This window comes from Calliphora vicina, chromosome 5 (genome assembly GCF_958450345.1).
Source record: "Calliphora vicina chromosome 5, idCalVici1.1, whole genome shotgun sequence".
NCBI classification, from domain to species: Eukaryota; Metazoa; Arthropoda; class Insecta; order Diptera; family Calliphoridae; genus Calliphora; species Calliphora vicina.
This window is the reverse complement of record NC_088784.1, coordinates 59,017,945-59,162,123: the sequence shown is the minus strand read 5'-3', so window position 1 is coordinate 59,162,123 and position 144,179 is coordinate 59,017,945. Positions and strand designations below refer to the sequence as shown.

The window sequence follows — 144,179 nt, the reverse complement described above, 5'->3', positions numbered from 1 at the left end:
TTCCTTTAAGAGCTTTTTGGTCGCCTAGTGGGATGCGAGTGCATTTCATCTCGATTAAAAGACATAGATTTCAAAAGTTGGTTTACTTGACATAAATCCCCATATATAAAAAAAATATTATTAAGTTATTTTTTATTTATGTTGAATTCATCCACAATATATTTCAGAATTTAACTGCTCCTAAGTCAGTGCTAATCACTGTACATGAAGCACTTGTGGTATGCAGTGTTAGAAATATTAAATATTATGTAAATATATTTAAGCCACTTAATATACCACATGAATTTAATTTTTATAATTTAAGAAAAAACATATACTACAACAGAATAGCTAAATAAATTAGACAAGTTAAAAGAAACACCAGCAGACGACAGACAGCAACAGTTAAAACACGACAAATAAAAATTATTAAACACCCAAAGGTGTCCGACCTGGCCCTCCAATGTTGCATGTAAAATTGCAGCAGACATACACATACTCGTCAATGTTGGATAGAAAGAAAGAACTTATCATATATAAACGTCCCAGCAGTTCTACAAGTATTCAACATACCCCTTATAGAAAGAATGTCTGATAACATGGCTGATTCCAATTTATATATTTTAGGTTATTTGCTACGTATGTGCTCTTGAAAATCACTACTTCGGGACAGTCATTCAGAACTGCTGGGATATTTAAATAGAAGAGTCAAGTTTATGTGGCTAAAGGAAACAACAATGAATTTCAATGGTGGCAACATAAAAGTTACCAATGAAAGAAAGACTTTCTTGGTTACGGCATAAAAAGAACTACTGTTAGTTATTAACATGTAGTATGTAGTTAGTTGTTGTGTTTATTATTTTTTTTTTGTAGCTAAATAAAAAATATATAATTTTGTGTTTAAATGATTAAACAACCCATCAAAATAAACTACAAATAATCTACCTGCTGCCAACAACATGATTCCCAACAATAATTTCAACGAATTAAACAAACCATTTGAATCAGTTAGTACGGGATATGATAGTTAAGGCCAATTGTTAGTCAGTTAGTTAGTTCTAGAGACACAGACACCAGTAAGTGCTTAAGTTGTTAGTAGTCATGTTTTCTAAGTTTAGATACTCAAAACTTTATTACTTAAAAACTATAATTAAATGATGATTCTTAGGGTATTTTAGTATACAATCATAAATCATGCGGTTTTTATGTTCAATAAAATAAAAATAAAAAAATTTAAGAAAACTGTTTTGTATTTAAATGACAGATGTCAAGAAATAAAAAAAAAACGCTTAGGGTGTATATATTGAGTTAAATTCTTCTATATTTTTGTGGTGACACAGAGCTTGTTTTTAAAAATATATTTTTTTTTAATTTGTAAAGTCAGATAATCTAATAAACTAGCATCTATGAAAATAAAAAAAAAATATAGTTCGGAAAAAATGTGGATTAAATTGTTCCTAATATTTGCATTCATATTAGAATTTTGATACACATTTTAGTTCTAGAATCTCAATAAATATGTAATATATAATAAAATGTTTATTTATTAACAAAACTCAATGAAATTTTCAACGTTCTGTTTTTTAAATTTATGATTCTAAATAAACAAAGTGTAAAAAAATTTGTCAAAAGGTGAAAGGGAATCCCGCAGTTACTACAAATTGGAGCGAAGTTTCCAAAAATGGTATTTTTTACAATTTTGCCCATAGGGTCCACATTTCCCTCGGGGCTGTGAAAATACATTGTAGATAAATAGGAAACACATCAAGATTTCCAATGCTGCTTCATTTTCTTATCCCAGCTTTGGGATTTTAGAATATGTGGCCCAAATTTGAAATTTTGATAAAATATTGGTAATTTTCCGAAGGTCGTTTTTTATACCAAATGTTCTCTGTAAAGATAACTTACAGAAAAACATAAAACACAGCAAAAATCTAATATTTTTTTAATTGAAAATCGTTTATTTTTGGATCCATTATTAACCCTCCGTTAGTCGCAATCATTTTCAATCGACACTAGTCGCAATGTATCAAATTGATTTCAATTAAAAATGCGCGTTTGAAAATAATCTCTTCACTTTTTATTTCGAAAACATAAAAACTATATTAAATGCAATGTATTTAAAAGATCTAGCCGATCACTTTCCAAAAACATAAAAATCTTTGAATTCGGATTTAAAGCTTAAAAATGGCATGTCTTTAAAAATGTACATGTCGATGGTACTTGTAGGGCCCATTTTAATAACTTAAACTCGAATACTCCTTGGCTACGCTGACGTCATTTTGATTCTGCCCCACTGTGTAATGGTATGTTGAAATGAGTCTTTCCAGATTCAAAAAATTAAATAGGCGTATTTATTTTTGGTGTTTCTTCGTATGTTTTTGAAATTGGAGTTCTAAAAATGCTATTATAGTCTTGCATTATAAAATTTTCCAAACCGAGTAGCATTTTTTCTTGCATTTCCTTCAGTCTAACACTAATACGGTCCATAGTCTTCGAAATTCCAAAGACATAGAAAAGCCCTAGTATATTCAATTATGTTAAATATTTAAAGTTAAAATTTAAACCCCAATATTTTTGCACACTATGTACATATGTATATTTTGAATTATTTTATAAATACGAACATTTTCGTAATTAAAATGCCAAGAGGCGCCACAAGTTGTGATGGATTACAATTTTATGTTTATGTAGAATAAATTATGTGCCAAACAAATTGCAATAATTCATTTAACTCAAAAATGAAGAAGACAAATTGCTTCAAATGCTTATCAAACAAATCATATTCAATAAATATTTTTCGCTAAAATATTTTTCAGTAGATACTTTTTTTTTGTTTTTTTGTTAACAAAATTAATAATAGACAGTTTCTACTGGTTTTTGCTATGATACAAATATAAATTATGGGTGTTACCTTGAATTGTATGCAATTTTACAAAAAAATAAAGAAAAATATGAAACGAAATAGTGCAAAAAATAATTTAATTTCATGGGTGTAGTTCAAAATCTATATGAATACAAAAATAGTAAGAGCTTATACAATTTAGATCAAAAAACAATAATTATATTTTACAAAAAAACCAAAAAAAAATTATTTCAATCAAATAATCTACTGTGAAAACTACAAAAACAAAATCACAATTGGTGGTAGCATTAAATTTGAATGCAGACAAAAAATACATTTAAATATTACATACATATTAGAGTGTCCAAAACCAAAACCCGTCAACCAGTTTTTTCATATTTGTAAACATGAGCAGATTCGGTTTTTTAACACGGTAACCGGAGATACTTTGTAAAGGAGATTTGAACATATTTTTGAAAAATGTTGATAGCATTTTTAAAAACAATAAATTATTTGTAAGTATGGCAACATTAAATGTTAAAGCGACTAACATTAACATTGAAACTGCGAAAACCTGTAGAAATGGCACATTCTAGTTTTGTCCGTTAGTTAATTTATGAAACTTCTAGAAGATGGCACTGTTTTTAAATGTTTTTAATATTTTGGAAAAAAAATTTTGGAATTGTTTTTATAATTTTTTTTTGTTTTTTCAATTTAATTTTTAATATTTAGCGAAAAAAACTTTTGTTGAAAAAAATATTCGGGTTAAAAAATAATTTTTCCGATTTTGACCCATTGTAGGTCTAACTTATTATGGTCTTATATAAGTCGTTGCAAAGGTCTTTGAAATATCTATGTTTACTATATTAATGACTTAGTAATCCAGATATAGGTCAAAAATCGAGGTTGTCCTGGTTTTTTCCTTATGTCTCTGCCATTTGTGCAACCGAGCCGGAAGAATTCCGGAGATATTGGCGTATGAATCGTGTATGTAAGTTATTTGGGGGCTTCGGAAATTTCAACAGACAGACGGACATGGCTTAATCGACTCCGCTATCCAGAATATATATTTTATAGGGTCGGAATTATATAGTGAAAATTACAAACGGAATGACACACTTCTATATATCCTTCTAACGAAGGTTAAGGGTATAAAAAGTAAGAGTATATATTTGGTCAAGCCAGACCAATCACTAGTTAAGATTATCCTGCATGAAACAGAATTTCATTTCGCATTTTGCTTCTTTAGAAAAATTTAGAATTATAAAGTAATTTGGAAATTGACAAAATCAAACGGAATCTGAAGAAGCTAAAACAAAATCGATAGGAATAATAAATACGAAATTGAAACCATTCCGAACGAAATGTGTGACAGGCCCTTATATATTGGAGTACAATATAAAACCGGTTAACCGTTTTTTTACGAATGACAAAATTCAAGACTTTTTTGATTAAACTGGAAACCGATTTTCTGAATTTGCCGGTTTTTTTTGGACACTCTAATTCATATGTATATATAGGTAATAACTGATATAACATTTTTCAAATATGTAGATACATTGAGAAAATATCAAATTTGAAGTTAGTTGATAGTAAGTTGTCGTTAGTTATTGCCTTCGCCATTGTAGTAGTTGTTGCAGTTGTTGTTGGTTTATAAAGTACAAAGTATCATGCAAATATTGCCACTGTCAATGCTGCCAAATTGCAACTGCATGACAAATTTGTTGTTGGCTCGTATAAACAAAGAAATCACGAATTTAACTAAAAGAAAAACTAAAAACAAAATTCATGTACTTCTTACAACTTTTTACTACCACTTTGTAGTTGTAAGCAAGCTGACTTGTGTTCGTACTTGTACTTGGTAATAGATTTTAATTTGTTGGCTTTACAAAACTAAATATTATTACTTGCAACTACTGGAGTAGTTTTTTTGTTTTTTTTTTTATCGCGTTTTGTTTTTCTTTTGGCCAAGTTTATTTTTGCATGCATACCGTTATAATTTTTGCATTAAGAGAAATTATATTTAACAACTTTGAACGGAAAAAACAAATATAGGAAAAGAATTACTTATAAAACGATTTTTTCAAATTATTGTAAACAATTACTTGGATTTTATGTTGTTTCATTTTTGCTAAATGTATAAAGGGTTTTCTAAAAGTTTATATTTTTTGAGAAGTTTTTACTTTGGAATCATCTTGTCTTGTCTGCAAGTTGTTTTTTAACAACTTTTCAGGAAAGCCAAAATTATTTTTATTTTTTATGAAAGCTATATTTTCAGCTCCATCTGCTTTTTAATAACAAAGTGTAGCTTACCAGTCTTTTATATTGAAATTGGTAATGTAAGGACTCTATGTAAAACCTGAACAGCATCCAAAAAAAAAAATTGTGGGTTACACCACTTTTGCGCTGCTGCCCTCAATTATTGTACATTTATAAGCCTAGTTAAATACTTTTCTAATGATTCAATAAAAAGCCACCAATAAATTCGAAACATTCCAATATTCTAAAAAAATGCTCTTGATCGAGCGCTAACAACGAAAATATCTTAAGTGCAAAACAAAAAACTTTACAAGAGAAGCAGTGTTGTGATACTTTCCACAGCTATTTTCAATGTAAACAAACAAGCAATTTGCACTTAAACTTTAAAAAGCTAAAAAAAAGTTATCGAATATTTTTTTAGGGTAATTATGACCCAATAAACTCAGAACAGCCATCAGAAACTAATTTGCAAATTATGTTTAGGAATCAGGTGCAAAAAGATGAATTTACTTAGCACTGTTATTTACATTCATAAAATTTTTTTTATTAAAAATGTTATGTTAGGTAGGAAAACATACTTTTGTACAAATTTCTATATTAGGTAAATTCTCTGCGGGTTGTTAAGTTTTCCCTAATTTATTTGCCACGTAAAAAACATAAGGTAATATATATAACTTTTTATAGTTAAAAAATTGGTGGAATTCTGTTTTGAAAAATATAACAAAAATTGCTTTTTATTGAGTTTTTGTAAAGATAAAAATTTTTCAGTTGAAATTAAATTTTTATTTATGAATATTTTATTTATGAATTTTACAGTTATATAGATTTTGCCATTGAAAGTAGAAAACTAAAAACAAATTTCGAAATTTGTAATCAGGAATCCCGCGATTCCCAAAAAAGTGCTGAAAAATCCCAAAAATGGATGGACCTGGTCCCTTCAGTATAAACAATTTTCAAATTTGTATTCATTTGAAATATTTAATGTAAAGTTAGCTTTTCAAAAATTATATAGTTCTAATACACCTTTTCAGAAATTTTTAGATAACTTAAAAAGAAAAAAGTACTTTTTTCCCAAAAAATAGCGAAAAATAGCATTTTTTAAATTCAAATGCATATTACTTTAGATTCAGTTACGATTTTTAAACAGTTCTTTTTATACCCTACACCACCATAGTGGGGAGGGTATTAGGCGTTTGTGCAGATGTGTGTAACGCCCAAAAATATTGGTCTAACTACCACCTTAAAGTATACCTATCGACTTAGAATCACTTTCTGAGTCGATTAAACGATGTCCGTCCGTTCGTCTGGCTGGCTGTCCATGTAAACCTTGTGCGCAGAGTACAGGTCGCAATTTTGAAGATATTTCGATCACATTTGGTACATATAATTTTTTCGACCCAAGGACAAAGCCTATTGAAACTCGATGAAATCGGTCCATTATTTCACCTAGCCCCCATACAAATTTCCTCTCGAAATTGGACTTTATCAGTCATAAATGTTTAATTTATATATGTATCTACACAAATTTCGCTCCAAATAAGTCTTATATATACAAAATTCATGTCACCAAAGTTTGTTACGATCGGTCCATAATTAGTCATAGCTCCCATATAGACCCGCTTCCGAAAATCACTTTAACGTGCTTAAATCACTTAAAAATGTTGGTATAAACATAAAATTCAACATAAATAACTTTCATATAGACATAAATCACACGACCTAATTTTATGGTGATCGGTCCATAATTGGTCATAGCTCCCATATAAGGCCCACTTCCGAAAATCACTCACGAATATAAATTATTGATATTTTAAAAGAAACATATTTTTACTCATTTACTTGGTGTAGGGTATTATATGGTCGGGCTTGACCGACCATACTTTCTTACTTGTTTTATACATACATTTGTTGTTAGTCAATCAGAGGAAAAATGGAGAAAATCGGGAAATATTTGGATCCGCTGTTATCAAAAACCTGGAGTAGGGTGGGTAAAAATGTTGATAATTTAATTTTCAATTCAAATATATCCTAAGTTGTAAGAGATAATTGATAGCTCGATGAGGAGATTCTATTTATGTAATTTTTTTTTGAAATCGGAACACAAACGAATAAATTGGATCGTTTTAAAAATGTAACATACCCGAGGAGTTCTACTTTGGGGAGCCTTAGTCGCGTCTTAGTCGCGGATAATTTTATCCTATAATTTTTTTATCTAACAAAAAATATAACAAAAAAGTAAAAATCTATGAAATATAACATGCCGATAAATTTACCCGCAACCCACAACAGTGCCCTGAGGCACCCCATAGTTTTTGCGTTTTCAACGAACTTTTTTGTTAATTGTTTAGCATTTTAAAAAAAAATATTTTGAATAGATCGGCCTACTAAAAGTAAGTAAACTTTGATTTTAAAAAAAAATCACACACCAAATTTCATGTGCTAAAATTATAACATCACTCACAAAACAGCTGACAGAACAAAAACTAAAAGTCGGAATGCATTTGATGTGCTTACTTTGAAATAAAACATTTGTTTTTTAGAACCCCTGTTCATGTTAAATCTAATAATAGCTTAACATATTTTTGGTGATTGCCTCAAACAAATAAAAGTTTTATCACGATTTATTTATGATTTGGATAAACATGTGTATATAATATTGCACTTAAATGTATTAAGTTAATGCAAAACTTTGTTAGTTGTTAAATAAAAATTTACTGCTTTCAAATCATTATTTTAAAATTTAACAATTTAATTTGAATTTAAATTCAAAATTTAAAACTCAGTCTTAATTCTTTTTATAAAATATTCAATAATATGTTAAAAAATTGGATTTGAGTGTAATCTAAAGTTAAGTGATTTAAATAGCTGTAATATTAACGGAATTCTTAAACACTAAATTAACTTTAATCATTTATTTACTAAATCTGATTGTTCATCCTAAAACTGTTCATTTTACGCTCCCTTTCCTTACATTTCCTTGAGCGCCAATATTGATTTGGATAAATTCGTTTTATTCGTATTTAATTTTTCGTTTCTTGGAATTTGTTTGACTGAAAAGTAGATAATCGAAATGTTCCAATATTAAAATTCTTGTTTACGGAAGTGATTTAAATGAAGCAAAATAAATTTAATGATTTTCTTTAGTTCTTTTTGGTATTTTTCTTGTTTTTTTTTGTTTTCTTGTATTTTGTTAATGCTTCGCATCACAAGATAATGGTCGTTTCACAGAGCTCAACATTTTCTTTAGCTGAAAATCAACAAAGTACAAAATAAACCCTAAAGAATTTTTTTTGTACTACACGTACAAAAAAAAGATTCTTTGGCATATATAAAAAAAAGAAAAAAAAAACTGAAGAGTGCAATAAGTGATCAAAAATGTAGTCGTATGCAAAACTAAACTAAACTGAACGAACAATCGAAAATTTCCAAAAGAACAAAAACCGTGAAGATTTAGATGATGACGAAGACGATGATGGGCAGAGTACCTAGCAGAGGAAGAGGTTGATGGCAATGTTTTTGAAAACGGCTAAGAACTATTGCCACTTATATAACTTTATCGTTTTTTTAGTTAAAGTATGTGCACTATGGGTCATATATGTTAAAATGTTAAAGAATTTAAAATTTTGAAAATGAAGTTCAAGGTTGCAAAATGACTCGCAATTTTATTAAACTGATCTTTATCTACCGTGAATGGTTATAAAGTTTGAATGAATGAAGAATTAGAGATAAATTGAAAAAAATATTTTTCAAAATTATGTAATTCAGTTTTTAATGAAATAATTTTCTTTTTATACTCTTGGAAATTTACTGAACAAAATGTAGCGTATATATAAACTGTCAGCTCTCTCTTGGGGAACTGAAAATCAAACAATACCAGGATGAGAACTCCATATTTCCGAAAAGTACCAAATCTCTACAATACAAAGATTGTATAGCACCACAACATCAATATACTATTTATCATTTCACAAGGTCTCTTATCACTCATATTGTCATAATGTCCTAATATATCACGACTCGACGGCTCGGCTTAACCGACTCTTAAGCATTCGGCGCAGGTCTCTGCTGGTTGGTTACGATAACACAATAAACATAGCATACAGAGTAGTATTAATTTAGGACATTTTTTGCTTGAAAAGCAATAAAAACCATTGCGAAATTACATTAGGACATTATGACAATATGACATGATAAGAGACCTTGTGAACCATATATTTTTAGAATTCAAATATTAAATCCTATTTTAGTATATGTATTTGATAAGAACTTGACCCATAGTTCAATGATATTTTAACCAAAAATCCCATCCAGACAGCGAAGACATTTCAAGATGGATTGTACAGAATCAAAATAAGTAAAAGAAAGAAAAAGAGATTTTTCTAAAGTTGAAATAGTGTAACTGGCATGTTCGTTTTATGGTGTATCTTTTTATTCATTCGTGTCTTTTACGTTGGCAATGTCGATGAAAAGTTGAAGGAGTTTTTCAAATATTAAAATTTAAGAACAAAAAAAAAACTAAAGTTGTACGTGGATGGTAAAAGAAGTGTTCTGTTCTTTTCTTTTCTGCTGATGTTGTATTCTTTTATTGTTGCAGCGTGGAAAATTAAACAGCAATAGCAGAAGATGAAAAGAATTGAAACTTTATTTTCCGTTTCCAGTTTTGAAGAAACTTTTCTCCATGATTGAGTATGCTGACACTCATCTTGGCGGTGAGGTTCGTAGTCTAGAATATACTATGCCAGGACTTGCTTGCTTTTAAACATCTCACTGAAATCGAATTATGGATATTTTCATCAGCACAGAGATTAAGAGTGTATACTGATAGACCGAAATTGAATGGCTGCGGTGGTTTGTTTATAGAGCTATGTAAATGTTATGTATTTGCAGGCAGTAAGTCTGTCTTAGATCTATAACAGGTGTCTGTTTGACATCTTTTATGATCATTAAGTTGTCATTTAACTGATGTAGCAGTCGTACAATGTAAGCTGATGATTTTTAAGGATTTTTAAATAGGGGTAATTTGACTTACCTGCTTTATCGAATGCACTATGCACCCCAAATTTCGAGGGGTAGTTATTCCCCTTGATCTCCCACAGTATGTCTCTGGGAGCAAGTAGCTTTTGATTCCCAAATCGGTTCTAAAAATATAATGATAAGCCATTACCCCATAGTCAATTGGTGTAATTAATGAATGAGGACCGAAATTATGCGGACCCCAAAAAGAAAGCTAACTCAATTACTATATCCCAATGAGCTCAAGAGAAGCAACAGGTCAACCAGATAAATCGACACCAAAGCCAAATATCCATGATGTCTTACGCTTCGGGTTATCGTAATGGATCCATGATATGGTACAGAATTTCTTTCTTTTATATCGTTGAAGCAGCATTTCAGACATACCAAATCGTCTTTCAAGGTCTCTCAGCTTCAATTCGCATGGAATTGCTGATTGAGTCGCTCCCAATGCATTTGCAAGCTCCTGTTGAGTTTGAATACAATCTTCATGGAGTAATGCTTCTAATTCTTGGTCTTCAAATTTTTTTGGCATTTGAACCGCACAAACCATCTCTCGTACGTTTAAACCGATGAAGCACACTCACTATAAGCTTCTGAGAGCAATCGGGGTGCTAAAGTAATGCGAAACTTCCCGTATTTGACGCTTTGTTGGCATAAAATTCGACATTTTCGAAGCAAAAAAACTTTCTATACACTATAATGTTCAGTATTTTGTGAGCAGGATTATGGGATAAAGACTTTTGTGATTTTTTTCATTAAGTCGATTCCTGTCATTCTGGGCTGACAGGCAACAGATGAATATTTCTCACAGGGATCGCATTCCATAAGTTGAACTACATTCGAACATTTAGTGAGAAAAGTTTTTCTCACAGAAGTCTGATTTTCGTAATGCAACTGAATAATTGGGAGACATTGTTCCGGTGTTAGTCTCTCATTTGACAAAATTTGGCTGAGTGAGTTTTGAGCCAATTGCTGTGGAAAGAATACATTCTAAAAATGCTATTGTATTTTTAAGAATGTATTCTTTAAATTCTCTCTTACTGGCAGATGAATGTTTAGATCGCTTTTATTTTTTCCTCTTTTGTATGTGTGGTTGTTGTTGATGTTTTGTTGTTCACTTTGTGTTTGTTTGTGTGATTTGTTTGCAAACAAAAGTTGAAGGTGTAGATGCCAATGAACTCTTTTAGTTCAACTTCAGTTAAGAAGGTAAATATACTACGTACCTCTCTTCTACTCATGGTACGTGTGTATCTCTAATGCGATTCTACTAGCGCACTAATACAACAATGCGAATAAATATATGTACATTAGGATGGCCCAAACAAAGTTGCCAACTAAAATTAAAGTTTATTTCATTTTAAGATACCGTTTCTCAAAACTTTTGTCCTGGATCAAGGGATATTAATTTAAGGTTTTTATGATTTTTTTATAATATTATAAGGGTAAAAATAATAGTTTAAACTGACTATATTTCATTTAATTGGAATGTTTTAGGTTAAGATTGCGGTGAAACTAAGCTCCCAATTAGAATGTAGTATGAAATAAATTTGACTCTGATTGTTTTTTTGCTATTATCAAATTGTTTATTGAAACCCAATATATATTTTCTATTTATTTTTTTAGTTTTTGTATACATATATTAACGGAATATATATTAAGAGAAAACTCTGTCACGTACGATATTAAATTTTATTTATTATAAAATCATCCAAAGATTGTTTTTATTTAAATATGACGGATTGTAAAGGAAAAATATTTGGTTTAGTGTAAGAAATTAAAAGAAAACATAACGCCTCACACAATTCGAAAATTTTCGCATATTTCTACATGTTTGAGGTAGAATTACTTCCGTTTTATGTCACGTACGATATATCCTTATTTCGCTCGAAATTTTTGACAACAATGTTTCTAATAAACTTATTTTTTTAAATATAGTACCCTCTGAATGGAACATAAATACCAAATTATTTTTCAGATACTCTTATTTTTGAAAAATCTATTCCATTCTATAGGCGTACAAATGTCACGTACGATTACATGGAATTGCCCATATGACAATACAAAGCTTATGAAATTATGCTTACATTTTGATATTCATATTGTGATTGTCTTGAAGATGTATCTAACATCAGATCGAAGATAAAATAGGCTTCGAAAATTTTTAATACAATTGAATTTGAAATAGACCGAATTTCGAAAAACTAAAGAAATGGTTTTGGCGAATTTATATGAGGTTTATAAAGTATTAATTTAAACTAAAAACATTACATAATACTGTTTAAAATTTAAAAAAAAAATATTTTGAAATTTTTTTACAAAAATTACAAAACTTTGAATATTTTAAGACTTGCACGAAAATTCAGATACGGCATTGAAAGAGCCTACTAAGGACCTTTCGATAAATTACCATTTTATTCTTTGATCCAGCAAATACTGATAAATATTTACTTATAAGCTAACTAAACTTTAATTTTAGTTGGGAACATCGACATCTTATTTTTTCTCCATACAAACGGGGTCATCCTAATGTACATGCTTAAACGTTTAACTATATGATGTGTATTTGTAAGAATAAGAAGTATCTTTGCGAAATAATAATAAAAAAAATGTTTGTGCTTTTGCAAAATCCCAGTGTGTTGATGATGTTTTTAACGTAACGTAAAATAGTATTGTTCGCTGTTGGTTGGTGTTGCTCTTGCTTTTGCTGCTGCTAATGTTGCTGTTGTCGTTCTTTAAGCTGTAGTTGTTATTTTGGTTGTTGCTGTCTTTTCGAAAAGAAGGAATAAAGAATCATTTTCAGAAACAAGTTAAAGACAAACTACATCAAATTGTGCTGGTTTATGTTGATGTATATGTTTGAGGTATTGTGTGCTTGATATGTTCCCAGTTTTTATTTTCTTCTTTTTGTTCAGTTCCAATTTAATTGATTGATTTTTTTACGTAGCTTTATTGTCGTTCTACTGCGGATATTCTGCATTGCAGAGTTTTGTTTTAGAGTAGAGTTTTAATATTATTCTTTCTTTGTGTGAGTTTTTTTTTTGTTCATTTTGGTTTTGCTCCATTTTGCTTTTAAGCGAAATTACATTGAGTTTTTGTTTTTGGTTTTCTTTGATACCCAGCCCTCTTCTTTTTTCTCAAGAAATTCATTAGCAATTTTAATTAAACGTACGAATGAGTATGTCGTACTTGGTGTTTGGATTGCGAGTTTAAAAAAAAACACATAAGCAGCACAGTGGTTAGATTTGCTGATGGTTCTGAGAAAATTTTTTGTCATCAAAAGGTAAAAATACAAAAATAAATTGTATTAATATATTGAATTCTGTATTTCAAAAGCGCTTGAAAGTAAATTTTACCCAAATGTTGTTCCTGCTAAACCACTGTGCCATATTAGCAATATGTAGACATGCATGTCTGTTTGTGCATAACTATCTGTATCTATCTATACCTGGCACAAATTATTCACAGTCTTGGATAAATTTCATTTCACTTCCATTATATCTTATCAAGTATTTTACATAATTATTTACACAAAGCGGAAGTTAAAGCTTGTTTTCTTCTGACGTTTACAAATAATTCTTATGTTTTTTTTTATATTTCGTTGTTTTCTCTATAAAAAATCGTCAAAGTTTTTTAATTAATTTTCAGTTTACTGCATATGAAATTAATAAAACAAACTCCTTTTTAAACACGATTGTAACCAGGGTAATTTATAGTTATAAGTAATTATTTTCTTTATAAATTGATTAAAACTGTTTAACTAAAAAGTCACAAAATACAATAGTATTTACTTCCGGTTTTAAACCAAATGACTCAAAAACTGATATTAGTTTTTAACATTGGTATAGGAAAATTAATTAATTTCTTGCATTTTATAAAAAGGAACACAAATATTAGTTTTAATTTAATGGATTTTCAATGGCATATGATAGACGAAACAGATTTGCGTGTTAAAAAATAATCAAAAATATATATTTGTTTTATATTTTGTTGCTTTAATAATGTATTTTATTAAAAGAGATAAATTATATAAATTAATTAATTAACCAGACATGATACTTATAAAATGTAAGATACCTTAATCAAAATATTGGTAAAATGAATTAAGACAACACACTATAGTCCATAGAATAAATACATAGAATGGAAGAAGAAGGAACTGCAGTGAAAAAAAATTAATCAAAATTACTCTCTTTTCAAGTAAAATTATAAAATACCTGGCAATACTTTTACATGAATTAGGTTTTATGACAACTAGAATCAAGAAAATTAAATTTTCAACATTTTTACCCACCCTACTCTAGTTTTTTGATAACAGCTGGTCCAAATATCTCCCGATTTTCGTTCAGTAGACTAAATTCGTATTTTATTTATCATAGAAAAATTCTAAGAAGATGTATAAGGAATTTATTCTTTTTGGAAAGTTAACTTGACATCAAATATTTTAAAATTTTTGATACCGAGGGGACCAAGTCCATCCAAAAAACCCCTCTTTTTTATGTAAAATTAAATTTTTGGGCAAAAATTCTTAAATCGCGTAGTGGATATAAAAATATAGTAACCCATTTTAGATGGCGCAGCATGTTCTTAATTTTTTTGTAAAGGTTTCCGATAACTTCGAGATGGTATGGATAATCGCATTTTTGGGATTTTTCGAAACTTGTTTGGGAATTGCGGGATTCCTAATAACAAATTTCCAAATTTGTTTTTATTTTCCATTTTCAATAGAAAAATCTAAATAACTGTAAAATTTCATTAAAAAAATATTCATAAATTAAAATTAAATTTAAATTTGAAAAAGCATTGTTTGTCATATTTTGCAAAAAAGTATTCCATGAATTTTTAAATTGTCAAAAGTTATAAATATTTTTGAAGAGCAGATAAAATTTGCTATCCATTAATATACAACATGTCTACCTTATGATTAAACGTGGCAAATTATTTTTTTTATTTTTTTCTTAATTAGTGAAAACTGATCATCTCGCAGAGATGTTTAAATCTGTACTTTAAATCCTCAATTAAGATTATTAGAAACAATTTTTTTTTTCGGAATTTTAAAAAAAATATTGAAAATGTAAAACTTGGGATTAAAGAAATTTTAAGATTTTTTTGGTATCATGTCAGAAAATTTTTATATTTCAACATTTATGATTAAGTGAAATGCAAAAACTTAATATGAAAATTTTTGTCAAACTTTAATTTTTAAAATTTTCTTGAAAATATTGATACCTTAATCCAAAACTACAAACTCCAAATTTAGCCTATTTTGCTCAAATTGTAGCGTTTAGTTTTTAGATGACGGAATATAATTTTAGACCCTGGGGTATCGAAAATCCAAAAAGTGCAAAATAAGTGCCACCCTTTTGGTGAAGTTATTGTAGTTATGAAAAAAAAAATTATACAAAATAAGGATCATTCGTTTAAACTCCTCTGTGGATTTTCTTATACCTTCCATTAAATCCGCTTTCAGCTGAACTGCATTTGCATTTATTTAGTTTCAAAAATAATGTAGGGTGTAAAGAGTATTAGTATGACAAGTAATTATATTTTTAATAGTCTTTTAAAATATTGTAAAGTGTTTACCTTGACCAAAATTCTTCGCAGGTTAATTTGCGTGCAAATTAAGAAGTAAAAACGAAATGAACATAAAACATCAACCAACATCTACAGCAATATTTTAAGTATAAATTTAATTTAGTTAAAAACACAAAATGAATAAATCAAAACAACTACACACTTTAATCGATACTTTAATTGTAGCAATTTTGTATTTGGTCTCTTTCTTTAAACACATGTTTTTTTTCAATCGTCAGTAGGGGCTACATATGTTTAATATTTTGATGTATTTATGACCTACGCAGAATTGAACATTTTTAAAATATTTTTGCATTAATAAATCATTAAAATTTCATTGTTAATAAGTCTTAATTTTATTGATACATATGTATTAGAGTTATTAAATAGATACACATGTGGCTGTTGCAAATTAGTCTAGTTACCACTTGGCTTTTTGTTTTTGGTAGAATTTGTTTTGATCTTAACACGATCGTTTATATGAATTAATTGCTCTATGTCTTAATATTACCTTACGAATTTGCAATATACTCGTACAGTTTTATTTCACAATCTATTTAATCTAGTTTAAAATCCAATTTCGATTTCAATATTGACAACTTGATTGGCTATGAATTAATCTGAATTCGTTTTTTGATAAGTACAGTTTGTTTTAAAACTAGTTATACAAATTTAGTTTAAAATGTAATGAAAGACGAATTATATTTTCAGCATAAAATTAAGCAAGGACAAACCTACTAAACTCTAGCCCTAATATTTGATAAATTATCCCAAAACCGGAAAAAATCTAAACCGAGCGGTAGTAAATTTTTTAAAAACGAAACCTCTTGTTTTATTTATTCTTAAAAAATTTGTAAAACCGAAATCGAGTTTTTTAGAATCTCAAATTTCAGTACATTTGCAAATAAAACATGTAAGAAAGTATGCAGAAACATTTTTCTTTTAAAATTTCAATAATATATTTTCGTGAATGTTTTCACAGGTCAACAGCAAAAAAGGCTTCACTAACCACTACATAGATTTGATGCATCATGGTTACCTGTGTACAAAAATTTTAAAATTTTTTAATTCTATTGATAGATTTTTTTTTAATTTTCTAATATTGTGAATTATTTTTGATGTTTCTCCTCATAATTTATGATAACTTAAAAAGGGTTACTCCGATATTATTGAAGTAAAGTCATATGGGCAACTCCATATCATCGTACGTGACATTTGTACGCCTATAGAGTGGAATAGATTTTGCAAAAATAAGAGTATCTGAAAAATAATTTGGTCTTTATGTTCCATTCAGAGGGGTATTTAAAATAATAAAAAGTTCTTTCAAAATATTGTTGTCCAAAATATAGAGCGAAATAAGGATATATCGTACGTGACATAAAACGGAAGTAATTTTGAGGTACATGTAGAAATATGCGAAAATATTCGAATCGTGAGAGGTGTTATGTTTTCTTTTAATTTCTTACAATAAACGAAATATTTTTCTTTTACAATCCGTCATATTTAAATAAAAACAATCTTTGGATGATTTTATAATAAATAAAATTTAATATCGTACGTGACATACCGTACGTGACTGTTTTTTCTCTTATAATAAAACAATCTATATTCTGTAAATATATATATACAAAAACTAAGAAAGTGATTAGAAAATATATATTCGTTTTCAATGAACAATTTGGGAGACTAGTTTTCGCCGTAATTTTGGCCTAAAACATACCTAAAACATTAAAAAATTAAATATAATCAGTTTAAACTATTATTTTTATCTTTAAAGTGTTGTAATATGATCTAAATACTTTCACATAGTAACATTTCTATATTTTCTTCTATTCAAATCATCTTGAAAAAAGTTTTAAGGGTTTTTGTGTTTTCAGTCGTGTTAGCGATTCTCGTGGAATTGCCATTATGTAATAGGAACAAAATGAGATATCGACCATAAAAATCGATGGATTATTTTCGAATTCACTTAATTGTGAATAAATTCGAAAATAATATATCTATTTTTATGATCGATATCTCATTTTATTGCTATTATATGTGCGTTTGCGATAAAGCAATAAACCTGAATAATTTCTGCCAGTATCAATTTTTCATGAGTTTTTTAAAACACAAAAATTTGCTATTTTCACGTAAAAAAAATATTAATACCCTACACCACCATAGTGGGATCTATCTATCGGTATACCTTAAAGTATACCGATAGACTTAGAATCACTTTCTGAGTCGATTAAACGATGTCCGTAAGTCTGGTTGACTGGCTGGTCGCAATTTTGAAGATATTTCGATCAAATTAGGTATATATTATTTTTCGGCCCAAGGACCAAGCCTATTGAAACTGCCTGAAATCGGTACATTATTTCACCTAGCCCCCATACAAATGTCCTTCCGAAATTGTACTTTATCGGTCATAAATGTTTAATTTATAAATGTATCTCCACAAATTGCGCTCCAAATAAGTTTTACATATACCAAATTCATGTCACCAAGTTTTGTTACGATCGGTCCATAATTAGTCATAGCTACCATATAGACCCGCTTCCGAAAATCACTTTAACGTGCATAAATCGCTTAAAAATGTTGGTATACTCACAAAATTCAACATAGTAAACTTTCATAATTCACACTACCTAATTTCATGGTGATCGGTCCATAATTGGTCATAGCCCCTAATTTAAAATTTGGACCATGTTTGTACTACTGGAACCAGAATACATCAAAATTGTGTAGTTGTTTAAAAAGACTCTAAAATTTTTTCGATTTTGTTGCCCTGTGTTTTCGAAGAGGGCCATGAAATTAGGTCGGTGTCATGAATTTCGTATATATATATATATATGGGAGCTATGACTAATTATGGTGGCATGTCTTCTGTATATACGAAACTTATTTCTGTTGAATTTTATATGGATAAAAAATTTTGAAACATCAATACTCGTTAAAATGATTTTTGAAAGTCATAAAATTGTATAGTACGAGTTCTTCTTATATAAAACTTATTTGAGCTGAATTTGGTTTAGATATCTATATAAGTGAGATATTTATGAGAGCCTAACTAAACGAAGTGATCGAGAAAAAATATAAGTGGATTAGAAACTATATTATAACCCCTTTATATTTATGTTGTTGCATATTATAATTATGGTGAATTTCATTGAAATCGCAACTGACACTTTCAAATGCTATGTTTATTCTAATACTTGATGAAATTCGGTATATTTTCTAGGAAATGGAAAACTCTAAAATTTAAGGTCATCCAAAAATATTTGTTTTATCAATACAAAATTATTGAATAGTTAAAGTTTATATCATAACATGTAATTATTTTAAACAAAAATCAAATTAATTACACCTTTTAACAAAAAAAAAAAAAAAAACTGTATATTTATAGAAAATTTAACAAAATGTGATTATGTTAATTTAACAAATTTTTTTATTATTTTTTTCATAAAAAAAACTTAAACTCTAATAGTGTAAGAATGCATGTTTAATTATTATTAGTAACATTATGTCATTTATCGAATATCTATTGTTATCGCTTTTATAGTATATTTACAACGGGCCAGCAAATCAACTAATAAAAAGTTAATGATGTTTAACTAATTGTCTTCTGAAATACAATAAATTTCTACAAGTAAATAAACATTCATTTACACAAACATACAACTGTGCAAGAAGATTTATGATGAAAATGCTAAAAATACATTAAAATCATTGACTGAGTTGTCTATATGTTCGACAAGGGTCTTCAGATAGATATGAACATGTAGAAAGAAACTACAAAAAAAATGAAAAAAAAAAAATATTAATACATAAAAAACATGGTCCAAGTGTTACAACCTTGTAACTTGACATTGTATGACAGCAATTAAAATTTGTAATTTGTTTGTAGAAACACAAAAGAAAACCTAAAGATTTGTTTTATTTTCAATAACATTTTTTAAATCACTAATAATTACATGACTCTTGCGAAATTAAGCACATGTTAAATTAATAATATTTTTTGTAACTTTTTTTTATTGTCACTGGTACGATTATTATTTAATTTTAGAGGTTTCTAAAATTGTTTAATAAGGAGTGAGATCGAAAAATTCTTAACATACATATATGTTTATAAAAAAGAAACCACTAAACTTACAGCTTTAATTTTTTTTTTATTTGATTGAAATTATTATTACAATTTACAAAAAAAATTATTTTTATAGTTTTAATCACTAGTGATGAAATTTTGAACCTTTTTCGGAAACCCTTCCATTAACGTTTTTATAGTGCTTTCTGTCACTTTGCTCGAACATGTAGTCCATCTCCGTTTAAAATCTACCACACTTTTGGACACCTTTTTTGTACTCTTCAATTCTCTTTTAACAAGAGCCCAATATCTCTCCACTGGCCTTAGCTCCGGGCAGTTTGGAGGATTTGCCTCTCTTGGTACAAATACCACATTATTGTTCTTGTACCACTCAAGGGCTTGTTTGCCATAGTGACAGGATGCCAAGTCAGGCCAAAAATAAGTGGACACATTATGAAGTCTTATGAATGGAAGCAGCCTTTTTTGTAAACATTCCTTGATGTAAATTTCGGTATTTATAGAGCCCGTTGTAACAAATGAGTGGCTTCTTTTGCCGCAAATGCATATTGCTTGCCATACCAAGAACTTTCTGGGAAATTTTGTCTGCTTTTGGGTCCTAAACTTTTCTTCAACATTACCTCGAGCATCAGCAACATAAAATTTTTGACCTGGAAGTTGCGAAAAATCTGCCAGAACATACGTTTCGTCATCCATTATGCAGCAAGAATATTTTTTTATAAAACTTGACTTCAATTTCCGTGCTCTGTTTTTGGCCTCTAAATTTTTAGTAGCGTTCCTGTCAGGAACTTTTTGAGCCTTGTATGTTTTTAAACCTGCATTAGCTTTAACTTTTCGTACCAAATAGTCCGAGCACTGAGCTAACCGGGCTGCTTTCCTACCGGATGTGTTGGGAGCTCTTTTGAAAATGCGTTCTATTTTTTTGGCTTTAGAAACATCATGTGGACCATTCCTTCTACCTGAACCAGGTTTTCTATCAACTGACAAGTTCTCCCGGTACTGTTTAATAACATTGGAAACAGTTTGACGGCAGACCTTTGTATGCTTGGCCAACTTTTTGTAAGACCAAGTTGGGTTTTGTTGAAAATATTTAATAATTTCAGTACGCACTTTTTTCTGGTCACTCATTTTAATCAGATTAACAAAAAAATTAATATAATTGACATTACACATAATAACTGACATGTTTTTCAAAGGTAACTTGATCAAAAAAAAATTCAAATAATACTTGGGTTAAAAAATGTAATGAAAAACGTGTGTTAAGAATTTTTCGATCTCACTCCTTAAATGTATACTTATGTATGTTTTTTTTTGTACACTCACATTAAACATCAATTTATTTAATTAATTAAATATTAAAGTTTCTTTGTTTTTCTAAATTATGTGCGCTTTCTTGTTGTGTTTGTTTCTAAAAATGTTTATATGAATTAGACACAAAAATGCTGTATTTGTTGAATAAATATTTAAAGAATATTATTAAAAAAGAAGATGAACAAACAAGCAAATATTTATTTATTAATATTTAATAATTTAATATTTTATTTAAACAACAAGTCATCGTCATTTAACACTACTAATATATAATGCAAAATTTCTTATTTAAATGCAAAATAACAAATAATTATACAGCGAGGTCTCGTTTAACAATTTGCTGAAAGTTTTATTTAATATTATACATAATTACTGGGGTATCTAAGTTATTCGAATAATTTGATTATATGTTTAACATTAATTAAATAATTGGGGGATTCAAACGGGCTGCTATTAAGTCATATTGGCATAATGTCCTAATATGTTATGATAGTTTAAACAAATTGTTGTTGTACTTCAAACAAATCATGCTGTAACGTAAATATATTTAATTCTTTTATTCGATTAATCTTCATTTTAAATTCTTTAAATAATTATTTGAAGGAAAATTTTCGATCATTCTAGTGGATATCCTTATAATTACTTAAGCACTTTTATATTGAGTGCAATCTTACGAGGTTTCTATAAGTCGATTGATCGAACAATAAAGCTTTTTCTACACAAAATTCTTCCAACATTTTTCTATAAAAACTAAAAGTTTTAAGACATACTCGTATTGCAGAAACTTTTAGGAAGGTGTTTGATAATAAATATGTCAAATTGGTAATGTAAATTTGTTTAATATTTTATAAATTTAAATCTAACTAGTTTTTTAAAAAAATTTTAATATTTAAGTCTAAATTGTTTTAGAAGGGAGTATTTTTTGAAATATAGTTAAATAATTGGATTTTTTTTTATAAATTTTCAAATACAAACATATTTGTGTCCAAAATCAAAAGTGGGTCGAAGCCCCCCCGAATTAAACAAATATGAGATTGAGTACGTTTTAAGGGTGTTTTGCAAATTTTAAAATCTTTTTCAGGCTTTTTCAAATATTTTAACCTAAATTGTTTTACAAAATTAGTCTAATAATTGGAAAAAGTTTTGGGTTGAAAACTAACTAGTGGCTTGAAATCCCCCTGAATAATTTTCAATTTTACAGTTGATTTTTGAACATAAATTAAACAAATGTGAGATTGACTGAATTTAAAGGAAGATTTGAATTTTTGGTATTTTTTAAATATTTTGGTTGAAATCTTCTAGAAAAAATCAATTTCCCAAAATTTTTAAATTTTCAAAAAAGTACCTTTTGTTCTTCGGCTCCTCAGATTTATATAGTCATTGGAAATTGGAAACATTTCTTAATTTTAGGTTCAAATTCAAAAGTCGCTCGAAGTCCCCCCAAATAATTTATAACTATACTGTTGATTTTTGAACATAAATTAAACAAATATGAGATTGACTGAGTTTTAAGGAAGATTTGATCTAATAATTTGATAAAAATTACTGAAAAATTTTAAAATTTTGTTCAGGCTTTTAAACTTTAATGCCCGTAATTTCAACAAATATATATCTATCAGTTCTTAGTTACTTATGGAGTAATAATATTTGGTAATTTTTACCCGTAGATATTGATTTGAAATTAATTTCAATTTATCTGTTAGGTAACTTTATCTGCTTGGTATTTTACACCGTAGATATCTACTTGTTGAAATTACGGGCATAAGGGCAAAATTGATGTAGGTAAGAGTATTTCTTTTCAATATAGTTAAATAAATGGGAACTATATTCTTGTGCTATTTATTTTAATGAAATCAGATTGAAATTTTTTTCTAATTGTTAAATAATTAATATCTTTTATCTTGGCTTTAAAACCGCTATTAATCTTCGCTTCCTGGGATGAAATTTTCTTAAGGATTTTCTAATATTTTAATAATTTTTTGAAAGCATTTAAACAGGGATAGCTTTAAAATAAAACGCCTTAAATATTTCTGCAGAAATCAAATAATTATTTTAGCAGTGTACAAACAATCCCTTTCTAACTAAATATTTGTGTTTGTATAAAAATAGTTTTAATTGTATGATTGTACAAATAAATATTTAGTATGATGACTTTATGATTAACTGATGTTGGTACATCATCATTAACAACATCTTCATCTATAATTTTATATATATTTTTTTTTGCACAAACTTTTGCTTTTTTAGTTTAATTAACCATAGAAGTTGGCGATGCTGATGAACATCATAATGCTGATGCTGATGCTGACTATGACCAAATGCTTAATAATCTTTTAAAATTAATGTTTATTTAGCCAAGATGAGATTCTTTAACTTTAACTTTAACTTTTTCTTTATCTTGTTCTTTAATAATTGTTTGCGTTTTACCTTTTGTACTTAGATAGATAGACATATGTACATCTGTTCAGATCTGTCTGTCTAAATATTAGTCTGTTGTTATAAAATACATAAAATCGTATGTTGTAGTTGCTGAAGTTGAATGTTAATGATGATTTTTGTTTGCACTTTCTAGTGTTTCTTATTTCTAAACTGTTGTTGTCTGCTGTCAAAGTCAAGGTCAAGACTATAGTAAACTTTTTTTGTACCAATTTATCTTGTCTTAGTTTTTGTGCTTCTCCTAATGCTTTGTTTTTTCTTATTTTTTTTGGTGGGTCTTTAATTAATATGTTTAATTTTACTTAGTTTTGCAAATAACATAACATACTTTGGAAATTCTTAAGCATGCTGAATGATTAGGAAGGAGAATATATATGTTCATGTTTCCAATTGTTTTTATTTATTAATTTAACAATGTTGGTATGTTATTTTTTCATTTTTGAAAACTCAACCCGTTTTAGTATTCTTAACTTTAACGTTTTTATAAGACGGTTAACAATTTTTTTAACGACGAAAGCCGAGACCGCTTTTATTTAAAAAACACATTTTTCGGATTTTCGATACTCTAGATTAAATAAAGAACCTACAAAATTATAATAAATTTCTTAAGATTTTCAGGTTTTATAGGAGAGGATTTCCGTACCATAAAAAACCATATAAATTACACAGGGCAACAAAATCGAAAAAATTTTGGAGGCTTTTTAAACCGCTACACAATTTTGATGTATTGTGGTTCCAGTAGTACAAACATTTTTTTTTCTAAAATTGTGAATTTTTTCAAATGTTTCTCCATATAATTTATGATAACTCAAAAACGGTTAATCCGATATTATTGAAGTAAACTTAAAAAAGTTCAAATGTATATATCCTTTAATTCGGTTATAAATTGTGTTTTAATCGGCGGAGTAGTTTCGGAATTATAATAACAAATTGAAGCAAAAAATATATTTTTTATGTAAAAATATCAAATTTTATTGTTTTAAAAAAATCATGAAAAATCGAAAACGGCAGAAATAGTTCAGGTTTATTACTTTTTCACAAACCCACATATAATAGCAACAAAATTATCATAAAAATCGATTGATCATTTTCGAATTTATTCACAATTAAGTGAATTCAATCATTTTCAGAAAAAATCACAATAGAACAAAAATCATGACCATTTATGCAATTTTCTTTTATATAGCTTCTAAATATTATAAAACTATACTTTTTGCTTACATAAAAAGTGGTGCATTTCTAACCCTTTAATAAAATTGAGGGTGAAACATGTTGCATATATTCAGAGTTTTAGGGTAACATTATTAGAAAAGAACACGACCAAAATACATTTTTTTCAGAAAAAAAAAAACACAAAGAAGGGTAAAGGGCAGAATAAATGCATCATTTACGCCAGAAAAGAAAACACCATTAATTGTGACAAAGTAATTAACCTGAACATGTTCTGCCGTTTTCGATTTTTCATGAGTTTTTTTTTAAACTCGGAAACTACTGAGCCGATTAAAATGCAATATATAAACAGATTAAAGGTTATGTAAATATGAACTTTTCTAAGTTTACTTCAATAATATCGGACTAACCCTTTTTGAGTTATAAATTATGTGGAGCAACATCTAAAAAAAATTCACAATTTTAGAAAAAAAAAATTTAAAAAAATCTATCCATAGAATTGAAAAATTTTACCATTCTTGTAGGTAACCATGATGCATCAAATCTTTATAGTGGTTAATTTCGATTTCGTTTTCGATTTTTCATGAGTTTTTTTTTAAACTCGGAAACTACTGAGCCGATTAAAATGCAATATATAAACAGATTAAAGGTTATGTAAATATGAACTTTTCTAAGTTTACTTCAATAATATCGGACTAACCCTTTTTGAGTTATAAATTATGTGGAGCAACATCTAAAAAAAATTCACAATTTTAGAAAAAAAAAATTTAAAAAAATCTATCCATAGAATTGAAAAATTTTACCATTCTTGTAGGTAACCATGATGCATCAAATCTTTATAGTGGTTAATGAATCCTTTTTTTTCTGTTGACCTGTGTTATCTGACTAAATCTTATAAAAAACAACTTGTATTGGAACATATAATAGCATTGATATTTAAACCTGTGAAACTTTGACTTCATTTTTAATATGTTATGATTTCAGCTATTTTCGCCATATGTAAGGTAGATACTTTAAAATAAATTAACCCAGTTTTTTTGACAGTGACTCGTGTAAAATAAAATGTAGTGCAAAAACACTTACTAATTAGTAGTTTTGACATTCAAGTCTGATGTTAACAACTGTTGTGTGTGGTTGGAAAATATTACTAAATTTACACGCACTTAAACACAAAATGGCCTAAAACCATTGACAGACATACCTGCAAAGAAAGAAAAAAAAAACAAAAAATTAATTTTAGGAAATATTGTAAAGTTAAAAAGTTAAATAGCGTTTCCTTAATAGGCTTAGTTAATTAAATATTATGAGAATGTTAGAAATGCAGAGGTTCCCAATACAATTTGTTATTCATCGGATAGAGTTTATAGTGACCACTTGATTTCAACAAGACGCCTATATATTTGTCACACAGCCCATAAAATAGTGGACCTTTGAAAACATAAATCGTGAGAATAAAAGTCAGTCATAGTTAACAGCAGCCTTAGCAAAACTATTTTACATATGTTATTTGGGAGGTATCAAATGGGACAAGTAATTTATACAACATTTCATCACCATGGTGAAGGGTATAATAAGTCATTATCAAACATTTGAAATTTGTATTCGTTTCTGAAACTGCAATAAAAAAACATTGAAGAACAAACTGTTTTGCTTCCATATTTGTGGGAAAAACTGTGTGACATAATAAACACCTCAAACCCCCCAAAAAAAACTAACAGAAAAACTCTTAAAACCAAAAAAAAAATAAATACAAAAATGGCATGACTGCATTAGTATGAATAAAATCACACAAAATTACGCCTACAAATTACCAACTAACACGTAAAGAAGGTAAATAATGTTTCTTCCAAAAAAAAAAAATTAAAGGTAGCTTCACTTAAATTTATTAAAATAAAAATAATATTTGAAATGAAACAATAGTAAATGATGTATAAGCATCATTACTATTTTAGACACAAAAAAAAGCAACATGTAATAAATTGAATATGAACACATTAAATAAATGTCGGTGTTGTGACCATCAAAGTGAAAATTGTTGTTATGTGTAAGTATGTTTAGTAAGTTACAGTGAGGAGTAAAAGTTTAAGTTTTTAATAGTTATAAAAAAACAATTTATTTTTTTAACAGGGACCGTAATGGTTATAAGTGTAAGAGCCGCCATAAAAAAAATCTCATTTGAGGAGTTTTATTTTTCTCGTCAGAAAAAAAACTCATTTGAGGAGTTTTAATTGTCCCGTCAGAAAATAAAACTCATTTTATGTAAACTGACACTTAAAGCTTGCCGCTGGTCAGATCATTACAATTTGTAAAGCCCCTTGCATTGAAATTGATTAAATTGTCATTAAAACAAGTAAGAGAGCAATATTAGGATATGCCGAATATTATATACCCTTCACCAAATTATACTTCAAAATAAAAATTTTAAATATTTTTAGGTAAAGAAAATTTATTTTTTTCCCAAAGTAGTTTTTTCATCTTTGGAAAATTTTTTTTTTTTTTCAAAACAAAAGTTAGGTCCTTTTAGGTATGAAATTTATTATTAATATTTCTAGTTTCTCAAAAATGTTTATAAAAATCAAAAATGTTATAAAAATTATACTTCAAAATAAAAATTTTAAATATTTTTAGGTAAAGAAAATTTATTTTTTTCCCAAAGTAGTTTTTTCATCTTTGGAAAATTTTTTTTTTTCAAAACAAAAGTTAGGTCCTTTTGGGTATGAAATTTATTATTAATATTTCTAGTTTCTCAAAAATGTTTATAAAAGTCGGTACAACATATATGGACAATGATATGTGGATATACGTTGACTCAGCGAACATCTGCTGTTAATAACATGATATTACCGAAACTAATGGGACCAAAAATATGAAATTTGGCCGAATATTTTATAATAATAAAAATATAATGATATAAATGTTAGAAAATATGTTTATTTAAAAAAAAATTTTTTTTGCTCATATTGACACAGTCGAATAAAACACACTCATGCATTCATATTTGTGGAAATATTTGAAAAAATATTGAGAATCACATGGAAATTAGCAAACAATTTTTGTCTTAATTACCTGGCCACCGCTATACGTCATTGCAAAGGTTTTTAAAATATCTATCATTAGATATCCATATTGTCTATATAATGACTTAGTAATCCAGATATAGGTCAAAAAATAGGTCCAAAATCGAGGATGTCCTATTTTTTTTTATATCTCAGCCATTTGTGGACCGATTTCCTGGATTGTAAATAGCAAGCGAGCCGGAAGAATTCCGGAGATACTGATATATGAATCGTGTATGTAAGTTATTTGGGGGCTTCGGAAAGTTGATTTCCGACAGAAAGGTGGACATGGCTTAATCGACTCCGCATCTATAAGGACCCAGAATTTATATACTTTATAGGGTCGGAAATGAAAAATGTAGATGGAATGACAAACTTATATATACCCTTCTCACGAAGGTGAAGGGTATAATAATATCAAGTGGGATATTAATTTGTTATTGTTTGATTCCTATTTTAAAATTGTTGTTGTTTCAAATAAATTACTACAAACATTATATCAGAATCTCTGTGAACAGATCACATATCCTCCACTTGAGATAACAATAACATCAAATCGATTGTGCAGCATTTAGTGCCGCCCTGTTGAATCCACATGTCGTTGGTATCCATATCTTCCAATTCAAGAATAAATTAAGTGAGTAATAATGGCCTGGCCAATGTCATTCTCAATGCAATATGGACCGATGACGCTGCCAGTACAAAATCCACACCAAACAGTGACTTTTTCGGGATACATTGGACGTTCTTGGATCTCATGTGGATTGTTTCGTCCCAAATTAAAAAATTTTGTTCGTGACATACCCATTCATCCAGAAATCTGTCTCATCGATGAAAATGATTTTTTTATGAAAATTACCGGAACGTTCCCCGAACAGAACACCCATTTTGATAAAAGAATTTCACCATTTGTACATGTTTTTGAACTGGTCAACCATTTGTGGGGTGGATGTTAAATTAAAATTTGTTCTACATATTTCTTTTTTTACTTTTTTATATGAAAATTTTCCGGTTTCGGGCAATGGGAAATTCCGGTCATAAATTATACATTCCCGGGAAACGGGAATGAAAAATTTTGCGGTATTTCCCGGACCCCAAACCCTAGTAGAGGGTATATACGATTTGGTACAGCCGAATATAGTTCTAATACTTGTTTTAAAACATATTATTTTCCATTTTGTTCATCACTGTGCAATAACAGCACACAATCACACACAACAAATATGTCTTTTACGGTAGATGACAATATAAATTCGGTAATTCATTGTACGAATTGTGACTGACTGATTGTATTTTACTAAAAGAAATAAAAGAAGAATAAAAAACCCGTTAACTGTAATAAGACTTAATAATGTAGTAACACATCCGAACAATCAAACGACAAAATGATTTCTTTCCTCTGTCGTTTTGATAGCTCAAAATGTATATAGTTTCCGAGTGTGTTTGCGAATGAATTGACATTAACCTAGAAGTTGTTTTGTATTTTGCTGACAAATGACAGCACAACATACTCGCATCTAACCAGACTTCTATTCATCGAGTCAGTCATTTATACTGTCAACTACTACTACTCTGTATTGCAGTGCGTCCAATTTGTTGCTGGCTATATTATTCTCTTAGTGAGTGAGTTTGTCTTTAATAGAATTCCGCAGTAAAATATTTATTTAAACCATGAACAAATTAGTTTCAATAATAAAACGTAACATAAAATTGTTATAAAAACTAATAATAAAAATGTTTTTATTTAAACAGCAACAGTAATGTTTTATTTTATTGTGTTCGTAATTATGATGATGATGATGGGTATAATAATTACAAAACACACAAGCAAATGGCCACTTAAATGAGAAAATGATCGTAATTGTTAAATAATAAATAAAATATGGACTAAATTTGTTTTGGTAAGTGATTTTTTTTCAGAAGCTTGGCTAGTTGTAGTTTATACTTAATATGTAGTATGTGTGGTCTTTTTAGTAAAATTGTAATAAAAACTACGAGGTTAAATAAATACAAAAGTTATAGCCCAGAAGTCTCTGTCCCGAATAAAAACTTTTATGATAGAGGAACTACAACAACATGAGACATATGGGCAAATAAATATCATCGTACGTGCCATTTGCACGCCTATATAGTGGAATAGATTTTGCATAAATAAGAATATCTGAAAAATAATTTTGCCTTTATGTTCCATTCAGAGGGTACTATATTTTAAAATAATAAAAAATTCTTACGAAACGCTGTTGACAAAATATCGAGCGAAATAAAAATTTTAAAAAACATGTAGAAATAAACGAAAATTGGGGAATTGCGAAAGACGTTATGTTTTCTTTTAATTTCTTACACTAAACCAAATATTTTTTCTTTCCATAATTAAATAAAAACAATCTTTGGGAGATTTTATAATCAATAAAATTTAATATCGTACGTGACATACCGTACGTGATAGATTTTTCTCATATAGTAAAACAATATATATTCTGTAAATATATGTATACAAAAACTAAAAAAATTAATAGAAAATATACATTTGATTTCAGTAAACAATTTGATAATAGCAAAAAAACAATCAGAGTCAAATTCATTTCATACTACAAGCTAATTGGGAGCTTCGTTTTCGCCACAATCTTACCATAAAATATACCAATTAAATTAAAACAAGTAAGAGAGCTATATTCTGCTGTACCGAATCTTGTATACCATTCACCAATTATACTTCAAAATACAAATTTTGAATATTTTTAGGTGTGACCGATTTTAAATAGGAAACATCTCGAAAGCATGTCTGACAGAATTATTGAAGAGTTGGATCCCGAATATATCTGGTCTTCAGAAAATTGATTTCAACAGACAGACATGGCTTAATCGACTCCGCTATCTATAAGGATCCAGAATATATATAGTTTATATGGTCGGAAAATTATATTGTGGAAATTATAAACGGAATGCCAAACTTATATATACTCTTCTCACGTAGGTGAAGGGTATCAAATAAATATAGTCAGTTTAAACTATTATTTTTGCCCTTAAAATGATGTAATAGTTAAGCTCTAAATACTTTCACATAGTAACATTTTAGAGTTTTCTCCTATTTAAATAAAATTGAAAAAAACGTTCAAGGGTTTTGGTTTTTCAGTCGTGGTTGTCATTTTCGTGGAATTTCCCATATATTATAGCAGAGACTCTCTCAGCTGAACAATTCTATACCGTTTTTAAGGTAGAAGAAATTTCAGAACTTCCAAAAACTAGCAATTTGTCAGTGCGAAGAAAATTCTTCTGTCATTATTACATGCACAATTAATGTAGATATATACCGTGAAAAGTTCTTCAAGAAAAAAGCCATATTGTCGTGCTAATAAAACATGTTCATTCCATTCACAATATCTCCATATTTAACTAATCGTTTTATAATTGTTTACTTTTGACGCATTGGCACTCTACTTACAAAACAGCCACTTATCACATAAATTGTGACTAATAATAATTAAGTTAATATGTAATGCCTTTATTAAAATGTAGTTTATTTCGTAGTAAACCTAAAGAAAAGGAAATATTATTTTTCAATAAAAATATTTTCTACTGCGAAATAAAACATATTAGTTGCACGCATTTCATGCTAAATTATGTGAAAATAAATGGCAAACCTTAATATTTAATATTCTAATTAAGGATCTTTTTGTGATTTTATTTTTTATACAATCCTGTCATGCTTTCTTTATAAGCTAACTAAATTAAATAGTTGTTGGTTGTTTGTGTTTGGGCCATAATAATTCATTTTGTCAGCAAGAGGGCCATAAATTGTTGTGATGTTTGTCATCACGCAATATTCAAAACCGAAAAAAAGAGAAAACAAAGTAAAAGAATTCTTAAAATATTTGTTTAATTTGCACAGTATATACGTGATTTAAAGGAGTGTAGAAACAAACAGCGATTTATTTTAATTATACAGGATTACATTTTAGAGGGTGTTGAGACTGCTATGGGAGGGGGACGAGTGTTGAGACTAAAATAAGTTGGTGAAACATAATCTATGTATATAAAAATGAAATGGTAATGGCATCACGTGAGAACGGCAGGAGCGATTTGGATGATTTTTTTTTATTCGATTCGAAATTTTCAGGTGATTGTTTGTAAAGAAAAAAATTCAAAAATTCCGGGTAAAACTCGGAATTATTTTTTGAGTTCAGTCAACTGTAATAAAAAAGCTCCTTAAAGTATGCAGTACAAATTTAGATATTTTATTTGCAATTAAATAAGAACAGGCAGGTGTATGTGGGTTGGAGAAACTTGAAGAACTAACATTAGTAAATGATACCGTGGCTACACGACATCTCATTATTTCCAAAAACAGTTGGTCTCCAAAAAATGTTAAAAAATGTATATGGGCAAAAAACACTTTTTTTAAAAGCTATGACTCCGACCTTAAAAATAGCAACTAAAAATGCAAAAAAATTGCATTTCCAAATCCAAGGTCTATCTATATCTTCATTAGTTATATTGGCTGTATGACTTAAAAATGCGGTATTTTTTAAAATATAAATTTATTCAAAGTATTGTAGAACTTCTCATCTTTTGAAGCCAAGAACGATTCAAGCCAATATCGATACTCTGTTTCAAAGTGAAGCTTATCCCAGAGAGAGCGTTCTGCTTCGGTCAAAACAAATAGTAGTCGGTCCGGGCAAGTTCTGGACTATAAAGCCTATAAAGAGAGGGAAACTTCCCAACCACTTTATTCTAAATAGTTATTATCAGGCATTGCAACATATGGCCGAGTGATGTCATGATGGAATATTACAGTTTTTCGGCTAATGCTCGCTTCAAGCGAAAAAGTTGTGTTCGGTACAGCTTCCCTGTGATGGTCTGGTAAGATTTCAGAAGCTTATAATAAAAAGGACCCTTTCCCATATGTTACTCTTTTACTGCTGGTACAATTTTGAAATAAAGTACACAACATTTTTAGAGGAGTAGGTAGGCTTTCAAGAAAGAATGTGCTTAATTTGACCACCTCGATTATGATCAGGTTTCTAGAATGGACACCGATGTCTTAAACTTATTTATACAAATCTCTTATGCGAAAAACCAGTTTGTTGGTTAAGGGGTTTCTAAACACTAGTCCCAGCAAGTGATTAGTTTTGTATTAGTGATGAATATGATAGTGTTACAACTAGGAACTGTCTATGTCGGCTTTTCCCCTCTAGGGTATTTATTGACTCATTGTAATTCGCAATCTTTAGTTGATTTTGATATTAATTATTGGCAATAAATTATATATTTTGAAGGTTTATTTATTACTCACAAACAAAATTTCAAAATTGTTATGTTCACATTTAAATAAACAAGTAATAAAATATGAAACAAAAAATTTATAATTTCAATAAAATTCTATATTGACTAATCATATACTACAAGTACATTGAATTGGGTCCAGGTGTGCACGTTTTTTGTATGTTTCTTTTTTTCTTAAATAAAATCAATGGCAACATTTACTTGAAAAACAAACAAAACAAATATGTAGTGTTAACATATTGCTTAATAATATTATATTTAATTTTTTTTATAAAAACAAATTGTTTAAGCACTGCAAAAAAATTTGTAAATGACCCTATTTATTAAAAAAAAAGAACTGAAACTACAAATGACTGCACACATGGTGCAAAAGTTCAATTACTTATGACTCAGGTTCAAGTTGTTTAAAATAAAAGCAAAATATAATGCAATTTTATTTCAAACATATTAAAATTAATGCCAGGCATTAATATTATTCTGAAAATTGCTGTAAAATAAATACACTAAACAAATGCAGTAGCAGAAGTAGCAGAAAAACAAAAATATTCCATATATATAGAATAATTTCTGAATTGAATTGTTTCCTGACTGTTTTTTTTATACATAAAACAAAAATTAGTTTATTTTGTTGTATATATGTATTTCTATTGTCAAAATTTCAAATGTTCAAAAATGTTTGTTTAGAAATTATAAAAATTTGTTTACATTAAGAAAGAATCAAGAATGGTACAATATGACTGATAGTTCAGAAGGTTTTAGAAATTTTACTGTAAGTATTTTAAACCCACAAATTAAAATTCATGAAATTTTAATTTCATGAATAAGTAAATGAAATTTGTTACATTTGGAGAACTAAAAATTTTGTGTTGACATGTAGAATATCATTGAAATCAGAAGAGGTAAAGCTCAACAATTAATATTGTTGTTCGAATTTCTTTGCTCCTCTCTTCCTGGAGAACTAATATTAATATTCCATTTACAGTTATGATTTGTAACATATTATTTTTTCTTGGTTAGGGAACTAAATTACCAATAATCTACTAAAGAGAAATATCAATATGGATCCAAAAATTTTCAAATTAAAAAAAAAAAATTTACTGTTTTTTTTGACTTAACTCTTTTTTATTAAAATAAAACATTCTTTAAATACTTTACAGAAAGTAAGGTATCTTTACGGAGAACATTTTTGTATTTTTTGGTTTCCTATTTTTCGAATATGTTGCAACTGCACCTTTCGGAATTTAACCTATTTTTTATCAAAGTTTCAACTTTATGCCGAAAATTCCAAAGCTGGGACCAGAAAACGTAAAGCAGCTTAGGAAACCTAGATGTGTTCCCTATTTATCCCCAAAGTATTATCCCAGTCCCAAAGGAATTGTGGACCCCATGCGCAAAATTGTAAAAAATACCATTTTTGGGATTTTTAATTTTTAGGAATTGTGGGATTCCCTTCGATTTTATTAATATTTTATTCAAAAAAAGTCAATAGTTCTGACTTTGTCACATTAAAATATGAAAAAGTGCCATATTTTTGAAGGACGGAGTTTTAAAGTGGCATATTTTGGAATATAATTGAGATATTGGCTTGAAATATTTTTTATAAGACCAAAAATTAACTTAGCTAAACAAACAAAATTAGTTCAAATTGTTCCTAATATTTGCAATCCTATTATTTCGCTTACATGTCGAAGGTGCCCTACTTTGAACCCCCATGTCGCGGACCCTGGATCATTTTTAGAGTCCATTTTAATAACTTAAACTCAGATACTCATTGTCTACGCCCACGTCAAATTGTATCCTGATCGGACCAGCTAGTTAGAAATGTCAGATTTATTGACAAAAAATTTTGATTCTGACCCACTGTGGGATCCAGGTGTAGTATCAAAGTATCAGATATAGTCATGGGAATTTTGGTATTGAAAATTAATAACATCAGTCTACAAATGCATACTCAACCATCTAAAGATGTCAGACAAGGGATATTACTAACATAATTGCTGTTTTAAAGTTAAGGTAAAAAAAATTTAAAAAAATATGTTTGATGAACAAAAATGTTGGTAACAAAACGTGGGTAAAAAATTCGAGGTATTGCTTATATCTCAAACATTTGTAGGCTCGATTTTAAATAGCAATTTAAGTTGGACTATGGTGGATATATTGATGAATCAATCATGTATGTAAGTTATTTGGTGGCTATGGAAATTTGATTTCAACATACAGACGGACATGGCTATCTATAACGATCCACTTATATATTACCTATCTTACCTCTCATGTTGAATAAATCATTCAAATCGGATAAATTTTTCCAGCATTTATTTTTTTTTTTAATATATCTTCTGTGACAGAATATTCGAAACTTTAAATAAAATGTGCAACCTCTAAATATTATCCGATTGTACAATTTTAAACCCTAAACCTTTGAAAATCCTAAAAGTTAAAAACAAGAGCCACCCTAATGAGTAGCCATGTCCTGAGTTAAATTAAAATTGTATTACTTTTCCCTGCATCTACATAATGCTTTTTCGGCAATTTTTGTCGCATACAATAATGCATGCGTAATTAAGTGGAACTTTTCTTGTACGACTTAAGATCAAAGTTATCTCCAGGATTACCATAAATTCGCCTTTTCTAATGTCAACTTTAGATATTTATTGATTATTGTTTTGTTTGTGGTTTTCATATTACCAAAACAAAATATATATTTGGGTCTTTTATGCAAATTTTCATTTTATTACATTCACGCAATATTGTCGTAAATATGTATTAAATGCAAACATTAACCTGCAGTACAAAACCAACCATTTCAACATCAATACTTATACTCTATTTTAGTTAGCTTAATCTCATTGCTTACTTTACTAATCCAATGTAATGCAGGTAATCGCTAGTTAGTTATTTGCATTGAGTGGTGGACAGCGTAATCAAACAAAAAAGGTAAACAAGAGCTCAATTGAACACAAGATATGAGATGAACATGATCAGGATCATCCGTTTTAACTGAGTAATAGAAGAGAAAAGGGACAGTTAAAAAATGTGTTATATTATGTATGTAATGAGTTATTTCTTTATGTAGAATTTGTCCAAGAACTACAGGTTTTGTTCACAAACATATGAGTTATGTGTGACTTGTGTTGTATTTAAGTATTATTTTTTGGCAATATTCGAAAAAGAAAAACATTTCCTTGTTTTACTTACCAAACAAAAAAAAGAGCAAAAAATAAAATTGTCATATTTATGTACAGTAAATGTCACTTTACAAACATATTTACATGCATATGAAAACATACATTGTTTACACATGTGTGGTAAACCATGTAATCGTACTCTATTAAATAGCACACGTTCATATACACAGAAACTGAATTCTTTGTTGTTTAAATATCTAAATACCAAACCTTACAGTCTTGAATAACAAGTTACAAGATAAAATTCGTACAATATATTTACGTATGCTTGAATGTATACGATGTAAATGTAGTATGTAATATGTACCAGTAGTATAAATATGTAAATATACATATTTATCCATATGTTACGTTGGCAAACAAATAAAACTCATATTTTTCGGTATTTTTCTCTGTTTATGTATGTTTTGCTTTTAGTTTATTTTCTTTTTTATATGTACGTCAATATAATTTTCCAACCCACTTAAAAAATTCTTGACTTCAAAAATTATTGAGGAAATTCGTAATAGAGTAAAAAAATATGTATCATGACTTTAATATGTATTTTTATATGTATAAAATATTGGTAAAATAACGAAACATAAAAAGCTGAAATATATGGAAACAAAGTTGACATAGATATATGGATATTTAGTATAATTTCTGTAAAGCTAATTAAGAGTATTTGATACAAATAGAAGGATATAAAAATTTGTGTTTTTATTTTAAGGATTTAATTTTATTGGAAATTGCCGAACTTAAAATATTCCAATATTTTATTTGGACAAGTGTCATTTTACAGTGGCTGACATAACCATGAAAGGAAGTGGTAGTATAGTTTTGTCGCCCCAGACTGCCAATACCGACGAAACGCATCAACATCATTACCATCAGACGCCACAATAACACAACCTTTCCTATAGCAATTGCATCCAAACATCTGTAGCATCAATTACCAGCCGATTGAATTCCTGAGACCTACAGTGATATATATGTATATTACAGTTCAACTACAATGCTCTCAAAACCAAAATAACTGAGATAACCCTATCCCTGTAGCTATAAAAGTACACAAAGACTACGACGCACAGTGGCGACATTTGAGTTTTTTGAACCAAATGGAATTTAAAAGGCATATGATAGATAATTGATCAACATGTGAAATGAGTGTCTGAAAAGGGTTATACGCCTTTTAGGTGCCTACTTATAAATTAGCAAGTTGAAATTTGTGGAAAAATCAATTTTATGGGAAGTAAAATAAAATATTTTTTTAAATTTTTAATTTTTTATGGTTATGTTTATCTGGAAATTATTGCATTAGGTAAAGGAATATTCAAAGAACTTATTTTGAAAATATGGCAAATATAGAAACATTAGCTTTTTTTTATTTTCCATCAAAGTTGCAAAATATTTAAAAAATAAATAGTTGGTAAATATCGATTTACCTGGACAAACACAATTTTTTTTTATCAATAGAATTAAAAATAATGACTCGTTACCTAGTATTTGAGATACTGTATCTGAAAGCAGACCATATTACCTATAAATGGACACTTTTTAAACACTGAAAATCAGTTTTGAAGGGCTATATCTTCTGAATCAAAAATCTGGTTGTAATAATAGTAGCATATTTCCTGTAAAATAAGTTTATTCAATATTTTTTAGGGACACATGCAATTTTCGATTTTTGTAACTTCACTTGTTATCCATGCGCCACTGTGCGACGTTCTACGACAAAAAACGCACCATAATATAAACCTTTTACTCTCAATCTCGATAATAGAGACCTATACCTTGAACAGAGGTATATATCTCAGCGTACATTATATCTCTATAATGTAGGCGTTCCGTCAATAGACAGCTCTAGCATTCTAGCCTAGGTAATGACGACAGTGGCACGTTATTGGCAAAATAAATTGACGAATTCACCTTCTTTACCCTGAATGATGATTCAGGGTACAGAATCCACACGGTAGCTGGGCTAGCTCACCAGGCATCATAATAGCGAGTCAGTAGTATCAGTAGTATACCTTGCGATCAGTAGTATCGTTTCTGAACGCCATAATTTCATGAACCAGAAGAAACAAGACTGGACCAGCTTCAGATAATTCACCGATCGCATCTCCAATGATCTTCGCTACCTTACAACTTACCATAAGCAGAAAGAAAGTTCCAAGCAGACTCAAGGATCGCCCAACTGAATCACAACACCGGACGGTGATAAATCAGGACAAAAAGAAAATTAGTTAGATCACTTGAGAAAGTACAACTTGTCTAGAATTTGGTCTGTTGCCAACGCGACGACGATTATTGATATCCTTGCGCACAATAAAAAAGACAAGATATAACGTTGGTCGCAACATTTCAGTCTCGGAGACACGACAGCTTTCCAAGCCAACTGAAGTTGCAGACACCATTTGAGATTATTGTCCTCGACGATACATCGGTGATGATGTTAAAACATCTTGGAACGCTGTGAGTTAACTAAATAACAAAGGATTTTTGAAGGGTTTCGATACTGCCAGCCACTTCACGCTGTAAAGAAATCGTGATATATAGTACTTCCTGGACTTTAAAGACAAACTCTCTAAGCCCTGTAATCATATCACCACTCCTGTTTAACATCTGCCTTTCTGAACTCCTCTCAGTGGAAGTGATCGCTAAACAGGTAAAGCTTAAGGAGGTAAACCTTAATCTTATCGTTTTTAGCTCCCTTTAATATCAGTGGTCACTTAAGTGAAAAATTCATAGCTACCTTAAAGACAGTCTGTTTGTAAAAAAATTCTGGTTAAAAAATATTTTTTCTGATTTTGACCAATTGTAGGTCCAACTTACTATGGTCTTATATACGTCGTTGCAAAGGTCTTTGATATATCTATCATTAGATATCCATATTGTCTATATTAATGACTTATGCCCATAACTTCAACAAATAGATAGCAGATAGAAGCAGTTAAATTTACCTAAAAGGTAACTTGACATTAATTTCTAATCAATATCTACGGGTAAAAATTACCAAATAATTTTACTCCATAAGTAACTAAGCACTGCCATTTATCTATTTGTTGAAATTACGGACATTAATAATCCAGATATAGGTCAAAAATCGAGGTTGTCCTGGTTTTTTCCTCATATCTCAGCCATTTGTGGACCGATTTTGCTGATTTTAAATAGGAAACATCTCGAAAGTATGTCTGAAAGAATTATTGAAGATTTGGATAACGAAGATATCTGGGGTCTTCAGAAAATTGATTTCAACAAACAGACAGACGGACATGGCTTAATCGACTCCGCTATCTATAAGGAATATATGTATGTATATACTTTATAGGGTCGGAAAATTATATTGTGGAAATTACAAACGGGATGACAAAATTTCCAGTTTTCTTTATAGATTGAAATATGAACATTCGCATAAAAAAACCATCTCTTATTAAAAATTTAATGATTTTTAACACACAAATTGGATCTTGTGTACATGTATTAAAGAGCAATTTTAATTAAAATTATTCCTTGCCAGATAGTGATAAAAGTATTGTAGCATTTATTTAGCAATCCGTCCACTGTAAATCTACCATATGATCTGTTTACTTGCAATAGATTGACTTGGCTTCTGGGCTAGATTAAAAAAAAACTCATCTTAGATTATAATACGTTATTCCCCTGCTGATATATAATTTGATTGTTTAATTTAAAATGACTTTATAACATCCTTCTTCTTCGTCGTATCCAATGCAAGTCACTAGTACAAAATCATAATTCCTGTCTACCCACATTTATTTATAGAGAAGACAGACAAAACTTTATATTAAAAGTTTTCTTCAGCTGGGTAAATAATTTTGCGTAGTTAAGTCATTGTCATATTCTAAAGCACGTAAACATTTTCACATGTAAAATACATCCACCAACGAATTTGAGGAAAAAAACCCAATTCCCAGAAGTAACAAAGCAAACCCAAACGAACGAATCAAACATAAAAAAAAGAATTTATTGAAATTCAATGAGAAACGTTGGAAAAAAAGTAAGAGAAATATCTTTTTTACATTCATTCTCGTATAAAATGTGATCAAAGATGTCAAAGATCTCTGGGTCAGTAGAATTTTTGTTCACACAAAATAAAAACGAAAACCGCAGACAAGACAAATGAACTTTTTTTTTTTAAAAAAAAGATTTAAGTCTTTTTTCAACATCTTTCTACGTCTTTCAATTTTCGATGTTTTTTTGGGTGTGTTACAAAAAATAATACAAAAAACCAAAAATAAACGTAAAGAAACGTACTTGTAACACACTCACTCATGTATTGAGGAGGAACATGACGATGTTGGGTGATGACAGCAGATGATGATGGTCTTCATCACAAAACAATGCTATGGATACACGAAAACACAAAAGAAACATAAACAGAAACAGTAATAATAATAAACTGACCACAATAATTATTTGGTCAGAATACAGACAACCAACCCACAGAGGAAACCCCACAGAAAACGTTAAGAAAAAAAATTATAAATAATTTTGGAATCAAACAACAACAATAACAACATCAATTTGAAATACATATCTTTTGGATTGCATGTTAATAATTATTCGTGAGATTTTTATTTAGGGTTTCATTTCATTATAACTGTAAAGCACTCACACACGCTCACATGACAAATTCTTTTAAATAAGATTTTAATTAAATTCATAATTATTTTAAATAACACACAACTTTCTGCCACAAACAAGAACTTTTTCGTTAAATATTTTGGTTAGAAATTTATGGAACATACATTTCTCTATCCATCCATCCGCTGCCAAATATTGTTATACACGAGTTTTGTCACTTTCATTAAAATATTTATTTTAATTATACTTTTCTTTTTCATAAGAATGACATTTTTACTTCCCTTTCGTATACAAAAGTCATAAGCCGCAAAATTTAGGTTAATAAGCGTATTTATTACAACAATTTATTATTATTATTATTCTTAAATACATTTTCACATAAATATACAACTTTAAATTATCAACAACAGACAGATGTGGCTATTAAAATAGCACATGCAACATGCAACTTATATTATTTTATTAAAACAATTATTGAGAAATTAATCACGCCAATTTTATTTGCAAACTGACATCTGATTGATTCTTTCAGAATTTGAAACTTTGTCTGAAACTTATTAAAGCCGAATTTAAATACAACATCCACACACTATTCCAGCGAAAACTTTTTCTTGGTCAAACAAATTATTATTTTTTTTAATCTCATTAGCTTTTCAAAATATTAAGATATTATCTTTTCTAAATCATTCATTTACAGCTGTTATTTCGGTAAAAATAGTCACAGAAAAAATAAATAAAACTTTTCAAAAAAAATCCAATATGGATTTTCAAATATTAAAAAGACTTGAGGGTTCATCGTCACACTGCACAGTGGGGGTACTGAAAGAAAAAGTGAAAATAAATATGTAACTTCTAATAAAACATGGTCATAGAGGAGGTGTTAATAAGTTTAAATTTTGAATTTGGGCTCAAAACACCAAGAGGGCGCCGAGGCACAAAATTATAATTTCCAGAATTCAATAAAAGGGAGGATCCATTTAAAAGCGGACAGCTGTCGGATTTACTATCTCCGATTTTAATGAAATTTACCACATACATAACGTAAACAATATGTTCCTCATATCAATAACTTTTTCAATGGAAACTCATTTCGATGTAAAAATATCGCGATTTGAAAAATTTGTTAAAATTGTCCAACATAATTGTCCATAAATTTGAAACTACCCCTACACCAGCATAATGTTTGACTCCATTTTAAAGCCAAAGATATTGTCCTTAAAATGGTGTGAATAAAATTGTTTATTTCCAAAAGGTTAAAGGTCAATTTTCGGAGTATATATATTTCAATGTAAAAAGTAGCAAAGATCGCGGTGTTAAAAATTAATATAGAACGAGGTATGTGGACACCTAAACTCTCTACTATATTCGTACAAAAAAACTTCAATGGAGACTCGGTTAGTTCAGGAGTTATAAAGAAAACGTTATTAAAATTACGTTTTTTCATATATGTAAGCACCTGTGTTTTACCATATAAATTAACATTGATTCAACTTTGCTCTGTTTTCTATTTGCTTAAATTTTTATATGAATTTATATGAAAAAATTTAAATCCAATTTAGAATGTGTTTCCTACAATGCAAAATCCTCTAATATTTTTTTTATACCCTTCACCTTCGTGAGAAGGGTATATATAAGTTTGTCATTCCGTTTGTAATTTCCACTATATAATTTTCCGACCCTATAAAGTATATTTATTCTGGATCCTTACATATAGCGGAGTCTTTTAAGCCATGTCCGTCTGTCTGTCCGTCTGTTGAAATCAATTTTCTGAAGACCCCAGATATCATCGGGATCCAAATCTTCAATAATTCTATCAAACATGCTTTCGAGAAGATTCCTATTTAAAATCAGCAAAATCGGTCCACAAATGGCTGAGATATGAGGAAAAAACCAGAACAACCTAATTACTAAGTCATTAATATAGACATTATGGATATCTAATGATAAATATTTCAAAGACCTCTGCAACGATGTATATAAGACCATAGTTGGACCTACAATAGGTCAAAATCGGAAAAAATATTTTTTAACCAGAATTTTTTTTTCACAAAAAAAAATTAAAAAACAAAAAAAAATTTTTAAAATTAAAAAAAAAAATTTAAAATAACAATTCCAAAAAAATTTTTTCCAAAAAATTAAAAAAACAACTTTTGAAAAAAAAAATTTTTGTTTACCTAAAATATTTAAAATTTGTTGAAGGCACAGCCGAATATAGCTCTCTTACTTGTTTTTATTTAAAATGAATTTTTGAGTAGAAAAAAAATTCCATATCTTCAATAAAATGGCCTATAATGCAAAATTTTAAAAATTAATTACATTTAATATTTATTAGTGACCTTAAAAATATATTATAGAAGAAAGAATTTAATTTTCCTTATGAGTTGGGTACGATATGCTAATATCGAGTGTGAGGTAGAGAAAGTTAGAGGGTGATTAACTGACAACATAATTAATGCGTTTATGAGAATAATAATTAATGTTTCCTTAAAAAGTGTCCGTAAATTGGAAAATTTATTTTTTGTATCGAATTCATACGAAATAACCTTATTCATCCAAAATACCACTACTTAAGTATATTATTATATCTTTGTAGGAAAAGTTTCACTTTTTCGCAAAAATAAACTGAAAGGCAAAGTTTTATGGGCAGTTAAAAGTCTACATATACAAAATATACAAAATGAACAAAGAATTCTTTATTTCACTTTTATTTCGACTGCAGTTGGGTGTCAATTTCAAATTATTGTATTTATTTTATTGGGTCATTCATGACATAATTTTTGGCATTACACCACATGTTGGTTGGCAGTTTGTTTCTGTTTTTTTATATTTGTTGCACTTAAAAAATGAGAATGAATTGCACATGCAAATGAACAAAAATTATGTGTTGATTACCACACATTTTTGTATGTAGTATATCGATACATTTTCATGTATGTATTTATTTACATCTCATGTACCAAATGTTGACATGAATAATATTTACAGATACATAAACTGTAAGTAAAAGTAATAAAGCTGCGTTTTTTTCAGGCAACACAAAATTAATACTTTTTTTTTGTATTGAGAGTGAAATACAAATTTATCACTTTTCCTGATTTTTTCCAGTCGGCTGAAATGTTATAATTTTTGTTGTTATTGTTGATTTTCTTTAAATAAATTTTTATCTGACATTTTTATGATCATTTTGGGTGGAATGTTTGCTTGAGAAAGCCATATTTCTGGTGGCTTTTTATAACAATTTTGTTTGCATAATCCCATTTACCAGAGCTTTTAGAGATGTTGTGTGTTTCTTAAAAAAAATAAAATAAAATTGATTTCATTGTTGTCAGCGCCATCTGCAGTCCTTAATTTTGTTTCTTGGCCCTTTTTTATAGTTTGTAGACTTGTGTGTAAAATAGTGTTTTTTATTTAAACCCCAAACAATTTTTAAACATTATTTTGGTGTCTTTTTGTCGGCGTTGTTCAAATAATATTTTATTATTTTTTTGACTTTATCTCATTTCAAACTGAAAATAATAATTTTGCTGCTGCTGCTGCTTAAAGGTGTCAAAGTTATTTAACAATGTTTTTTTTTTGGCTGTTTGTTGCGTTTCCATTGAAAGTGAAATTAAAGTGTGTTACTTGAAATTACACACGAATAGTCTTATAGGTTAGTTGCTTGAATAATTGGTTCACTGAGTCAAAATAACGAAGTACGATTTGAAATTCAATACTGAGCATTTTGTGTAAACTATGAAGGTCTGTGAGTAATATAAATAAATTTTTATTTCTGGTAGGTAATAACTCAATGTCAAGTTGTGTAGGACTTAAGGGAGCACAATGGTGGAATTTCAAAAAATGGAAGTGGATATATAGTTATACATGTTTACTGTAACCATTTCAACATTTTTACAAGGTTTTTAACAATATTATTGTAAAAATAATTATTTATATGAATGTGGTAACCATAATATAGTTATGTTAAGATTTACATGATTGTCGCAATCATATATATGTTTGTTGTAGTATATAAAAAAAATATGTTGTTCTCAGATTATGATATCCATAAGCCGAGAATTACATAATATGGCAAATTCATTATCATACAAATGGTTGTCAAAAATATATACTTATTTACTGCAATCATATATATGATTGCTACAATCATGTGATCATATTATGGTTACCGCAATCATATTGTTAACAAACTTGTGAAAAAATTTTGAAATGGTTACAGTAAACATGAAGAGGATTTTTAGGACTTATGGCCAAATTAACACATTTCTCTATTCAGTTTTAATTGATATTAACTGTTTTCGGTTTAGTGGTCACGTTTCTAACCACCTTTTCTAGAGCCTTTAAACCCATGGTAGGCGTTCATATTGTTCAGGTTACGATGATTTTCGTCAAACAACCCTAATGTGAAATAAAATACACACAATTTATTCAGTTTCTTGATGTTGTTGTGGATATTTTAGTTTTTACCCAAAAGAGCACACAAATTAAATGCCTCTTTTTGCCTACCAATGCTTTACACAATTTTAGTGACATCTATTGGCATTTTGCTAAACAATTATATTTTTGAAGTCATCGTTTAAATTGTTTTGTAAACATTAGATTAATATTATATTAATTTGAAAATATTGTAAACCGCAGTTTTTCTAAGGGGTTTTCCCGTATTCAATAAAAGAAAGTCAGAGTGTTTATTGTTCATCAAATTCGGTACTACTTTATTATTTATTCTATACTATATTCTTTGATAAATAACGTATGAAATAAGGTGGTTAGATTACTAACCACTGTGACTGAAATAGGTTTTATATAAAGTGTTTCCCCACATAATATTATGTTATTTTGTAAGGAAGCCGAATATACTCAATGAAAAGTAAATTGAAGATATATTGTTCGAAGGTATACCTTCGGATTCGAATGTGTCTGCAGTCTTGAACCTGACGAAGGAGAGAATTATAAGGAGCAAGCCGATCTGACGGTGCTTGGTGACATACCTTCGGAGATGGAGTTAAAAAATTATAAAATTTGGATAATGCTACTGTTACTGACTTATCTACCCAAACTGCTGTGTTGCAACCAAAATGGTGAAAATATTTAGATTTGAAGAGCCGGTGGATTACACAGAAGGTGCGGTTATACCAAATGATATAAAAGAATTGGAGAATATCTCACCAGCTATTTCGTTTGTTTTGTTCAGAAAATTTTTTCAAAGTGATAAGTTTTCAAACAAATTTAAACGCTACGAAAATTTTTATCATAATTAGTTTTAATGCCAACCGTCATGGTGGTTAAAAACTAACCACCTTATTCCATAAAGACCTTTAGCTGTGTTTTAATTTTTTCTTATTTTTCATAATATATGAATCCTAATTAAAGTAAAAATGCAATTGTTTTGATTATACATATATATACACCTACAACTGTTGCTGAAAGAGTTAATATAGTATGTATAACTATGTGCCCAATTATGTTTCGCTACGGATATTTCTAAGGGATTTAAAGTAATACTCTGAGTCAATTACGGACTTATCCATGTTAAAGTGTGATTTTTGTCATTTATTCCGTTTTATTTTTAGAAATTTCTTAAGAATACAATGTTACCATATATTTAGGTCAATCACTTTCCCAGCATAACTCCAAGCTAATGTCAATTTAAAGTCACATTTGAATAACTATAATTTGATTGATGTCTTAAAGTCTATTATACCCACAAAGTCAACTTGTATTGAGGGAAACTATGCAAAGATTTGTTCAATAAATTCTTTGCATAATAATTATTTCCACTAATTATACAAATTACATTAAAATACAATGTAAATTAAATATTTTTACTTTTTTTATATTAAAAAATAAAGAAAAATCTACAAAAAAAACATAAGTTATAAAACTATGGCACACAGCAACTTTATTTTAGAAATATTTAACAAAGTTTTTACTCTGTCTTTTTTACACCTTAATAAATCTGTTCGCTTATATGAGTGATTATTATAGACAATTATTTCTTAAAATAAACATCATACATTTTGTATAAAATTTAACTGACTGACAGACATTCAGACGATCAAAATAATAACAAAATCACCACACCTTTTTTTCTTTTGATATTTTTGAGTTATTCTTTTATTATTATTTAAAAAAAACAATCAAATTTGTTTGATACAATGTTGCTGTTGCTGCCATAAATATGATTGAGTTTAATAATATAAAAGAGATAGAAGAAATAATCCTAAAATATTTCAATGCAACGCAATTTAACATTGTGGTGACATTAAAGTTTAAAAGCGCAAAATGATGATTAATGCCGCCATGCAGTAACTTTGTAACAAAGTACCACCATCATGACATACAAAAAAAAAAATGGAATATATTTGTTGTGTGTTGAACAAAATTAGGAAAATATACTGGTATTGTAATATTTCTTTATAAACGCAATCAAGGACATACAATTTAAATATAAAGAACACTTTGTTTAATAAAAGGCGCAATTTTTAACAATGAACTTAAGAGTTTAACTTAAATAGAGTAAAAATACAGCAAATAATGTTTCTTATTTTTTAACAGACACAAAGTTTAAATCCTGCTTTAGGCTGACTGAGTATGTATGAAAATCATAACTGTGTAATATGTATATTAGGGTGGTTTTTCTTTCTTTGGGGAATTTGGAGGAGTGCAGTTATGAACACGAAAAAAGATAACCATATACGGACACCACTACGTGATAAAAGACCAATGGACCTATGGACCTGAATAGGGGAAAAAAGGTATGTGTTCGCAATTTCTGTTCCATATGACAAGGGCTGCAACTTTGCCTCAGAGAGTAAATCAAAATTCCGAACTGTTTGCAGGATATGAGCCTGAGAAAATTATCAAATTTTTCCAAAAATGACACCGAGGCTCCAAATATTTGGGGGCCTATCAAAAAAGTGCATGACTTGCAAAGCTTTTTTTTTGGTCTATTATCAAGTAGTGGTGTCCGTATATGGTTATATTTCCATGACTCAAAAAATTACACACAGTGTTATTATGACACATAATATAATATTCTAACGTTTAAAGTTTGAGGCAAATTGGTTCTGACTTTACGCTACATTACATAGAATGTATACTAGACCGTACCTCAAAAAAAAAGTTAGCCGTACACCCCCTATATGAAGTATTTCAGCAAGGCAGTTACGAAATTTTTTTTTATTTTTTTTTTGGCCGAATGTAGGGGTCGCCTTTTTACATTTTTCGTTATATCTTTGCCATTTACAGTCGAACCTTAAAATATGATATATCAATGTTTTTGTCTTCTAGATACAAAATTTAAATTTTAAAATTTTTTTTTTTTAAATTTTAAAAAAATGTTGCAAAGGTCATTGAAATATCTATCATTATATATCCATATTGTCTATATTATTGACTTAGTAATCCAGATATAGGTCAAAAATTGATTTCAACAGACAGACGGGCATGGCTTAATCGACCCCGCTATCTATAACGATCCAGAATATATATACTTTATAGGGTCGGAAAATTATATTGTGGAAATTACAAACGTAATGACAATCTTACATATACCCTTCTCACGATTTTGAAGGGTATAATAAAAAAATTAAACATACCACACTTCAGATTACAAAGGGACACTAAGTGACAATTGACAGACACAACAATAGTAAAAATAACCACATTCTAAAGTACAATAGAAAGAAAAAGTTTACAATGACTTCACCCTAGATTATTTAGAGACATTATAGTGACAATTCGCTTTACGTTAGATTACATAGGAAGTATACAGTAATCACTTAACGTCCATTTGCTCTACAAAGAGCAAATACGTGTCAAATGACCCAAAAATATATAATTTTGAGTCAGCCAAATGATCAGACATAAGTGAAAATTACTCTCTATAAAATATACAAAGAGTAGTTGTAAAACTACTGGTATATTATTCCTTATATTTGAGTAATACTGATTTCATAATAAAATATTTACTACCTTAATGTGTATGCTAAGATTTTCCATGAAAAGAAATATTTAAATTCATACCCAGCAATTCCAACTAAATGAGAATCAAAATTTATAAAAAAAAAATAATCAAACTGTGACAATATCAACACCAGACACTTTAAATGTAAAAATAAAACCAAAATCGATCGCATGTACTCTACTCACTCGTATGCGAATGTTTGAATGTAGTTTCATATTGATTTATAAGCATTTACACGGTATTATCAAGTAACTCAGATAAATATGCTGATATTTTAGTGCTAGAGCAATTTTGCTTTTTAAACTTATTTTTTTTGTAGCACAAAAAGAATAGTTTGTTAAATGTGTGTGTGTGTGTCTAGAATAGACTGCATCTTGCAGATAAGAAAAAATGAAAAGAAAAATATACTTGAATTTATTCAAATTGTGTCAATTATGCCGACAGGCAACAGCAGCCAAGTTGTCGTAGCTTTTCCGTTCGCTATGCTCGTACCGTACGCTGATGTTGTTGCTGCTGCTGCAGCAGCAGTTGTTAAGCAAAATGTCTTGTGTGTCGATGACAAACTGCGAGAACATGTTACCGAATGTCTTGTCAAAATGTTACATTCACAACTATACACAAACAACTATGAGTACATACAAAGATAAGACAGAGCTTTAAGGTTAAGACATCTTTTTCGCTCCATACGATTTATTGAAATTAATTTAGAATCATGCAACCAGGGAAAGGGACAAAACTACAGATATTTAAACTTAATTCAGCAACACTAAATTCTTTTGCCAGATTGAATAAAATTCTTTTTAACAATGCCTTCTTTTAAAGCTGTGTATTCTCATACCACTAACCACTTTCCTATACCATGAGTTCTCTAGTGTGTTCCAAGTATTTTTATTTGTGTAGCTGTTGTTATTCCATTTTTTTTTTTATTTTCTGTACAAATTTTACAAATACTTGCGGTCAAGTTTTCTTTAATTTTTCATTTCAATATTGCGCTTTTTCGGTATTTTTTACCGGTATTATCAAATACACGCTTGTGTCTGAAGTCTTTCGTTTTGATATACTTGCAACTTTAGCTGGTTGGTTTTTTTTAGATTTTTAGCTCAATGTGATTTTGACAACGACTGCGCGTATCTCAACTTGTTTAGTTTGCCATTTCTGACTGTCTGTCTGTCTATCTATTTGTCCGCATGTTTGTCCGTCTCCTTGGCTGGTTGTTTATAATATTTTTTATTTATTTTTTGTCTTTCCGTCATTTTCATTATTAATGCCTTAAGCTTTCGTTAAACTAGATTAATTGCATTTATAGACTCTATCTCTCTGGTTTGTTTTTAGCCCGCAAATGTTGCTTTATGAATGAGAGTGTGTGCGTGTCTAAAGATAGATAAATATGAATATATATAGTACAGAAACATATTTTCACGACACGAATCTTATAAATTTTGACTCATGTTAGGTTAATGTCAACAATTGCCTAAAGGATGTTAACATTGATTTGCAAAATGCTGATATTTTTAAGTGGCTACAAAAACAACAACACTAACTAATATTATCTAGAAGAAAAAGTTGCCATTATTTATTCCGTTTCTGATCGATTTAGCAAATGTACGGAAATTTTAATGAGTTGCAATCAAACCGCGAATGAATGTAATATTTAGAATATTATTTATTATTCAATTAGTACGAGTTTTTGTAGTTGGGTTAAATGACATTTGCATCGTATGAGTCAGGTTTAATTAAACTGTAGTACAAAATAGAGAATTATGAATACACAAAAATACCGAAAGACATTTGAAAGGTATAGGTCGACTTAGTACTTTACAACTAAAGTAACCAGATGCTTTGGTTTTCAAAGTTATATACAAAAAATCATGTTGGAAACAGATCACTAAATTTGTGGGATATTTACTCTAGCAGGATCGAAATATATTTTCTGTACAAATTTTACAAATACTTGCGGTCAAGTTTTCTTTAATTTTTCATTTCAATATTGTGCTTTTTCGGTATTTTTTAAGGTATTTATAGACGGCAATACTGAGTATTAACACTTTTCAAATTTAAAATATTATTGAAATCAGTCGGTATTTCAAAAATCGTTTCAAAAAAAAACATTTATTGTTTACACGATAGTATTACAAATATTTTATTTCTTTGTTGATTGATATTTTTCTGAAAATTTTATTTTTATTTTATATTTTCTTGACATTTCTTATTATATTTATTTGCCTTATTTGTTTTTATAAATACATGCCCAATACATATGAAAATAAAAAGTTTTTGAATTGTTTTAAATAAATTTTCAATACAATTTTTTGAAAATCTAATACAAATTTTGTTTAGACGATGAAATTGTATTATGATACTTGTGTTTTTGACAAATATTAATACTCAGTATTGCCGTCTATAAATACCTTTACCGGTATTATCAAAAATACCAGAATTAAATTTTTTTGGTAATAAATCTGGCGTTTCGAAATGGCTTTTCCGATCGGGATAAAATTTGACATGGTCATAGACAAGGAGTTTTAAAATGGTCCCTACAAATGCTCCAGGGGCAGCGCTATGGGGATATTTCATTCGGTAAGGTATGTTTGCGGAGAACATTTTGGTATACAAAATATGTCCTATTTTTCGAATATGTCGCGCCTACGACTTTCGTAATTTGACCTATTTTTTTATCAAAATTTCAAAATTGGGCCACATGTTCTATAATCCCAAAGCCGAGATCAGAAAACGGAAAACAGCTTTGGAAATCTTGATGTGTTCCCTATTTAATCCCAAAGTATTTTCCCAGCGCCGAAGGGAAAATTGTAAAAAAATACAATTTTTGGAAGAACAAATTAAGAAACGTTGAAAATTTCATTGAGCTAATAAATAAAAATTTTATTACATATTTATTGAGTTTCTAAAACAAAAATTTGTATACAAATTTTAATAGGATTGCAAATGTTAGGAAAAATTTGATCCGCTTTTATTCCGAACTAATTTTTATTTGTTTAGATAAGTTAATTTTTGGTCCATATCTCAATTAGATTCAAAAATATGCAACTTTAAAACTCCGTCCTTCAAAAAATTGCAGTTTTTCATAAGTGCAATATTGACAATATACACTCTTTGTCATATGAATAGGACCCCTCTTTGTACTTTGTGTAACTGCAATTCTCTCCGATATTTGCAAACAATTATGGGTGGTTTGTTTTGCGTTTTAAAGGTGTCTATGTTTAATTGCTTTGAGATCAAATTTGTTTTCTGGAAAAGTCCCATTATAATTTTTTTCATATTTTGTTTTGTTATTGACCAAAATTGTCTATATTTTTTGTGTCACATTAACTTTAGTTTTCTAGAAAAAATTGTTTTAATGCAAATTAAGTTTTTTTAAAAAAAAAAAATTAAGACAAAATTGCTGAACGAATCATAAGCAGACGAAATGTGGAATCTAATTTTTTACTGAATAATGAATCAAACTACGGGAAAAATATGAAAGGCCGTACTAAAAGTGTACTTTCGGCAACTGATAAACGTTACTATTTTCAGAGCAGCATCAAATTCTCACGAATCGTCTACAAAAATTAAAGCTAAAACTGGTGTTTCGGTAAGCGTAAGAACAGTGCAGCGTTTAATTTCGAAGGCTTAAGAAAAGTCCACCACTTAACGATGATCGAAAAAATATGCGCTTGGGTTTTTGTCGAACTCACATGACGTGGAATAACAAGTGGCACCGTGTCGTTTTAGATTATTATTTTCAATTATTATTTTCACGATCTCCAAAAAGAGTAGCATCAATTGGATCATTTACATAGCAGAGTGGTTGAGGTTATGGTGTAATGAGCCATATCCTATTATTGTACCTGTGGTAAAGTCATGGCTACGCGATAAAAATGTTTATTTCGCTCGATTACACAAAATGATAAATAATTCTATTCCCAATCGAATTTACGAAACAATCTGTAAAAATTGAGGCTCTACGCATTATTTAAAAGGCTTTAAAATGTGCACATTTAATATGCACAAATACATAAACTATTTTTTATAGTAGGGACCTATTCATGTGACTCAAATTTTGAAGGCAGTTTTTTTTACTTGGTTCACAAAATTTTTAATAAAAACAAAAACAGTGTTTATATTAATCCAATTTTTGTAGTGCTCAATAACATCTAAATTACCTTTCGTAACATTCGAAATATTTTTTTATAGAAGCTATTTCTTTTGAACAAATTGTGTTATGTCTAAAAAGCTTATTTTTGGGGATAGTTATAAATAATAAGAATGGTATATGAAACATGTTAAAAATAACCTAATACAATTTTCAGTTATTCTAAAAAACATTTCGAGGTTAGTTCAGACACTAAATTTGAAACTCACTAAGTTTTTAGATGATTTAATATCTTCAAACTAAAATAATTAGGCTTAAATTTCATATAGGAAATAAGAAAGATAGAAAGTTTCATATTTTATAAATAATCTAAAATTGTAAACCAATCAAAAAATGTGTGGGTTCCCTACAGCTTTCAGTGGCCCAAGTACCCTTTTCATCGCCAGACATATTTCAAATTACTGCTTTTTTTACAAACGTGCCCATAAAAATATTTATGTTAAAATTAAACAATACTGAGCGAAAAAAAATCATAAAAATTGGATATAATTAAAGTCATATGAAGCACACTTCAAAACAATAATTCATATTTATGATGTGTAAAATATGGACTTGTATTTATTAATTTTTATTCAATACTGTTTATTTGTAGCCTAAAGTGTTTCATTGTAAATTTGATTTTTTTTCTACAAATGTTATTTTTTGGCTTTTTTGTTTATTATTTAGTGTGTTATTTGCAGTCATATGAAAAACAGATTTCATATAAATAAAACAGTGATCAAATTGAGGAGGCGCTATACAATAAAAGCTATCAAACAATGGTTGTTACTTGCACAGTGTGCATTGTACACATATTGAATCAATGAAATGTTTAATTTAAGCATTAATAATTTGATGCAATATATACAAAATTACACAGCAATGAATTTCAGTGGCAAGCAATGGGAGGTAACTGCATACGCTTTTACATAGGGACTTAAGTCATTACTTGGATGTCATTAAATGACTAGTTACATGTAAGTACTACGATATGTAAAATCATTAATCATTCAACATTTTTGTCAAATTCTCCACCAATTTGGATTTTCTTTATTTTAGGTTTTATTTTTCTACACAAGCGAATAGTCCAATTTTGTTTGATAGTAATAACCAGGAAAACCGGAAATATGCTCTAAAAAAATATGCAGTAAAAACTTTTAAATATGCTCTTAAAATTTAAAAAATATGCTCTTAAAAAAACAAACTTTTACATAATTTTTAACCAAAAAATATAATTTTATTTAAAAAAATCAATACAATTCATTTCTAAAAAGGTAAAGTAACATAAAATAAATAAAAATTACATGAACTAAAACAAGTATAACAAGCTCTCAGTTACCTATCTAGTTGTTGTCTATGTAGCAAATGTTCTTTCGACATCAACTGATGTTATAGGAGCAAATTTAAAAAACAATATTTCTTTAACACTTAGAACGGTTAAGTTTGAATTAGAACTAAAATTTGATATTTAGATGGCGCTATTATTAAAATAGTGCTTATTTTATATTTAAAAAATGTCATCTATTTTTCAATTTTGAATTTCAAACAAAGAAAGTAAAAACCTGTGACAGAACAGCGAAAAATAAGTATGACAAAATTTGTTTTTGATAAAGCCAAAATATGCTATTAAACAGTAAAATATGCTCTAAAAACGCAAAAATATGACATAAATATGCTCTTAAAACAAATATATGCAAAAAAATGCATTTAAGGGTAAAATATGCAAAAATATGCACTAACAAATCGATGCCAAAATTCTTAAATAGTTCTGAAACGTGTAAATATCTTATCCATGTGCTCATTAGACTCAACAGAAAAAACATGCATTTGCATATTTTGGTTTCCCTTGTAATAACATTTCATTTTTTCATGAATCTTCATGAGCCACCCTAATGAGATGTGTGTTATTAGGCGTTGTAATATTTTCGCCTTGAGGAATTATTAATATTACACTTCTTTTTTCTGAAATTTGTATCTTTTTAAAACAAATGTACAACAACCAAAATAACAACAAGCGAAGAAACAAACCTAAAAATGTTGGTAAATATATTAGTGTTTTTTATGGAACATACTCATATTAATAACGTAAGTTATTAGTGCATTGTATATGTAAATCTGTATAAAAACAAATCTATACACATATGTATATAATCAGCCATGTTCATGTAGGTTATTGTATTTTTGTTAATTGAAGTTTATGTTGCTTTAGTTGTTGCTGCTTTTTTTTTGATGTGGTAAAATTTTTAATTAACATTCGAAACGCTCCCTTTAAGGAGCATCAATGATTGTGTTAAATAATATAAAAACATAAAGAAGTTAATTAGCAACATGAAGTGGAAAAAACGTGTGAAAAAATAGTCAATAATTGGCCGAAGTTTAAAAAAATGTTTTGAATTAAATTTTCACAGCTGATAAACTTTCGATTTCTTTGTTACAAATATATCGCGCCCTAACAGCAAAAATATCTTAACCAGCAATTTATTCGATTTCCATTTTTTAATGATAATTTGATAATTTAGGATCGTTTGCATAATTTTATAGCAAAATCAAATTTAGCTTAAAATCACCTTAGCAAAAGCTTATCGTGTAAAATTTGTTATTATGCACTATTTTCCCGGATCAGTCTTAATATATAAATAGGAATGAAGCTAAAAAGTTTGATCTATCCCAAGTTAGAGGAACAATGAAGAGATAAATTCAGACACTTTAGACTATTTTTTTTTTAAATCACTAAATTAGTATGTTAATATTGAGCATTAAATTGGATTAAAATTAATAAATAGCTCTATGCTGGCTAATAATTTAATTGGCGTTACATTTGCGGCAAATAGTGTATTAGAAGTGAAATTGTTACTTGTAACACTATGCTCCTTTGGAATCACTGAAATGTCAGCACCTGTATCTTTTATAAAAAGGCGGCTTGAGTTTGTGTTATTAACATCGGTAGTCGCATTTTCCAATGTTGGACTTAGTTTTTTGGATAGAAACACGGATTAACACATTTCGTTGCTTTGTTCTCAAACCTGTTGTGGTACCAGCAACAATCGCGATTATTTTCTCAGGACTTCAATCGTGATCTACGACTTCCTGCCGTTTTGGTCCTTGATTCAAATTCTTAAAACTTTTTTCTAATGCTTCGAATACACACAAAATATTGAAAAGCGACCTAATGGAGGTTATAGGCCTAGGTGAGGACACTCTAAAACCGTTTTCAAAGATTTTGAAACACCCTCAAAATTTTGAGTTATTTTGAAAAAACTGTTTTAGGGTAAGTAGTAGTACTTTAGTACTCACGCATTTTTATACCGATTTCTAAATTTAAAACTATTATAGATAAGCAAAGAATAAAGCTTTCATAAAATTTATAATCCAAAAAATTGTGTAAGTTTTTATAAAAAGTGTCGCTTTATTTTTTATTTTTTTCGTTACTTTTAAAATTCAACAATAGTTATTTTAATTTTTTTTCTATGAAAACCTATTTTTTTGCATAGTGTTTTAAAGAGAATATTATATAGACAAAAATGAGACATTACTGGTTAAAATCGGTTTATATTTGAAAAAGTTCGAAAAAATTTACCTTGTAAATTAAAAATTGTACAAATTTTTTTTTGCATAGTTTTTTTTTATTTTATTCATATGCACGCACTGTCGGAGAAAATACTAAAAAGGTGTTAATGAAAAGTTGAATAACTTTTACAATTTTCATCCTATTTGAATAATTAAAACCATGAAAAGCGACTAAAATCAAAAAAGTTAACAAATTTTGTTTTTCTTTTAGATATTCTAAACAAAAATATTACTTATAACTTACAAATGTATCAAAAACTGCAAGTCATTTTAAAACGTAATCAGTTTTCTTTCCAACCCCGTTAAAAAAATTAAAGTCGACTAAAGTTGACTGAGTTAAAGGTCGATAAGTTGACGAACATCACTGAAAACGGTTTTCTGAGAATAACTTCTCTAACTTTGTAATGTACTCAGCAACCCCTATAACCCATGGTGAGTCGTTTTCTAAGTTTTTTTCCATCGTAGCACCGATGGAATAAAAAATTTCAAATTGACCCCTAAAGAGAGGTGCTAGAGGGTTAAGATCTTCCAGAACAATGATCCCCATAAATTTCCACAATATAACTCTGACAATAAGAATTCTCTTAGACATTAACTTGCAATATATTTTCAGTTAGTATTATGCTTCCTTCGATCCAAAAAATGAAACTGTGGACTATAAGTTTATACTACAAAAATTCTATTCTGTTCCAAAAATGCTTTTGTACAGTGTAATTATTTGAAAAAGTTGTAAAAAAAATAAAAAAATAAAATTTAGGTCTAAAATTATGAAATCTCATGGTTCTGTGCATTTTTTATATTCATCATTGGTCTGATTTGAAACCTAAACTGCTGATTTACAATACAAATCTGTTTAGATTAATATTTTTAAGAATTACAATGATTCTAAATAGTAGAGTACGATGAGTTTATTTAAAAACTTTTTCATAATAAATTGCACATAATGAAACTACTAAAAATTAAATTCCGCATAATTCTAGAAGTTAAGCTAAATCTTAATAATAATTCATTATAAACTTAGTGATGATTTTACCAAACGTTAAATTGAATTTGATGTACATACCTTCTTTCAATAAATTTGACTTCATTAGTGTGTTTTGTTCTTAAAATGTTATTAATCATTTCATTAGCTTAGTGTACAAAGTCCTTTTCAGAAATATTATAGGATAGACAAAAAACGTTCTAAAATCAATGATTTGAAATATTTATGAAATCTGATAATGGAGTTTTATTACTTAAATATTTGGTATGATTTATAATGACAAATAAGCACAGCTAAGAAGAAGTGCGTTTGCATCTTATAGGTCCTATCTGATATTTCACATCAGAAAATGGAGGTGATAATAAATATCAAAATTATCAAATATTTAATTAAAAAATTGATTTAAATTTTTTGGTTGAAATATAATAAATAAACCAATAATTAAAACAATTATTTATAGTTAGTAACATATTTACACTCAATTCCATTTGACTGAGATAATAATTTTGAAATTTTTACAAAATAAAATGGACTTAGCATTTAGCACTTTTGTATATTTATAATTATTTAATATTAACCTTTAACCTGACTACTAAAAACTACAAATTTTAAAGCTGTATAGACTTTATTGGTCATTTAACAGGTTTTTTCGATGTCGGTTGACTTAAAACCCGGTTTCATAAAAAAGGCCAAAAAAGTCGTTTTTTTATAAACACTAGTTTTGTGGCTTATTTGCATAGATCTGGGACATAAGAAATCACCACATGATATCGGTGGCTAAACAAATTGAATAAACGAGAGCCAATTCAACAGATGTTTCTTCAACAATGTGACCGATATCAACTGTCACAGTTTTAACGTCCCTATTAAATTCTGCAAAAAAATCAAATTAAAATAGTTTTTATTCTTCATTTACCCTTAGATTAAACATTAAAATAATTATTTTTGATTCTCATAACCACTAAATGAGGATTAAAAAAGCAAATTGTAACGGTTGTACCTATTATGGTTTAAAATGATACTTGAAAGTTTCGGATTTCAAGGAAATTTTGTTTTGAAATTTTAAATAAAACAATTTTTGCTAAAACTTTTAACATTTTTAGAAGCGGAGAATAATTTTAGACCATAGAAGCATCAGAAATCGAAAAAGAACTATATAAGTGCCATCAAGACTAAAATGTTTTTTTTTTTGAGAGCGTAGGATGAGTCCCCACGTCCACAGGCAATATGACTTGGCAACAACTTTTGACTTGTTTTGTACACAAGTTTGTTTGTTAAGCTTAAAAAAGTACATACAGAAATACAATTTATTGACCCACATACTTCTTTAGACATTTAAAATTCATTCATTTCCTCTTAAAAGAGTGAAATTATAACCTAAGGGTTCACTTCACAAAGATTTCAAGATTAAGTGCCAAAGAAATAAAACTGTTTCATTTAATTGTCTTTCCTAAGCATTTAATTATCGTTTTATTGAAATCTAATTTTCTTTTCTTATTTCTTGTCTTGAGTACTACACATTTCATTCTTACTTTTTTTCAATTTCTTTTTTTCTTTAGCTGTGTGCCAACGTACGAGTACTCGATTTCGTACAGTAGTTTCTGTTTAATCTTTATTAATCATCTTTGACATAATTTCCTCTATTTTGTGGTATTTTTTTTTCGTATGCATTATTTTATTTTCTTGGAATAAGTATCACGTTTTTGTACTTAAGTTGACATTTATTTGCGTCAGAGAGGGAAAAACCAAAGGATGTATTAACAGTCATATGTAAGTAAGGCTGTGCTAGAATAAGACTTTTATGTATACATATAAACTTAAAAATGTTATTAAAATATTTTTGATGAAATTTTAAACTAATATTCTTTTACTGCTATACTGCATTTATTTATTAGATTTTGACCTATCATAATTAGCATTATGATTTCTCCTTACTCTCACATTTGCTTGTCTGTCAATTGTTCACTGGCGTTTTGAAACTGATGATTATGATCTTCCCGCAAACTCTATACACTTCTGCTCCAATTCTTTTTACAATCAAATTAAAAACTTTCAAACTTCAAACATGAATGTTTAATTTCTGACACATTACATTTAGCTCACCTCCACTCTCATGACCACCACCCGCCACCACGCCAACTGTATACGAGTGCAATGCAGAAATATCTTTAGAATGTGCTGTTCCTGTGTTTAGATTCTCTGTGTGCATAAATCACTTTCTGCAATCTGCTGACCTCAATATTGAATTATTTTTTTGTCAAAACAAATCGTCGTTAAACATCCGATAATAGTGTCAAGTTGCATTATAAAGAAAGTGTTCATAAATCAATACAAACGTACAATACTTGAAAAATATTAATAATAATAATGAAAACAAAAGCAACAAACAAAGTACATGTGATGTGATCTATCTTGGCTAACAATACGTTTATACCAACTTCACACATAGTGTTTATTTATGTTTTAAAAAAGTAAGAATACGTTACACATACTGTAGGACAGTGATTCCTAATTTGTTTATATTTTAGGCCTTAAACATAAAATTCGAATTTATGAAGCCAGATTACTTAAGATCCTATTTGTGGTCGTAATATTCCATATCATCGTACGTGACATTTGTACGCCTATAGTGTGGTATAGATTTTGCAAAAATTGGAGTATCTGAAAAATAATTTGGTCTTTATGTTCCATTCAGAAGGTACTATATTTTAACCCTTATGTGTGTGACAAAAAAAACACCCTTAACAGGGTGACAGGGTACCCGGGTACCCACACACAGAACAAGTGACGTTTCATATTATTGCGCAAAATATATGAATGTTCCATATTATTAAATACAAGAACAATGTTTTAGTTTGGCCTAAAGTCAATTCAATAAATGGGTATTCCCATTTATATACACATTATATATATAAATACAACAAAAAGTTGTGAGTTCTCAGAAAGTTTCAAACGTCTAGGAATTCTCAATACAGAGAAAATTCCAATTAAATTTCAAAAAGTTACTCGTGTACCCTGTCACTCACATAAGGTTTAAAAAATTAAAAAGTAATTTCGAAACATTATTGTCCGTGAGCCGTTATTTTTTTTTTAATTTCTTACAGTAAATCAAATATTTTTCCTTTATAATCCGTCATATTTAAATAAAAATAATTTTTGGTTGATTTTATAATAAATAAAATTTAATATCGTACGTGACATACCGTACGTGACAGATTTTTCTCTTATAGTAAAACTATATATATTCTGTAAATATATGTATACAAAAACTAAAACAAATAAATAGAAAATATATATGGGCATTTCCTACGATTGGTCAACCAGGATCGAAAAATAAAATGTTGATAATCATCATGTTTTATTGAAGATATTTCGATTTAATTTAGTACATATATTTTTTTAGGCTCAAGGACGAAGCCTATTGAATCTGGCTGAAATTGGTCCATTACTTCACCTAGCCCCTATACAAATGTCCTCCCGAAATTTGACTTTATCGGTCATAAATGTTTAGTTTATGTATGTAGGTATCTATACAAATATTGTTCCAAATAAGTTTTATATATACCGAATTCATGTCACCAAATTTTATTATGATCGGTTCATAATTAGTCATAGCTCCCATAAAAGACCCTCTTCCGTAAATCACTTTAACGTTCAAAAATGTTGGTATACACATAAAATTCAACATAAATAACTTTCACATAGGCATAAACTACGACCTAATTTCATTCTGATCAGTCAATAGTTGGGCATAGCTCCCATATAAGGCCCACTTCGAAAATTACTCACGAATATAAATTATTGAATTTTTAAAAGAAAAATGTTACTTAGTGTATGGTATTATTTGGTCGGACTTGACCGACCATACTTTCTTACGTGTTTATTAAGGAAATTTGAAGGTATTTATGGAAAAATGCATGGTGATAATAATAAAAAAACATATGGAAAAATCGTACGTTCGCGACCCGTACGTTCGTGACTGGTACTTAAGCCAATTAAACAAAACCCATAGAGATATTTTATTGTGTAAATTTAGGATAGAGACCGACATTAATACACTTTTAAAATAACTTAATCGCTTTTAAATATTCCATACCATTTCGCAGATTTTCACAATTCACTACTGTCAGCCAAAGTTGACTTCTATTTTGCGTGCATTCGTTACCACATGTTTATAAACTATCATTATGAAAACCTAAAGTCGATGGAATCCATCTCTTGCACTAAACTACCAAAGTGCTATCTCATCGCGAAAAATGCTAGGAAATGTTCTTTTTCTATATTCTTTGAACATCAAATACGTTCATGACCTCAGGAAATGCCCATATGTGTACAAAATTTTAAACTTTTACTATCAAAAATAACCAAGTTATAACCAAAATTCAAAACTAAGCATACATTCACAGAAAAAACTATTTCTTAAACCGTTTCAATTCAAATATTTGTCACATATTGAACTGGTTTCAATTATTTCATAATTAAATCAAGTATTCGTTTGCTCAAAAAAAAATTTCTTGATATTTTCTATTGAATTTTGAGTTTTGAATTTGATTATTTTGACAATTGAATATACAATTTTCGTTATTGGTTGAATTTCAGATACAAAAATTACTGAATAGATAATTTTCGTAATTGAAAACACATTTTTTTTTATTTTTTGTGTTTCAATTGTCAAAATAATCAAATTCAAAACTCAAAATTCAATAGAAAATATCAAGAAATTTTGTTTTTGAGCAAATGAATACTTGATTTAAATATGAAATAATTGAAACCAGTTCAATATGGGATAAATGTTTGAATTGAAATATATTTTTTTCTGTGTTGTGAGTAATTAATTAAAAAATAGTATTTTAGCTTTTTTGAGGTAGTTTCATAATATTTTTTTAATAAATTTGTTGCAATGGAATGTTTTTTGCAGTCTTTATGAAAATTTAATGAAGTAACTTTTTCTAGTTTAAATAAGTAGATGTTAGTAATTAAAATTAACCTAGATATGCCGAAGGCTTGAGCTTGATCATTTTAAAATTACTTTTATATTATTTTGGAAGCAAGTGAGAAATAAAAAACAGTGCAATTAGAGTTTTTTAAAAATTTATTGAAAAAAGTGTTTTTTTAAGACGTCCAATATATTGGGGTCACAACAACAAAACTAAAACGCAATAATGAAACATTCATGCATATAACAATCAAGCTACTCTTCATAAATATAAATTCCAAAAAAATATAGTATTTATACACTTGTAAATGTACAAAATTTTACTTTCCGTACAAACGAGATATGTCCATAATGACTGAATATGGGCATTATGAAAATATCGCAAATTAAAAATTCAATAACTCAAAAATAGTAACAAAAAATAATGCGATCACACAATCTCCCATGAGGTATTGGTGAGTACTAAGTATGTGAACAAAAAAAATAGTATTTTATTTAGGTTATATAGTCACCTAAAATGCAAAATAACGTAGGATCACTTTTCATAAGTTTATAGGAGAAGCAAACAATCTTCTAAATTTGATCAAAAACAGAAAATTCTATAAAGACCAAATCCAAAACAAAAACTCAACTGTACCTCTTCTATTGCTGTGGGATATTACAGACTTATTTCCACTTCTTCGAAGTGTTCTCTGTGCATTGACGGTTTTGTGAATTACACAACGAAAATAGAACATGTCACCTTTACATATCGTTATATACATACATGTTACTGAACTAATCTACATGATATCATTGATAAAAATATTAATACCGGTTAATTCAATAATAACTTATGTTAATTTTTGCGGATACAGCCCTTGCTATGCTTCAATATTTGATGCTTTATATAGCTTTTTCGCGATTGATTTCGGAATCGCTGATGTAGTAGTTAATCTACATCATGTAGCAAAAATAACAAAGAAACGTTACAAGGCTTTTGAAAACCAAAGAAATTTAACAGCCACTGCTGCAGCCAACTACATATGATAATACCCAGTGAACATTATTTTAGAATTTTTATCCGAAAATGTTGGACGGAAAACATAACTAACATGTTGTTTAAATCTTACATGTTCAACACTAGCAATGTAAAATCTAGGTACTTTTTGGGTACTTTTTCACTAAAATATATTGGAGTTTTTTTTCTTATTGTACGAAAAAAAACAACTCTGAAAGTATCGAGCACCGGGACAAGTAGACTGTTTTGAGTACTGAGTCCTGAGTGCCCAAATACTCAATAATTTCACACCACAGTATTTTTTGGCAGATGCTTGCGTATAAATTAGACTTTTATGTGGATCCAAATATTTGGTTTATGAATTCGGAAATTATGGAAATTCCAAAAGGACTAACAAATTTATATATGTACATCCGTGGCATTCATGTTGATGGGCATATAAAATATGTAACTGCAATGAACTTACCTACATTATACGAGATTAGTTTTTTTTTTATTAAATTTTTAAAATGCAAGAGTTTTCTATTATTTTCCCAAAATACATGTTCACTGGGTTTAATACAAGCAACAGCAACAAATACAAAGTGCATTAATAATAAAAATGCACTTAATGTAGACACTATAACATTTAGTTTTAAGCTTAAAATTATTTGTTCATTCGAACAGACACAATGAAAATATGCTCATGTTGCTAATTTATTTAATAGATTTGGGCTAAAGAATACGAGTGCAAGGAAAAAAAAATAAATATAAAAAAGCGAAATACAAAACATTTTATTTTAAGCAAAGATTATGAATAATGAAAAATAAAGATGCAATCGTATTAACTGAAGTGTTTTGCATAAAACTTAAAAAATATGACAAGATGCCAGATTTAACAGCATGAGTTTATGATAAAAATCAAAATCGATTTGTTTTTTTCTTTCGTGAGTCTACTTCTTGGTTGCATTATGCTCAAGGAGTGCCAAACCAATGAACGAAACAAGTCAAGGTTTATAATGTTGCACGTACATACACAAATAAGCTGGTAGATTTATCCTCACACTGATACAGACGTTCGTAACCCAGCAGTTCTTGGTGACTGTACCGAACTAGTGATTTTACTTATCAGTTAGTTACATAAATAGCTACTTGGCTAATTATTTTAACATGCGCGTCTCATAAGCAGCAGGTCAATTGATCCTACAAAAATTAAAAATAGACTTTCTAATAGCAGGTCTGAAGTAGTCAACGCACTGAATTCGCATAGATTTACTTACCTTACTAGCTACCTAACTGGTTACTAGTGGTTACATAACTAGTTATTTTAACATGTTCGTGTACTAAGCTGAAGCTAATTGACCTTAAATAGTCGTCTAAAAAGGCATATCCTAGATAGTCCAATAACTCTTCAATAGATTACTTCTGGTGGGTAAAATAAATATTTACTGTGCAGTACAACATAAACGTTTAAAGAGACTACACTCTAGATTACTTACAGACAAATAATATATAATTTACTTCACGATAGATGTAAGTGTACTTAAGCTAAAACAAATTAAACTGTATGAGAATTATATAAATACAATTTGTATAAAACTAGTTTGTGCATATAGAAATTAGCGTTTAATTTAACTACACTATAGATTACTTTGAGACACTTAAGTGACAATTGACTTCCAGATAAATTACCTGGGATGTATTAAGTAAGCAATTGACTTCTGTCTGCATTATAAAGAGCACATACATGTCAAAGGACTTAAAATATATAAATTGGTGTCAGCCAAGTGATCAAATGACTACTTGCAAAACTGCTGGGAATATTATGAGTACAAACACAAAAATAAATGTGATGCATTTTCGTTTTAGTGTCCTCAAGACATCTCGGTAGCATTTTGAAATTAAGAATCTCAGTTTTTATATCTTAAGTATAGAAGAGTATGTTGCTTAATGGAATTGCTAAAAAAAACTTTACATGGTAATACAAAATATTTAAAACCTTAGACATAATCTATGTACTTAGTAGAAGGTTTCTGATTGTTTAAATTAAGTTTTTTAGAAATGACAGTTTTATTTTTTTTTGTCTTTTTATATTACAATTGAATGTAATGATTTCAATGTTTGATGTCCATGAATAAACAGAATGTTGTTCCAAATCCAAAAGCAAAAAATTATCAAAACCAAAAACCCTTTAAGAACTTTGGTAACTATTTATTGCAATTTGTTAACTAATTCAAAGAATTTTCAATATTTTTAAATTTTAGTGTCCTTTGTTAAATTGAAAACATAATATCAATACTGTGCTGAGGGTTATTGCAAATTTATCATTTCTTTTTATAGGTATATATCATCATTGATTTTGTCATTTCATTTGCAACACATTGACATAATGATCTAAAACAAAAGTATATATATTCTGAGTTCTTATAAAATTCAGTCCGTCCGTCTGAAAGTCTGTCTGTTTTTGTTTCCGATAAAATTTAAATGCATGATATAAAATGCCACACGTTGTCATTGCCAAATGTACGCTCCCACAACTCTGTATCTACATATGTAGGTACACACATGCTTTAAAACAGTAGTAGGCAAATACAGGGATTTAATTTGTGTAAAAAATAAAATATCCGCAACAACACCAAGCAATTGCATGAAATACGCTTTATTGTTTACATTCGGGTTGTTTACGTGTAAATTGTCGAAAATCTTCGTAACCTGAACAATATGAACAGGCATCACTGCTTCAAATTAACGATCTAGAAAAGGTGTTTGTGTAAATCAAGTCCAACAGAAACAATAACATTTAAAAACAATAAAAATATCAAATTGTTGTTTCAAAATAATACGCAAGTAAAAGTAATAAAAAAACAACACTTTTTTATTATTATTAGTGTGTAGTATTTGTTACTGTTTGTTGTTGATTTATTATGAACAACTGCAACAACACTTTTTTAACAATTTTTTAAAACTGTAAATCGAATAAATATCAAATCACCACATAAACACATATACGACCATTAAATAAACTCACAACATCTCAAAGTACTACCCCAAACCCAGTAAACATATTTTACACAGTTATGATATTGGAATTGTATGTTTATTTTGACGTTCTACAACCACTTTTCAATAGTTGTGGTTTGCAGAGCGAGAGAAAAAATATAATTCTCAATATATCTAACATGTGTGATATATATTTGTCCCTCTTTCCGAACCATTTTGACATTTTCTTATGTTTGTTTTCTATTTAAACCAGCTGATTAATATCTGTATAATTTGTGTAATAAACTATTTTTTTGACGTCTGTAAATATTTTGAAATTTTCATTTGGCGAACTTTATGGAATATCCCAGCAAAAACTTTACTTACAAATAAGCCGAAAAATAAGGGGAATTTGACGATTCGACTACTTATTTTTCTACTGTTGTTCGCGATGTCCCAAAAGTAATCCTTTATATTTTGGCCGGAATTAAGTTGTTTTGTTAGTAGAGTTATTTATAGAATTTTGTATTTGCAAACAAGAAATAAAAAAAAAAAAATAAGTCGCAGCCACGAGTCGAACCACCAACCATCCGTTTGCTAGTCTGTTATTGTTCTCACTACACCATTGCTTAGTTATTTTATTGTGCCTCAAATAATGGTTTTCACACAGTAATGCAATATTCTTTTCTGTTTTTCTAAAAATAAACATGCAATAAAAAAAAATGGGCAAATTGAAAAAAGTAACAGTTTTTTTGTTTTGTTTTGTTTGTTTATTTTGTTTTTTTAGACCAGTCATGCCCAAGCCCTTATGGCACTGCTACACGTTCAATATATATTGACCGCGATCCAGTATCGCGATATTTATTGAACGTGTAGCATGCAGTATTGATCCATTATTACAATGGATCGCGATCCAAATATCACAATATATATTGAACGTGTAGCATTACCCTTAGCTTAAAAAGTAAGTTATTAAAAAAGACATTATTAAAAAGACATTGTAGCTTTGTAAGCGAAGTTTTTGCTGGGATATTCGAAATATTCTTTGATATATTTGAAAGATTTTCCAAATTGCCTCAGACTTTTCGCTCGATTTTGGATATTTCACACATTATGTACAAGATAAAACCGAATTCAGAATAAAATGTTCATTGGGTACACACATACTGTAATAAAAACCAAGTAAGAGAGCTAAATTCGGCTGTGCCGAATCTTATATACCCTTCACCAAATTGTACTTCAAAATACAGATTTTAAATATTTTTAGGTAAATAAAATTTATTTTTTTCCAAAGTTGTTTTTTTAACTTTTTGTAAAAAAAAATTTTTTTAATTGTTATTTTTTTTATTTAAAAAAAAATTTTTTGCTTTTAATTTTTTTTTGTGAAAATTCGGGTTAAAAAATATTTTTTCCGATTTTGACCCATTGTAGGTCCAACTTACTATGTCTTATATATCTATCATTAGATATCCATATTGTCTATATTAATGACTTAGTAATCCAGATATAGGTCAAAAATCGAGGTTGTCCTGATTCTTTCCTCATATCTCAGCCATTTATGGACCGATTTTGCTGATTTTAAATAGCAAACTTCTTGAAAGCATGTTTGACAGAATTATTGAAGATTTGGATCCCGAAGATATCTGGGGTCTTCAGAAAATTGATTTCAACAGACAGACGGACATGACTTAATCGACTACGCTATCTATAAGGATCTAGATAATATATACTTTATAGGGTCGGAAAATTATATTGTGGAAATTACAAACGGAATGACAAACTTATATATACCCTTCTCACGAAGGTGAAGGGTATATCAAGTAAGAAAGTATAGTTGGTCAATCCTAACCATATAAAACCATATAAAACCATACAAAAACATCAATAATTTATTTTCGTGAATGATTTTCGGAAGTTGGCCTTATATGAGAGCTATGACTAATTATGGACCGATCGCCATGAAATTATGTCGTGTCTATATGGAACTTATTTCTGTTGATTTTATGTGGATACCAACATTTTTAAGAGATTTATGGTCGTTAAATTGAATTTCAGAAGGGGGCTTTATATGTATGACTAATTATGGACAATACTCATAAAATTACATGAATTATGTATATTATTTAGAGAGAAATTTATGACCGAAAAGGTAAAATTTCGGAAGGATATTTGAATGGGGGCTAGATGAAATAATGAACCGATGTCAACCAGTTTCAATATGCTTCATCCCTGTGCCGAAGCAAATGTAAGTTCCAAATTTTATCGAAATACCTTCAAAATTGCGACCTGCCATTGAACGGCCAGCCATTTGAACGGACGCCGTTTAATCGACTCTGATTGTGATTCCGAGAGTTAACCTAATATGGGTTTAAGAGTAATTTAAGGGACACCATTAAGTAAGTAGTTTGACTTTTCATAATGCATTAATGTTGGATTTAGTCTCTCCAACAACATCTATAAGAGATTTATGCTCGTTAAAGAACTATTAGGGAGTAGGCTCTTTTTGAATTTGTTCGCATCGATTGATTGCTTACAACGTTTAGATGGTCGGGTGGAGGAACATTTTGAAATCGATTCACTAAATAGTTTTGAGTCAAATTGTAAGGTTGGGTGTTACAAACATCAGCACAAACACATAATACCCATCCAAAGTATACATACACTCACAAAAGAACTGAATTAGTTGAGTTAAAGATCAGAGTAAAAATAATAATCAACTGACTGTGAAGTTAAACACCTTCAAATAAACGAGCAGTTAATTTGTAACAATTGAATGTATAACGGAATTTTTTTATACATTCTTAAAAATTACTCTGTACTAAAAATATTTGTACGATTGACAAACTATTTAAAGGAGTGCATTCTTTTCAGAATTTTCGTAAAATAACAAAAAAAAAAATACATACCTATATTTTATTATAAGCATTATACTGATCACGAAATGTGTAGTTGTGTTAAAATATAATTTACTAGCTGACCCGGTGCGCTTCGCCACCCCAATTAGAAGAAAGAAATAGTACTATCAAGTCTCACTTTGTGAATCTAATTGTAAATGTCTAATTTCATATTTCTGGGTCCATTATTATAGAAAATGCAAAATGTGTTCCTAATTTTAAATTTTTATGTTTATTATTATAAAATATTCAAAAAGTACCATTGCAATAAGGAAATAGTACCATTGATTATCACTTTTAAATTCGCATTCACTAAACCATAACCCGTCAAGCTTGAATTTTAGATTTGTATATCATTTCCTATATTATCAACTAATTTTGTTTCTATAATACTTAAGATTTCATAAATTATCACAAAACCGAAACCGATCGGTTTTTAATTTTTTAAAACCGAAACCGCGGTTTTGAAATTCTTAGATTTTTTGGAAACTCTAGGTCCATTATTAAAGGAAATTCAAAAAAGTACCATTAGAATATATAAAAATGACCAAAAATCCCCCACTTGTGGTTTCCTACTCACTCGGGTCCATATAAGCTTAATTTCATTGCTTTAGGTTCATTGGTGAAAAAATTACAAAAAGTACCATTCGAATAAAGAAAAAGTACCAAAAAGTCTCCCCTAGAATTCTAACTCACTTAGGACCATGTATGCTTAATTTCATGTTTTTAAGTCCATTGCTAAAGACAATTAAAAAAAAGTACCATTAGAATAAACAAAAGGTACCATGAAGTATCCGCTTGAATTTTCAATCACTTAGGACCATATACGCTTAATTTCATATTTCTAGGTCTATTATATTATAGAAAATTCAAAAAGTACCATTAGAATATAGAAAATGTACCAAAAAGCACCCACTTGTAGTTTCCCACTCACTCGGTTCCATCTAAGCTTTATTTCATGTTTCTAGGTTCATTGGTGAAGAAATTAAAAAAAGTACCAATCGAATAAAGAAAAAGTACCACAAAGTCTCCCCATAGAATTCTCACTTACTTAGGACCATATATGCTTAATTTCATGTTTCTAAGTTCATTGTTATAGAAAATTCAAAAAAGTACTATTAGAATAAACAAAAAGTACCAAAAAGTCTCCCCCTAGAATTCTCACTCACTTAGGACCATATATGCTTAACTTCATATTTCTATGTCCATTATTACAGAAAATTCAAAAAGTACCATTAGAATGTAGAAAAAGTACCAAAAAGCAGTCACTTGTAGATTCCCACTCACTCCGGTCTTAATTTCATGTTTTTAGGTTCATTGGTGAAGAAATTACAAAAAGTACCATTCGAATAAAGAAAAAGTACCAAAAAGTCTCCCCCTAGAATTCTCACTCACTTAGGACCATATATGCTTAATTTCATGTCTCTAAGTCCATTGTTAAAGAAAATTCAAAAAAGTACCATTAGAATATAGAAAAAGTACCAAAAAACCCACACTTGTGGTTTCCCACTCACTCGGTTCCATATAAGCTTTATTTCATGTTTCTAGGTTCATTGGTGAAGAAATTACAAAAAAGTACCAATCGAATAAAGAAAAAGTACCAAAAAGTCTCCCCCTAGAATTATCACTTACTTAGGACCATATTTGCTTAATTTCATGTTTCTAAGTCCATAGTTATAGAAAATTCAAAAAGTACCATTAGAATAAAGAAAAAGTACCAAAAAGTCTCCCCCTAGAATTCTCACTCACTTATGACCATATATGCTTAATTTCATGTTTCTAAGTCCATAGTTATAGAAAATTCAAAAAAGTACCATTAGAATATAGAAAAAGTACCAAAAAACCCACACTTGTGGTTTTCCACTCACTCGGTTTATATATAAGCTTTATTTCATGTTTCTAGGTTCATTGGTGAAGAAATTACAAAAAGTACCATTCCAATAAAGAAAAAGTACCAAAAAGTCTCCCCCTAGAATTCTCACTCACTTAGGACCATATATGTTTAATTTCATGTTTCTAAGTCCATTATTATAGAAATTTCAAAAAAGTACCATTAGAAGAACAAAAAAGTACCTATAGTACAGTTCACACATTTTGGTACCTAAATATTATCCCCTATTCCTAACACTAACTTCACTCAAATACATATCAGCTAACTTTAATGTCGATAACTGAAATAATTTAAAATGTTAAAAAAGTACCATTAGGAGAAAAGTACCAATTTCCCTTTTCTTACTTGAACACCCCTCAAGTTTGAAATTTAAAAATATTCCATTTTGCCAAAATTGTTTATGCTACAGGCATGTATCAAAATATTAAAATCTGTGTTAATGTGCCCAAGAATAAATATGTTTTAAAAAAAGTACCAAACTGTTTACCCGGATTTGGCCCAATATACACCTTGGTACTCGAGTTCCAAATAACACCCTGTTAGTTAATTGTTGTATGAATCCTGGAACCAACGTTAAAAAAATTATCAAAATTGGCTTAATAATTTCAAATATAATGTATTTTCCCGATTTTATCCCCTTTTTGGCACCTTTTTTATCCCCATTGAGTGGTACAATTTCATTCAAATAAATTTATGTAATAAAATAAATTTCATAATAAAACATTCGTATGTCTATGTCAAACTATAGAAAAACATATTTTATGAAAAAGTACCAAAAATTAACACAATTTTTATCCCTTATAGGTTCGAATTTCCAAAAAGTACCAAACTTATATTTTTTATTTTTTGTTAATTAAAGAATACGATTTAAAATTTGTTTCTATGTTTATTAGTTTAAAAGATACATAGGGTGCAAAAAAAGTACCAAAATACAGTTTTTACCCGTTTTCTCCCCTAAAAGTTTCGAATTTCCAAAAAGTACGAAACACCTGTCAGCTTATTTTTTAAATGGAGTATCATGCTATTTTAAGTTTTTTTGTATCTTTATTAGTTTTGAAGATATAAGGTTACCGAATTTACCCGTTTTTACCCTTTTTTACCCCCTAAACGTTCGAATTTCCAAAAATCCCTTCTTATCGGATCGTTTTGGGGAGGGAGGAACCCACAGTTAAAATTTCGTGATTCTAGCTTCAGCCGTTTGGGCTGTGCGATGATGAATCAGTCAGTCAGTCAGTCAGTAACGTTACTCTTTTATATATATAGATAATTAAACTGTTGATAATCATCATTAACAGCTCTGTAATTCTTACACATTCATTACAAATAGTGCTACAATAATGCGTGTTATTAGTTGAAATAGAAACAGAAATTAACAAAACAAAATAATCAACAACTATTTTCAATGGATACAAAAATAGAAAGGTGTAAAAGAAATCTAAAAGAATTTGAAATGGCCCAACAACATACAACAAACCACAAAAAGCAGTTAAAATCAAAACAACACAAAGACAAAAATTCCATTAGACATTAGAGAAAAAAAAACACTTTTAAAAGACAAAATGTTACATTGTGGGCGTTATTCTATGTTTATTTTGATTGTTTGCAACATTTAGATGATTAATGTGCTCATATTACAGCATTAACGTTTATTAACTTTAATTCTTTTTGTTATTTAATTGATCTGAATGAAAAAATATTCAACCAACTGTTTTATTTTGTTATAAAATTTAAGATGTAAATTTATGCTAATTGAGTCTTAAGTGGTAAACAAATTGGGAAAATGGATCAGCGATAAAAGTTTATTTATATTCTAGTTATAGCTTATAGTTTGCCCACAGTAGTTGTTGTTACCATCGCAAAGTAGTAAGAAAAAACTTGATAAATTTCTCTTCTGTCATTGAAAAGCCTTAGGTACAGGTATCTAAGTTATTTAAATTGGTCTTCCATACAAAATTCGTTTTATAAACCTATGATAAATTAAATAACTGATTATGAATAAGGCCTAAAGAATTTTAAAATACTTTTTTAAATGCCTAAACAATAATATTTAAATGGTATTATGACAGAATACTTTAATATTATTTATGTATGCCTTAAAAGGCTGGAAAACTAATTCCGCCACAAATATCACGAGTGTCCAGTTTTGTGGTCCTTATATTGGTGTTCAAATGCTTCCAATGTCTAAAATTGTTCTGCGTCACCAAAAACCAAATGCTGAAAATTTAAGCCAAATCGTTTAAAGTTTGCACATTTTATTAGATCTTTCGAGTTTTGGGTCAAAGTAGCAAAATCAGTAAATGTTCAAACAATCCAGTTAAAAATAGCTTTTATATTTTATTTCCCCATAAATGAATATTCCTTTTTAACGCTCATTTAGTATTTTATAGAATATAAATTTTTTTAGAAATTCCGTTTAAAAAATCTTTAAATCGTAGAATTTAGGATTTGAGATATGCATGAAATGTTTAAACATTTATGTATATGCACATGAAATACAAAACCTGTTTTTTGGAAATTCTTTAATATTTATTTATTTAAAATGTTTAGAAAATATTGTTATTTTCAAAATTTCAAATATCCATTAGATGAAGAAGAACAATTTTAAGCCTTGCGAAAATCGAAAATCAAAATAGTCCAAAATAATGCCACCCTTATGTCGAGTTATTATGATGATGTCAGGTTTACATCTACGTCTCTCTGATGCCGTTTTCTTTTCGAATTAAGCAAGTGGGACACAGCACAGTGGGACAGAATCAACATTTTTTGGAAATAAATCTGGAATTTCTAAAAGTCTGGTCCAATCGGGATAAAATTTGATGTGGACGTAGCCAAGAAGTATTCGATTTTAAGTTATACAAATGCTCCACGGGAGGCGTTATGGGGATGTACCTTCGACATGCAAAATTTTTAAACATGTGTCATTTTTTTGTTTCCCATCTGATTTCAAAGAGTTTTATATTTTTGGAAAGAGCTTGCGTGTGTTATAAAATATAGGGCATACTTTTGGACCGAATGGACTCGGATTGTTTTGTTAGTTAGACACCTAAATTAGCAATAATATACAGAAGATTTCAAAGAAATATAAATTATGGATCCAAAAATAAACGATTTTCAATTTAAAAATTAGAAAAATAGAACATTTTTGCTGTTTTTTGGGCGAAAAAATTTCTTTAAGAATATAGTATAACAGTTTTATATTTTTCTACAAGGTATCTTTACGGAGAATATTTTGGTATAAAAAACATGTCGAAGGTACCCTACTTTGAGCCTCCATAGCGCTGCCCCTGGATTATTTGTAGGGCCCATTTTAATAACTTAAACTCGAATACTCCTTGGCTACGCCCAATTCAAATTTTATCCCGATCGGACCAGAAATGCCAGATTTATTTCCAAAAAATTTCGATTCTGCCCCACTGTGTACTATAATGGATTTATGTATATAATTATTTGCTACAAAATAGTAAAAAGAAAACAGAAAAGCAAGACAGAAGAAGGTAAATAAAATAAGAAAGATTTTTTGTTCTGTTTCATTCGTATAGCAGTTGGATATAGAAAATGTTACCCCATATGAGCATATGCGAAAAATTACACCTTTAAATTCATTTGCATAATGTAAATGTTGTCATAGCAAATCGAGGATGATGTTAAGGATTTTTTGATACCTAATAATGTCAGGTTCTTAAGATTCCTAACTGTGGCAACTGTTGTAATTGTAGCGGCACTTAAATCTGACTCTACCTTCAAGTAGTAGACTATTCCAAGCTGGGCGTAATCCATTCCTTAATTTTCTTTGATATCATGCCAAAATAATGTTCATTTTACGTTTATTCACACACATAAGTAGTTTTAAATAATAATAATAACCAAATGCATATTAATCCATTAGCCAACATTTCTTTGATGTAAGTAACAAGAATTCAACAACAATGACAACAGTCACAACATTAAATATCCTACTGGCATAATTTTTCTTTGTTTTGTTTTATATTAAAATGACGCATTCATTGCATTTTAATAAAAATATAAAATTTTACATAAAAAACAAAATCCCAAATGGATTTTTATGCAATTGTTAGTGGTAGACGAGCATTTATTTGTTTGTGTGATTGTTTGTCTTTGCCGTCGTGTGGCATAAAGTATGAATAAGTTTTTATTTATCATGTTCAAATAAATGGTCATTCATACACAACGAATACTGGTACGGACATGTTGGACTGTTTTACCGTTGTTTTACCCATAAACCCATAAATAATGTTGTGCACATCATCAAACAAACAAACAAACACACAAGAGTCCTCATAATAATGATCTAAGTTTTTGCCGAAAATTTCCAAATATTAAAAATAAAAATAACAATAGCACGAGTATTTCACAGATAACGTAATGCAATACATTGTATCTTTAAGTTATTTATGTTTATTTTTTGCATTTTAGTTGTTTGTCAAACAGTGTGCCAGTAGGTATGACAATGATCATGATGATGTCAAAAATTATTTTGTTTTTTTTTTTAATTTTATGAAAAAAGGTCTTTTTTGGCTATATTTGTAGTCATACAAGTGGTAGTACATGCAATAAAAATCCATTCGTTGTTTTATCGTTATTCAATGTCATCTCATCACATCACCTGGGGATTTTTATTCGAATCTTTTGTTAGTTTTTTTGTAGTATGTATCTTTAAAATTGTTTATATGTTTGTAGTACATTTGTATGTAGAGTTAACGGATAAAGTCCTATTATGCTGCCAGTGTTTGATATTGAGTACAAGTACTTTTAACATTTTTGGTGGTATCACTTTTTAAAGGGTGAAAAAATAAAAGAATTTATTTTCTAATCGCTACAAGTGATTATAATATTTTGTGTTTGACTTTGATAAATTTGTATATCTATAAATATGGATTGATTAATATTTTGTTAATGCTAACCAAATTTGTAGAATCATTTAAAATTGAACAGCTTTTTCAAATTACCCTTTATGCGAATATATGTATGTAAGTTGCAAATAATACATGTCACCAGCATTATCCACTTGTGGCAAGTAGTAATAATGGTGGCAGCAGCAGCAGTAGTTGATAATGGTTTAGTCATGTTGCTGATACTTTCTTTGTATTGTCAACAACATCAACGTCATCATTGCCATCAGCAACATAATGATGGTCGTTGTCGTCATCAGTTTTGAAAAATGCAGTTAAAATCTAAAATTTTTTTGTTTGATTTCTTAACAAGACTTTTTACTTTATGCCAAAACAAAAAAAAACACAAACAGAAATCCAAAAAGCATTTACGTATTTACCGCATTACGGTGTTTTATGCTAAAAAAAGGAAATACTTTTATTGTTGTTGTTGTTGCTGTAGTTCTTTGAATTTTAGTTTTGTAATCCATCTGCAGTTGTAGTAGTCCGTCCGTCCTTGTATTTAGGTGAGTACCCTCGATATGTATTTGCAAATATGTATGTATGAGCTGGTATATTGAATTTTTTTTATTCAAACATATTCTTTGTTTTCGTTTGCACTTTGTCACAGAATTTCTGATTCTTTCGTTCTGTTCGAGCATAAACAAAATTCCCCCCTGAGTGCAATATGTTTTAGCTTTTTAGGTTTTTTGTTTATTTGGTTCTTCTATTGTTTGTGGCTGTGTGTGTGATCTTTCTTAGGGATTTAAACAAACTGTTAAATAAATCGTGAAATATGTTTTATACATATAAATACTTGAACATAGTGCTTTTTAGTTTGTTTTCTAAAATAAATTCTATGTTGGCATCTGAATTCTTTTCATTGTTGTGTGAAACATTCAAAATGTTAGCTGCTACAGCAGCATCATCGGACTGACCCAGAGTTTATGTTAAAAGGTGTTTTATTTGCCACCAACAGGAAATGTGTTGTAGTTGTTTCAGATAAATAGGTTTCAGAAAATTTAGTATGTCGACAAAATTCTCCAGAATATGTAAAATGCTTTATAGCTGCACCATTGCCAATAGTTCAGAAAATTCTAACTACCCAGCAAAAACTAACATTGAAATATAATGAGTTAAAAAGCTAATATAACTACTCTTCACCACTTATACATTGGCATTTTAACACATTATTTAAACACAGTGATGTCATTGGAGGCAAGTAGGTACTTACCACCTTCGCTTACAAATAGGGAGTTAAATAAGTCATTACCACGTATAACATAGTATAAAAATAATATTTTATATTATAAAATATTATTTTTCATCTCTTTCATATCACATGTGCACATGTATTTTATAAAAATATTTGAAAGTTTACAAGAAGCCATCAATTTGTATTAGATTTTAATCAACAAAAATTTAATCAATAAAAAGTTAAACGTTTTATTATGAAATAATTCTGAATTTCGTAAATCAGCTCATAAACATGTACTTATGTATCAGATTATATGCCAGCCATTACTAATCTACTTATATTTAATGCATGTGGTATGAAGTAGTCATTGAAAAGTAAGCTGTTCAGTAATTGCAAGTAATTACCAAGTTTTTGCTGTGTATATTTCAAAATTTTCGAATTATGTTCAGTAGATTCTAATTGTATTTAATCTATCTATATATATAAAATACAAAAAAACGGCTGGCTGATTTTAACACTGTAAAGTCAGATTTTTGATTTTCGGTCTGTGGGCGGATGGGTGTGGCAAAAATTAAATTTTTACATTATACCGCTAATGCCATCTATATATATAAAAAACCGCTGGACCGATTTTGATGAAATTTTCAGGGAATCTTCAGAATTGCCTAGCGGTTATCTGTGGGCGGAGGGGCGTGTAAAAATCAATTTTTTACATTATACCGCTAATGCCCTATCTATATATATAAAAGTGAATGTGTATTTATATGTATGTATATATGTATGTATATTTATTGGTTTGAAGTCTATAGACGTCTAAACGGCTAAGATTTGCTTCATACAATACAATAGGATACTTTTTGTTTTGAATTTTCAAGTGGGCGTGGTACCTCCCATACAAAGTTAATTTTAAATATCATATATTTTGGAAACAATAAAAGCTATAGTCCTCAAATTTTGCATGAGCAATACCACCGTTTGTATAAATATTTGAGGCCAAAATGGGAGTAGAAGCCACAGAGGGCGTGGCACCTCCCATATGATGATAATTAAAAAATCTATTATATGGGATACAATAAGAGATAGAGTCCATAAATTTTGCACGGTTATTCTATCATCAATAATAATAGTTAGGACAAGAATGGGCGGACTATCAATAGTGGGCGTGGCACATCCCATACAAACTAAATACTAAAAACCATATCTATGGGTATAATTTTGATATGTAAAGCAATGAAACTTTGTATAAATTACATATTTAGGCCAAAAATGGGCATACTAGCAAAAGTGGGCGTGGCACCTTCCATAGATATAATGACAAATTATATATAGGGAAAGCTATATCAGCTATCAATATTAATTTTTAGTACAGAAGTGCGCGGACTACCAACAATATTAAGTAAATGTTAAAATTTGTATACATTTGAAACCCTTATCTATATATATAAAAGTATATAATCGGAGCGACCTTTGTAACTGGGAATTATAACTTCGGAAATGCCATTTCATTTTAATCGATTGCAGTTTCCTATTTGCTTAGTATTTGCAATGACAATTGATAAAGCTCATGATCAGTCTTTGCAAGTTTGCGGACTAAATCTAGAAAATCCATGTTTTTCACATGAACAGAAACTAATTTTAGATAGACTAAATATATTGTAAATCTTTACGGTACGGGTAGCGAAGCACACCGGGTTTTAGCTAGTATTTCATAAAAATGGATGTGTGTATGTATGTTCCGTATGGACTCAAAAATGGCTGGACCGATTTTGAAGAAATTTTAACGGAGTCTTCAGAAAGGCCTCTTGGGTAACAGTGTAAAGTTAGATTTTTGATTTTCGGTATGTGGTAAACAATTTTGTTTACTCTTGCATATTAGGTGCATGAATAAGAAATTTAAATACTAAATTTTTGAATTCATTGGAAGCAGCTGAAATGCCACTACATGTATTAACATTGAAGGTTGGATCACTGACTTTATCCGACACTGTATATTAAAATCGAGATCGAGATGCAATATAAAACAGATGTATTCTAAGGGCCAGCAACGCGTACCGAGTTCAGCTAGTATTGAATATAATTGAAAACAAGTTAGATACTATAGTCGGTCAAGCTCTACTATATAATACCTGTGTATATGACCAAAAACAATTTTCTTTCGAAATTTTGTTTTACGTTAGAGATTTTTGGAAGTGGTCCTTATATGGGAGCTATGGCGAATTATGGTCCGATTTTAATCAAACTTATTGTGTTTAATTTTATTTGGATACCAACATTTTTAAGAGTTTTAAGCTCGTTAAAGCCATTTTCGGTAGTGCTCCATATATGGGAACTATGGGCTATTATGAATCGATCCGCACAAAATTTAAGACATATTAAGTCCTATTTCTGGACAACATTCATGGCTAGGTGAAAACATGAAACTCATATGCCAAATCTTATCGAAATATCTACAGAATTGCGACCTGTAGTTTGATAAAGAAAGGGATTCTGATTGGATCTGTATACTTTAAGGTAGTTGTTAGACTAATATATTTGGGGGTTATAAACATTATCACTAATGCAATAGTGCTGTAACTTGCTGTAGTTAGTACACAATACATTTTTATAAAATAACTGTATAAAACACTGTGCACGAAATTGATACTTTTTTTCTGTCAAAAGGGGTATTGAATTCAGTGGTTTTTTCGTATTTTCGAGATATACCGTTATTTCGAAAATGGAGGAGGAGGTTGCATAACATATATTCGCGTAACTCTAAAAACTTATATTTCTAAAACGACTTCGAAGATTGAAAACATGTTCAGCCTTACATAAAGATAATTTTATTGCGGAATTTCAGTTTATTCAATAAACTAAACCGTTTTTGAGTTACGCGAATATATATTGTGCAACCTCCTCCATTTTCGAAATAACGGTATATCTCAAAAATACTAGCTATCTTAAAAAACCCGAATTGGTTTAACCCACTGAGTGCAATGCTTGACAGTTTTTTTCAACTAGCACAGTGATATTAATATAAACTATTACCTACAACGATAAGGTTTTGAGGTTTATTATTTTTGATATAAGATCTGAAATGCTTTTGGCGTACGAGGTGTCAAATTTGGTTCACTGTGGCGCCATCTGTCCACTAAACTTATATTTACAAAGATAAAATTCTGATAGTACACTTTACTCCTGCCATGACACTTTACTCCAGCCTGATCATATTGAGCAACTAAAGTCCACATTTGCTTCGGGGCAGGGAAAATACTATGAGGATAATTAGGAAACACATCAAGGTTTCCATAGCTATTTGTCGTTTTTTGATGCCAGCTTTGGGATTTTCGAACAAAGGTTGTAGGGGCGACATATTCGAAAAATAGGACTTGGTTTTTATATCATTATGTTATCCGTAAAGATACCTTACATTAAAACATAAAATTGTTATATGATCTTAAAGAAAGTTTTTTTTTAATTAAAAAAATTGTTATATGTTCTTAAAGAAAGTTTTTTTTAATAAAAAAAAGAGTTAAGCCACCTCTTCGCCCAAAAACAACAAAAATAAAAAATTTTTTGAATTTTTAAATCATTTATTTTTGGATTCATAATTGATATTCCTTTGAAATCTTTTGTAATTTAGTTGTCTAACTAAAAAATTGGTCAAAAAATACGCCTTATATTTTTAAAATAGCGGCACAACACGGACATTTTAAGAGATAAATATCACGCAAATATGATTCCAAAAATATAAAAATCTTTGAAATCGGATAGCAAACAAAAAAATGGCACGTGTTTTAATGAGCCTTCCCTGGATCATGTGTATCGCCCATTTTAATTACATGAACTCGAATACTCCTTGGCTACACTCACGTAAAATTTTATCCCGATCAGACAAGCCGTTTAGAAAGGCCAGATTTATTTCCAAAAAAATTTGATGCGGCGCAACGGCACACAAATATCCATAGATTCGTATTTAATATTTTTCAAAAAAAAAAAATCATTTTCAAAAGAAAATATTTACGATATTTTGGTTATTTCACTAAAACGAATTAATAGAGAAAAACTAAAATTATTTCAGTACTCTATGAATCCAACAAAACAGAATTCTGGGTCTTTATAAAATCCTGGGACAATCTAAGTATGTCCGTCTGTATGTTGTAGACAAGATAGGACCTAAAGGGATGGTTTTTGGTGGAAGACTCTTAATAATAAATTACATTTTTCAATTGTACCCGTATAAGACGCAAAATATTTTTATTAAAATTTTAAATATGCAATAAAATTATTAAAATATGCAAATTATATGCGCATAAAAGCCGAATATGTAAAAATACGCAATATCTTATCGATGCCATTTTGTTACAAATTATTTGATTCAGAAAAGTAATTGCTCATAATTGATTTTTGGTTACTGACTGCGAACAGGCATTTGCACGAAAATCTCGGCCCTGTTTATTATCATTTATTTTGCGACTAAACTTAAGTATAAAGACAAAGTTACAACAAAGTTGTTTTCAGAAACAGTAATTCTATAAATATTTTCAAATTTGTATTTTTATACATGCATTTTTTTCCTCCTATAATCGTAAAATCAATTAAATTTATTTTTTTGTTAACAAACATTTCATTTATAGATCAATCTTTGGCAAAATTTTATAAAACCTGTTCATATCTAGATTTGTCAATAAAGAAATATTGCGAAAATATTGTCTAATTGTGATTGTAAGATTGAGACATAAATACACACACATGTTGCGGTTTTCAGGTCATTTTGATAGATTAGCATGGAGAAAATGACATGAACATTTGCGAAAAAAAAGAAAACGATAATAAATAAAACAAGAACACCAGCAAATAATTTGTTAAACTTAAAGATAAAATCACGAAGCAAAGCTAAAAACAGACATAAATTCTAATAAACAAGTTATTTAGAATTACAGCTGATAATAAAGTTAAATAAAATTACATACACATGACGACAATATAAACAAATTAAGCAACATTTTTTAAATGAAATTCTGAAATTAAAAATTCTAAATTCTTAAATATGTTGCAAAACAATTAACAGATTTTAACAAGATCACTAAAGTGATATTAATGTGTTTTTAATTAAAAAGAAAAAATAATTTATCTACTTGGTTGTTTATTCATTTCAAACACACCCTGTTACTTAAAATTGCATGGTTTATGTTTTATTAATTGTTTTCTTAAACTGACCAACACCAATTTATTAAAAAAATAAAAAAAATATGCATAAAAATTATACGCACAGTCGTCAAAGACACAGTCAAAAGCAGCCAAACACAGCCTTCACACTGTGTAGTGTTTGCTGCTTAACTCTTTTGTTTTGTGGTATGAGAGTCAATGCAAAAATATTGCTGTTTTGCTATTAATGCATATAATTGAATTGAATTGAGTGAATATATGAATGTTCATTATTTCTAAATTGATTTTTAATTAAAATCCACAAGATTTATCTTTTTTTTGGTATTTTAAATGAAATTATAACAACATTAAACAAGTACTGTTTGTTAAACGAATAAAGACCAATAAAATTTTCAAATTTATTTTCATTACAACATTACGGTTTTCTTACAATACATATGAAATTGATTAGGAAAAATATCAAAAAAAAAAATAGAGTCGAAATATGATGAAAACTAAAACAAGTTATTAAAGTTAAACCAATATTTGTTACTTCACTTCATTGCTTTATGAGCGTGTCTGTGCATATAAACAGACTAACTTACACTAGCTGTGGCAGTGTAAACTTGTTAAGTTCTTATTACTTACTAGCCTGTATGTATGTATTTTGTTTTATTTTTAAACAGCACGTACCAAAAACCTCAAAAAATCTAAAAAAAAGCTATAAAAAATTTAAACAAAAAAAAAATGAAGAAAAATAATCAAGCCAGTCTAGCTAGAACTTGTTGTTTGCTGAATTTTCAGTGTGTAGTAATAAAAATTTGTTTTTGCAGCAGTTGAAAAAGAAATACAATCAAGCAAAAATAAAAAAAAAACAAAATAAATATAACTGGTTATTTCTAAATTGCCTTCAAAGACTTTAAGTTCAAGCCAAAAGTTATGGTTATGTCAGTATTTTTGAATTTAATTACACTTTAGCATGATTCTCTTAAAACTGCAGTAGCCAAATACTCGCAACACCAAAAGCTACAAACAAACCAAACGTTTCTTGTCCATGTGGCAGCAACACGCATGCTGTGTAGTGAGTGCACGGCCGCCGCACCAAAACACCACACAACTACTGTTACTACCGCTGGTACTGTTGCAAATACTGGTGCCATGATCATCGTGATCATATTGAGCGACTGAAAGTCATGTAAAACCATTCGCAACAACGGCACACAAATATCCAAAGATTTGTATTAAATGTTTGCCAAATAGAAATTATTTCTCCGATTTATTTCATTTTGTTGTTCTTGTTATTGCCGCTATAGTGGCTAAGTATTTTTTGACTTTATAAAAATTAACAAAAATATTCCTGTAAAAATATATATCATTACAATGGTGACAACAGCAAGATTCTTGTAACCAAAAAAACTATATATAAATGACTGCATACTTACTTACAGCAGAAAAAGACCAAAAAGCTGCCAAGTGCCTTGCTGCAAAACTAGCCAAACTAGAAAAAAACACACACATTATACATACAGGCAACAACAACAAGCCAACCAACCATGCAACTAAATAACCAAGTTTAGTTTCTTAACTGCATTGTCAAAGCCAAAGTTATAGCCGTAAGCCATACCAAACTGATGTCGCATACTAAAACTAAACAAAAAAAAAAAACTATGTAGAAAAAATAATATTAAAACACACACTTTAATATTCGCACACGCTTTACAGTATTTAACCAAATTTATAAGTATCCTAGCAATAATTTTAATATTGAGACCACAAATCATAAGAAATCTGAAAATGTTATCAGCCCTGAGTTTTCAGAGTTACAGACACTCTGCAAAAAACCTTATAACAGACAACTTTTTTTACACTCACACCTATTTATTTCGAAGAATAAAACCCCAGTAAACTTGAGCTATTTTTCTCTTTCGCTAATCGGGGAAAATTTTATTTTTAGTACCATTTAAGAAAGGTAAGATGAATGAAATCAAAATTGAGGTTAATCATTTGAATTATATTCGCAAAATAGTAAATTATTTTGAAATCCTAGTAACTATTTTGAAACCCCTGATCCTATAGCAAATGTTTATGAAATTTATGGACTCTAGATTAAAAGACGTAAGAAAGCTATATTCGGCTGTGTCGAATCTTATATACCCTTCACCAAATTATACTTTAAAATACAAAATTTAAAAATTTTTAGGTAAACAAATTGTTTCGAAATTGTTTTTGAAATTTAATTTTTTTAAGAATTATTTTTTTTTCATTTATTAGTGAAAAATATGTATGACAAAACATTTTTTTGGTGAAAAAAAATCGGGTTAAAAAATATTTTTCCCGATTTTGACCAACTTACTATAGCCTTATATAAATCGTTGCAATGGACTTTGAAATACATATCTATCATTATATTGTCTATTGTCTATATTAATGACTTAGTAATCCAGATATAGATAAAAAAATAGCCCAAAAATCGAGGATGTTCCAGTTTTATCCCTTTATCTAAGCCATTTGTGGGCCGATTTTCTCGAATTTAGATAACAACCCAGCAGGGAGCCGATATATTAATGTATCAATCATGTTTGTAAGTTATTTGGGGTCTAGGGAAAGTTGATTTCAACATACAGACGCACATGGCTATATCGACTTCGCTATCTATAACGATCCAGAATATATATACTTTGTGTTGTCGCAAATAAAAAAGGTAGAAATGACAAATGGAATGACAAACTTATATATACCATTGCCACTCATGGTAAAGGATATAAAAAATTTTATGCGACAGAGAAATGATAAATGAACCGGAGATACTAAACTAAAAATAAAACGAGCCACATCAAATACATATTTTAAAAACAAGTAAAAGTCTTCTTCAAAACTCGCTACTCATTATGGTGTTAGAAAATCAAAAGCCTCAAAAGTCCGCCAATGTGATTCGCTAACGTTAACCCGATCTGCAATATTTCTGAATCATTAGGCCCCTATTTCCTTCAATCTGGTAGTAATAATGGTAAGCATACATTCTGGGGATCACGTACCACGACCCATCGGCGTAGTCATGTTTGAAAGTATTTTTAAGAGAACATCCTACTTGCTGGCCGACTGGACTTCTCAAAATACCGGATTTTAGGGCGATAAGTGATATCCCCATTGAAAATAATCAATTATATAGCTATTGACTTGGCGGGAATAGGAGCCTCGATGTCGGAAGATAAAATAGACTTTCTATATGGCATTCCGCTGTCGACTTGTAAGCAGCGGTAATGAGTGCCATTACGAGGATGATATGGCCTGCTTTGGACTGTAAACGCACGTCGTATCTAATTCGCTTACAACGAATACGACTTATCAATGTGGTGGCAAGTCTTGCACTTTCTTGCAAGACTTGGTCTGCCTTACCATGACTTCGACAGAAGTTGTAAGAATGAGAAGGTGGAAGAGATCATCTTATACTTCTTTTGTAATTGTCGGGCACTAGGTGATCTACGTGCCAGGCTTTTAGGAGAGCGATCCTTTAGTAATCTCTCCGGGTTATCTGGGAAGAAACTTAGGTGCATTATAGTGATCCAGCAACTGTCGCGTGATGATCTGCATTAGTTGAATAGATAGATTTCCCTCTTAGTTTACTTACAGTAAGCCTCAAAAGTGAGTATACACCAAAAAATATTTAATTTTTTTTAAGATAATGAAAATCCTAAAATGTATTTATCCAACCAAATTTTAATGTTTCGGTTTGTTGGAGATTTAGTTGAATAATAGATTCGGTTGTGAAAAAAGATTTAAGTTGGACTATAATGATTTTCATGATCCTAAAAAAATCAAAAAATTCGCGGGTGTTTATTCACTTTTGAGGCTATGTGTATCTTTCTCTCTTCTTTATCTTCTATTTTTTTACTCAGGTACCTCAGCTATACGAGACGAACGGTTTTCGACGGCTGCCTGAATACTTAACCTAACTTAACATATTAAATGAATCAATTGAGTTGCAACCCGTTGCTCCTCATTTTAGAGCTTCTGATTTTTAAGATTCGAGAGATCAAATCAATAAAGCTCCTGGAACACATAGACAATAAAAGTTATCGAGTACAAAAGTACACATATAAACTTTACGTTTCGAAGATATTCATTCCTCCTATTCATACAAATAACACTACTATGCTGATTAAAATGTTTGAACCTGTATAATTTTGGCACGGTGAACATTACAAATCGTACTGTCAGTTTACGAGATATTTTTATATTAAGTAGAATTTAACTGAATGATTAACAAACTGTGTATGGATTTAAAACCTACGAAAGTTAAGCTCTTGATGTTAGAAAATGTTTAGTAAAAATACGTATTAATGTTGGACTCTATTTACAAATTAAAATAAACTTATTAATTTCATTATTATTTTCATGCCCACAACACATCGAAATATTCATCGCAGGCCCAAAAAAGTATTATATCTATATCCGTCCGTGTGGCCGTCTATCCGTCTGTCTGTTGAAACCCAAACAAAAGTAGCTAACTGGCTGAAATTTTCTATAAACTTCTGTTGATAAGGTTTGTTTTTGAAAATGGTCCATGATTCCACCTTGCCCCCAAACAGCCATAAATATGTTGATTATGCGGCAATCCTCATAAAAATTAGTTTTAAGTACTCTGAAATTATACTGTAAAGTATAATTCGGGCAACATTTGTCCCTAGTCAGAAAATGATTTGAACTTTCATAATCTATAATCTATATATATAGATACAAAAAATGTTTCTACCTATGTCCTTTATAGACTCTGAGACCATCCAACCGATTAGCTATAAACTGGTCTCATACTACATCAGGCCACTCGGTCCATTCGTAAAGAAGATTTTTGAATTTTCTCATACAAACATTTTTCATCTAATATACATGTTCCGAATGAATTCAAAAACGGCTGGATCCATTTTAATGAAATTTTCAGGGAATCATCAGAATAGCCTAGCGGGTAACAGTCTAAAGTCAGATTTTTGATTTTCGGTCTGTGGGCGGAGGTGTGTTGTAAAATCAAATTTTTTCATTATACCGCTAATGCCATCTATATATGTATATAAAAACGGCTGAACCGATTTTGATGAAATTTTCAGGGAATCTTCAGAATTGCCCAGCGGCTAACACTGTATAATCAGATTTTTAATATTCGGTCTGTGGGCGGAGGGGCGTGTAGAAATAAATTTTTTTACATTATACCGTATGTATGCATGTTCCATATGGACTCATTTTTGCCCGATTTTGATGAAATGTTCATGGAATCTTCAGAAAAGCCTCTTGGGTAACAGTGTAAAGTTAGATTTTTGATTTTCGGTATGATAAACAATTTTGTTTGCTCTTGCATATTAGGTGCATGAATAAGAAATTTTTGAATTCATTGGAACCAGCTGAAATGCCACTACATGTGTTAACATTGAAGGTTGGATCACCGACTTTATCCGACACTGTATATTAAAATCGAGATCGAGATGCAATAACAGATGTTTTCTAAGGGCCAGCAACGCGGTCCGGGTTCAGCTAGTTTTCATATAATAATGAATATCGTGATGAAGTTGGACATAAACAAGTTTTACAACTAAAATTTTTAGATTATAGTGTTTTCACACTGAGTGGTTTTAATGCAAAATTTGGTTTTATCGTTAAAACCATTATTAAAACCTGGTTTTACCATACAAAAGTATTATATTAAAACCATCTTAAAACCTTTTTTGAATTGGTTTTAAGTAGGTTTTATGAAATAAATTCAGAGCTACCAACATTAAAATGTTGAAAACAGCTGATAAAAGAAAACAAAACAAATATAAAAACGAAGAAAACTGATGACAAATTGTCAAAATTAAAAAATTAAATAATAAACTCAAGAGCAACAATAAAAAAAATTCAAAAGCAAAAGATTCTTTTGGACTGAAAATAATGGAAATGTTTTTATTGAAATGTGGGAGGAAAAAAAACAAACAAAAAAAGCTGTTGTTCAGTTTGTGCAAAAAATGTTAAAATCAGATTTATGAAAACTTGCAAATTAGCTGATTAAGATTTTAAGTTAAAACCAGGTTTTAACTTAAGGTGTGAAAACACTATTAGATAAAGAAGTAGGAAACATGATAACCCGCTTCAGTGAAAGTTTTCCCTTTTCTGCAGTAATACTTATTTTATAATTCCTTGTATACCACTATATCATAGCCACCACTGTACTCCACTAGTCATGTGCATTTATTAGAAACACACAGAATATGAAAAAAAAACATTCTAACAAATCATGTTTAAGCAAAATTGAGGAAAATAAAAATTAAATAAATTTATATTTATTTTTCCTTAATTCCGGAAAAAAGACTGCAACTGAAAGAGAAAAAAAAAACATTGTTTGAGATCTTTTGCTAACAGAACTAAAAGTTTAAGCTGGCAACAGAAACGCATGTTTTATTGCTTAGAATTTGCTAAGTCGAGAATCGTAGAACTTTTTATTTTATTTAATTTTCTTCTCTATTACTTAACTATCAACTATTGTCGTCGTTTTATACACCATAAATATAATTTTATTTGATTTCCTATTAAAGGTCGCTGCTGCACACGCAAACAGACATACAAAAACTCACGTTAGACGAAGTATACAGAGGCAGACAGACGGAGCTACAGAATACATAATAGTCGTGGTAATAGTATGTAATAATATTCTTGTGTATTTGCAATCTATCTTTGATATCTAACCATGTATTTTAGACACAAATATGGTCACTAATCGCATTGCTGTCATTACTATAAACGCACTTGGTTTTTTTTTCCTTCTTAAATATTTTTATGTTTTTTTTTCATTAGTTTTTGCTTACTTACTATTGCAGTTTTAGTTTAATGCCCCATTTGGTGTTTAAGTGTCTTTAACATTCGACAATTTTTATAGTTTTAGTTTTGCTGTTGTTGCATATTCGTGTTAGATTGTCTCCCTCTGTGTTGATACATGGTTCAAGTCCCGTATGGTTGTTGTTGTTGCTGCAGATATTATGATCTTATATGCGTAAGTAATAATAAAATTGTTATGTACTCGTACTCGTATTACATTAAATAAAACAAGATTTTATTTCGTAGTTATGGCATGCCACTAACAATGACTTTGACATTAGTAACGGCATTCTAATGATAACTCTATAACAAAATAACAACAAAACAACAGCAGCTACCACTATATTTTATTATTAATGCCATAAGCTGGGCCTGGTTAAACGAATGTTTAAGAAAAAATATTACAAAATGCAAAACAAGCCCCCTCCCTCTTTTAAAAAGGTGGGGCGTTCAGTATTTAAAGGCTAGAATTTAAATTTCTTTGTAATTACAAAGTGTGTGTATGAAATTGATATGATTACTGTCTATAGCTATATAAACTACAATAACAATGTAGATATATGTGTACACTTTAGAAATCTTGACACAGGCCTTGACAAAATGATCAATTTCTGATAAGTGTAATTTAGATGCCGGTCCTATGGTTTCAAGTTAATTTGTGAGTATGTATACAATTTTAAGACTTGTGCATTAAAAAGGTATAACAGAAAAATATCACAGAGTTTACTGAGGACATACATATTAACAAACTTCTTTGTAAATTAGACAATGATTAACAATTTATACTTTTGTAAACCAAATTTATAAAAAAACATAACCTTTAGTACTTTTCACTTAAAAATCGAAATATAATTCAAAACAGGCCAGCGGCGAGGTGTCACTGATTAAAATCTAAAACTACCACGCACAGTGGGGTAAAATCGCCACAAAAATTTAAATAAATCTGAATCTTCTAAACTACTGGTCCGATTATAAAATGATGTATGAACGAATTGTAGAGAAGGATATAACCACCCTGTTAGAATACAAGGTGAGATACAGGGTGTCAAATTTGTCTACCTAGAGCTTGTAACATTCACAAACATGGGCAGATTTCAATGAGTGTAACTTTGTAATAAAGCTAATGGGAAGGTTAAGAAATTCCATTTTATTTCACTAAGTTATCCCTTATAGTTTAAAAGATATTTGAGTTTTTCGTTTTTTTACCATTACATTATTTTGTTTTTTTTTCGGAAAATGATGTCCAAATATTTTTCTAAAAACATCCTCTCATTCATATTTGCGAAAAATTATGGTTTTTTTCATGCGAAAAATTTGGTATGCAACAAATGATCAGCTGTTAGTTTTAATTTCGTCCGAAAGAAGTGCTGCTTATGTTATTTCGTGTGGAAAAATAAGGTTGCCAGATGTATTTCACATGTTTTCCACAATAAGAACAGTGTACTGCTTTTGCGAAATTATTTCATTCCAAATATTTTATATGTAGTTTGACTGCATTTCGCACGAAGCTTAACACGTAAAACTTCTTTTTTTGTCAATATATAGTCTTAAAAAATAATAAAAATTGGAAATGCGTTTGTTAAATTGATAAATATTTTCAAAATGTAGTTAAATTCTTTTTAATATTTCTCAAAGACGATTTAAAATATTTATAATATTTTGACATATTTATTAAGAAAAAAAAACTCTTTGAATTACTGATAATCAATTGAGCTCGGGCATGGGTTGAATGATTTCTGGCAAGTTCAAATTGCATGTAAATAAGGCTTAATGTTTTATCACATGGGTCCTTAACTCTTTACTAACTGCTAACTGGGAAAAAAGCTTGAATAACCACTCTATAGATTTTATGCATCATGGCTACCCAAAAACAAATATGGTCCAAATTTTTAATTCTATGGAGAGGTTTTTTAAACAAATTTTAATAAATTTGTAAATTTTTTAGGCATTTCTCCACATAAAATTTTGTGAAAATGAGCGAATTCACTTAATTGTGAATAAATTCGAAACCAATCTATCGATTTTTATGATCGATATCTTATTTTGTTGCTATTACATGAGGCTTTGCGATAAAGCAATAAATCTGAACCGTTTCGATTTTTCATGATTTTTATTTAATAAAAAAATTTGCTATTTTCACGTAAAAAATATATTTTTATGCATCAATTTGTTATTATAACTCCGAAATTACTGAACCGATTGAAACACAATATATATGTGAAAATTTGTACATAGCATGGGGAAAATGTTTTCAAAATTCAATCAATCGAAAGAAGAACATTAACAACTAAATTTTATGTATATCAAACGAAAAACTAAAATTTTGTAAAAATGAGCGAATTAACTTAATTGTGAATAAATTCGAAAAGACTCAATAGATTTTAACGATCGATATCTCATTTTGTTTCTATTATATGTGGTTTTGCGATAAATTAATAAACCTGAAAATTTTCTGCCGTTTTCTATTCTTCATGAGGTTTTTAAAACAAAACAAAATTTTTATTTTCACTTCAAAAATATATTATTTGCTTTAATTTGTCTAAGTTTATTTTAATAATGTCGGACTAACCGTTTTTGAGTTATCATTAATTATGTGCAGAAACGTATAAAACAATTCACAATTTTGCTTAAATTTTTTTTTAAAAAAACCTCTCCACAATACATCAAAATTGTGTAGTGGTTTAAAAAGCCTCCGAAATTTTTTCGATATTGTTGCCCTGTGTAATAAAGAAAACAACTATTTTTATTAAATTATTATCTTAACTTTTTGTACTACGTTATTCTTTATTCATTTAACGAATGGCGAATCTCCGGGAACGGTAAGAACTTTATCTTGAAGGCGGGCTCATATATAAAATGTCTTATCTGATTTTTTTTTTGCAATTCAAATAAACCAATTATTTTCTTAGATTTAATTGATTTTTTTTAATTTCCAATTTATATTGAAAGAAATAGATGAGCTGGGTCCAACGAGCTTTTTCCTAAATAAAAGTTGCAACTTTAATTGCTGTCTGTGGAATTTTATAAAGTTCGGAGAGCGAAAAGCGTTCTGAAATATTGCAGTGATTCCAATTACCGAGAGTTCCAAAAACCTCTAGTTCATACAGAGTTCGTTAACTAATTGCACAAGGTGGTTGTGTCTCGCAAATAATTCAATACATTGGGCTTCCGTAGTTGTGAGATTTGGATGGTGAAAACGAGAGGAAATGATAGGGACCATAACGGTTATAAGTGATATCAAAAAAGTTATTTTATAACAGATATTTTGTGACTTTAAACATAATAATCTATCTAAAACAGTTAACATGAAACTCTTAAAAAAAAGTTTTAATAAATAGCCGTCATAAAAAGTCATTTGAGGAGTTTTATTTTTTCCGTCAGACAATAAAACTCATTTTATGTAAATTGACACCTAAGCTTGCCGATGGTCAGAATATATAAAAAAAGAATAAATTGTCATTAAAATAAAATCAAGTGGGATTTTAATTTGTTATTGTTTGATTCCTATTATCAAATTGTTGTTTTTTTTTTCTTAAACAAATAAATTACTACAAATATTATATCAGCAAGAAAGATACTGAAAAAAGTAGAAAATAAACGAAAAGAATTTTATTTTCTGGCGGGAAAAATAAAAGTCCTCAAATAACATTTATTTTTTGACGGAAAAAATAAAACTCTTCAAATGAGTTTTTTATAGGACGGCTATTTAAAACATTTTTTTTAAGAGTTTCATGCGAACTTTTATTTTTAAGTTAAATAAGTGGAGTCGAGATCATTTTTTAATATCACCATAGATTCCGAAAGAGCACGTCAATACGAATCTGTTGATATATAACAGTATAGGTCTCCGTTGACTCTAACATAGAGAGGTTTTGATTTAAAATTTTCTTGATAACCGTTATTTACGGTCAGTGGGACATGTGAATATTAAAATCGCTAGGACATCTCTTAAAATTCTTCGATGTGGAATGGGAAACGATATTGAAGCTATGTATTGTAATATTCCTTCCCGCGTTTTTCTACAGAATTTGAACTTTTTCCAGGGAAAGATTCTTCCTCTACAACTTTTGTATTTCTTACCAGTACGACTAACAGTTGCTAATCAGATAAAAATAGCTGTGAGCATTAAAATTGTCGCCAACAAAAATTTCATTGCTATACGACTCTCAAGAATCTTTGATATTGAGGCAACAAATTATAATAGCAAACCTCGCGTTTGGACTTCCATAGAGAAACCCGAAGTGAAAATAGTGCACCCTACTTCTAAAGTTAACCCAGAAAAAGGATTGTACTCTGCAACTTTCATATTTTTTCCTAATTGGACTAAAAGTGTGAGGTCAGTACCATTGCGCCACGTTCAATCGATTTTATGTATATTTAAACATTTAATAATTCTTGTACAATTGCTCTTAAGATTTGCGTATTTCAGCTGTATTTAAGCATTTACCTACTCAAATAGAATTAATATATGTATAAAAATCAAATATGTGTTGCAAATTTAAGGAAGTCACATAATCACATCTCTATTATGGTACATACTTCAATGAACATTTTTTTTGGTTATAGAAAATGTTTCTAGTCTCTACGAGGATACATAGCATTTTAAACATGCTGACTATTTACAAATTACAAAACTGGAAAAATAAACGTTTGCATTTAAGGTAATTTGTATGCTAAATAAAAATTGCAATTTATTTAATTTAAGTTTTGTTTTTCAAATCCATATAAAAACTCTTAAACTATTTAGCCTTGAAACCTTGAAATATGTTTGACCATAAAACCAAATCCAAAACAATAAAAATTAACACTTAAATGGTCGGTTGCAAATATTTTGTCTATTTCGTGTTTGCAGCTACTCAGAGCCATGAAATATCTATTGGGTCCACAACCAGTTGCTTAACTTAGTCAAATAAGCAAAACTAATTAAACAGCATGCTTTATTAGAGCTTAATTTAATCTTAATAATATTTACTAATAACAATGGAGCAAAAAAAAAAAAGAGGAAAAATAAACAACATTAAATAAAATTGTTAATTACACACTTCTTTTACAAATTACACAGATGATTAAAGTCATTCCGACATGTTATATTGGCAGCAACACCAACAGTAACAGCGGACACAAGAATAGCAACAACAGAAATAATTATTAATTGAAATGCTGGTAATAAAATAAAGCAGAAATTACAGCTCTATAAATAATTACTAGTCTATAAATAATTTATTAATCACAGGTTAAAAATCCATACAACTTAAGCTTTAAATCGATTTTTATTTATACCCAGTAACCAGTCCATTTTTGAGTAATTTGCCACTTTGCTTTGTTAATAAGGTCAATTATATATTAATTAAAATAGTATGAGTTTATTTATAAATAACTATGTATGTAAAAGATTTTAAATCTAATGGCCTAATTCTAGCATGCGTTTAACATTTATTTAAAAAAATCTGATTTGTTCACTTTACCCTCTTAATACAGCGGTCAACTTCAAATAGCCACGGAATTTATTTTAAAATATGTAAATTTTCTAAACATTAGCTAAATATTCCTTATGTTAGTTTCAAGTTTTTTTATTTAAATTTTTTGTTGAATTGTAAAGAAATCCATCAAACAGCTAGTAAGCCATTTAATCAACACTTCATCATCAATAACAGCTGGACATCTTTTAGAAAGAAAAAAAAATAGTTTTGTAGTTTTTGTTTTCTAAAGAAAGTTTAACACATAATGCTTAATAACTTCAATGAATTTTAAGAAATGTATTAAAGAATATTTGTTATTTTGGAACCCCCACGCATTTCATTAAGCTTGAGGCTAAAATTCAAAGTGGAAAAAAATGTATTTTTAATAGCAAAATTTCCCATTTTTTTAAAAAGTTTTTTTTTACCATTTTTATAAACATTAATTAATCATTGCATTTAAGCATGAAATTTAAATGATATTGAAAATTCTTAACAAACTGAAGACTTCAGCATGATAATTATGTTGGACATGCCGGTTTGTTTGCGAGGTGCGCATGTACGTTTTGTAAAACTTTAGTTCATTTAATTTTTGTTTAAAGACTGAGACCTGTTCACTTGTCTACATACTTTTGCTATTATCTATTATAATATTTCTTTAAATTCCAACTTTTGTGAAATAAAAAAATGTTGACCAAGTCCCACATTAAAGTATATTCGATTTTATTCAAATAAAATGGATCATTGGAGGGCATATAACGGCGTATAACACATTTTAGTAGTAACTGCCATGCAGAAATACATTATATTAGGGGGTGTACGGCGCACTTTTTTTATTTGCTTGTAAGGTGGTACACTCTAATGTGCACATATGATTATGAATTATTGAGAATCCAATAGGACTTAGTGCAACTTTTTAATTTTCTAAATTATTGAACTGAGACAGATACAAATATAAACTCTCAGCGGGATAAAGATGCAGTGAAGAGACTCAAGTACACCAGACGCATTGCAAAATTATTTAAATTTTACACGGCCTGTCATTGACAGCCAATGCCTTATGTACTCTGTTAGAGGGCTGATAGAAGGCCTAATTTAGAAGGCATATTTGTCGCAATCCCTCTGAAGTTTTGAGATGCATTTACAAGGGGAAAAAATGCAATTTTTTCAGTATTTGTAAAAATTTTGCCATTAAAAAAATACTTTTGCAATTTAATTTGACAGAACAGAAATGTGAACGTAATTTTCGTTCTAATTAGATATAAAAGAGGAATATGGGTTAAAAAATGTTATAGTTATTAAAAATTCCCCAGGCCATTAACATGTCTCAGGCCACTAGAACAAGAAATGTGGGAATAAAATTAACATATTTTGAGAAATATTAAAATAAAAGCTCAATTTTACATAACATATATTCATATTTACTTGTATATGAGTTTTTGTCTTCGTAGGATACGTTCTAGTATGACCAAACAAATTTAATTTTTTAACAGCAGTTTCAAAACTCCATTTTCAAATTTTTAAAAATTTTGTTAAACAAATTTTAGAATTTTTTGATCATCACATTGGGATTTATTGAGAATATAAGAAGGTATAAAAATATGTAAAAATTATGAAAATACCTCCTATAGTTTTTGCGTACCTGCGATTTATATTTTGCAATTTTCAAGAAAAACAAATTATTTGGCCATATTTTGACGAATGATCTCAATTACCTTACTGTTATGAATTTTAAGTAAAACCTATTCACAATAATATAGTGCAGATAATTATAAATATACTCTGAAAGTTTTACTGAAATTGGAAAACGCTAAACCTTAAATCGTAAAGGTCAAAGGTCAAATTTTTCTATATTTGTAATTTCAAAAGGAAAGATAGCGAAATGTTATATATCTTTGGGCCGGATTTGATGAAACTTAAGAAAAATATAACATGAAATTAATAACAATACAAAAATGGAAATTAACCCTCAATTGCACTAAGGGTTAAAATTACCCAGAGATTTTAATTCATAAAAAGCCTTGTCAATTCAATAGTGCTGATCAGTAAATTTTTGGTATTGAAAATAAAATTCAAACAAGTGAAAATTTAAAACATTTTTATAAAACTGTGTGTCTGGCGATTATTATAAAAGCATTTTAGTTACTAATGCATATGGACAATTCCATGTCATCGTACGTGACATTTGTACGCCTATGGAGTGGAATAGATTTTGCAAAAATAAGAGTAACATTGTTGTTCAAAATATCGAGCGAAATAATGGTACGATAGTGACATAATGCGGAAATAATTTTGGGGTACATGTAGAAATATGCTCTAATTTGTGAATCGTGAGTGGCTTCATTTTTTTTTTAAGATTTTACACTAAACCAAATATTTTTCCTCTACAATTCTTCATATTTAAATGAACACTCTTTTAATGATTTATAAAGCTACTCTTATTACAATCAGATTTTTGGTTCAGAAGATATAGCCCTTCAAAGTTGACTGATTTTCAGTTTTTAAAAAACAGACCATTTTTAGGTACGTCATTGTTTTTTATTCTATTGATAGATCTGTTTATTAAGAGAATAATAAAAAATTATATTGTTTGCTTTGTATTTGTCCAGGTAAATTGATATTTACCAACTATCCATTTTTTCAATATTTCTCAACTTTCATGGAAAATAAAAAAAACTATCAATTTCCATATTTGCACATTTCCAAAATAAGTTCTTTGATTATTTCTTTACCAAATGCAAAAAATTCCCAGCTTTCCGTCCTTGCCCCATTTTTTGCTAAAGCTAAAATTTTTATAAAAGTCATGGTTCCAAAAGTGACAAACCGTGAAAAACCAACTAAATTTTTTTTTTTAATTTTTTCTGGAATAATTTTAAATCGTAAAAACCTTTAAAATGAAACATAAAAAAATCAAAAATTTAAAAAAAAAATATTTTATTTTATTTCCCATAAAATTGATTTTTCCTCAAATTTCAACTTTGATAACTCATAAGTAGGCACCTGAAAATTTTCAGACATTTTCATAGCCTGATCAATTATCTATAATATGCCTTTTAAATTTTTGGATTATCGCATTTGGTTCCGAAGTTATGATTTTTGCAAAGAAAAAACTCAAATGGCGTCACTGTGCGGCTCTCGGCTTTTCCTTGGGACTGAGGAGGATAATGTAAATGTTTTATTTATATTTGCATGCTAATTGTTAATCTGAAAAATATAATTTTAATTAGCAGAACAAAAATATAAATGAAAATTTAGATTTGTTTCATTCAGATTGAAAAAAAAAATAATAAAATGTATGGATTTTTAAACTGACTATGAACTGTAAGCAATGAAGAGTAATCCATACCATATTTATGTAGAAAATTGTATATATATATGCAGAAAATGATGCTTTGGTATTTGTTAAGGAACTCATTTTCTAAATTAATTTCAAACCTAAGTTTTAACAAGGACAAATTATTTCTGCCTTGAAAAGGTTATGTCGATTTTTGGAAGTATAACTTATATTGTTAGACCCTTTAGTTCTAACTAACATATTTAAAATTAGTAACATTGATATGGTTACAATGCACAGTGGGACAGAATCAACATTTTTAGGAAATAAATCTGGTATTTCTAAACGGCTGGTCCTATTAACGTGGACGTAGCAAATGAGTATTCGAGTTTAAGTTATTAAAGTGGGCCCAATAAATTCTCTAAGTGCGGTGATATGGGGGCTCAAAGTAGGGTACCTTCGACATGTAGCATTTTTAAACACGTGCAATTTTTTTGTTTCCCATCCGATTTGAAAAATTATATTTTATATCACAATATCAATTCGTCATTTATACAAAATACATTTCAAGGTTTTTCTTATTGCAACGGAGAAATAACAATGATTAATTATTGTAATCATGTTAAAACATATATAATAAAAAAATGTCTTGGAAAATAATTACGCATCATTTGTATCTTGTTTTATTTTTGTTTTCAGCCATTAAATAGAATTTATTACAACTTGTACAAAATCTTAATTTGATTGAAATTGAAACGTTTATTATGCAAAGTATGTTTTTTGTTTTGTGATATTTTTTTTTGTTTTATTTACAGTTGCTAAAACTATGACTCCAACAATGACGAAGGCGATGTGGTGATAAAGAACAGCCACAACAAGCAGGCAGCATCATTATCATTAAACTAAACAGTTACAGTGATGGCAGCAGTAATAGCAACATTTATGTATATAAAAGAAGAAACAACAACTAAAAATAACAAAGCACACAAGCTGCCTGATAAATATATAGTAATTTTAACTAAATGTTCTTTTAGCAGCATTACATATGTACACGTGTTTGTCGCCGGTGTGAGTATGTGTATAATGTGGCATGTATGCTAAACGTAGTTGGCTTCCGCCTTTTGTTGCATCTTTCTTTATGTTTCTCAATGTTGCCTGGTACTTTTTCCAAGTAAAGTTTAGCTTGCAAAACGTAGTAATTTTCAATTTGCCAATTGTTGCAAGCAGACTAACACTAATGTCAGCTTCACTACCACTACGGCCTTTACGACTTACACCACCACCACCACCATCATCATCACTATTACCAGGTTTTAGTTTTTATGGCACTTATACCATAAATCTACCGTTATTTATGCAACATACTATTTACAACAAGAAATAAAAAAACAAACTGCATAAAAAATTGGCTAAAGTTTTTATTATTTTGTATATTTTTTTGTGTTGTATTCATGAGACAGACGGCTAAGAATGCTTTTCATTTATTTGCAAACAAAAACTTTTTTCTTTCACGTTTGTTCTTTGCAGCAATATAAAGTATCTGCATGCAAACATACGTACATACATACCGCATTATTACATCATTAGTTCTTGGCGTGATTGTGTGTGCTGCAGCTATAGCTGCTGCTGTTTTGCTGCACATGATCCATATGTGGGTATAGACCATGATTTTTCATATGTGAAATTTTTCCACCAAAAACATAATAAGAATAAGAATGTGGTTTCACAAACTCTATAACTATTGCGACAATTTGCTGCTGCTTTTGGTTTTATTTTTTTTATTTTTTGTTTTGGTTTGTTATTAGAGCATTTGCATGTTTGCCACAGAACAGTGATTGATGATCATTAAAATTATAGTTCTTAAGTTGAATATACATACTTGTAGCCAGATTCAGTTAGTTTGTTAGTTTTGTTATTTGGTTTTGGGTTTAATGTCATTTAAATATTGTTGGCAGTTACGTTTGTCAAGCCTGGGTAGTTTTTTGTTCTGTGTTTGCAAGTCCAAAATAATTTTTTCCACAACTCTAGCGGAAAATTATCATGTTGTGCTTCAAATCTAATCACTATAAACATTTATGTTTGTCTGTACTATACAAATTATTTTTAACAAATTATCAAGAATTTTAATAATTTCAAATGTATGTGCATGTATAGAGTATATATGTATGTTTGTGTACAAGATTATTATGCAACATTTTGTTACACAGAATTGACTAGTGAATTCCACAAAGTTTGTTGCATAAATCTTTAGTTTTTACTATGGGTGTCTTTTTTATTTCTATTGTTATTCATTATTAATTTAATGTCATGTCATCTACATTGTAGGAGATATGTCTATAAGTTTTAAATGCTCATTAAATTTATTTTTCAAAGGAATTTAAAAATTTAATTGGATATTTAATAATATAAATGTTTTAATACTAGCAACTAAATGTTGCATGTATATGAGAGAATTATTTGTAAACCCTCCACCACCAAAAGTGGTGAATGAGGTTATATAAAAGTTTGTAATTCCATGTGAACCTTGAGAAATGTTCATCTATAACCTCTTGATCCTTATGAAGTTTCAGGTCGAGTGAGCAATGTCCATTTGTCTTGCTGTCTATATAAAACACTCTCACGTCTACAATGAACAAACAAACATTATCACACAGAGAAAACAGATTCGTGATAGCAACCGAATTTGTTGCCAATCGAATGATTCTACCTTAGTGACCGAACTTTACAGTTGTGGCTACAAAATTTTAAAAGGGGTAACAAAAGTTTGGTTGCTTTAACCAAAATTCTTCTTTGTCAACTGACTTTTTGTTGACAGAACCGAAAAATTCTATGTGTGCAACCAAATCATTCGATTGGCAACAAATTCGGTTGCTATCACGAATCTGTTATCACTGTGCAGGATTAAAAAAATGTTTATTTTTGTCCTAAGCCGTATTGAAAATCATCAAAATTGGTACAGTATAACCGAATTTATTAACCTAAATGTGAGACAACCTCAAAAAAAAAATTTATAATTTTCACATATTTTTTGTTATTATTTTTGTTATGTAAATACATACATATATTGCAGATAATACCATAAAATTGAACACTTTTTATTTTTAACACTCCATGATTTTTTCTAGCCCCTATAAAATTTTCTTCCCGAAATATGATGCTATCATCCGCGGCAAGTCCATTACCAAATATTGAATATTCTAAATTTTGCGGCAAAAAGTCGATTTTCAACATCATATTTTTAAACATTTTTTATGGCGTTCAATTTCCAAAATATTGGAAAAAAAATTAGATACAAATAATGAAAGTGACGATCCATAATTATGTATTAAATGCTGATAATATGTAAATTTATTCTATTTCGTTTTATCAATTGTGAATCAATATAATTTTTATTAAATCAAACGTTGTTTTCCAATATATACTTTCAATTAAATAAATCTTTAAATATGGATTCTAGTATTCGAAGTGTGTATTTGTAACAGTTGTAACGATATTTTTTAAATGTTTGTATGTATTTAGCACTTATTTTGATGTTTTAGCTGGGTCATATTTTTCATATAGAACTCCCGTGGATAACAATCGATAAAGGTGCATCCTACATATAGTTGTTCGTGAGAGACTAAGGTTTAATGCCATGTATAATTTGTTTGCAAATAATTGCAAACTCTCGACTTAATGCTGCTTTTGCAAAACGTAAGTTTATATGGGAGCTCCACGAAAAAATTGACACGAATTTCATAATTTTGTCTAAGGTTTATAGAAATGTATTTATCAAAATATAAAGGGAGAATTTTAGAGAGTAAGCACTAAATTTTTTCGAAATTGGGGTTTTTCGGGGTCGAAATTGGGGTTGTTCGGCCTTATTTCGATAAAAACAAAAAAGTCCTTTCAAAAAGGACATTTATGTTTTAAAATATTCCACGGAAAATTTCAGTTGGGATCACCAGAGATACCAAAGTTGTAAATAAACCACAGTAGCAAAACCAAACGCCTCACATTTTTTTTTAAAAATCGCCAAAAATACTTTTATTATCCGATATTTAAATAGTCCTTAAAAAGATCTACAAAAACATGCATAGATATGGGTAATTCCACGAGAATGACCACTACGACTGAAAATCCAAAAAACCCTTGAAACTTTTTTTGAAGATGATTTGAATAGGAGAAAACACTAAAATATTACTATGTGTAAGTATTTAGCTTATTACATCATTGTATTGGCAAAAATAATAGTTTAAACTGACTATATTTAATTTTTTTAATTTAATTGGCATGTTTTAGGCTAAAATTGCGGTTTAAACTAAGCTCCCAATTAACATATATGTAGTATGAAATGAATTTGACTCTAATTGTTTATTTGCTATTATAAAATAACTGAAACCGAATGTTTATTTTCTGGTAATTTCTTTAGTTTCTGTATGCATATATTTAGAGAATATATATTGTTTTATTATAAGAGAAAAATCTGTCACGTACGATATGTCACGTACGATATTAAATTTTATTAATTTTTATTTAAATATAACTGATTATAAAGCAAAAATATATAATTTACTGATTCGAAAATTTTCGCCTATTTCTACATGTACTTCAAAATGATTTCCGTTTTATGTCACGTACGATATACCCTTATTTTGTTCAATATTTTGGACAACAATGTTTCAAAAGAACTTATTATTTTTTTTGGAAATATAGTACCCTCTGAATGGAACATAAAGACCAAATTATTTTTAAAATCTATTCCACTCTATAGGCGTTAATTAATTTTCGAATTTTATTTTCATGAAAATTAATTCATACTATTGGGATAAAAAAAATTTACTTAATATCGACAAAATCGGGATATATTTGGGTCCGCTGTTATCAAAAATACTAACTTTTCAATTTTATCATTATATTTGCATGAGTTTTACTATAGATACCCAGGTATGTATGCTGTTAACGTAAGGATGTAACTTTGTAAATGGGCTTTATCTTCAAAACGGGTGATCTTATCCTAACCAAACTTGGTACAATTGCAGAAAACAGTTTTGGCTAGGACAGCATGAAATTTCAGTCGATCCGATTATCTAATTCAGAGCTACAGCATTTTAGAAATGCTGAACATACCCAGGTATGTTGCCGTTGACATAAAGGTTAAGGAACATTTTATGGTCTGCTTTCTTAAAGGATATACTAGGTACATCCTACGATTTATATAAGAATAATTTTACAAAAATATGACTAAAAATATATCTGAAGATTTTTGATTACAAAGGTACGATTTTTATAATGAATATTTTACGGTATCAATTATGGTCAACTATTAAAATAAAAACATTTTATGTCCTTGCTTAAAGGATATTGTTTACATTTATTATACCTTTTCCTTCTGCAAAATAGTGCGGCCTAATGATATATTTTCTTTCTAATGGTACGTTTTGAATTTTCTTAAATAATTTACCAGATCCATGAGATGAAGCTCACACGGAGCTTGTTGAAGAGAACGCACTAAGTGGGAAATAAATAATACGTTTTTATTTTTTTAGATGGTCGTGAGTGAGTGAGAATTCACAAGGTGGATTGGGTCTATTACTTCTTCTATTACTCCATAAAAAAGGTGAACAAATCTCTGTTCTGTTTTAATGCTTTTTGAAAAAAAGAAACAACTAAGTTTTTCCAGAGTTTTTCTCTGCCTTATGAATTTTGGTTTTCAATAATAAATTGCAGGCAACAATTGTAATCATTTAAAATAAATTGTTTTAAAATTTGCCAGCAATTTAAAAATACTTCTCGTCAATAGCTATTTAAACTTATAATATCAGTAAAATCATGTCATTAAATTATTCCAAATTACAACATAATAAAGACAAACTTAAAGACACTTAATAATTTTCACAATTTAACATTAATTGTGATCTTCATATTCATAATTTGAACATAAATAAAACAAACTTTCTCTTAATTACATGCAAACAAACACACGAAAAAATCTCAAAAACTACAAACTGTAAAACGAATTAAATCATCATAAAACATACAGACATCTCATATTTCCATAGTAAGACTTAGAAAATAATAATAATAATAACTTGACCTTAATAACATTTCCAAAGAATAAATTGTACTTGATAGAATATTTGTAACACAAATATTGTAATTATGGCCCAAGTAGAAACAAAACAAGTAGTCTTGGCACTTGTCTTGTGGTTGAGCTTCTTGTTGTTTAACAAAATTATAAAAAAATCAGGTTAAAATAAAACTATTGCTGTATATGAATCTACATGGTATGTGAATAATTACACATCAAACAAATTTAAATGTGGGTGGTGGTTATTTGACAAAGAGACATTTGAGCATAGAAATAAAAAACTTAAAACTATTTATATGAAATAAAGAAAACATAATGTTTCTGTTGTCTAGAAAAATATTTCAAAAATTTACTTTCACTAGACACCAACACAAAACATTAAAGACAAATATTGTTTATGATTTATTAAAAAAAAATTAAAAGAAATACAAATCACAACAAGCATATATTGTGAATCTTACCTTTAAGCAGGAATGTTATAAATCGAAGGAATCTGTAAAGACAAAAAAACATATATTGTATTAGTTTTACTTGCAGAGTATTTAAAATAAAATATTTAGGTACGAGTAGAGAAAACAAAAGATTTAAGTTGTAAACTTGAAATAAATGGCTCTGCTTAACAATAGACTCTTTCATTGTTGTGTTGTGTAAATAAAAGGCAATTTATTTACTTTAAGGAATCTTCTTAAACCATCCATATGTATTGATTTATGGTTTGTCAATTATTAGAGGTTGTTAAAATGAACACAAAAATGAGGAAACTTTAAGAAAAACTTTCCTAAAGCAATTAAATCACCGCCATGTGTACCAAGGTTTATTTATTTATAAACCCCAGTCAAAGCGCTGAAAATCTGAAAACTGTACAGCAGGATATTGGGTATGTTTTCATACCAACTTCTTTGCGGTATTTGTGTCTTTAAATTGTTAAAGGTTTTTGTTGTATGTACATTCGCAAAGTACCAGCATCAAGTATTGTCAGCTGTTGTGTGGTGGTGGTTGCTGGTAGTACTTGCTTTATTTGCAGTGGAGTAGGTATTTAAAAATGAAATAATAGCTCGAAGCAATGCACAACATTCAAATTGTTTTGCGCTAATATTTAGCTACACACGATATTTGTACCCTACACCAGGTGTGTTTTATTGTAGCTCAGCAGAAACCCCGAAAATTATTGTTTTTTTTTCTTATCTTTATTCATTAAATCAATAAAGATCAATACACGGTACTAAGCTTGACTGACAGGATAACCTTAGTGTCACAAAAAACGAGTATTGAGCAGGTCTATACTTATTGGTATATATGACAGTGGTGACCATTTATTAACTACACGGTGCATGAATTTTGCAATTAGCGAAGTTCTCCTTTAAAGACACTATTCTACTTTTCAGGCTAGAACATATTCATCTGAACAAGTACCTCAGAGATCAGGGAAAATTGTTGTAATTGTACAGATAGAAATATACAAAAGAAAACGGGATAAATTTCACAATGGGCTGGAATGCGGTGATGCTACTGGAAACACTTCAAAAGTGCTGCAATACTCTACTAACCAAAAAAGTACAATGATTAATTAACTAAAAATAAAATTTTTACGAATTTTTCCAAAAACTAAAGTTTGCCAACTTTAAGTTCATTTAAAGTTCTTAATGTTTTTAATGAAAATGTCTACTTTGAAAAATATCAATTTAGAAACCCTCAAATGTTTAGCATTTATTTTGAAACATTTGTACAATATAAATGTATTGAAAGTTATGGCCATTGTTTGCTATGAACTTTTCCCATCTTTATGGCAACATATGGATTTTGAGCCAAAAGAACTGCTCATATTTTGAGGACAAGAACGAATCAACACAATTTCGTATACTATGTTCCAAAGTGAAGCATTTTCCAGAGAACCAATTCATTCTAAATAGTTTTTGCAGGGGTTACATCAGCGTTGTCATGTTGAATTGTGTTGTGGTTTCATGTTTGGACGTATATTTGATCAATGATTGCTTCAAAAGAATTAGTTGCATTTGTTATAGGTTCCCTTAGATGGTCTGGTCAGATTCTAGTGAGATAGCACCCTTTTGGTCCCACCAAATAAAGAGCATTACCTTAGTTCTACGGATATTTGGCTTTGGTGTCGATTCGGCTAGTTGACCGGGCTTCATATACGTAATGGATCCATTTTTCATCGTAAGTAATGACTCGGTGCTAAAATGATTTTCTTTTATAGCGATCAAGCATTATTTCGGACTTGCAAAGTCTTTCGGCTTCAATTTCTATGGTAACCAATTTCTCTGCTTTTGGATGAGTCCTGATGCTAGAAAACGAAATTTCTGCTTGAGTAGCTCCCAATGATTATTGAGTTTGACAACAATCTTCATGAAATAATACCTCCAATTCTTGGTCTTCATACTTTTTAGCTGGCCTGGGCGATCACAACCTCTGAACAGCACAAACCATCTAGCGCACATTAAATCGAATGAACACATTCACAAAATTCGACATTTTCGCAAATGCACAGTATCATTACGTTTGTACTTGTCCAGCAATCTACTTATCGTTGAGGAAGACTGGGCAGGGTTTTACAATGCTTATATTATTTACCGGTGAAGTAGCTTCTCACTATTCAAGTTCGCACGGGCTGTTTGATCAGTGTTTGCAGATGAAATGTTTTCTGAGCAGTCGATTTAGACCAGCGATAAGCAGTGAGCTCTCAAATGAGCTCTCTTGTTTTTGTTTTCACATGCATGCAAGCACATATTGTATAAAAACAATCAAAACCAGTCAGTCTCGCATGAGCATTTATAGAAGAAGGTTGTTTTATGCTTTTATGCATTAAAACATTCATTATTTCAGATATTTTGTTTTTGCCAGAGAATAATATTCAACTCATACAACTACAATATCTAAAAACTGTAGTGGTGTGAGTCTGTCTATCGCTGATTTAGACACTCGTTCTACTTTGGATCGGCAGACGTTCTGTAAGTCTATCCGGATATGTAGTGGAAGGAGATCCTGCGTCAGAAATAAATGTCTGCGATAACTTAGTTTGCAAACTGTAAGGCATCATCACATTATATTGTCAGACCGACAGCATCCTGGTCTCCTTGTGAAAATCATCTTCGTCATCTAGATACATCCGGTTGCAATTCGGAGTGCATTGATCTGTGGCGTTTTTAAACTACCACCATTGGGTGTCATTGAGGAATGAGGTCCATATTAGAGCAGCATATCCAAGAAGTGGACCTTGTTTTGGTTTCTCACTTTTTGGTTGATCAAGTTGGCGTACGAGGAAAAATAAAATATGCTGTCGAAAGCTATCCCTAAAATGTTAGGATTTTGCTCCATGAACCGAGATATTCAATAGCGTCCATATTTACATGGCTTAGAAGATGAAAAGGAGCATCGTAAATTTTGACGCTTCAATTAACGCTTCCTTAAAAATTGGAAAAATTTTTCACCTGATGAGAAAATTGTGCAACTATCTGCGTACAATAACATTGAGATATATTAGGGAGGTGCAGAAAGACTTCCAAGATATATATTTATTGAAGATCATTAGAAAGTGTTAGTATTCTTAGCTGCTACAGATAATATTTTAACTAAAAATAACTAGCCTAAAAGGTTCAATGTACAACAGTCCGAAAATCAAAAATCTGTCTTTACATTGTTACCCGTTAGGCTATTCTGAAGATTCCCTGAAAATTTCATTAAAATCGGTCAAGCCGTATTTTAGGTGTCCAAAACCATATTCAGAAAACACAGGACATATATTTAATTTAAAAAGTCACATACGTTCTGTAATTTTTTCAATATTTAATGCTGTAGATAACATTTTCAGGCTAGTATTGGAAAACTGTCTTGGAATCAATAACACAATTTTACTGTAGTGTTTCATAAAGTCGATTAAAATCACCTTTCTCCAATTTTCACTTCAGTTTGTCGTTTTTGTTCAACATTTTGCCGTGATAAAAGACGAGATTTTCAAGCTTTTGACTTTAACAGTTTTTGGTTTAATTTTTATTTCTTGAACATTGTCATTGTTGTTGTATTTTCTTAGCTTTTTCGCTGTTTTCTTTGTTGCCTATTATTTAGTTTGTTGGTAGCAATAATTTATGGTAATAAAATAAATTTCCTAAATTTTATCTCTAACGGTTGTTTGTTTTTTTTATTTTAGCGGTTAAGGTCATGTTGTTGCTTTTGATCTTTACGATGAATTGGAAAACAGCCGCAAATACATAATAGTGGCAAATTTTAATTGCATTTAAGATAAACAACACCAGAACAAACAAAAAAAAAACTCAATATATCAAAAGATTTATACCAACAAGCAGCGTAGCAGCAGCAATTCCATTGGAATGTCAAGTGATCAATGGACTTTCACGTAAAGATTTTTCAAATACACAAAAAAAAATTAAAATCTAACAAGCTTAAAAATTAACTTCTGTACACAATGAAAAAAGTATTAGGAAATAATTTACCATATGATGGAACAGTTATGCAATTTAAAGAAAAGAATTTAAAAAGAGTTGAACCAAAACAAAGGCCAAAATCTTCAGCAGTTAATTTTAATTCCTTAATCTAGGCTACTGCTTTTATTTCCATGTTATTATCATTAATTATATCTTATAATTACGAAAAAAAAATGTAAATCTCAGTTATTTGAAAATTTCTCTTTGATTTCTCATGCTTAGTATTTTCAATTTTTAACTCCCACTGTAATTCCACAAAAACCTATTGAAATAATTTAATGTTTTGTTATTTAATTTCATTTAAATTCCTTTTACTGGAATTTGTTCCGTATGTCACTTTTTCAGCTCCATTATGGCATTGTTTTTTATTCCAACAATATTATTCATGAATCGCTGTTATTTATACTTACCTACAGACGTGATTGTGATTGATTTGAAATTTGTCAAAGTTGACATGTGTATGAATTTCTTTGTATCGCTCTCGAGCAGTTATTCATTTCAGTAAGTAGTTATGTATTTTGTGTTTTAAACGAAACGTGTTTCAATTGTCTTACTTTTATGTGTCGGTTTAATTGTGTTCATTGATTTACAGTAATGTTAAACAAAAGACATAAAACACGAACTTCAACTACACAAAAAATAAAATGAAAAAATTAAGGTTTTCTATAAAAATACATGAAATGGAAAAAACACAAACAGAAAAACATAAGAAAGACAAGTAGGAAAGTTATAAGTGGTCAAAGTGGACGGTTTGATGACAATACGGTCATGTTGTATGGACCATCTATATTTGGCTTGAATTTGAAACGTGCATTGTTGCAATACATTAATTAAAACGTTGTGTACATTAAAAAAATGCATCAATCATTGGTAGTCATGTTTGGAAATAAGATTTATTTACAGCTTCCCTTGTTAATAATAAAATAATGATAGAACGATATCGTTGAATATGTCATACGTTCTAGTGGGATAAATACTTTTAATATATATAAATTATTTTGATTAATTACAACTCAATATGAATAGGAAAAACTGCATTATTTAATTCAACAAACAATTGTAAAGTACATGCATGTAGATAGTGCTCTTCAAGTTTAGAGTTATATTCAATATTTTTAGTTATTAGTTGTCATATTCATTGAACGAAATCATTACTAGACAAATTATTTCTTTTTGATATATTTAGAATAATTGCTTAAGAATTAGTTCATCAGTGAATTATTTATTTTAAATTAAGGACTAAGATCGAAAAAACCTTAATACACAATTTTCCTTAAAACTTTTAACCCAAGTATTATTTGATTTTTTTTTGTCAGTTTCCTTTGTAAAGCATGCAAGTTATTATGTTTAATGAGTGACAAGAAAAAAGCGACATTAACTTTGCTAAAAATTTAGAGGCCAAAGACAGAGCAGGGAAATTGAAGTCAAATTTTATACAAACAAGTAAGAGAGTAATCCAGATATAGATCAAAACAAGTAAGAAAGTATGGTCGGTCAATACCCTACACTAAATAAAAGAGCAAAAACATTTTTGTTTTAAAATTTCAATAATTTATATTTTTGAGTGATTTTCGAAAGTGGGCCTTATATGGGAGTTATGACCAATTATGGACCGATCACCATGAAATTATGTCGTGTGATTTATGTCTATATTAAAGTTAACTATGTTGAATTTTGTGTGTATACCAACATTTGTAAGCGATTTATGCACGTTAAAGTGATTTTCGGAAGCGGGGCTATATGGGAGCTATGACCAATTATGGACCGATCACCATGAAATTATGTCGTGTGATTTATGTCTATATTAAAGTTAACTATGTTGAATTTTGTGTGTATACCAACATTTGTAAGCGATTTATGCACGTTAAAGTGATTTTCGGAAGCGGGGCTATATGGGAGCTATGACTAATTATGGACCGATCGTAACAAAATTAGGTGACATAAATTCTGTATATATAAAACTTATTTGGAGCGAAATTTGTGTAGATACATATATAAATTAAAGATTTATGACCGATAAAGTCCAATTTCGAGAGGACATTTGTATGGGGGCTAGGTGAAATAATACACCGATCTCATCCAGTTTCAATAGGCTTGGTCCATGGGCCGAAAAAATAATATGTACTAAATTTGATTGTAATATCTTCAAAATTGCGACCTGTACTCTGCGCACAATGTTGACATGGACAGCCTGCCAGCCAGACGGACGGACGGACGGACATCGTTTAATCGACTCCGAAAGTGATTCTAAGTCGATCGGTATACTTTAGACCCAAGTATATTTATACAAGTACATGAAACCCTATAACAAATCAACAATAAAAAACGACATTCATTTTGTTTGTGTAAAAATTGGTGAGATTGTCAAAAACTGTTGACAAACATAGAAATAAACAGCTGATCACTTGCATGTACTTGTATAAATATACTTTGCTTTTAATAATTTTGGGCGTTACAAACATCTGCATAAATGCATTATACCCTCCCCACTATGGTGGTGTAGGGTATAAATAGGTAAAAATCTAAGTTTTCCCGGTTTTTCCTTATATCTCAGCCATTTGTGGGCCGATTTTAAATAGCAACCGAGAATTCCCGATATATTGATGTACGTAATCATGTATTTAAGTTTTTTAGGTGCTACGAAAAGTTGATTTCAACTTACAGATGGACAGACGGACATGGATAAATCGACTTCGCGATCCATAACGATCCAGAGTATATAAACTTTGTGGGGTCGCAAATGAAAAATGTAGAAATTACAAACGGAATGACATACTTAACTTCGCCACTCATTGCGAAGGGTAAAAAAATATAGCAGCTGCATAATGGATCATGACACGAACGTATGGACAGTTTCTCACAGTTTCCGGGTCAAAAATTTTATGTTGCTGATGATCGAGGGAATGTTGTAGAAATGTTTAGGACCTAAAATCCAAAAATTTCACAAAAATTTATTGATTGGTTAACCGATTGATAAAAAACCAGATAAACCGGTTAATCGAAAATCATTATTTTAAATTAAGCGGTTCTCAAAAATCCGAGATTTCGATGAAAAACAAGTTTTTTGGTTAACCGGTTTATAAAAACTACTAACAATCCTTAACCCATATTAACCCGAAAATGTCCATACAAAATTTGTCTTTTGATCCTTTGTTATAATACAAAATTAATTGCGAGTAGATTGAAATATGTTAGTTTAACAATGCTATTTTATACTTCAATAAAAGAAATTTTTCAGATCTTTGAAAAGATTTAACATTTTATAGTTTTGTTAATGAAAAACTGAATTCCAGGGTAAAAATAAATAAATTTAAATAACAATTACATAAAATGCAACTGTTTAATCAAATTATAATTTAATTTTAATCGAGGTAAAATATTAAATCATTGTAAAAATAAACATTTATTAAATTTTATTATAAAAATTTAACGTTTGTGTCTCAACTCTTTTGTTTTCCAACTAAGAACTTTTTCTGACAATCATAACCAACACAATGCTACACTATTTTCACTTTAACGACAATTAAACAATTAAAACTGGTTGTATTTTTTTAATAAAATTCAAATTGTTTAATAATCTTGACAAACAAAAAAAAAGAGCAGAAAAAGGTTATGACAAAACAAATTTACGCTTTTCCGGCAAATTAGTTGCACTAACGGCGCGTGCTAAAACAAAGAAACAAACAGATAATAATTTTTTGTTTGTTAAAAACAACAACAAAAACAACAATAAAGTTAGTAATAACAACTAAGCTTAACTACAATCTTGAAGTATGATACAAGACATGAACAAAAACACACAATACATACACAAAAATGTCCGCTTAAACATGTTGTTGATTGTTATCTAAGCTAGTTTTTTTTTGTTATTTGCTGTAGTTTTCTTAACTTAACTGAACTAAGAGAACATTTTGTTATTGTTTCGGTTTTTGTTGTTTTTCTAAATTGCATTGCGAGTGAGTACATAGTGCTGAATTACTTGTTAGAATAATTTTGAATTGTTTGTGGTTTTTGTGCTCTTTCTCTTCATGCTCTTGTTTCTTTGATTGTTTATATCGTATAGACCATTCTGGCGGCAATGCTTTTATTGTAAATACATTTTAGAACAACAAAAACAGAAATAACAAATACTGTAAATACTCAAACAATAACACATGACATAAGAATGTGTGAATGTTTGTTTGTTATACCCTACACCACCATAGCAAGGAGGGTGTATTGCGTTGATGTTAGTAACGGCCGAAATATTAGTTTAACATCCACATTATGTGAATGAGCGATGAACTCAGGATCGCTTTCTCGATTTAATGATGCAATCTTTGACGAAAAATACTGGTCGCAATTTGGAAGATATTTCGTTAAAATTTAGCACTTGGTTTTTTTTGGTTTTTTGTTGGTCCATTATTTCACCTAGCTCCCACATAAATGACTACTCGAAATCACAAAATCGGTCACAAAAACCTGATTTATAAGAAGTCCATACAAATGTACACCTATAATTACTTTAAAGAGAATAATGCACTTAAAATGTTGATACCCAACAAAACTTTAACACAATTACTCAATGTAGGGTACTGTATGATTTGGATTGACCGACTATACATTCTTGTTTTTTGGTTTTTTGCTGATCTGTCGTGTCGTCTTGTTCTGTTCGTTTGTTACTAACGAAAGTTATTTATGAGACCCTTGCCAGTTTTGCATAGAAACGACTTGTTGCTTATACAAATAATATATATTGTAAATATATAGTAGACTCTGCTCGGTACTTTTTTTTATCCAGTTTCTTTATTTTACTGGTTTATGCGTCATCGAGTGTTAATAATTTATTCTTAATAAACTGCAGTTTGCAGTTTGCTTATTACTTATACATATTCTCATTAATATACATACTTACATGTATACATACATATATTTGCACAAATAAATGCAAATATTTTTATGAGTGTAAGAGAGCGTAAGTGCAAGTTGAATAGTTGTAGTGGGTGTCAAGCTCAACATGGAATACATGGCTTAATGTGTGCATACCAACTTATTTATAACGTTACCACTAGTTTGTATACAATCTAAACAAACAGCAACACTGCTACCACTATTATTATACGAGGGAAGCCTAAGAAGTCATTGGAAAATAACAACAAAATGTATTCAACATTTTCATCTTTGGATGGTTTTATAAGAAATTTGTTACTGCTTAAAATAAATGTTTGATATTATTATTTCTAATTTTGTATTTATTTGACATCTGGTCAGATGAAATACAACTCGTAACAAATGTTACAAACAACATCCTGTTTATCTAGCTTTATTACAAAATTTGAGAAATCCAGAATTTAATATTTAACAAAATATTGCTCATACCACCCGAAATCCATAATTGCAATTTATGTGCTCATATGAACTACGGGTGGTATGAGCAATATTTAGTTAAATCTCTATATCCGTCTAAATTAATTTATTTCTATGGCTTTGATTTATTTCTCTAGTCATTGCATAAGTCTCTTAATTAATTTATCAGTGCTAAAGGACTCCTTGCTAAAAAGGACTCCTTGAGCACAAATATAGTAAATATTTTAGTTTATTAGATATTTCCACTTTTAGATTTACACAAAAAGCCGTATTTTTTAACAGTTTTATCACTTTAATTGAAAAGTTTAAAAACAGCTGAGAACCATTTATTAATTTAATATACATATCGATGGCTTAATATAAAAAGGCATAACTCGATTTTTTGTTACTTTACAGGAGGAGGAACAGCTTAATAAAATCCATAAAATTTTAGATATAAAAAAAGTTTTGATTGAATTTTTAATAAAAAGAGGCAACACATTTTATTTCTCATTCAAAATTAATTTTTTTATTCAAATAAAGTTATCTAATATAGGTCCATTTTTCATTGATATTTTTGATAAAAACATTAAGTTAGGGCTTTTTTAAACTGAGTTGAGCTGAAAATGTGACATATTATTATAATAATTCAGGTTTAAATAATGAAAGAAAATAGTTCAATAAATTAAGAGGAGTTATCAAAAAAGATTTTTCAAATCCTGTAGGTGGTCTTTTTGAGATTGCTATTTACTCCTTATAAAGTGAATCAGAATTTAGAAAATAGTCGTAGTGCAAGTGTTGAGCTTGTAGGGGTGCTGGAACTTTTCGTACCCCTTTTATAATTTGCAAAAATTGCGATGTAAAATTTATTTGCTTATTTTTAATTTTTCTTTCTATAAGGGAAGGTCTTGAGTCACATTCCAGTTGAGTATGTTCACTTATTAAACATTTTTGTTCAATCGTTATTTGAGTTTCCATACCAAAAGCCAACAATTAAAGCATTAAAGAATATTACATTGCGGTTTTGGTAGAAACAACCATCTGAGTAAACAATTACCATCTGAGTAAACAATGGCGATCGAGTTTAGATCTTCCACAAGTGTTCAATAACACACGTCGCAAAAACGGAAGACACTAGACATCCATTTGTTTTATCCCAAACATAATTGTCCATTTCGTGTGTTAAAATATTGTATATTGTGAAATTATGTAGTTGTGGCTTCATTTTATTTGAGGAATTAATTTTTTCCTAGGTTTAAATATGGAATAATTAGATACCTTTAATAATTGCGCGAGAAATGGATAGGACATTTTTTTGTTTTCATTTTCTTTATCTGAATCACACTCTGCGACATAAAGCTGTTAAATTTCCTGATAAGTCGAAAAATCCGATTAATAAGCGAATTTAATACTTGGAAAATATAAACAGTTAAAGCTGCGCTGAGAGATTTAAAAAAAAAAAATAGTTACGCCTTTTTTATATAAAGCCATCGATATAAGGATTATGTAATTTAATGAAAAATTAAAATGTCTCAGTTATATGACAGTTATTTTAAATAATGTAACTAAGTGCTTTTAAATACTGCAGTAATATTTAGCATTAAAGTATGAAAAACTTTAAATATTTGAAAATAATTTGGATTTAGTTATTTTATATTTGTGTTCAGCCCAGCAAAATTATACAAAAAGAGGAGGCCTTTACAAACTTGACGAAGTAAGTATTAACAAGTAAGTAAGTATAAACAAATTATACTTTGTAAATAAAATTAAAAACAATATTTGGTGAAAAAAAGGTAGTCGGTTTTTTGCTTATATCTCAGCCATTTGTGGGTCGATTTTCGATTAGCAATATAAGTTGAACTATAGTGGATACATATAGTCCAATCAATGATGTAGGTAAATTATTTGGGGGCTACAGACTGTCAGAATGACTGATAGGATCCTGGATATATAAATCATGGATTCCGGAATCATAAATGTGTCGTGGTGAGGGGTATAATAAAATAAGTTTTTTTTTTCCAAGATATTACATAAATTCGTTTACTATCTCTATTTGATTACTACCAAGGCCACGAGCAAATAACACTGTATAACACAAACAAAATTACAAGGTCCGACCAAAAAATGTTGATAGAGGAGTCAAAAAAAAGACACTTGTATCGGCGTTTTGAAAGTATACATCTGAATTTCATTTGAGGCGAGTTAAAGTTTCCCAGCTCTGGCACATTCTTATTGTTAATCCGCATAATAAACCATGTGATCCTTACATTTTAGGTATAAAATATGTTCAGCAAATGTATGTAAAATGTTACGGAGAACATTTTTGTAGAATATGTTAACCATCTAAATCATCAAGACATGGGTCTTTTTTGTCCTTCTTTCAAAAAAGAGCAAAAAACAGGGATTTAAGGGGTTAAAATGTTCCGCAAAAATATTATCCGTGAAAGTCAGAAATAAAACATAACAAAAGAGGGTTAATTTCGCATTTATTAAGAATTTTATTTTAAAGTACCCCAAAAATTTAGCATGACAAAAAAAAATAGTCAAATTTAACTAAAAATTGCTAATATCTCTAGTGTTTTACCTTCGATAGTAAATATGGATAGGAAGTATTCATAAATAATTTTTTTTTTAGCTCTAGGCAATTCAACTTCATTATCAGATAATGTCCAGCTTTACAGGGCATTCCCGTTCCCACGACAATTACATCTTCGCTCCGAAATGACCCGTTCAGACTTGTTACAACGACAGAACATTCACAAATCCGGTATTTGTATCATGAAGTACTGAAACGATAACTCAATGTCAGTGAAAATGTGTGCTCATCATTTGTTTCGGCTTATTGTAGATTGGACTGTGAAGTTTTAAGAATATGATCATTATATGTATATTCAAAAATGTCTTTACTGATTCCGAAGTTATGACTAAGCATCACCAAACTGTAATTTTACATTATTTTTTCTCCTAAATGTTTAAGAAATTTTCAACTTTATCTCGTTGTTGTACTTTTTTCACAATTTGTATACCCTACACCACTTCATCGGTATACACCATAAAGTATACCGATCGAGTTAGGTTCATTTTCAGAGTCAAATTAACGATGTTCGTCCGTCCGCGTGGCTGGCCCTGTAAACCTTGTGGTCGTAATTTTGAAGAAATTTGGCACATGTAATATTATCGGCCAAAGGACAAAACCTGTTGAAACTGGTAAAAAGCGGTCAACTATTTCACATAGCCCCCATACAGATGTCCACCCGAAATAGGACTTATCCATCATAAATGCTTGATTTATATAGATATGCACACAAAAATCTTTATATACAAATACATTTTGGGCGAATGGATTCATAAAATTTTGGGCGAATGGATTCATAATTGACCATAGCTACCATAAAAGACGCACTTCCGAAAATCTAGAAAAAAGTTTCATATAGAACTTAACACGTGACCTAATTTTCACGTGACGTCCATAATTGGTCGTAGCTTCTATATAAGGCCCACTTCCGAAAATCACTCACAAAAATATATTATTGAAATTTTAAATGAAAAATTTTATTTTGCTCAGTTACTCAGTGTTGGGTATTATATGGTCGGACTTGTCCGAGTATAATTTCTTACTTGTTTTTTTCTTCTGCTAAAATGCAAAAAATGTCTATAAATTCATGCAGGCAGTTTAGTTTAGTTCAGTTCAGTTTGGTTAAGTTCGTCTCACCGTCCCGCTTTTAGGGTCGACGACTTTTTTATTTGCGTCTTGCTTTAAGTTCGACTTATAGAAAAAAAGTGGAAAAAGTTATAAAAAAAATCTTTATGTACTCGCACATCAACTTGAATTTGAGTATTCTTTAGTGGTTTGTGCATTTATTTACTAGATTGTTTGCTCAGTTTAGCGCTTTTCTGCTCGCTATTTTTATTTTTATTTCTATGTTCTGTTCTTTTTTTGTTTGTGTGGTTTTTGTGGTAGTGAATAAACCAACAACACAAAAAAACAAAGAATTTAAAATGCTATAAAAAACATTCCACCAAGAATCGTATATAAATGCATAACATCATGCATTTATTTTTCTTTCCGTTTGTTTTTTTTTATTATTATAGAGAAACAAACCAAAAACTCACATAGAAAAGATAAAATAACCTCAACCAACCACCATATAAAGTATACATACGGTTGTAAACTAAACAAAATGTTGCTAATAATGATAATTACAATATAAAATACAAAATAAAAAAACAATCAAATAACTAATTTACATATTCATTGTCATTTTATGTGTAATTCTCTTCCCCGAGCAATTTAGATAAGGTCGCTTTTAAGTATATTACGGGATACTGTATTTGCATTGGTATGACTTTATAGAAAAGTCCTTTTACGAAAAAATATCTATCTACAGATATTTATTTGATACGAAAATTTAGCTGTGTGTAGTCTTAAAATAATTGAATTTGTTTAAAAGGCGTTACTGCAATTTAACGTTCTTCTTTATAATATTTAAATTAATAGAATTTGGCTCTTATAAATTTAAAAAAAAGAGATTCACGCTAAATTATTGTATTATTTTTAAAAAAATACAATCTCCATTCTCTTTTTATTAACAAGAATTTGTCGAAAGCGAAGTATATTTTTTATAAATACTCATATAATATTTACTACTTAAAGGTATTCCAATAGAGACTTTCGAACATTGAAAGTTGATAGCGGCCATATTGTTGAAGCTACATCTGTCGAATTATTGCATCAAAATTGCCTCCCAAGCAGTTAGAAAGTGACCCTATTTTTCATCAATAAATCATCATCATTGATGAGGCCCATTTCTGCATGAGTGTGTACGCCAACAAACAAAATTGTCGAATTTGGGACGATACCAATCCAGAAAAAGTCAATTTTAGTGTGGATTTTGTACTGGTGGAGTATTTCTTTGAGAACGATGTTGGCCAGGCCATCATCGTCAATGGCTATAAGTCGACCATTACCAACTTATTTTGGCCTGAATTGGATGATATGGCCACCAACAACATTTGGTTTCAATGACGCTACGTGCCACACAGCTCATGTCACATTGCACATTCTGCACGAGCGATTTGAGGGCATGGTCATCTCATGTGGAGGTGGTGTGAACTGGCTACCGAGATCGGGTGATCTGACTGCGTTAGACTTCTCTTGTGGGGGTTTCATAAGACGCAGGTCTATGCGAATCAGCTACAAACTACAGCGGCCCTAAATAAATATGAATCTCAAATATTCGAAAAAAAAACTAATTTCTAAAAATTACACAAAGATTATTTTGGATAAAAAATACTTGTAAATTTTAAGATTTAACTTTTACCGTAATATACTGTTTTAGTTAAAAATGTTTTAAATTAAAAAATAAATAAAATAAATATAAATTTTTAAAAATTTTATGGGATATTTTAAAAATACTTGGTAACAGATTTCAACTTCTAATGAATTGCCTATTCTGATAAAACCAGAGGCCGAAAATAACGGGTTCACTTTCATTTGAATGGTAAATTCTCATTCGCAGACATTTAAAAATAATTTTTTGTGATATATCACTGAGAGAGTATTAAATGTGAGAAATGTTCTCGAATAACATTTTAGGATTGGGGTTGAGAGAAACAGAAAAGAAACAAACACAAATAATCTGAATGAATGATTTATAATTTATTTTTTTCGTAAAGATCAGTTTGTGACTTTTATTTGCGAACATGAAAAATAAATCGCAAAAATGCATTTGATTGCATCAACGCTTAAATATATAAAATTTATCAAAAGATTAATAACAAATTAAAAAAAAATTCTCATTTCTGCTACTGAGGCTTCATTACTTCATACTTATCATATTATTTCCATAATTTGTTAAAAATTACTAACAATATGTGATTGTATGTAAATAAAAGAGAAAGTAACAGTTATTAATAACAAGAACAATTGAATTGTTTATCTCACATCAAACCATTAAAAAACAACAAAAACGAATAAATGTAATACCAAACCATTTAAATAAAAATCATTTTATAACTGTTATTTTCAGTGACTTCTTTTTATCACAAAATATAAAACACAATTTGGGTTTTTTGGTATATGGACGAGTTATTTTCGATCTCTGGATAAAACCAATAAAATTTTACTGTTTTTAAAACACCTAAATTTAAATTTAGACAATTTTAAGTTTTTATGTAATTTGGTTTGAGAATAAAATAATATTGTTACGAATTTGCATTAGCGATTTGAATTTAACTGTCTGTAATGGCTGCCTGCAACATGCATTATGTTTATAAACATGTCCATCAACAACATGTCCAATTAACATCTGATCAACAATGCTAATCATTATTTATAAGTATGGCAATACTAAATGTTTAAGCTGCTAACATACACATTGAAAGCTCTAGAATTCGAATATACTAGTTTAGTCCGTGAGAACACCAACCAGTCAGTCTAAGTTGAAGCATCGTTAAGTAAAGACAAATTAACTGCCTTAAAGTATGCTGTACATTATAAAGTGTGCGATATAAGTGTGTGTGTTAAAGTAGTGTCTATTTTAATTGTTTTATAAATTTAAATAAGGGGGATTTCATGTCAAGTGAACCAACTTTTGAAATCGATGTCTTCCGATCGGGATGAAATTTGCACCAAGGTTAGCTCTATTGGATAGTAACTCAGACACAATTTTTCAACAACATCGGTCGAGAACTCTCTGAGTTATAGGGGGTAAAATTTTGACAATTTGGTCAAACAGGGGTTTTTTCTTATCCATGTAACTTATTACCTATTGTTCTTAGCAAAATGTGTTCCAAATAGTATAGATAGCTATTTCTTCGATCTTTCGAAAAAAAATATTTAAAAAAAAAAATACAAAATTTTTAATATTTTTTTTCCGAAATCAAAAACTTTTTTGACTTTTTTTTAAAATACGCTATTTTTTTTTATTTTTTTTTTTTTCTTAAAATAAAGTTTAGATATTTTCCTTGAACACCTACTTGGTCGCTTAGTGGGATGCGAGTGGGATATCTATCAAAATAAATATTTTGTAACTCAAAACATAAAATTTTTGACTTTTTTTGCAAAATCAAAAACTTTGTTGACTTTTTTTTTTCAAAATGGACCCTTTTTTAATCTTTTTTTTTAGGTCAAACAAAAGCTTAGATATTATCCTTGAAGACCCTTTTGGTCGCTTAGTGGGATGCGAGTGGGATATCTATCAAAATAAATATTTTTTAACTCAAGACTTACAATTTTTGACTTTTTTTTTTGCAAATACGATTTTTTTTCCAAATGGGCCCTTTTTTTAAAATTTTTTTTGTAGTCAAAAGAAAGCTTAGGTCCATTTCTTTAAGATATTTTTAGTCCCTTAGTGGGATGCGAGTAGGATATCTATCAAAATAAATATTTTGTAACGCAAGACATACAATTTTTTAATTTTTTTTTGCAAAATCAAAATTTTTTTCCAATATGGGCCCTTTTTTAATTTTTTTTTTTTTGCTCAAAAGAAAGCCTAGGTCCATTCCTTTAAGATATTTTTAGTCCCTTAGTGGGATGCGAGTGGGATATCTATCAAAATAAATGTTTTAACACAAAAATTGTATGTCTTGAGTTACAAAACATTTATTTTGATATATATCCCACTCGCATCCCACTAAGCGATCAAAACCATCTTAAAGGAATAGGCCTAAGCTTTCTTTATAGCAAAAAAAAAAATTACAAAAAGGGCCCATTTTAAAAAAAAGTCAAAAAAGTTTTTGATTTTGCCAAAAAATCAAAAATTGTATATCTTGAGTTACAAAATATTTATTTTGATAGATATCCCACTCGTATCCCACTAAGGGACCTAAAATATCTTAAAGGAATGGACCTAAGCTTTCTTTTGACTAAAAAAAAATTTTTAAAAAAGGGCCCATTTTGAAAAAAAATTCGAATTTGCAAAAAAAAAGTCAATAATTGAATGTCTTGAGTTACAACATTTTTATTTTAATAGATATCCTACTCACATCTTCCTAAGTGACAAAATACGTCTTAAAGGAAAAGACCTAAGCTTTCTTTTGAGCAAAAAAAATTTTTAAAAAAAAGTCCCATATTGGAAAAAAATTTCGATTTTGCAAAAAAAAATTAAAAAATTGTATGTCTTGCGTTACAAAATATTTATTTTGATAGATATCCCACTCGCATCCCACTAAGGGACTAAAAATATCTTAAAGGAATGGACCTAGGCTTTCTTTTGAGCAAAAAAAAAAATTAAAAAAGGGCCCATATTGGAAAAAAATTTTGATTTTGCAAAAAAAAATTAAAAAATTGTATGTCTTGCGTTACAAAATATTTATTTTGATAGATATCCTACTCGCATCCCACTAAGGGACTAAAAATATCTTAAAGGAATGGACCTAAGCTTTCTTTTGACTACAAAAAAAATTTTAAAAAAAGGGCCCATTTGGAAAAAAAATCGTATTTGCAAAAAAAAAAGTCAAAAATTGTAAGTCTTGAGTTAAAAAATATTTATTTTGATAGATATCCCACTCGCATCCCACTAAGCGACCAAAAGGGTCTTCAAGGATAATATCTAAGCTTTTGTTTGACCTAAAAAAAAAGATTAAAAAAGGGTCCATTTTGAAAAAAAAAAGTCAACAAAGTTTTTGATTTTGCAAAAAAAGTCAAAAATTTGATGTTTTGAGTTACAAAATATTTATTTTGATAGATATCCCACTCGCATCCCACTAAGCGACCAAGTAGGTGTTCAAGGAAAATATCTAAACTTTATTTTAAGAAAAAAAAAAAAATAAAAAAAAATAGCGTATTTTAAAAAAAAGTCAAAAAAGTTTTTGATTTCGGAAAAAAAATATTAAAAATTTTTTATTTTTTTTTTTAAATATTTTTTTTCGAAAGATCGAAGAAATAGCTATCTATACTATTTGGAACACATTTTGCTAAGAACAATAGGTAATAAGTTACATGGATAAGAAAAAACCCCTGTTTGACCAAATTGTCAAAATTTTACCCCCTATAACTCAGAGAGTTCTCGACCGATGTTGTTGAAAAATTGTGTCTGAGTTACTATCCAATAGAGCTAACCTTGGTGCAAATTTCATCCCGATCGGAAGACATCGATTTCAAAAGTTGGTTCACTTGACATGAAATCCCCCATAAATAAAGAGTTGTTACAAATTTTAAACCATAGAGAACATAGAGCGGAAACTAGAAAAAAACTCAAACAAAAAAATTACTCAAAAAAGTTACACATACGAATGTTGTTTTTGTTTTCACATAGTTTTTTTTACTAATACATTCCCACCACTTAGTTTTTTGACAACTGAGTTAGGTCTTTGACAGGAGAGTTTCCGCTCTATGTGTTTTCTCTATGTTTTAAACTACAAACTGCTTTTATTTTCAATTAAAAGTATCCGGTTTATTTAAATGAAAGTTTTTAAAAGGTAAAACCGTAACAATATTTTTGGAGAAACCCCATATCACAGCCCTACATAAATAGACTATTTTAAATATTTATTTCTAATAAAATTAAAACATCTTTAAGAAAAAAAATCCCAAAATTCCCAAAAAATTTTAAGATTTGTGCCATCGAAACCACATTTGATCCGAGGCAAAATGCGACATAAAATGGGTTAAATTTTAAAGGACCTGTGAAGAAGCCCATTCAAAATTGAATAGATTTGTAATGCTGGAATAATCTCAATAGTTTATGTAACATAATAAATATATTTAATATTTGTAAACATAAAACATCAAGGGACTAAGATTTGTATTTTGAAATCGATAAATTTCAAAATTATTATACTAAAACTTAAAGTCTCTTAGATAGATTTTAATTATTTTTCATGTGATCTCTCGATCATTTTCTAAACAAAGAGTTTTAAGGAAAGTCGGAGTATTGTTTGTTTCCGATATTTAAAAATACTAATTCTGAATTTTAAAAATATTAAACAAAAATTTCGAATTGATGAATTCAAAAATATGCAAAGCTAAATAAAAACTTTGTTCTTTAACACATTGCAATAAAAATTGTTTCCTTAGTACATTTTTGTATGAAAAATGTAAATGATATAAAGAAGAATTAAAATTTTGTGTCCGGTGTTTTCAAAAAACGTATAATGCTAATAAGAAAAACTTTTTCATGATTTGAAAATAAGTTTTAACTACTAATTTCAGTTCAATTCAATTTACTGTTCACATTTATAAAATAGTAAAACTAAAACTGAGAACTGATAATTTATTATGCCTTTAACTCAGAAATTGTTTTCATTTCTTTAAATTGTTAAGATTTATGGTGTATTTTATTCTGATACCATGCTGCCCCTCCCTTTCGACCATTTATATACTAAATACATGTGGACATTCAAATGAAAAAGCGTCAGGCTAAAACAATAATGGTTTAATAAGTTACAAAGAGAATTTATAGTTAATTCTATGACATTTAACAAAATTAACAAAGGAAATGTTAAAGCATCTTACATTTGCTGGTGTTGTTAATAATTTTTTTTTGTTTGTATTATTTGCTTAAGACTTGTGTATATATTTTTTATTTATTTTCTGCATCCTTGCCATTTATGGTTTTGCACTAGTTGTTTGTAAAGTATACGTAGAACTGTTTGTTTTTCTGGGTACAGCTATACCTAGTGATTGTCAAAATTCGGAAGATAAGTCTAGGTACATGTTAGAAGTTGATAATTTTTCACGAATATATTTAACATTTTGTTTTCATAAAAATAAAACAATTAAACAATAATTCAATAGGAACGTTTTCATTGCTTATTGCTATAACTAAAATGTTGTAAATTTTGAATTATATATTTTTTAACTGAATACTACAAATTAATTCGACGTAACCTTTTAGTAAACACATATTAAAATTAATAATGAAGAGTTTTTTCGTGTTGTCAATTATATCCTTTGAATCAAACATAATTTAATTTTGCCAGTCTTTAAAAAAAACGAGCTGAGAATTGAAACTCGTCTTAACCATAATTAAAAACTTCACTTAAATCATTTCAAAAGCTGGCCTTAAACTGAGGATGTGGTGTATTTATCCACTTGGCGTTTTTTTTTTTTTTGTTTAACATTTTGCATTTAAGTCAACATTGAAACCTTTTAAGGGTTTTCTCTTATGCCATATTTGTACGAATTGTTAACTTTTTTTTTTAATATATTTTGTGGTTTTATTTTATACAGAACTTTATATTTCTTCGCTTGTGTTACACTGATGGTGGTAGAAAAAAGGTGTAAAATTCCACTTATGGTAGTAGCATGTTGCAACAAATACAAAAGCAGACAAAAAAAAACTACAACAAACCAAACAAACACAACGAGTCATTGAACGCTGGAGAATTTTTTACCAACTTAGAAGGACACTCTATGATAAATGCAGCAATGATTAATACGAAATAACGTAAAAACTTAATGGAGGCTGGTTCATAAAATGGCATAGTTGTGTGTGTTCGAAAACAATTTAGGATTATTTGCTCTAGACCATACACAGTCTGTCTGTCAGTCAGTCCATGTCTATATGACACATACGAGTATGAAACAGTTACAGAAGATTTGTTGGTTGTCATTAATCATCAGGTTAAATAATAAGCAAAACAGGGGGAGGGAGTAAAGTGAAGTAAATTGAATACAAATTATGAAATAAGGGACGATTTTTAAGCCGAATAGAACTTGAAATTGTAAAAAATAACACAAAAAAGTAAACTTTAATCTAAAAAATTATTTTATTCGAAACATCAATACATGACATTAACATTTGAAAATGATTTCAGTCACCGCGGATTTCAGTCACCGCAACCATCAATAAATTGATGGTTGCGGTCGCAGTATAACACGTAGCTCCTGGATCAATATCACACAATTATTGATCATTGTTGAAGAAATGAGTTCCGGTGATGCCAGCAGTATGTAAACCATGCCATGATTTGATTTATTAACAAAACCGTTAAGCTTATAAAGAGCCTCATTGCTGATCACAATTTTGGTGTTAAAACAGTCAAATTTAAATTGCGCCAATCGATTACTAAGTTTCAAAGTAAATTTGGATAATTTGATAGCGTTGTTCAAGAGTCAATCTCTTCGTGATAATTTGCCAGAGTATACTGATCATAAATGTCAAACAGTGGCAGTATGACAGTTCGTTTGACAGTTAACCTTTGTTTTTGTTCAGCTTATATCGCCTATCACTTTCAATGTAATTCAAAATCAAGTTTCTTTAGTATCTTTTAAATTAATATCACCGATAAAATCAAACGTTCAAACAAATTAATTTTTTAATTCAATTTTCAAAATCAAATTCAATATCTCTTAAGAATTCCATCCAAGACATTTGCAGGAATCAATTCGTTGTCTTAATTCCTGCAGAATGCAAATGTATTCACTTTAGTCCTTTAAGAATTAATTTCTTGTTGAATCATACAAGTTTTCTTAAATTCAAATTCACTACTACATGCTTTTAAAAAATCACTGAATTGGGGTTGTCTTAGAGTCCAACGTTGTCGGAATCGATTTTGAAAACGACCGAAAAAGCACATTAGTCTTGTGATATCGAGAGTTATCGGTTTTATATTCGATCTAGAATTAAATTCTTTATCGATTAAACAAAAAATTGTATTGGATTTCATAAGACAAATGTACCTTTTTTTCATTTTTAAAACCGATTCCGACAATGATTGGATTCTAGGACAACCCCGATAGATACAATTTTTCTTCAATTCATTTCATTACAAATCTTTGTACAATTTTGTTCAATTCATTTTGTAAATCATTTAAAACAAAAACAAAACTGAATGAAGAAAAAATATTTTAATAAATTTTTTAGATTTGAATTAAAAATTGAAAGGTTGAATGATTAATTAAATCAACGATGAATGTTGTCATAAATGTCAAAACTAAGTTCTATTTCCAGTCAATAGTTTATTTCAATCGATAAAATATTAGTTTTAAATCAATTTAGAAACATGTTCAAGTCTTAAGTCTTTTGTTTTGACGTAGTCATTACTAGGGATATAATTATTCAAATCCAATTTTTATCGAATAAAGCTTCATTATTGTTTTTTATCGTTTGTGAAATCGACTAATTTTTAACTTTTTAAATTATTAAAAATCATTAAATGTTCGCAATTAAAATAAAAGTTTAATTCATTCAAAGATACAGTTTCTTAAAATTTTTGACCTGATGTCAATATTTGATGCGCTGGATCAAAGGATAAAAAAGTATATGTATGCTAATTTATAAAGCTAAAAAGGCATTTGAAAGGAACTTTCAATACTATATCTGAAATTATAATTCCAAAATTATTCAAAATTTTGTAATATGTTGCAAACATTTTAAAGGTCTTATTTTTCAAATCCCCGAGCTAAGTAATAGTTTTATATGAAAAACCAAATACCAAAAATTTCAAACTTTAACTTTTAAATTTGTCACTAAAAATCGAAAATTCAAATGAAGTAAGCAATCTCCAAGCCAATGCTTCTCAATGTGGGTGCACGACCCACCGGGAATGATTTTCATAGCTTACGGGAGCCATGGCTACTTTATATTTTTTAGCATTATATGTATGTTACTTATGTCACAATAGAACTGCAACTTATATTCCAACATAATTAACCAAGTGGTGTGACGATGTTCAACAGCAACTATCCTTTAGCTATCACTGAAGAAGTCATCGACAGCTTGTCATGGTCCTCATGACGTCTCCATTAGGGCAGCCCTTAATAAACAAAAGTTGGATTTTTGTCAGTCTCACCCCCAGTTTGGTGAAGTTTGGTAAAAAAAATCATTCTGAAAAAAGCCCTCTGATGTCTTGAGATGCACTTACAAGGGGAAAAATGAAATTTTTTCAGTTTTTGAAAAAACTTTGACATTAAAAAATCATTTTTGCAATTTAATTTAAAAGAATAGAAATTTGAACGTAATTATCATTCTAATGAGACATAAAAGACACAAATTGGTTAACAATTCCCTAGGCCATTAACGTGTCTCAGGCCACTAGAACAAGAAATGGAGGAACAAAATTAACATATTTTGAGAAATATTAAAATAAAAACTCGGCTTTACTTAAAATATATCCATATTTACTTGTATGTATATCCATATTTACAGTTCTGTCAGTTAATATCTTTTTATCATCGCATAACGGAGAGACACTGAAATTTTTTTTCTAAATTATAAAAGTAAAAGTAAAATAATGGTTAAATTTCATTGTAACTACTTTTTTTCTATAAATCGATTAACTTTAACAAATTTAACAACAACAATAATAAAATATCAACAATATTTTGCACTAGAAGTCCATGAACAAAAGAAACTAAAGCAAGAAAAAAAGAAACAAACAATTTTCTACCTCAATAATAAAGAAATCAAATCATCAAGTGCAACTGGATGCTTTTCTTTTTTTGTTTAGTTGTCGTCCAGCTTTCTACTTACTACAGATACATACTTTTACTTTCAATTTCTTTATTTTTATTTTATTTTTTGCTCTTTTATTCCGCACACAACTGTATTCAACAACATGTAATTTTAGCCATCATTTTATCGGTTGTAGTTTAATGACAATGAAAAAAAAGTTAAATAAATAATAGAAGAATAAATAAAATGAAGAAGTTAAATTGTTGTTGACTTTATTAACAATTGTTTGCCAACAATGATGATGAGTGCAACAAGAAAAAAGAAGAAATTTTGCAAAAGTTTTTGTAAAAACTATCAAGTGTTTTGTTATTTCTTTTTATTTATTTAAGTGTTAAATTACAAATATTTAGTTGTATTTGACTTTTCTAAGGGGTGAAAATATTTCCAAAGTGTCTCAATTTTTTAATTGGCAACAATATTGCATTGCATGTATAAGAGTCATCATATATCTTGGCAATACTCATACAATTCATAAGTATTAAGAAAAAATTTTGCCCAAAAAAATCTATTCATTCCGGGGAATTTTTTAATACTAAATTAAACCAAAAACAGAATATATTGTCATATAATTTGACAGCGTTTTGAAAGAAGTATAAAATAACTATATTTGGTTGTACAATGTTGGTCCAAATTTCTTAAGTGTTTCTAATTTAAATGTGGTATTGGTTCGGTATTGTCACACTCCTAGTTTTTTTTGTAGGTATAAAGTCAATAAATTATATTGTATAATTAAAAAACTTAGGAATTTCGACTATGTTAAATATGTAAAACATGAGTAGTTAATTTGGAAGCAGACATTTTTCAAATCAGATTGTTATTATTTTCTCCAAATATGAAACCCCTTAAGAATTGTAATAATAATAATAATTCTTTTAAGAATATAAAATTGTAATTTGATTCATTTTTAATGACCGAATTTTTCTGCTGTGGCTTGAGTTGAGTGAAAAGAATTCATTTATTTCAACCGTCATGCTCCTTTGCCAACTGAATATCTGTTGCTAGAACCGAACAAATTTAAGGATATAACAAAATAATTCAGTTAGCAATAACTTTGGCCATCACAAAGAATCTGAATATTGTAACTTCAAAAAGAAAACTTATAAAGAAATTCCCTACAAAAATTTTCAAATATATATTCCCGGGAATTTCAGGGAAAGTTTTCCATCGTAGAAACCCTAAGGCTACTAGCAAAATAGATCAACGGAAAATATCCCAAAAATGTCCCATGCTAAATATGGTGAAACTTCATATGATAAATAACCTCATCTTTTATATTGAGTCTTCGCAATTTTGTAACTATAATTCTTTTTTTCATATTGTAGTATTTGTGGTTATGAAAAAATACAAAAAAAGGTAATGAAATTAATTAACAATATGAAAAATTACAAATTTGCATTCCATGCAAGAAATTTTTATAAGCGAAGCACATTTTTTACATACGATAGATCAATTCTCTTAATTTTGACAATATTTTTATTTGGGTGACTTTTTTTACTTTGGGGCTGGCAGTCTTCAATCAATTATTAAAAAAATATATATAAATTTGTTGTTAATTCAAAAAGAAATATTAAAAAACAAGTAAGAAAGTGTGGTCGGTCAAGCACGATCACATAACACCGTACGACAAATAGATAAAAAATTCATTAGACACGAACCGGATGATATACGTCTGAAACTATAAATTTAATGAAGAAAAATGTGTTTTCAGTTTTTCATTTCGTGATCCTGTGCCTATTTGAAAATAGTTACGCTCTCATAAATATCTTAATTTTAAACATATTCAAACCAAATTCAGCATGGAAGCCGAATTCTCACGACCAAATTTCGTGATGATCGGTCAACAATATTCCAATATCCCACAGCAATGACATAAGAAAATGTCATTAATATACACAAATCTTTGAAATATGTCAGTATCCAAACAAAATTCAACACAAACATGTTTCATATATTCGCAATTCATCCCACCAAATTTTGTGACGATTTGTCCATAATTAGTCATAGCTCCCATATAAGGCCCTACCGAAAATATGTGTATTCAAATAAGATTCAACACAAATAAGTTTCATATCAAAATAAAACTCTTTATAATCATAGTAGTAGTATCATAGGTATAGGTAGTGTAATTTATGTCTATGTGTAAGTTATTTCTGTTGAATTTTATGTAGATACCAACATTTTTAAGAAATTTATGCAAGTTAAAGTGATTTTATAGGATTTATTTCTATGGGGACTAGGTGAAATATTAGACCGATCTCAGCCAGGTTAAGATTCGTCCTTGCAACCTGTACTTGGCGCACAAAATTTATAAACAATTCAGAAAGTGATTCTGATTCGATCGTGGACTTTAAGGTGGGTGTATACTAATATTTTTAGACATTACGTTACAAACATCAGCACAAACTCATTATACCCTCTCTACTATGGTGATGTAGGGTATAACAAATTCAAATTATTTGGATTTCCTATTAACCCAATAACTATATAACATCTACATAAAAAAGCCAATATATCAACAATCTACAGTTGTAACAAGATTTTTTCCCATATTTTTCTAATCGGATCAGAAACTGAAAATTCGCATGATTTGTCCTATTTGTCTAATTATAACTTTAACAGTTTTTGACCAATTTCTGGTTTTTATGTCTCATTAGAACGACAATTACGTACACATTTCTATTCTTTTAAATAAAATTCCAAAAGTAACTTTCTAATGGCAAAATTTTTTCAAAAACTGAAAAAAATGCATTTTTTCCCCATGTAAATGCATCTCAAAATTTCAGAGGGCATGCGGCATGTCTTAACCCCAACCGATTTACCTAAAATTTTTTCAGGATGATTTTTTTACTAATGTTCACCAAACTGGGTGGTGAGAATGGCCAAAATCCAACTTTCATTTATTAAGGGCCACCCTAACAAGATGATTATTATACACAATCTTAAAAACTCTTAAAATTTGTTAAAATTTAAGAAAAAAACATTTCATAATTTTAAAAAATTATCACAAAATGGTACTACTATTTTAAATTTTACATTTTTCCCCTTAAATCGTTCGCTATAATTTATATATTTTTTTATTATGCAAAAATCAAAAAATTTCCACCGCGTTGCACCTCCTTCAAGGTAAATGTTAATCAAAAACATGATACATTTTATTTTTATACACATGTATTGTTTGTTAAATTATTATGTTAAAATTTGATTTTAATTTCTGCTTTAGAAATCGTGTTAATTTAATTAACAAAAAACATATAATGCCAAAATCGCTTTATTAAGAGCACATATGTTGTGTTTACAATAAAAACTAATTAAAAACATATTAAATGAAACACTAAATACTACTAGTACAAATCATGAAAACTAATATACTATACTACATATAGTTATACATAAAACAATACATATTAAATCATTTTGAATTTAGTATTCAAAACAACACATAACATATAAAGTAACATAACAACACTTACAGTATTAGATCTTGTAAATATAAAATGTATTTGCAATGATGCTAAAAAAAATACTAAATAAATGGATTGCTAATCCATTCATTTAAGGGATATGTTAGGAATCCCATACAAAATACTGTAGATACTGTTCTAAAATATCAAGAAGACACAGTATGTCAAATGGCAAAAAAAATGTCTTAAATTTGTATGTAAAATGTATCGAATGCCCTTGCATTCTTATAAAACTAATAAGTTTTTGTACTTTAAATGGAATTGCTAAACATAATTTAATTTAAGCATTTTAAAGCTTAAACATAAAACGTTGCCATATCAGGTAGCAAGCACTGTTTAACAAGTTTAAACAAAAACTTAAAAATAAAAAACTGTTTCGTATTGTATGAATAATAGACCTCACCTTAACCAACAACCACTAATCCAGGTGTCAGTTTAACAACGACTCTATTAACAAGAATTTTGCCTTTGTTTTTATTTTTATTTTATTACATTGCACTGTTAAATGAATAAATAAATTGTTGTATTCTACCATTTTTTTCTTTCTTATAATATGTTTGCAAAAAATAAAAATAAAAGAGTATTCCATTACGTTCAAGTATTTTCTTTTATTTATCTGTCTACTTTTTTTTTGTTTTCTTCTAACAACATTGTTGTAAATACCAAAATGCAACTTCATACATATGTATGTATGTATGATTGTATTAAATATATCTGTATATAAGCAATAGACACAACAATAACATCTACTTATCAAATCTAATAAAGAATACAAAATACCCGTATCTGGTTACAGAACAAGATCTCGGTAGCCAGCCATTAAAAAATAAAAAAAAATATTGCAGCAGAAGCAGACAAGCCCAGTTCCAGTGTTAATAAAACAACCAGAACAGAAAACATTTATTAGCTGAAGAATCTATTATTCTACCACTTAATTATCTAAGATTGTACATAAGTACAAACATACATTCGGACTAACTGACAGACAGACAGACTTATATCAACAAACAAGCTACAGCAATTAACTATACAGCTTTTTGAACATGTTATTAAGCTACTTGTTTTTCGAATTTGTTTGAATAATTTATCGTTGAAAAAGTGCTAGAATCTATTTATTTTGGCTAATGATTAAAAACAAAAATATTTTAATTAATAAACAAAAAGTATATTATGAAATTGAATATAGCTTAACCGCTCACTGTGGGAGAATTATAAATAAATTGAAAATAAAACATCGCGGGACTATTGAAGAGGCACGGTAGTGTAAATGTTTTGATTTAAAACAAATTTTACATTTGTTATTAAAAATACCTAAATTCCATAATTTTTTTTTTTAAATTCAGAAAATAGGAATCTTTACTATAATTATTAGAGTTGGTTTGTTGCTGAACGAACAAGTTCAATTGAACAATTCATTCAAATGAACATTCTGAAGTTGTTCAGACTTCTTGTTCTTTATTAACTTTATTTTTTATTTGACATTACTGTAGATGTTTGAAACTACATACATTTTGAAAATGGTTTTAAGTTGTTTGAATTTTATTTAGTTTCCATCATTATTAAAAATCCAGCTAATAACACTAGTTTACAACATTTTTGTTCATGGTGTGAAACATATTCGAGTTGGGGAAAAATATTGAAAAATCTCCAGGACATATCGTTTTTGAGATATTGTTAGTTATGACCTTCTCCCAAACAGAAAAAACAGATTCGTGGTAACAACCGAATTTGTTGCCAATCGAATGATTCTATCTTAGTGATCGATTTTTACAGTTGTGGCTAACAAATTTTCAAATAGCTCTCTATTGCAACAAATTCGGTTCCTACTACGAATCTGTTTTCTCTGTGCATCTTTCTGGAAACACATGGATTCCATCTTTTGGGGCCAAGAACGAATCAAGCCAATATTGGATACTCTGTTCCAAAGTAAAGCGTATCCCAGAGATAGCATTCTGCATCAATAGAAACAAATTGCAGTTGGACGTGGCAAAGTCTAGACTCAATGGCGGGCAGTGTTGCCAATTTAGCCCTTTTTGGGCTAAATTTAGCCCTTTTCAATCTTGTTTAGCCACAAAACAAATAATTTAGCCTTTAGCCTTTTTGTTAGCCTTTTATATTTTCATTTAGCCATATATATTTACTCCAATGAAAATTATCAGCCCAATCATGAATAAAAAATTCCGTGGGAGTTTGTTCCCCGGTAGTTTTTTAACATTGAATTTGAATAGAAAAATGAGAAAAGGGAAAAAACTCACGCGGAATTTTTATTCATAATTGGGCTGTATATATTTACTCTAATGATCTGAAATTTTTGCTGTTGAAAATTAGTAAAATCAGTTCAAAAAAATTGGTAGGGATATTATGACAAAAATTAACTGAAAATGTTGAACCAGTAAACAATTTAAGCACATACAAATTGTTGGACCTTCCATACATTAAAAAAATGACATAACTAATATAGAGAAAATGGACGTTATTTGAATAAAAATTGTTAATAAATATGTTAATGTTTTACGCGCGGGTCCGTTTATAAAATCATATATGGGGTTAAAGAGAATACTTTTAACTTTATCTGGGCGATGTATTGACGTAAATATAGTACTTCAACAAATATTTTATAACACATGCCATGTAGTATACCATTTTCAAAGACTACAATCCAACCAATTTAGAAAGAAAAATTCAGTTCATTATCGATAATAATTTAGCAATGATCATTTTTATCTGATCAAATATAGAAAATTAACTTTTTTACAAATTTAAATTAAATATTTATGTATACATATTTTGGCTACCTTTTGATATGTTTACTACCTTTTGATATGTTTACTAACTAATGGCAAAATTTATGTTTTTGCCAATGAAATCAATTCTGTCCGGCGACGTGTATAATTTTTAGAATATTTTTTTCTGCTTACATGAGAGGCATATTTGCCATATATTCAATTATCAAAATATTCTCCATCGAAGTTATCACAAAGGATTACTTTATACATAATTTATCTTTCATATAAAAAAATTTGTCTAGGAGCATTTTGCAGGCCAGGTGATAAATACGAGGCTTTAAAAACATCGGCATATGATATACGTGTGGCCCCATATTACGCTATTTTAAAGTTAATGATCAACATAGAGGAATAAATATTCTTATTTTCTTGCATTTGAACGTGTGTTATATTCATACATTTTTGTTTGTCTATTCGGCATAGCCAAATGTAACATTCAAAGTTGTTGTGTGTGTCAAATGTATGTATTTTTTTAATTAAAAATGTTAGCCCTTTTTTAGCAACCTTTTAGCCCTTTTTTAGCCTTTTTTTAAGTATTTAGCCCTTTTTGTTCACCATGAATTGGCAACACTGATGGCGGGTGAAGCAAAATTTCCCAACCACTTCATTCTAAATAGTTTTTAACAGCTACTGCAACATGTTGCCGATCGTTGTCATGATCGAATATTACGGTTTCATGTCTGGCCGTATATTTGGGTGTTTTTCGGCCAATGCTCGCTTCAAACGAATCAGTTGAGTTCGATACAGGTTCCATGTAATGGTCTGGTCATATTTCAGCAGCTCATAATAGATAGGACTTTTGGTCCCACCAATTACAGAGCATTAACTTAGCGCTATGGATATTTGGCTGGATGGCCGGGCTCACATATGATCTCTTACGCTTCGAGTTATCGTATTGGATCCATTTTTCATCTGAGGTAATGATTCGGTGCAAAAATGATTTTATTTTTAAAGCGTTCAAGCATCATTTCGGACATGCAAAATCATCTTTCAAGGTCTTTCAGTTTTAATTCATATGGTACCCAATTTCCCTGCTTTTGGAAGAATTTTGCTGCTCACAAACGTTTTAAAATTGCTGCTTGAGTAAGCTCTTGTTGAGTTTTATTTGGGCATTTTTCGGCCAATGCTCGCTTTAAACGAATCAGTTGAGTTCGATACAGGTTCCATGTAATGTTCTGGTATGATTTCAGCAGCTCATAATATATAGGACTCTTTTGGTCCCACCATATACAGAGCATTAACTTAGCGCCATGGATATTTGGCTGGATGGCCGGGCTCACATATGAGCTCTTACGCTTCGAGTTATCGGTGCAAAAATGATTTTATTTTTAAAGCATTCAAAACTTCTCGCATTTGACGATTCGTTGGTAAAAAATTCGACATTTTTGAAACAAACAAAAATTTGTAGCTTACACTATAATTTTCAACTACTAAGTAATAATAAATGATGACATATAAGTTATTGAAAACAAAAGATGCGATATCTATTGTAAAACCCGCATTTATAAGTAATAACATTAAAATTGGAACAAAACAAAAATAAAAACGAACAGTGTTAATTCAGTCTTTACAAATTCAACTGTAGTCTCATATATAGTCTCAAAATACTATATAATTACGCTCAAATCTGGCACATGTAAATATGTCTCTTCTAAGCTACTGGTCCGGTTGCAAAATTACCCAGAAAAAACTTTAGCGGAATTCACTATTAAGTGCGAATGGTCTAGCATCATTGCAAATGCAAAATTTTACCGTAATCCAATAACAAAATACACACAAAAACCTTTACAATTTTGCATTTACACTTTCGCAATACCATAAGCATCAAACACTGAACTCCACTTTTATTTACCTAGTAATATTGGAGCAACGTGATAACTACTTATTATTCGAGATTTGAGAGAATGCATTTGTCCTGTTTATAAATGTACTTATGAGTTATTTATGAAAAAAGTTTTATTAATTTTTTAAATAAATTTTTGTCCAGGTTTTTCTTTATATTAAATTTTATTTAAATTTTAAAAACAACTAACAGTTGCAAACATTCTAGAATTCTAAAACAAATTAACTTGTTTCAAATGACAACCAAAATTAGCTTTAACATCAATTATATAAAACTTCATTAAATATTTATTAATTTGCCTTTAGCCGCCCGCCCCACCTCTTCATTATTATGAAAATTAATTACAAATTCAAACAATTTACACCCACTAGAAGAAGCTAAATAAACGTTTTTATTTTGTGTGTGTGGGGAAGCCGGTATTTTTTTAAAAATTTCTCAACATTTCTAAACTTTCACATTAAGCGAATATTTTGCAACTGTTTTGCTACCATTTTTAGCGATACTCACACAAAAAGAATAATATTTGATTTTTTGTCCATGATTTGTTTTAGCAAAGAAAAAAAAATAAAACAAAAATCTAGCAAAGTCCAGAAATCCAAACTTCTAACTGTTTTTATGTGCAAAAAGCTCTACAATATGTTTAGCATTTTGTATGTCTGTCTGGCCGTTTGGTTGTCATGTATGTTTTGTGTATATTTTATATTTAAGCATAACAATATTTACTGTTCTATAGAAAATTATTTAAACAAAAAAAAACTAAATAAATAAATTGTGTTTAAATATCGGTGAACTGCCTACGCAAAACCACTCATTTTACATTTGCCTCATAAATAAACACAAGAACAACAAAAAATGTAATAATAAAAATAAAAAATAAGTAAAGTAAATTTTAAATAACAACAAAATACAAGAGATCTTTAAAATACGAGTCTCTATTTACCAATAAATATTGTAAATAAACCCAGCTTCTATAAATAAATATCAAGTACTTAAAACATACTTCAATACATCTACTTTACGATCCCCGTTTGCCGATCGAAATATTACACCCTGAGCTTGTGATATTGGCTTTAGTAAATTTTTACGCTATTACGCTAGAGTAACAACAGCAACCACCACCACCAGCACATTTTAAAGGCGCAATAAATCTCTTAAGCGTGGGCAAGTCAACGTACGCCAAACGTCAACAATTTTTATAAGATTTTTTTTTATTTTTGTTTGTTTTTTTTTTTGAAACTGAATCAGTTAGTTTTGTATTAAATATATGGAAAAAACGAGTACAATTTTGTTTGTTTTTTATTTTTAATTCACTTTCAGATTTAGTTTGAAAATATTTTGAGATTTTATTTTTGTTTGATGATAAACAAACAAACAATTGCAATTTTTTAAATACATTTTATTAAATATGCGTGTGTGTTAAATGTATTTTATTTCTTGCTAAATGCCCTACATGTAGTAGATTTAAATTATCATTGCATTCATTTAAAACATACTTAATATTTATAACCAACTAACTAATTTCGAAAATTTTAAAATCAGCAGAATAACAAAGAAGTTAAGACACATACAGCATAGTTTCCTTTCTTAATTGAGGTGTATAGAAGTAATGGCTTTTTAGAATTAAATTGAGATATGAAGAAAGTTTGAACCAAATTGATATGGAGTTTTTCCGTCAAATACGATAAGAAATTTGGTGATGGCTGTGTTTGTTTTAACCAAATAGACATTTCTACTTTTGAGATAGTTTGATTAGGTTTAAACTTAACTTATAGATATTGAAGTTTAAGCCTAATTGAAATTAAAAGTAACACAGTTTTGAAACACTTAACAAAAATTAATTAGCAAAAATAGTTTGCAAATTCTTCAAACTAGAAAGAAAAAGTATGAAAATTGACGTTGTTGTCTTTGTAGTAGTTTTTGACCATTGATTTATATTGTTTAAAATTATATTTTTTTATCTTAAAGCGATAACAAGATTTAGAAAATACTTATGAACGTCAAATTGATTTTCGGAAGCAGACGTATCCTCAAGAAGTAAAATAGTAGGAATTAATGAAAATTACATAGTTACACAGTTAAGTTAATTGAACCCGGTTAAAAGTTATCGATTGTGAATTATTATAAAATTCTATATATTTTATTTGATATCGAATAAGGGAATCCCAAAAATAATAAAACTCTCATATTCTAACAGACATTTCATCGAATACGAATGCAGATGTCGCGGGACTAGTTTGTTTAAGTCGGATAAACATACAGTCAGATAAACATATCCTAAGAGAATTGTCTTAGAGAAGTACTTCGCTTAGAGAAATCAGAAATCCAAGAAAAGCAATAAACAAATAAATACATACCTACATATTCATTAAACATTTATTTCAGTGTGATAGTAAACAAATCTAAAAAGCACCTATTCATATGAATGCTCATTAGGTTGGCTCTATTATTGGACATTTTTGATTTTCTGTACTCCCAAGGTCTAAAATGTGAAAACTTACTCCAAATATTCAATATGTGTTAAAAACTTACTGCAGTATCTAAACTAGTGTTTATAATTCGGTTAACCTAAAAACCAGTTTTTCTTCAAAATGTCTGTTTTTTGCGAACCGATTAAATTGAAATGTTGTTTTTCGGTTAACCGGTTTATACACTCCGTTTACCGGTTTTCAAAATTTGTGACTAAAACCAATAAATCTCATGTTTTGATGAATTTTTTATAGTCATTTTATACAAATTATATCAAACATTTGTTCTGCTGATATACATTTTCAGAAATATTACAGGAGTGACAAAAAACGTTCTGAAAACCTTGATTGCTATGATTTATAATGAAAAATAACAGTTAAGAAGAGGGTTTGCATCTTATAGGTCCTTTTTTAGGACATGGTTTATTTTCTGTTTCATTTCAGAAAGTCGAGAATATAATAAATATCAAAATTATCAAATACATTTAAAAAAAATATTATTTACATTTTTTTGTTGAAATTTAATGAATTATATATTTAGTAACATATTCCATTTGACTGGGAAATTAATTTTGACATTTTTACAAAATAAAATGGACTTAGGACTTTTGCATATTTATAGATATTAAATATTTACCATTCTTGACTTCTGAAAAAACATATTGTCGGCAAACCGTTTTTTCGAAGTCAGTTAACCGAAAAACCGGTTTTCTAAAAAGGCAAATTTTTGGTTAACCTACAAACCGGTGTCAGTTTATTATAAACAGTAATCTAAACCCAACAAATTTTTCAAAAGTTCCAAAACTATGTTTTCTTATATAAATAGATGCTTGCTTATACTATTCAAAAACATTCAAAAAAAAAAACTATAAAATTATTTATTTTAAACCAATAATTTAAAAATGTTGTCACAAAAATCCGTCCTCACGCTAACCCATAATTGGAACAACCCTTATTTGTATTTGTAATCCTGAAAATCGGCCCAATACCATTTCGTTATCTTTAAATTAGAAATTCCAAATATTGAAAAATTTTACTTTTGACCATCATGATTTAAGGATTAATGTTTTCCAATTTTAGTAAAACTTTCAGAATATATTTAGAATTATCTGGACTAAAATATTCTGAATAGGTTTTACTTAAAATTCATAACAGTAAGGAAATAGAGCTCATGTCGACCTCTGCCAACTTCCTAATGTATCATCTTCATTTTCGTATGATTAAATTGTGTATTTATAATTCGTCATCATTCGCTAAGGTGGAAAAACCCGTAATTTAATTCCATCAATCAAAAAGCTCAAAATTAACAAAACAACTATGTTCAAAATTGAAATCAAATAAACCAAACTGTATTATAAGTAAATGATGATTTCCTTTATTTTGTTAAACAAAATTAATAGTGTTATTTTAAGTAAATAAAATAATTAACTTGAGTCATCAAACCAAACTTAAAAGTTTTTTCTTATGTTCTTTGTTAATATGGCAATTTAAAGAAATTTATTAAACAATTCTGTTTAATAGTTATTAATTGCAATTAAATACCATTATCATTTCATTTTTAATTTATTTTATTAAGTAATCGCAACGTTTAACAAAGTTTTAAAGACAGTGTTAATTTGTTTTAAATGAAATTGCCTTAAACTGATAATAAGAAGTCAGAAAAACACATTAAATTTAAATTAAAAGAAATTTCTACTTTCACTACAATTTAAGAACTTATTTGGTTAAGTTTTTTTTTTCTTTTAAATTATTTTTAGTTAAAAAAAAAATCTACCTACATACTGAGTACTTGTTTATGTTCACAAACAATTTAAATTATTTATGTTTTTTTTTTTAATTCGTTTATAAACAAAAATTTCCAGTCCTAATTTGTTACCGTTTGTCTGTCTGTTTGTTGTTTACTAAATATTCCACAGCAATACAAACAAATTAAAATTAGGTCTTGTTGCCATATTTGAGATTGAGTTATATTGTAAACAGTTAAATATTTACACTGTGGCTTATATGTGGTCAGACTTTTTGAATAGTCAAATATTTTGAATATGTTTATAGCGAGTACAATATTAATTAAGATTAAATATCACGAATTGGTAAACTTAATAACTACAATTTTTTTCAAGTAATGATGCTTTATAAATTACAAATATATTTTAGGTTTTTTTAGAAAATATGTTTGGAAATTAAATTTTTCCGAAAATATTTTTATTTGAAACCTAAATTCAACAAATTTTTCAATATTTATAAAAATCCTAACCACCACAAATTTTGTTGACATAATTCTTATTCACACTGTCAAAGTTTATTTGCATATGAAAGTTAAACTAAAATCTACTTAGCACTTGCTTATAATATTTCGAATATGGTTCAATGTGTTATTTTTGGCCATTAATCCAAATTGTATTATAAATTGACACACTTATGTAAATTACAGACAATAAAAACTTACCCCAGTGAAAAACGAGTAATCAAGCTGAAAATAAATTAAATTAAATAAAAACGTATTAATAACTGTTTGTCAAAATATTATAATATATTAAAGTACATATTTAAGATATCTGTACCGCAATTCTGTAACTTTTTATACTTTCCTACCGATGTCGTTAAGTAACGAAAATTATCGGTTGCTTTCACGAATTAAATATTCACTATTTGAAGTTAACGATATCTCTCGGTAATACATTTTAACGTCGAATATAGTTAAAAATATAAATGTCAATATTTTTAAAATTTAAAAATCATAAAAATATTTACTATGTTTTCGTGTTTGCAGATAAATACGTAGTCGTGTGAATAAATAATCGCATTTATATATAAAAATCAATCATCAGCTCACCCAAATATGTTCGCGAAACCTACTGAAAACAAAAGAACAAGAGTTTTTTTCTAAAAATAAAAGTAACCCAGTGTAATACATATGTCTATGCCACCACAAGTGATTATTGATTTAGAATTTAGATATGTGTTGTTATAGGGACAGTCGACAAATTCCAACGAATTTCCTTCTTAGAATACGGTCTTGTATAGGTTTATACCGAATATAGGGATAAACATTATATACTCTAGAAATGTGTTAATTATGGATATTATGCCCCAAATAAAAGTTGCTCTTAAAAATCGAATACTATTTTCTAAAATTAATTGGTCAATTCACAAGTTCTCTTATCATGTCATATTATCCTAATATTTCACAGTGGTTTGTATTGCTTTTAAAAATATATATAATTGGTCAATTCACAAGGTCTCATAATGTCCCAATATTTCAAATGGTTTTTATTGCTTTTCAAGCAAACAATTTCCTAAAATAATACTACTATGTATGCTATGTTTATTGTGTTATCGTAACCAACCAGAAGAGACCTGCGCCGAATGCCTAAGAGTCGGTTAAGCCGAGCCGCCGAGACGAGATATGTTAGGAAATTATGACAATATGACTGATAAGAGACCTTGCGAATTGACCAAATATATGTCCAAATTTATATTAAAAAGATAACTGAAGTATGTTAACACAAAATAGTTGACCAATCGTACTTTCTAAAAACAACTTATTTCGAATATTTATGTTACAAAACTAACTCCTAAACAATTATCGTTATGGCTTAACTAGAACATTTTATTTGTCGTTAACCAACCGACAAATTTCGTTATCTACCGACTATTTTTAACGAAAATAATCGGTACAATTTAATTCGGAATATCTCTTACCGATAAATATTGTTAACTAACGAATTTTGATTACATAACGACAAAATTTTGTCGTTAAAAAGTTACAGAATTGCGGTACAGAACCAAAACAGTTTTTATTCAGTTATTCTTATTTATGATTTATGATTTAATGAAACACTTAAACTATGCACAGTGGGAAATAAATCTGATATTTCTAACTGGCTCTTCCGCTTAACACGAAATTGCACATGGACGTAGCAGTGCCTCCTGAGAGGGCAGCACTGTATGATTTCCAATAATGATATCTCAGACATATACAAATGTTATACGCTAGCCTATTGTTTATGTTTCGTCTGATACCGAATATATTCTTTATGGAAAAAAATATTATTTTTGGTTTTTAACTCATTAAATCCACATTGGTCCGAGTCTGATAAAAGGCTTACATTGTACATTCAGAGCACACATAAAATGGGTTAAATTTGAAATGTTTAACCCCCTTATTCATAATCAATTTTTAAATTTATTACAGGTTTATAAAACAGAATTTCCATACAAAATTTGTTTTATAAACCTGTAATAAAATTAAAAATTGATTATGAATATGGCCTTTAATCAGTAATAATCCCCGTAAAAATTATTTTATTTACATACATTTGTAAAACTGTGGTCGTATTGAAAAACTAGGTAACTCCATTTTTTGAAAACACGAGAAAAACACATTTAACATTTTAAACATATTTCACTACTTATTTAATATGAATTAATGTTACTATGCAAATTCGTTAAACAATACATAATTTTAAACAATGTTTAAGATTTCTGGTTTCATTGATCACATATTTGGACATTAAAACCGAAAATCGAAGTGAGTTATCTTGTTTTTTTTTCTAAAAATGGAGTTAACTAGTTTTTTCAAAAAAAAAATTTTTTAAATTTTTTTATATTTTACGTAATTAAAGCCACATTAGGAAAAAACATTAACTACTTGACTCGGCTCGATAATTAGCCCGTTTTTTTCGAAAAAATAGAATTACCCAGTGTTTTTAAAAAATATTTTTTCCTTTTGCTATTATATACATATCAAAAATAAACCGAGTTTTTTTTCTTTATTTAGGTTCAAAATTTGGACCCGAATTTGCTTTATTTCGCTCTTTCTCTCTTAATTTTCTAACGTTTTTTAAGAAACTCTAGAGTTACCATGTTTTTAAAAAAAAGCATGGAGTTAGCTAGTTTTTATATGAAAAAAACTTTTCAATGAGAAACTATATCAATATTTTGATCTGACAGAGTGATAGTAAATGCAAGGCACTTTCTGTTTTTGGTGTTATCTCTATTTTCTCAAAATGTGGAGTTACCTAGTTTTTCCATACGACCACAGAAATATTTATTTTCCAAGACTTTCCACTAAAATTTTGCTAACATTCTAACTTTTAGTTATAATTAGGCTCGAACAATCGACTTTTTGTCTGAGAGAATTCTTATTGTAAGAATTTTCTGGAACTGTATGGGGATAATTTTTGTGGAAGATCTTAACCCTCTATCTCTACTCTTTAGGGGTCAATTTGACACCTTTTTTCGAGAAAATCAAAAAAAAAAAACTTTAAAAAAGGACGTTTAAGGATTAAAATATTCAACGAAAATGTTTGCCGGAAAATTTCAGTGGAGGTCACCAAAGATATCAAAGTTGTAAATAAAGCTCTTTACACTACTAAGTCCCCAAAACGAAAATTTAAATGAAATGAATGGATTAAAGAAAAGTAACTACGATATTTACTAAATTAAACTAAATCCCCATATTAGTTTATGGATTGTCGGCCT

The 144,179-nt window shown here is 28.9% G+C and overlaps 1 long non-coding RNA gene across 1 annotated transcript; it reads right to left on the bottom strand.

Annotated features, from left to right (window-relative positions):
• Window positions 1–25,681: 25,681 nt before the first annotated feature.
• Window positions 25,682–141,167, bottom strand: LOC135959759 (uncharacterized). The gene is made up of 3 exons (XR_010576556.1): window positions 141,142–141,167; window positions 104,421–104,452; window positions 25,682–25,872 (listed from the first exon to the last, which is right to left on the bottom strand). It is a non-coding gene; the product is annotated as an uncharacterized LOC135959759 (long non-coding RNA).
• Between the last annotated feature and the right edge of the window lie 3,012 nt (window positions 141,168–144,179).